This window comes from Spermophilus citellus, assembly GCF_964194105.1.
Source record: "Spermophilus citellus genome assembly, chromosome: 1".
NCBI classification, from domain to species: Eukaryota; Metazoa; Chordata; class Mammalia; order Rodentia; family Sciuridae; genus Spermophilus; species Spermophilus citellus.
In genome coordinates, this window is record NC_138182.1 from 83361449 (window position 1) to 83505627 (window position 144179).

Consider the following 144179-nt stretch of genomic DNA (forward strand, 5'->3'; position numbering starts at 1 on the left):
CAGGGAAGAAGAGCACGAGGAAAAGATTAACATTAAACAGAGACGAGTGGGGTGGGAGAAAGGGAGAGAGAAGGGAAAATCTATGGAAATGGAAGGAGACCCTCATTGTTACACAAAATTACGTACAAGAGTTTGTTAGGGGAAAGGGGGAAAAAACAAGGGAGAGAATTAAACAACAGCAGATGGGATAGAGAGGGAAAATGAGAGGGAAGGGGAGGGGGGATAGTAGGGGATAGGAAAGGTAGCAGAATACAACAGTCATTAATATGGTATTATGTAAAAATGTGGATGTGTAACCAATGTGATTCTGCAACTTGTATTTGGGGTAAAAAAGGGGAGTTCATAACCCACTTGAATCAAATGTATGGAAGATGATATGTCATGAGCTTTGTAATGTTTTGAACAACCAATAAAAAAATAAAATAAAAAAATAAAAAAATAAAAAATAAATAAATAAAAGGAAACGTAAACTATTTTAATATTCCTCAGAGAAAAAGAAAGCCTGTATAAAATGATTTTTAAAGAAGTAGCTTATAATTCAAAATAAATAAATAAATAAATAAACATGTATACATTCTGACTTTAATGGTGTAAAAATAAATATATTTTTTTGTTGAGGGCTAATAAATATTGCATATTTGTAAATGAGGATTATATTTTCCCCTAAATATTTGCTTGATAAATGGAAACTGAATAAAAAACATCAATACTTAAAAAAAAAAAGATTTAAAAAGTGTTGTAGCCAGGAGTCAAACCCATATTTTCAGGATTCTTTGTTAAGTTTTGACCAGAGAACTTAAGTTTTTAGCCCATTTTTAGGTTTATAGAAAAATTGAGCAGAAAGTACAGAAGGTTCTCATATGCCTCTTACTTCTATATATGTATAGCCTTCTTCACTGTTGATACCCCATGCTAAGCAAAGATTTTCAGATCTTTGTTTTCACCCACTTCATCATAATGCCCTTCAAAAAAGACAGCAAATCCTTTGTATGAAAGAAAGTTGGAAGGTACTCTGATTGTAAATATTATTATAGGTGTATGCTATAATCCCAGCTATTAGGGAGGCTGAGATAGGAAGACCACAAGTTCAAGGCCAGCCTCATTAGTTTAGCAAGACCTATCTCAAACTTTTATTTTAAAAGGTGGGGGTGGGGCTATGGATATAGCTCAGGATAGAGCCTCAGCAATTCAATGCTGAGTACAGATAGAATGAAAGGAAGGAAGGAAGGAAGGAAGGAAGGAAGGAAGGAAGGAAGAAAGAAAGAAAGAAAGAAAGAAAGAAAGAAAGAAAGAAAGAAAGAAAGAAAGAAAGAAAGAAACTATATGGAAATTAATCAACATATTGGCAATACCACTGGGTATAAAATTTGGGGTAATTTTTTATTTACATTTTTTTAAATTTTCTGAATGTCCTACAAAAAACACACACAACATGTATAGAAATTAAACACAAAATAAATCTTAGTGTTAAAATTGTTACTCAAGTTAGTTCAATATCTGAAAATCAACTAATTTCTGTGCTAACAATTAAAAACACATGCTTATATTAATGAAGAAAAAGTATTTAACAAAATTCAACATCTCTTCATGATAAAAATTCTCAACAGACTATGAATAGAACTTCTATAACCTGACAAAGGGATTTTACAAAAACATACTTCATGTGAAAAACCAAACACTTTCCCCTATATTCAAGAAGAAAGCAATTTAGGACTCCTCCCATAGATGTTAATAAGAGTCACTGACCTTGGTACTCAAGTGTATTCCAGAGATCAACAGCCTGGGCATATCTAGGAGCACATTAGAAGTTCAGAATATGAGACCATCTCCTGGCCTACCAAACCAGCGCATGTAGCTTAACACACTGGTAGGCCATATACATATACCATTTGGAGAAGTATTTGTATTGAAGATCAGCACAGGATTTAAAACTAGACACCTTTGAATTTTAATCTCATCTTCCCATAATGCAGCAATGGGCAAGTCATTTAACATCTCTGGATTTTAGATTCCTCATCTGTAAAAACGGGGGAGATGGTATCTCCCTTGCCAGGTTGCCATAAGGATAAAGATTAAGTATCTGATAGTTCCATGCTACCAAATGTGCTAGGGTGTTAGTAAAGTTTTTATACAAGAAGCCTAACACTTACAATAATGACAATTTGCCATGGATAATAAGTGTAAACATATATAGGAAAAAAAAACATTCCTAAAAGTATTAATAGAGGAAAAGCAAAAACAAGGACTCAAGCCTCCTGAGTGCCAGACACACCATGTTTGAGTTGGCTGGGCTCTTGTCATAAAGCTCAAATTCACCTCATCCCAAAGACACTTCCTGAATTGCTGAGTTATTCATTTCCTGACATAATATTACAACCATAGGTAGATTAGAATTAGTCTATGTGTACTGTTGTCATTTTAAAGGCCAAATTGAGACCTAGGTATGATATCTCCCTCTCCAATATTTGTCTTTTCAAATTTAAAAAAGAAAGTTCCTTGTTTCAATCTTGTAGATAGCTCTAAAAGCGAAATTTTAAAAATAGTTTATCAGAGTAAAAATGCAAGGTGTCAAGTAGGGGAAAAAAACTGTCCTAGAACTTGACTTCAGCTCTAAATAGCAAGGAAAGGAACAGAAAAATGAATTCCATCATTCATATTGGTCAACAGCAAAGAGTTAATGGAGCTAAGGAGTCAGAATGGGCTTCTTACTCTTAACTCCAATATTTCAGAGGCCTAATCGTCATCATGTGCTCTTTATGTCTGATTTATTACCTTCCTGCTGCTATTTTAGCCAATGTCCCCTTTTTGTCCTTAATGAGGATATAGAACATTTGGTCACCAGTCATGTTCTTACATCCTTATTCTATCATCCCTCACCTTTTTCCTCATCAGCTTTGCTAAATTTTATCTTATGAACAAACCATTTTTCTTGTTGCTTTTCACTCAGATGAGATACCAAATTCATCCCTTTCTCCTCCTATTTTCCTTTAACTCCCTGTTGGGGCTTTTTTTTCCCCCTCTGGGCTTCTGAAAATGGTGTTTCTAGAAATAGCTGTATAGCTCTCATCTGCTGCTTTAACCTCATGTCTAACTTCACACAGTGAGATGGGCTTCTGTATAGTCTGATACAGGCCACAGGTCTCTTCAACACCATTCAGTACTTCTGTGCTGTATAACACCAATTCTAGAGCCATGTCTGTCAGAGACCATTCCCAGTGCAAGATGAAAACTAAGGGCACTGTAATAAATTTTCATAAAACTGTCTTTATTTCCATAGAACATGTTGTCTTGTTTTCTGACATCTTTCTTACTTTTTCCCATTTTTTAAATGTTCTTTCTTTCATTGGAATAGGATATTAATATTGCTCCTTTATTAAAGAATCTTAGCAAAACTAAAATGCTAGCAGCCCTCCATTAGTGTCTTTATCTTTGTTTTTATTTCTTCTTTACTGCTCTCAGAAATCTCAAAGTCTGGATATGAAGGTTAAGAGCACACACCTTTAGCTCTGTGGTCAGGAATGGATTGAAATCCTTGGTATTCATGTGTGTGTGTGTGTGTGTGTGTGTGTGTGTGTGTGTGTGTGAAGTACCCATACATAGATAAGTTGTTAAACCTCTCTAGGCTTTTGTTCTTTCATATTACAATGGAGTAATAGTACCTACATTATGAAGTTGTCAGAAAATATATGCAAAGTGCATAGCAGAGTACCTGGCACAGAGCAATGAATCAATAAATAATTGTGATGATTATCATGATCCCTCTAGTGTTATTTGGCTAAACATTTAAAATAAGCTCCCATCTGTTATCAAGGTACCACTTTCTCTGAGTGAAAGATCAACATACTTTCAATGTCAAAACCTCGCCTTTAATTGTAGTTCAGCCCCACCAGTGAGCACTGCATGATTCAAGCAGTATATTAGCTGTGTTTCTCATTTTTCATATTTCATGATGCTCTGATATCTTGAAGGCCTTGAAGATCAGGCAAGAGATTGGCTCTCCCAGGGCTAGCTAATTCCTAGAAATGGCAGACAATTTACTGACTAACACATCTTTTATACTCAGTCCAACAAATCCAAAGAGTATACTCCCATCCATTTTCTTTAGTTCATTCTCACACATTAAACCTGTATTCCTCCTGCCCTTAATTACCTGAGGGGCAGGTACTGTAAAACTAACCAACAAACTATGGCCCTGAGTCCACCAAAATTATTCAACCTAGGAATTCCAAGGTGTTTAGCTTATCCAACTTTACCTTTCTCCCAGAAACCACAATAGAAGTTTGTGATCATGTCTTCCCCTCTTTCGGCCTCCTTGCTGACAGAGTGCTGCTCACGTGGTCCTGTTTGTGGCATGTCCTGATTCTAAGAAATTATCGGTAGAAAGTTTTCCTTCTTGGTAGTTATCTCTTGATCTGTTGGCATCACTAGAGCTGACCAAAAACAAACAAACAACAACAACAACAACAAAAAAAAAAGGTGTATTTTAATCCAGTCAGCAAAACAGAACTGTCCCAGAATTAATCCTTCCTTCCTTCCTTCCTTCCTTCCTTCCTTCCTTCCTTCCTTCCTTCCTTCCTTCCTTCCTTCCTTCCTTTTCCTTTGGCTAACTACTCCCTTAAATTTGCATCAAAGTACTACTAGGAGCATGCAAATGTATTCAATAATGATAAACACCTCTCCACCTCCACTCCAAATCTACTGTGTACTAGATATGAATAAAGACTAGTCCACCTTATTTGTGGGGAATATATTCCAAGCCCCTGGTGGATGCCCGAAACTAAGTCTATACACACGCATATATGCACAATGTTCTTCCTACACATACATACATATGATAAAGTTTAATTTATAAATTAAGCACCCTAAAAGATTAACAACAATAAGAAAGTAGAACAATTATAATGATGCACTGTAATAAAAGTTGTGTAACTGCAGTCTCTATCTTTCTTAAGACATATGGTCATATTTTCTGTAGGTAGCAGAAATCATAACCACAGATAAGGGGTTTACTATATCCAGAATGATTAGAAAATTGATTGGCTTCTCAAGGATAACTTTCAGAATCGAATATCATCTTCATGAGAAGATGGCACAGATTTAGATCCCACTCTGGCCCCATCTGAATTACAGTGTTAGATATTAACTTCAGAGAATTCTTTAAACCAGATCCAGTGATCTTACAATCATTTCTTCATTTCTTTGGAGTCAATAGCAATGCAGAACAAGAATCATACAAGGAATTGAAAGGCAGCCTGGCTACTCTTAGTCATTTCCTGTGAAGAAACTCATTTCTTATTAATTTACTTTCTCTGTTAGATGATGTTAAATATTCCTTTCAATTCTTACATAATATGATTTTATGATTATTACCATCATTTTATTTTTCTCCCCACTTTTGATACAGTTCGCTGAGACACTATTGGAGGTGTGAATTGTTACAGACAACAAATGAAGCTGAACAAAATTAGTGTATTTGTTCCATTCAAAGAAATAACCCTCGGAAGTTCAAAAACTTAAGAGTTTTATTTCTTCCTATCCCACTGATTCCCCTAGGGAAAAAAAAATCTTCTTGACCAAAATAAGAGTTTCTTGCAATCATCTAAGAAATCACCAACTCTCCGGAGAGTCTTATCCCCCACCTTCTGCAGCCATTGAGGAGGGTAAAATGGAGCACAGGATTTTAGTGACTCTGAATTCCTCACTTTCTTGATTCATTCTGGACATTGACCATAACAACCTGCTGGGAGACCCCAATAAAAAGGCCGCCTTAACAAACACTTTGCCTTTCCCTTCATTTATAATTGAGGTTGAGCTTGTCAATAAAGCCTTCCAAAGGCCATTCACCACAGTACTCTTAGACAAGTATTTACATTCTTTCCTCCTCCCCTATCAACAGCAAGACTATTTTTTGTTACCTTAAAAAAAAAAAAAAAGAATAGTAGTAGCAGGCAACTGAAAACAGACCTTAGCTTTTCTACCCTGATATGGTTTTAAAAGGTACGTACTGTAACAAAACAAATCACAGGCAATGAGAGCTTGTCCCACTCTTCTCTGGCTTTAGCTCTTGTGATGTGGTGTAAAGGAATTTCTCAAATGGGGTCCTGAAGTCTTTTTGCTCCCTGCTTCTCCTGCTGTGACTATTCTGTTACATATTGCCACTTTTTCCCCTACTTTTATTCTTCTTGTTTGGTAACAAATGATATGAGAAATTACTAGACTTGGGCCCATTTTCCCCCTTTTTTCCCTCCTTCCCTAACATTCACTGTTCTTATTGGGTTCTTATGAAAATGATTCTTTGTAGATGTCTATTAATAAATATAAAGTAAAATAGTAAAGCAACAACAGGAATGAGCTTGTTCCTTTTCTTCATCTTGTCAATTATAATCACCTGCTGCTTGCACATTCACCAAATATTGAAAGTGGCTCTTCTCCTTATTTGTAATGTTTACTTTATTTTACCTCAAAACATATGCAAATAAAGATTAATTGTACCCAGACTTTGTAGATCATTTTTTAATTAACAGAGTTCACTGTGCTTAGAGAATATGATGATTAAATAGGACAGCAAAATGGCTAATCCATCATAAAATTTATAAGTTCCTCACCTCAAAAAATTTCAACTTAAGATGCTTTTAGTCATTGGAACAGTTCAGCCTTGCAGTAAAAGACAGGAAGGCAACTAATGTGAGCTAAAGCCCCATATTTGCATTAGCATCAGTCAAATAGAAGAAAACAACATAACCTATTTTAATTACATTCAAGGTGTTTGTCCTATTAATCTGAAAATTACCCATGCAAAAATAGATTCCATTGATGAAATACTACTCTCTGTGTATTGGAAAAAGAAATAAAACTACCCTGGAGATAAAGCAAAATGTGGTAAACCCGTCTTACAAACTTGCATGGTGGTTTCCCAGGAAACCAAAACTGCAGATGTACAAACTAAAATGCAGATGTGGGTATTTCAAATAACCAAATCCACTTTTCATTCCGAATGAGACCAATTCATTTCCAGACTTTTATACAGAATGCCATATTCTTCTAAATTGAAATTAAAATCTGATCTCCCAAGCATAAACATGAGTGCTGTGTGAGGATGAACATTTTTTCAATTAAATTTGATTTTTAAACCCATATACTATATGTTCTCCAAAGACTGGCAACTAGTGAACCACCAGGTAACCTTGTTCTTTGGTATCTCTCCAGGGGCTCTGCTGAATCATCGCCTTACAAGTCCTGTGCCAACTCTGGAACAAACACAAACGTATATTTCCTCTCCAAATGCACCACTTCTGCCAGGAAACTAACAGATGCACCAACAAATGTTGCAAGTCTGCCTATTAAACATGGAGCTCATTGAATTTCTATTGCATTTCTCCAGCACAAGTGCATTTGGAGCAAAGAAAGAAATTAAAATGAAGTCAGGTGTCATTCAAGAAAATTACAGTCCCACAGAGGACAGTTTTGAGTTGCAGCTTTGAGTTGCCATGCTGTGCCTTTCACAGCTGCCTACAGTTTCTGTCATTAATAATCAGTAAATAAGATCTGCAGGTGGGCCTGGAAGGCACCCCGAGCCAAGAAGACGGCAGTTAGGGCTTCTGTCTCTAAGATGGGTGGCCAGGCTCATTTGCACAACCCAGCTTATGTTTCTACACAAAAGTGCAACCCTACTTAGCATAGCTTCGGGGAAGCTGCCACAATACAGGGAATGCTAATTACTGTAACCAACTGGCAACGATGCATCCAAAATTAAATGGCCTGTGACTGAGCAGATGAACAATTTTTATGGCCCAAAGATCAGGGAACAGGGATAGTTTGTTAAATTAACTGACAGCCTCTTTGGTCTAAGTAGGTGAGTTGAAGTCATTTGAAAGCTGTGTTTTTGTGCAGTTACATACCAGAGTCTCTCCTGTGTAAGTACAGTTCCCCCTGCAGTTTTATGTGGGAGTATGGCTACATTTAGTACATAAAATTCACAAAGTTCCCCAGTTCAGTTCATAAATGACCAGGAGAAGCTATTCCAAATCCCTGTGGGATTGATCTTTCACATACAAAGATCTGCTCTTTTTAAATTCACCTGAAAGTAATTCATAGAGTTGTGGAGAGAGGTTTTTAGTAAACCTACAGAACCCTGCATGAACAAAAGCTTTTAACTTCTAATTTCCAACATTGATCACACTTAGAAACCAAGCTGTTTCACCAGCATATCTGAAGTAGCTGTTATTACAAGTTCATTCCCAACTTTAAGGTCTATCTAAAAGTCTTTCTGAAAAACAAATAATATAGAGATGGGAAAAGTGCCTCTAAAATTTCCAGCCTATTGAAAATAAAGTTTTTATACATCACATTTGAATCCAGGATTTCTCAGCTTAACATCACTGATAGTTTGGACTGTGTTCCCAGGGAGTGACAGGGGGATGGTCCTGAGCATTATAAAATGCAACATCCCTCACCTCTACTCTTCAAATGTCAGTAACAATCTCTGCTCTTTCCCAGTTGTAACAACCAAAAATATTTCCAGGCATTACCAAATGACCCTGGGGAACAAAATCACTGCCAGTTTAGAACCACACTTATTGAATTCCTGTGATATTATATCAGACTCTGCAAGATAGAGAATGAGTAAGCAATAGATTGAGAAATAACAGTCAAACCATGACACAGTTCTGACCTGGATGAGTGTGTAATTTAACAAGGGAGACACATACATACACATCGACACTGTATGATAAGAGCTAAAATAGAGACGTGCGCAGGATGCTTTGGACATATAGAAGTGGGATGACAACTCCTGGAGGAGGTAACTCTGAGTTGGAACTTGAACAATGAGTTGAAATTGACCAACTAAAGGAAGATGGAAAGCTCATTCCAGACAGAGGAAACAGCTTAGGCAAAAATTTGGAGATTTACAACATGAGGTATGCATCCAGTTCTAAGTGGTTCACTCTACTGATATTAGAGTTTTTTAAAGCACATAAAATTTTTGAAAACAAGAAAAAAAACGCTATGAGTTAGGAGTGGAGTATGTTATTTTATAAGAAAGTTCTTCCTAAACATTAGTTCTACAAATATTGATTATGAAATAGGAATACAAAGAGCTGTGTCCTGGCCATGTAGATGCTCACTGTGGTAGACAGCTTTTCATCCCTCTAACAAATATCAGAGAAACTCAACTTAAAGAGGAAAAGATTAATTTTGGTTCATGGTTTCAGAGGTTTCAGTCCATGGTTACTTGTCTCTGTTGTTCCTGGGTCTGTGGTGAGGCAGAACATTATAACAGAGGGGCATGAGAGAAGAAAGATACTTACCTCATGGCAGCCAGAAAGGAGAAAGAGAGAGAGAGAGAGAGAGAGACAAAGAGAGGAAGAAGATGGGGCTGGGAACAAGATATATCCTCTCAGGACACAAACCCCCTGACTTACTTCCTCTAACCATGCCCTACCGCCTTGCAGTTTCCCAATAGTTTATTCAATTATGAATCCATCAATGGATTGACCCACTGATGAGGTTAGAGCCATGATGAGTCAATCATTTCCTCAAATCCCCACCTCTGAACATTACTGCATTGAGGACCAATGAATCTATTATACTTTGCCTGTCATTGTGAGAGAGATCAGGAGACAATCTTGATGAAATCAGTGAGTTCCTGCAAGAAAGAAGATAGTAGCAAGATGCGAAAAACCATTAAACTGGAGGATGAGAGTGAAGTGGTTTGGTGTGGTCAGTCAGTGTTCAGTATTTAAGTCTATCTTTGAAAATTGAATAGAATATTATAATAGGGGTAAATACTACTACAGTGATAAGGAAGTGGGAAAAGACAGCAGATTCCTAACATGACCAGAAATTCTGTTGGTTTTAGATGATCTTAATAGCAAATGAAATTATGATGGTTTTTAGATGGTCTTAATAGTAAATGAAGGAAATATTGCATTTTCCTGGAATATTTTGCATTTTATGATAAACACCACATATTTTAGCATTGTTCTTACATAATTCTCACCATAAACAATTATTGGAAGGATTTTATTTTGTTGGAAAAAATTTAAAAGCCATTTCTTATCATATATTATACCTGTGCAAATGTCAAACCTCTAGGAAATGACTTGTGCCATTCTCCTCCATTCCTGACTTCAAAAAAATGACATTCACTTTTCTCATCCCCATAGAGCAGGCAGTAAATAATGCCTCTGACCACAGATGTTTCTGCCCCACACCCCTTAGGGACTCTGTTGCCTGCAGCCAATAGACTTAGGTACATTCCTGCCTAGAGCAGGTAATAATCCAGTCCAGCTAGTTAGCATCCTGCAAGTTAACTCTTTCTTTTCCAGAGGCAAGTGCAGTAATCTCTTCCTTTTTTCATGCATTTTCTTTAGAAGAACAAAATTTTCATTATAAAAGGCATTACACTGAATATACACTTTGCCTTCCTATTACCCCTTCCTCCAGGAAAGAGATCAGAAACTATATTATAAAACTGAAATATATATATATATATATATATATATATATATATATATATATGGAAAGAAATTTCTGCCTATGGTTCTCAAATTGGGGTTTACATAAGAATCATATGAATATCTTCAGTCTAGAAATTTAGCACATATAGAATTGGAAACAAATCTCTACTTTTATTTAGATGATTCTTACATAGGGACACATTTTTAGAAACAAATTTTAGAGGAACACAAGATATAATTTTTAGAGAATATTTTAAACATCTGGCTGAAGATTAGACTTGCCTTTACTTTTTCTGCAAATGAATGGATGAAATGATTAATCAAAGAACAAACTTGTTAACTATGAAAATTTGGGTGATGACCCAAAAAGGATCAGGCATATTCAATACTTCAATATCATCTCAGGAGTTCTCAAAGGGAATCTCCTATCTCATTTTACATGGCTCAAACTCAAATATTGCCTGGCTTCTTTCATAACTCATATTTTAAAAGGAATACAGGGATTCGAAGATATTCATCTCAAGGAATCTCCATCCATTAAACAAAAGAGAAACTGTCTCAAAATCCATTGTCATAGGCTGAATGTCATTTCTTGGGTGAACTTAAGACCTGATGATAACAGCCATAAAACCTCTAGTTTACTTGATGCTTCACCTTGGGTCTCAATTCTTTGTCATAGAAGCAAACACATAGAGAGGGGAATGCCTGAATTAAACTGGGGAACAATGTGATGTGGCTCTAATCTAACATTAGCTAAGGTGGGGCTGACTCCTAGGCTTGAAACATCAAAGAGATAAGAAGAAGAAAGAAACAACTTCATCAAAATTAAATATTTTTACTCTTCAAAATAAATGATTATAAAAATGAAAAGATAGAAAAAACTAAGAGAAAATATTCACACAACATATCTATAGCAAAGGACTTGTGTTGAGAATATATAAAGAACCCTTATATAGATGGCAAAGAGCATATGAAAAGATCCTTTAGGGAAATTCAAATTAATGTAATAATAGATACCATTATGTATCTATTATAATGGCTAAATACATGAAAGGCTGACTGTACCAATTATTAATAAGAATATGGCGCATATGGAATTCCCATACACTGCTAGTGGAAATGCAAAATGATAAACCATTCTTGACGACACTTTGATGATTTTTCTTAAAACATAAACAATAAAAAAAACATATTTGCTCATATTTGAAACCCCCCCCAAAAAAACAAAAACATAAACACACTAATAAAGTCTGCCAATTATAGATTTGCTGTGTAGATAACAATGGGGCATAAGACTGAAGAAATTAGAAATGGAGCCTCCTAATCTCCTTTGGGAACAAAGAAGGATAACCTATCTGTTGGTGGTTTTTCCTGGGTGGGAGACTGAATTACTATCAATCAACTAGCCGAAAGAGGCCTGTTTTCTCATGTCTGTCTAAAGCCTGGTATGTAAGGCCCAATATTCCAGTGTGGAGCCTTGAAGATTCTGCATCACTTCTCCAGGCACTGAGTGTGTCTGTCACCTAGAGCAGTATGCCAGCAGGGGTTGTCAGCTGAAGCTGTTTCCCAGCTGTTTATAGCAGAGCTACATTGCTTCAGGCTGAGAGTATGTGGTTTGTCCAGCCACCTGGTCTGTTTTCTTCCATCCATCCTCTACAAATCTACTGATGATGGCTTAAGTGCTGTTGGAAGTACCACAGAGTCTGTTCTTCTCATTGGATTGGAGTTATAGTTTTATGAACCCCAGAATGGTCCAAGGCCTTCCCCTTGACCTGAACTCACCCTCAGATTAGGTAATACCAGAAGATATATCTGGCCATTCTATCTCCTGGGCTGATTCCAGAGCTTTGTGAACTTGTGTACTCACTCAGTGGACTCTCCTGTTTTCTCACTTTGCTATTTAAAAGGCATATCTCTTTTTTATTTCTAAAATGGCTAGAGTCCTGATAGAAATGAGTGATATCATCTCACTCATCTTTACCCTTATCTTCATCCAAGAAGACCTCCTCTCAGTTAATCTGACCATTCTTCTAAGCCTAGACCATCATTCCTGCTCCAGGAAAATTTTCAGTATTCTAGCATACAAGGTCCATCTCTTTTATGCCTGACTTATCATCACACTTACCGCTATACACCTTCATTTGATTTTATTAAATATATCACATATAGTAATCTGCCTTTTTATTCCATAGTCCCATCTATTTTATAGACCACCAACTACCAATAAGTTAGTTTGGGGGTGTTTTTTTTTTTGACACTAACACTCCCTTGATCAGAAATTTTCATTGGCTCCCAAGAGCTCACAAAGCAAAGTCTAAAAACAAAGTAGGAGACCTCCACTGCTAACATCCACCTCTTTCCTCGGTCTTTCTACTGTGGGCCTTTTTCCAGTTTATGCTCTGACTAAAATGAACCGTGGATTGTCTTTTTAATGCTTTGCTATTTTCATAATTTAGCAAATGCTATTACCTCCACCAATAACACCTTTGCCCCCCGCCATATGTCTATATCTGACCAGCTCAAATGATGTTTTTTCTATAGTCTTTTTTTACGCACCCTTAACCTTCCCACTTTCCAATTCCCATTGCCACATATTTTAATTCTCTTAAGACTCTTAATTGCCTTATTCCTTTTTAAGGAGTTATTTATGTATAAGTAAGTATCCCTTGCCCTGGCAGTGCTATAAGAACTATAAGGGTAAGGTGAAGTCCATATTCAATCATCTTCCTTCATAGTGTCTTAAATATAGTAAAAACTTAACAGTTCTTTCAAGCTCAGTAGTATTCTCTGAACAGAGGCAGCTGGGCTAGAATTTGAGTGAAGGGAAGAACTACAGTTTTTGTCCTAATATTTGTTAGTTCTGTATCATGCTTAGCCTTAGTTTCCTCACATGTAAAACTGACATGAGAGCATCCTCTCGATCTTTCCAATCTATTCATAGAGTCATTGATCAGCCAATGACACTTTCAGACAGTGTGTTGAAAATGCCTTAACAACCACCATGTCTCACACAAGGTAAAGTCAGTATCTGCACATACTTTCATAACCACATATATTTTATACATTGCAACTAATGATGTTAGGTACACAAAACCACATGAAGTTAAAGTAGCTCAGTGACTCTTTTTAAAAAATTTGTTCTATTTTTTTTCTTTTTAGTTATACATAACAGTAAAACGTAGTTTGGTGAATTATACATACATAGAACATAGCTTATTCTAGTTAAGATTCCACTCTTGGGGTTGTACATAATGTGGAGTTACCCTGGTCATGTATTCAAATAGAAGGCTAGTAAAGTTATGTCCAATTAATTCTCCCCTCCCCCCTCCTTTCCCTTCATTTCCCTTTGTCTAATCCAATGGATTTTTATTATTCTCTTCTACTACCTCCCTTGTTTTGGGTTAGCATCCACAAATCAGAGAAAATATTTGGCTTTTTTTTTTCCAGGGGGTGGGTAGAGACTGGCTTATTTCACTTAGCATGATATTCTCCAGTTCCATCCATTTACCAGCAAATGCCATTATTTCATTCTTTATAGCTGAGTAATATTCCATGTGTATATATACACCACATTTTCTTTATCCATTTATCTGTTGAAGGACACCTAGGGTGTTTCCATAGCTTGGCTATTGTGAGTTGAACTGTTATAAACATCAATATAGTCTGTGTCATACTCAGTGACTTGTATAGTACCCTTCAGGCCAGAGAAGATTGGGAATGGCCAGGTATATCTTCTGGTATATATGGTCTCTAAACACTAGTGTAGGAGATATAGTGCCTGACTTAGTCTTGTGTAATTTCCATTAAACAATTTATAATAGACACTAAAAATACCTGCTGACCCAAATGGATTCTGTGACATTTTGACTGGAAGTACAAAATAATTTAGAAACTGCCTGACTGAAAAAAAAAACTCATTTGAAGAGCAGTAATTAGGAGCACATGTTGTATGCCCTGTCCTACAATATCTGTACTATCCTAGGCAATGGCTCAGAACCTCTATGAGTTTCCACCAGAATGTAATGTTTAAGAAGGTGGGGATTTTTTATCTATTGTGTTCATTTCTGTTTACTCAAAGTTAGATCAGTGCTTGGCACATAGTATATGTTCAAATATATTTGTTGAATGAATGATAACAATCTCACAGGAAGGTCCTGTGAATTAAGAAAAGTATCACTTAGAGTTCATTATAAAGACTGGAATTCAGCAAGTAATTTTCAGTAAACTGGCCATTATTACTGTAACAAATCTATAGTCATTTATTTGAATTGGGACTGAATGGAGAGAAGGCACGAAAGGAAGGATTCTCTAACCTAAACACCTAATCTTGGTTAGTAGGAACTGCAACTTTAGAAACAATTAAAAAGTACATTCTGGGGCTGGGGATGTGGCTCAAGCGGTAGCGCGCTCGTCTGGCATGCGTGCGACCCGGGTTCGATCCTCAGCACCACATACTAACAAAGATGTTGTGTCCGCCAAAAACTAAAAAATAAATATTAAAAATTCTCTCTCTCTCCTCTCTCACTCTCTCTTTAAAAAAAAAAAAGTACATTCTGATGAACATTGACTGAACAAAGGTACCTGTGAAAGCAAGAGTTACCACTGAAGTTTAGAACATGTAATGACTAAACAAAAAGAACTCCCTGATGCCATAAACCAACATCATATGCACATTTTTTAAAACCATATTTTTTTCTACAAAAATTTTAATATAGCAGCAAACATATTAATAAGGCATTCATAGGAATCTAGGTAACAGTTCCTTTATATTGAAGGGATGCTCTATAAATGTAACATTTATATCCATAGCTGAAAACCACTTATGAAATCAAATGTACATGTTAAGTCATTTTTTAATTAATATTTATACATTGAAAATTGTGATACAGGTATTTAAATATTTAAGTTAGAACAGCAATGTATAACACAGAGGGATAATCAATATTCAAATAATACAATAAAATATAAGTAACAATACTATTGATCCTGAGGCATCTCCTGCATTGTATTTCTTTTCTAAAACATTGTCTCCTCCCCCTGCCACCAAGAACACAACAAATTCTAAATAAGACATTTTTACCAGTTTAAAACAGGGTTAATCCCAGTGGCTCTGGAGGCTAAGTCAGGAGGATTGCAAGTTCAAAGCCAGCCTCAGAAAAAGCGAGGCACTAAGCAACTCAGTGAGACCCTGTCTCTAAATAAATTACAAAATAGGGGTCTAGGGGATGTGGTTCAGTGGTTGAGTGCCCCTGAGTTCAATTCCCACTACCCCACTTCCCACCAAAAAACAAAGCTCTAGGCAGTTTAAAATTTTTAAATTTTCTATTCAGCAATGCTTTATTTAAATCCTAGAAGCTTGTTCTTTTTTACTTCTAAAAAAAATATTTTTAAATGATGTTTTATTCCTTAAAGATCCATGATTAAATAATGATAAAGATGACAAAATAATGGCAGCTATATAAACATCAACAAATTCAAAATTTATTTAGGGGGTGGAGTTTAACTCATTGGTAGGGAGCTTACCCAGCATGCCTTACACCTGGATTTCATCTCCAGCACTGCAGAAAAGTACTATTTTTAATTGTAGTCTGTTATCATTCAACTAGAATGTATCTTCTGGTGTTTACCTGCCTATTATTTATCTACTTCATTAGGTTCTCATATCCACATAAACACTCTTAAACTGAGCTTTCCTATCTCATTAATCCTTTTGGTATAGGTTTAAATCAAAAGAAAAGAATCTCCTTTATTGAAATATTTGCATATTATTCAATATGTATGTCATAATCTGTTTTCCTAAAATAAATTTTTAAAACAAAAAGAAGTGGATTTAATTCAGTCAGCTTTTCCCACAACTTAGTTACTCATGATAAATATCAACCTAACAGTATGGAAAATGTTAATTCTTTCAGGCAATGAGTACTCAACTGAAGGCCACAATACTAAATCTTTTATTATTAATTTTTAAGTTGGCAAAAAATAATTGTATATATGGTGGGAAACAATATCATGTTTGATATATGTATACACTCTGGAATGATTAAATCAAGCTAATTAACATATTCTTAACCTCATATGTGTTTTGTCACAATGTAAATGTGTAAAATCTACTCTCTTAAACATTTGAAAATGCACATTACCACATTACCTTGTTATTAACTGTAATCACCATGCTTTGAAATAGATGTCAAAAACTCATTCCTTCCATCTGAAGTGATACACCCTTCAGCCAACATTGCTTCACCTCCAGCCATGGTAAATACCATTCTATTCTCTACTCTTTGAATTTAACATTTTTAGATTTCATGTAAGTGAAATCATGCATCACAATACTGACTCTTGAGTGAATCCATAAATTCAGTAATTGCCTATGTTCCACACCTGCCCCCTTTGTTGTTGCTAGAAGTCTGGATATAGTCCCAAATTTCTTTCCCTTTGAATGCATCTTGATGATGGACAAAAGATACTGTCTCACCCAGCCAGTTTCTCTAGGTTTTAAGAGCTTGCTATCCTTGGTTGCTACTGAATATCCTGATCATCCTTTTCCAGAGATGGAAAAACTTACTTAATCCCTACCCTGAAAGAGACTTAATCCTTAGTGTCCCCATACCACTGTGCAGATTTCATGCCTATCCCAAAGTAACTTCTCCCTAGGTGGTAGCTGTTATGGCTATACTATCCTAATATATTTCATTAAGTTTTACATTGAGTGACTCAAGTTCTGGAAGGCAGACATCATGTCATATCCAGGTGTAACAAATGATTTCTGTAACATAGTGCATCTTTGACAAAGGATTGTTGACTGACCAGCCACTGGAATACAAGTCAGAAATTCCATTAATGGCACTTATAGCTATGCATTCTCTGCTTCCTCTCTGAACCTCAGTTCTCTGAATTATAAAACAGAAAGTATGGCAGGACATCCCCTTATTAGGATCATTGTAAGGGAAGCATAGTAGGCATTGCAGAAAGATCTGCCAGGCTGAACTTCTCACTATTTTCACTGGACTACTTTTTGCAGCTTTGGCAGAGTTAATGTGTCTAGGAAATAAATTACAATAAGAGTCAGATTTTTACTTCCTCTCAGTTTTTGCAAAGCTGGCATAATGAGGTTCAGGCTAGTTCTTGAAAACGTATGTTTAACCTTATGCTTTGATAGAAAGCTAAGGAGAGGAGAAAATTGAAGAAAGGCAAGTGTTGGTCAAATGACTTTTGGGTTGGTAAAAATACCATCTTGTTTAGAGTGAATAGGTAAGGGAATACTAGATTTCACTTGGCTCAAATCTCATATTTATTAAAAGAACCAAATTTTTCCTTTTAACTGCTATCTCAAAAAGAATATAAATACTTCAGTGTAGAGACACACCAATGAGAGGAAAAGGAAAAATCTAGTATTCAATCTGAACTTATATAGTAAGCCCGGCATAGTGGCTATTCTTGAGGCTGAGGCAGGAGGATTGCAAGTTTGAAGTCAGCCTGGGGAACTTAGCAAGAATTTGTCTCAAATAAATAAATTAATTTAATTAAATTAAAAGGCTGAGCTAGAGTGCCCCTGCATTCAATTCCCAGTAGAGCAAGAAAAAGAAATCTGTTGTACATTACAATCAGCAAAAAAACAAACAATACTTATTGGCAATTTCTTTTATTCTTAAAAATACATTGAGAATCTTTAAAAAATAAAGAAAAATGAGTACCAGCCTATTGACTTATGAAAGTTCCTTTTTATAGCTGTAGCTGAGAAGGAGTTTCTCCTACGAGTTGAGGATGTAGTTCAGAGGTAGAGGTACTGGCCTAATGTGCTTGAGGTCTGGGATGGATCCCCAAAGCTGAAAAAAAAAAGAAAAAACAAAACAAAATGAAACAAAACAAAACAACAAAAACAAAAAAACTTCTCTTCATTGCCTTTCAACAAAGAAACCATTTTTATTCATCTTAAAGTTAAACTTATATATATAACATATCTACTGGAAGAATATAGGTAATTTCTGAGGCCCATAAGAGCAGAGATTGGCAGTATTATTAGTAATAATGGCATATCTCAAAAGCAAAAAGGCCACCAAAAGAGGAAAATGAGAAGATGGGGAGACACCTAGGCACAGAAGCCCACAGCAAACATGCAACAAACTCTCTCCAACAGAGAGCCCGACTAAGAAGAGCAGAGAGAAGCTTTTTCAGAGATCTCTCTCTAGCATTCACATGGCCAAGGAGCCACAACCCTCCAGACTCTCCACTTTACATTGCTTCAAAGTAATGGTTGCCCAGTGAAAGATAACAATCACAAAATTCCCTCTTTGTGAATTCATGAATTTGCATTCTTCTTCGTGTTTATCATATAGGTGAGTCTGATTCAAGTGAATCTGATGAGTACTGATTTCCCTGGTACATTCCATTTTCTAGCCTTTTAAGGCTTGGAGCAAAACCCAAAGCAAACTAAGTTCATCAAAATAATACCACCTGTGAAGCTCTATGGCACAGTTCACAGCTTCTCCAGGTGCCTCTGTCCATTTCATGGATCTCCTAGGTGGCTAACTGGTCCCTGGTCTCTGGGAATGCAGCAACCACTTATGCTGCCCTAGAACCATATATGGAAGTTCTGTATTTGATAGCTATTTTATACAATAATTAGATAACATTTTAGACATTATTTAAGCAACTTCTTCTGAGGTCATTTTGCCTGATCCTCCTAACATGCAGATGAGAGGTCTGATATCCACAGAGGTGCAGTGGTTTGCCCTCCATCACACAGGCAGGTAAGCTGCAGTGACAGAATTATCTTCTACCTACCTTGATGTCCAAAGCATTTGTTGTTGAGATTACCACGTATCAAATGTATATGCAGTGGCCAAAATGAATGGTGGGAGGGGACAAAGAAAGTGAAGCCAGAGTTGAAAGAGATTCTGATCTAGGAAAATGAAGTCATATCATAAATAACACTTAAAATAAATGATTGCTTAAACAATAACTGAGAACATTGTGTGTGTAAAAGAGGTGTTGGGCCCTATTTTCAGAAAAAACATCCTGACAAGTCCTGGCCAGCTGATAAGGACACCATGACCAAGTTCAGGATGCCATTGTGGGGTAGGTACCCTCAAACCAAATGCAATTATTTATGGACCATTGGTAAATAGTATAGAAACATTAGTTTTACTTAAAGGGCCCTGGCTTTGAGTTCCTATGGAGGAGCATCCTTTGGAGATTTTGCTCACACCTAAAATGAGTGCAAAAAGGAAACACATGTTCTCCGATGGGCAACTTAAAATCAAAAGCAGTCAGAATCTTTAAGTTGAATTCTCTGTTCTGTTACTTTGTCAAGTCCTATAACCTCTCTGCCCTGGTGGTTGTGTTACAATCTTTCTGGAGATAGTATTTTCTTCACTTATTCGTGTGTGTGTGTGTGTGTGTATGTGTGTGTGTGTGTTGCTGGGGATTGAACCCAGGGCCTTGTGCCTGCAAGGGAAGCACTCTACCAAATGAACTATATCCCCAGCCCTCTTCATTTATTCTCTAGTATTCAACAAACATTTGTGAAGCAACACTTAGCCTTGGGTGGAACTAACCTATTCTCTTAAAGATGACTTAATTTAAAACTATTGCCCAACTTGCAACATTTTAATATATTTAAAATTATAACTTGCTATGTCACAATGGTTGGGGTGAACCAATAACAAGAGCATCCAGAACAAAAATTACTGTAAAAATTGGCATTTTTTGGATGAAATACAATAGTTGGATTCTGTTATTCCGTTTCTAAAGTGGCTCATTAATAGTAGAGTGGCTGGCACATTACTGCTAGTCATTAAAATATTTGTTGAATGAATAAATTAAGGCAGGGATATTGTTTGTTTGATTCACATCTATATACCCAGCCTTTGAGTGATGTGTGGCACATAAAAAGTATTTAAATGTTGTGGGATGAAGAAATAAATAACAAATTACTTTTATTTATTCCACAATAACTATCCTGTGATTACATTTCAACTTGATGTGCAGGTTTAATATTAAACTCTCTATTGCTACTTGAGAAGACAGGTTTAGTTTCAAGCTAGGGCAGTGTGACTTACCCATTGGAATGTAAACTCCATTAAGTAGAACTTTGAGTGAGTTGTTTCTTAACACTTAATAAACATGCATTAAAAGAGTGAATTGTTTTGCAATGAACATGGATAACAGGTAACATATATTCTAAAAATAAATAAAAACAAAAGCTACTATGTACAAGAAACCCAAGTTTTTCTACTGTAGTAAAACATCTTTGCTACCACCATCTCGGTATATTTTAACTCAGGATTCCCAAGTTTTTGAGAGGATGGTACCACACCTGACGTCTGTGCAACTGGGCTAGCACCTCTCATAAATTTTTAATGCAATTTTTATGAGTTTTCTCAGTTTTAACCACAATCCATGTGGGGGTGTATAAATTTAAAACAAACAAAAAATTGTCATTCAGGAATGAAAAATAAATGTAATCTGAAATCAATATTTATGAAGTTGTGATTAATTGACTGATGACCAAATGATTACAAAACGTCTGTCTGAAACATCTACTCAAATTTATTAGCTTTGACCAAAAAAATTAAAAAACAATCTGAACTGGGTCAATGAAAGAATAATGCATTCCTAATCAATTTTTAATAGCACTTAAGATTTTATATTTTTTTAAACTTGCTTTTAAATAATTTATCATTAAAATGAATCTGATTTAAACAAGGGGTAAAAGGTGTTCCACAGCTATTTGATGGTTTTCTTAGCAAAGAAATTCAATTATGACTGACTTTTTATTACTGAACTACTTTATTAATAATAATACATCTTGCACTTACATGAAGGCATTGGGCCAACAATCTGAGAGAATCCATCAAGTGTAATCTAGGATTTAACTTCACTTCTAACTATTATCCAGTGGTTTACCTTATCCTTGCCTCAATTTCCTCATATATAAAAGGAAGGACTTCATGATGACCCCCAAAGCCTCTGTAGATCTACAGATGTATAAAAAATAGTTTAGGAGGCCTTAGCCTATTCTGGATGTCATACGTAACTGAATTCCTCCAGTCACAGGATTTCTCATATGAGGCTGTTAAGAAGGTGAAATAGAAATCAAGCAGAAAGTCAATGAGCCATGTGATCTTTATCTTCCTTTTAGAGAAATTATAGCATCATCACACTATTTGAGCTAAACAATGTCTGTTTAGAACATGATTTATCAAAAAACTAGGAAATCCCCTTCATAAAATAGAGAGAAGAGATAGTTCTTGATCTTGACTCACTTGCATTATTAAAAGCAAAGCTCAGAAAATGACTTGGAATGGGTCTGGGGTTGTGGCTCAGCGGTAGAGCATTCGCCTAGCACGTGTGAGGCACTGGGTTTGATCCTCAGCACCACATAAAAATGAATAAATAAAGGTATTATGTCCAACTACAACTAAAAAATAAATATTAAAAAAAATAAAATAACCTGGAATCAATCTGGACCTTGAGAGAGTCCTGATCAACATGTATTGCTAGCAATATTATTTGTGTGTGTGTGTGTGTGTGTGTGTGTGTGTGTGTATCTATCCACAACGCATAAATATACAAAGTGTCTATGTTGCAGTATGATTATATTTGTGCTAATGCATATAGTAACATATTAACTAAAATGTTTGCAAGGACATGTGCTAGAATGTTAATAGTGAACATCACAAAGATTTAGAGAGATGTGGCAAAAGAATAAAGAAAATTTTACTTAATATTTGATATATTTTTAAAATCTTAATTTTTTAAAAAATTAGTCTATTATTTTTATAATTCTCAAGAGTAACATGGTCTTCTGTTTTGAGGTAAAAACAAGTAAACATGTTTAACATAAAACAGCTTGGGCTTATAAAAAAAGTAGGCAATGGCTAAGGCTGTTTGTGGAATATTCACTTAGTACTAGATACTGGATAAATTAGATGTAATCCCTAGCCTGGAGAAACATAGTCTGTTGTGGTGGTAAGCACATAATCAACTATAATAGAATGTGATCAGCATAGAAATAGTTGTATGGTCAGAGCACTAAAACAGCACTATGATAAACTATGATAACAGTAATAAATGTGAAAGAAGATGTTGGAAATAGTCTAGGTTTTAATTTTCTACTTAAAATGGAAGCAATAATGTGTTAAATTGATCTTTGTTACTAGATATTGACACCAATCACAGGGATAATATATAAGAAATTAACTTGCCTGGTAAGTGAAGGAAAAGTCTTTTTAAAAAGAAGTGTCTTCAATGTGTCTTTCTGATATACTGTTTCCAGGGATGGATGTCAGAGGCTGAACATTCTTACTCCTATGCCCCATTCAGAAGCTGTAGAAGGAGGCCCTGAAATATCATGTTAACAAGCCTAGGCAAAAGAAAACATTAAGATGGGAAAAGATGAAACCAGAATGACAGTAGGTGATGATCTGGAGCTTCACAGCCAGAGACTTGAAAGATAAATTAGCAGAACAGGAGAATTCTGGACTTCATATAAATATGACTTTTTAAGGAAATCACCAAATTGGATGACTTATGCCAGACATTCTGAAAAAGTTTACATTAAACAGAATCAGTATGATTATTTTGTTCAGCTCTCCAATTGCAAGCATATTATGGTCTCTGACTGCTAGAGAATAAAGTTGCTAAACTATTTGAAAGAACTCTCACTGCCACTTGTAAGCCGTTTTGAGATAGATTTGGGATTCTTCAAGTGAACTACTATCTGTTCCCATTGCACTATTGCCTGGCCCTTTTTATACACATCATACTAAGCATAAATTGCCCTCATTTAACACACACACACACACACACACACACACACACACACACACACGTAAAACACTAAGAGGCAAAGATTAAATAAGTTGCCTAAGATCACAGGAAGTTGTTGAGGGCAGAGATTTCTATTTCAGTTGTCTAGGTCCATAAATCCTTACTCCTAACCCCGAGGCTGCTTTTTGCTATGTATTGTCTCCTTTTCAGAAAGATTAATAAAATATGTTCCTTTAATATTGTTTCTAGGGCTGGGGCTGTAGCTCAGTGGCAGAGCACTTGCCTAGCATGAGTGAGGCACTCAGTTTGATCCTCAGCACCACATACAAACAAACAAATAAAATAAAGGCATCTGTAAAAAAAAAAAAGTTTCTAAATCTCCCAACTCACAGATTATATTTGTTTGCATAATACATCACATCAGCTTTTCTTCACTTAAATCAGGTGCAGTTAAATTCCAAATCTGTTAATATTTAAGATTCATTGAGAAACTTTTAAGTTTTTTTTTCTTTTTTTTACAGTTGGGAAATGCTAATTTATAACCACAGAAATTCTTCCATGGAGTTCCACAAGAAGGTGGTACACTTCACATCCAAGGATGCACTTGAAAGAGTTAAAATGCATTGCACAAGATCATGGCTCACACCATTTGCAGCTTTCTCACTTATGGATGTGAATGAGGCTCCTGGATGGAATCCTTAAAACTACTCAAGGAGAGCTGAGATTAACGTATCCAGATTATTTCTGGATACAGAAGATAAGGAGAAAAATTACTGTTTTTAAAGCAAATTATCATGCCCCCTTGGAAGCAAGCACATGGTATCACTTCAGAATGGAAAAGGAACTGAAAGGGGTGGAAAAGTTGTTTGGGAAACTTAAAATGGATAGATAACGTCTTTTTTTTTATTCGAGTCTCTCGACTGCGTCCAGTTTATTGTGAGGGGTTTCATCTTCAAGCAATTTCCCCCATCCCAATAAAACTCTCCGGGGAAAAATCTGGGGAATTAAAATCGCTAATCCATACTGTCTTCTACTATTACACTTGCCCTTAAAATTTCAAGATCGTCGATACGTGTAGAAACACACTTTTTCTTCTCATTCTTAGGAATCTTGCATCACCTGAACTGGGGGAAGTTTTTCTTTACCTTTTAATGAAACGGAAAAAGCCCGGGCGAAAGCGCGTTTTCGTTTCCTCTCCCGGGCAGGCCCTGCCGGGCCGCCGTAGCCGGCCTCGCGCGTCCTTGGTGGTGGTGAGGAGCCGCTGTCGGCGGGACTTCCGTGTTGGCGGGATTCTGAACGCTGCCATGGCTCAGACCGTGCAGAACGTTACATTGTCTCTCACTCTGCCCATCACGTGCCACATTTGCTTGGGGAAGGTAAAGGTTGATTCCGGGCACAGCTACGAAACGCGGTTGGGTATGAAGTGCCCTCCGGCGCCGAGAGCGGTCTCGATGCCGGGCGGGGATGGGGCGTGAGGCGCCGCGCTGGGAGAAGACGCTCACCCGCGTTCTTCTCACGCGGCGGGAGGCCGTGTCCCGGGGCCCAGGGGAGCATGCGGTGATTAGTGGGTTCCTCTGGAAGCCTTGTAAAGGGGATGACAGCGTCCCGCGGCCAGGCAGTGAGGCTGCACTGCGCTTGTGGCCACCGCCGGAGGCCTCACTGGGGCCGACGCCGGCCTCGGAGGGGCCGCAGCGGAATTGCTCCGCTGTGGCATTTTAGCCCCTTTTGCAACCCCGAGTGGAGAATGACCCGTGAAAGCACATTTCCTCGTAGCCTCACCTCAATTTCATGAGACCCCTGTACAACCGGAGTGTCTGTGCTCCGGGGCCTGCTGTGCTATTTGGAGAATGTGGTCCATTTTAAGGTCCTTTTCTTATTCTGGCCTCCAGGTTGGTCTTTGCTCCGGGGTCAGAATATGAAAAGTAAATAGTTGATGTCCCTGGGTGGTATTTAAAACAAGAGGGATGGCCTTTAACTCCTGTGGGGGATGCTTGGCCAGATAGAATCCTCTCTCTGTCATGCAGTAGGTGCCTAATGTATTTGTGAAACTGTGGGAGAAAGTACTTACGAATTGGAAACGGAGTTTTGAATGTTCTCAGGCCTTGGTCTCCCCTCTCTTTTTCGTTTTTGCATCCCATTCGGATTTTTAAAGAACTTTTTTTTTTTTTTAATCTCGTGGATCAAGAAGGGGGAAGATACTGACACAATGAGTTTTTTTTCCCCACCCTGAATGGTTTTTGATTGTGTCTGGGTTGAATTTCTCCCCACTGTGTAGACAGACTACACCCCCAGGCTTAGAATTGACCCTGAGAACTTAATGAAGCAAATATTTGAGTGCCAGCCAGTACTAGTTTGAGGTTCATTGTGCTGAGTTCAGGAAGTAGAAGGAAGTCAGGATTGGAAGCAACTGATAACTCTTGATACCAGTCCAAAAGAAATGCCAGAGAAGCAGCAGACGTGCTGTGAGAGGACATAATGGATGGCTTGATCGATTCTGATTAGAGAAATCAAGGATGACCTGGGCGCGGATGGTGTTTGAGCTGGCATTTGCCACCACTGCCAGCTTGCCAGGCTGGTGAAAGGAGGAAGTGATTTTTCTATTTGCTTCAGTCCTGTATATTTGATTTCTGATAAATTTCCCAGAAGTACCTGTTAAATTCTGAATGAATTTCCAATCGTCGTCTTAAAACTGACAGAAAAATATAGGGAGGGGACTTCTTTCGGTCTTCATTGTACATGCTATACCTAGTTTCTGTTAGTAAGCTGACTTTTAAAATTACATTGAGTTGCCTGGTTTACACTTACCAAATCTATGCTTTTTGTGTTTAACTAAATTGATATCAAATAGAATAGTGCTTTGTAGATTATAGAATGCTTTTGAATATATTTATTTTGTTTACTTCTCACACTAATGCTATGAGATAGATGAGGGTTGGTTTTCTCCCTTTTTTTTTTTTTTTTTTTTTTAATAAGGAAGCAAAAGCTTAGAATCTCTAGTAGTGGAACTTCTGTCTTCAGTAGAATACAAAAACACCTGACCTCATCCATGCCACCAAACACTTTAGATGGGTTTTCCCCCACTCCCACCCAGTAGTGGTTAATTTTATTCTAAAATAAGAATCAGATAATAAAAATTAAAGGATTAGCAATTTGTAAACAGGCATATTTTCTGTTATGGAAGCAGAAAGGTGTGGGCCTGAGTGACTTGAGTTCTTCAGACTAGTTGGGTTCTAATCTAGGTTCTGCCACTTACGGTTATATGGTCTTGTAAAAATTACTCTCTGGCCTCAGTTTCCTTATCTGTAAAATGGGAATGGTAATAGTATCAACTCTCATCCTTATGTTTTCGGAAGGATAAAATCAAACATAAATGCTGTTATAAAATCTGATACATAGTAATATTCAGTAACTATTAACTTTTATTCTGGGCATTGAAACAGGCCCTCAAACTGAGAAAAATCATTCTTTTCCAGTGACTATTCCTTCCAGTTGCTTTTTGAATCCATTGCACTTCTGGAAATTGCCACAGTACATACAGGGATTTTAACTGGTTCCATGTGACTGTTGACTTTTCTAATCCAATCTGCTTGTTCTACCCATTCTTCCACACGTATAATATTTCTGGGGTACTAAATAAATAATTTTTCATTTGGAAAGAAATCTATTTTGGTCTAGCTCCGTAGTATTAAAAGTTCTGCTTAATGTGAAGGGCAAATTTTTTGACTGGAGTAACCAGAAATGAAACCGACTTACCTATAATGAAGGGGTTCCAGCTTCTCACAGTGTCCAATAATAGTGTGGACTTTTTTGCTAGGAATACTATCAAAAGGATCCTGTTTCATCAAGGACTGCATGCTTTGCTCTTCACCCATATTGTTGATTTAAATTTTTGAAAAGATAGGACTAGGGACAAGAATCTAATGCAACTTGGAGTCTTCATTTTGGGTTGCAAAAATTCATTTATCATTGTTCACTGGGGATTGCTGATTGGCGAGTAAGTCATTCATCCACCTTAGTACATTGAGCCCATGTTTGAATCCTAATTGCCTCAAAGCTCCCAAGAGTGGGTTTATGTGCCTTGTGTATTATTGTCACAAGTAATTTGCCATCTGGAATACAAGTTCTACATTTTTTTCTCTTTTCCAAATTAAGTTTGAAGAATATAGTCATTTGATAATATTGTTTTTAGATACTTATAGTATAATAAAAAGATAAACTCAAAAAGTGTTGATAGAGCCCAATAATTATCAGGGTTGGTATATAACAGCTGATGTATTTATTAATAGGATTCCAGTTTATCTATGAAGCATTTCTGTTAGGAATGAAGATAGGAAAGGGGAAAGAGGGTAGGTAGGAATGAGGACCTCAATAAGTACATATTATTAACTGACTTATTTCATGTGGTTTTAAAGTTCTAGAATATAAATTCTGGCTCAGACCCAGAGGTTTCTTACAACATAGCAAGAACAATGCAGGAACTTTATTTTGAAGTTTCCAAATTCTCAAGGTTAAAGTAGTGGGGCCCCTACCATAGTCATTCATTGCTACACCACAGCCTTATCATTCTAGGTCTTTGTTAGGGAAACAAGATGTGACAAGAACAATAGTATATCGGGAGATTAGGTTGACTCTCCTCCCTAGCAAGGATGCCAAAGGGGCAGAGGAATTGATATTAAGTATAATTGCCAGACTAGTTGATCAAGCTGATCTACAATTTCTTTACTCTTATCATCTCTTATTAGTGCACAGTCTCTTCTTTCAGGCACATATCCCCTATTTTTTATTCTCAGATTATTGTTTGTGAACCTTGCTGCAAGGAAGGAAGAACTGTTTTTTAACTAAAAAGAGTATGTGATTTTAAAGTGGAATAGCACTTAATGCAAATTCAGGATCTGTCATCATAACATGAATCATTATTTCTTTGAGTCTCAGTTTACAACCCCATTAACTTGTTAGGAAGATTGATTTGGATATCCTTGACCAATAGTTCTCAGTAGGGTGGAGGGAGATTTTGACCTATCTCTGACATTTGTTAATGTCTGAAGACATTTCTTATTGTTCATAGGAGGCTGCTACTGGTATCTACTTGGTGAAACCCAGGGATTCTGCTATCTAAACATCCTACAATATATATAGGACTTCCTCCTACAACAAAAAATTCTTTAGTCAGTGGTGCCCAAGATGAGAAAGCCTGTCCTAAATGACTGTATAATTCCTAGTAGCTGAGCCTAGGATGACATGGATATTAATCGACAACAACTTTAGTTGTGACTTCTCCAAGTATATTTGATGTTCTAAGAAAGGTTTTGGTCATAATCTCTCTTAAGATGGAAAATATTCATATAAAAAAATAAAATGACATAATAGGAAAACAGATTATAGGGTTAATTTTTTTTTTTTTTTTTTTTTTTTTTTTTTTTTTTTTTTGCACCAAGGACAGCACCCTCTGGTCCACTTCCGTGTGAAGAGTCCATGTTTTATACCTTGCTGTTTTAACTCTTCCTCTTCTTCTTTCTCACCAGTCTTATGAAACATTACCTTAAAATATCATTTCAACATGCTTTCTCTAGATGAATTTGGGATTATATATGTCACTTGCATGCAGGTATGAATAAAAATGAAATGTGGTCTTGCATTTTTATTTCCTAACAGTGCCATTTTTTCCCACAGATCCCATTTAAGAGTAAATTGGATAGATATAATGATTATTTCAATTGAGAGTATTTTATTGGAGGAGAATTAAGGGAGGGATACATTCTTTGTATTTTGCTATGCAAGCTACAGTCAAACAAATGACTAGTAACTTGTTTTAATAGTTCATTATGCGTTTTTTCAGTTTTTCAGTTTTCAGTTTATACCATTGTCTAGAAATCATCATATGATAAATACCCCATGCAAGGAAATCAACTAGTAAACTGTTTCAAAAATCCAGCACAATGACAGTGATAATACTAGGTATCCAACAGTGCAAATGATTATCTTATGAGTGACATTGTTAATGGCCTATAGTATACAGAGCCAACTAGTCTTGTCTGTGGTTGTTCTGTATCATTTTAGCATGTTAAATGGAGAAATTAAACTCTCTTCTCTTTGCACAGTTTATCAGTGGCCATTGATTTTTTTGCTTCTTGGGATACTTTTTGGGAATATTATCTTAGCTTTTCATTTTAGTACATCATAATTCACTTTTATTAGTCTTACAGTTTGCAAAGCATTGTACCAGATGCTCCATGTAGATAGAGTAGGACATTGCCACTGTCCCCGAGGAGTCTGAAATCTAGTGGGGAAGGCAGAATATAAACAATTTTCTAAGCAAGGCACAATGCAGAAAGAAGTAAACATTAAGTAAGTTAGCGAGTACCCTATTAGACACAGTTATATTAGCTTCTTTCTGTTACTGTGACAAAATACCTGAAATAATAAACTTATAAGTAAGACAAGCTTATTTTGCTCCTACAGTTCTAGAGATTTCAGTCTATGACTGGCCTCGTTGCTTTGAACCTATGGCAGGCAGCACAGTACATCATGAGAGAAGCTTATGATAGAGGAAGTTGCTAACCCCATGGCATCCAGTAAGCAAAGAGAGAAGGAGGAAGAGCTGGGGTCCCAATATCCCTTTCAAGGGCATTATCCTACTGAACTAACTTCCTTTCACTGCATCTCACCTCCTATAGGTTCTGCCACCTCCCAGTAGCACCATAGGCTTGGGACTAAGCCTTTAATATGTGGGTATTTGGGAGCTATGCATGATCCAAACTATAGCATTCCACCCCTGGTTCCCAAGGTGCATGTCTGTCTCAGTGTAAAATGCATTCAACCTATCTCTAAGAGTCTCCAGAATCTTAACTGTTACAGCATTGCTTAAATGTTCCAAACCTTTCAAATCCAAAGTCTCCTCCTAGGCTCAAGGCAGACTCATCTATGAGCCCCTGTAAAGAAAAAAAAATTAAAGATTGCATACTTCCAAGATACAACGCATGGGGAACACTACCATTCCAAAAGCAAGGAATAGGGTCATAGAAAGGAAGGATTTGATTAAAGCAACACAAAACCTAGTAGAGTTAAGTTCTAATGCTCCATATTTCACATTAAGTCCTAATTGTCCACGTCTGACATTCTGGCACACTATGGTAGAGTATGAGCTCCAAAAGGCTTGGGCAGCCCAGTTCTTATGACCTTGCTGGGTGCAGCCCATATATTCATTCTCTTGGGCTGGTTCTGCTCACTGCCTATAGCTTTCCTGGGCAGGTATTTCTTGTTCCTGGCATCTCTAATTTTCCAGGATCATTATTGCAGCTTCACACATCTCCCTTTCAGGTACTACATGTAGGGGGCTAAAACACTGCCTGGCTTCCTAGGCTTTCCTTTGAAATCTTTGTGGAAGCCTCTACAGACACGCTTACTCTTAAATTCTGCATACCTAAAAAACTAGTGTCATTTGGGTGATGCTAGGACCTGTTGCTGCTTCAAACACAGCTGCAGTAGTCTCAGAGTGCCTTGACAGCTGAAAAAGGGGAAACAAATTCTGGTAAAACAATTCTGTAGGTGGCTCTGTGTGAGCAGGGCACCCTAACCCTCTTAGAGTCATTGAAACAAGTTTGCACATTTATGCCTTTTAGCCCATGATGAGTGGCATCTTGCTGATGCCTGAGATGCCTTCATGGTATCTTTCATATTCTCAGTGTGAAATACTGGACTACTTTTTAATGGTGCTTATCTTTTAGCAACTGAACCTTACTTGGCAGCACCTTTAAAAGTGCTCCTTTTCTGGGCAGACTACACCTTCCAAATTCTTCGGTTCTGTTCTTTCCTCTTGATTCTCATGATATTTGCCTAAAAGCAGATGGTAACACCTATGCTGCCACCTGAATGCTGTACTGCCTTAAAAATTTCCTCTGCCAAATAAACTAGACCATCATCTTTTGGGGGGTGGGGGTTACTGGAGTTTGAACTCAGGGGCATTCGTCCACTGAGTCACATCCTCAGCCCTATTTTGTATTTTACTTAGAGACAGGGTCTCACTGAGTTGCTTAGCATCTTGCTTTTTTGCTGATGCTGGCTTTTTTAAAAAATTGTATTTATTCTAATTTGTTAATCATGGCAGCAGATTGCATTTTAATACATAGTACACATATAGAACACAATTTTTCATATCTCTGGTTGTTCACAAAGTAGAGTCACACCATTTGTGTCTTCATACCCATACTTAAGTTAATGATGTCCACTTCATTCCACCATCTTTCCTAACCCCTTGCCCCCTCCCTTTCTCTCCCCCCCTTGCCCTATCTATAGTTCCTCCATTCCTCTCATGCTCCCCCTCCATCCCCATTATGGATTAGCATCCACGTATCAGAGAAAACATTTGGCCTTTGGCTTTATGGGATTGGCATACTTCACTTAGCATAGTATTCTCCAACTCCATCCATTTATCTGCAAATGCCATGATTTTATTCCTTTTTAGTGCTGAGTAATATTCCATTATGTGTATATACCACAGTTTCTTTATCCATTCATCTACTGAAAGGCATCTAGGTTGGTTCCACAACTTAGCTACTGTGAATTGTGCTGCTATAAACATTGATGTGGCTCTGTCACTGTAGTATGCTGTTTTTTAAAAAATATTTTTCACTTGTTGATGTACCTTTATTATTTATTTATATGTGGTGCTGAGGATTGAAGCCAGTGCCTCACACATTGCTAGGCAAGTGCTCTGCCACTGAGCCACAACCCCAGCGCCTATAGTATTTTTACGTCCTTTGGGTTTAGACCACGGAGTGGGATAGCTGGATCAAATGGTGGTTCCATTCAAAGTTTTCTGAGGAATCCCCATACTGTTCTCCATATTGGCTGCACTAGTGTGCAGTCCTACCAGCAATGTATGAGTATGCCTTTCCCCTCACATCCTCGCCTTTCCCCTCACATCCTCACCAACACTTATTGTTTGTACTCTTAATAGCTATCATTCTGACTGGAATGAGATTAAATCTTAGAGTAGTTTGATTTGCATTTCTCTAATTGCTAGAGATTGACTATTTTTTAATATGTTTTTCGATTGATTATATATCAACTTCTGAGAAGTGTCTGTTCAGTTTCTTGGCCCGTTTATTGATTATTTGTTGGGTTTTTTTTTTTTTTTGGTGTTAAGATTTTTGAGTTCTTTATATATGCTAGAGATTAGTGCTCTTTCTGACGTGCTTGTGGTAAAAATGTGCTCCCATTCTGTAGGCTCTCTATTCTCCTCACCCATTGTTCCTTTTGCTGAGAAGTGCCGCAGTCTTGGCTGGGCACAAGATCACGAGCCACTCACAGCTTTGTAGATTCAAACAGCAGTTCTTTATTCCCAAACTCACACCGGCCTCTACACACGTTCTGGGGAAATCCCAGTTCTGCTGCCGCCCAATTCACCTACTCCACAAGGCTTTTTTCCAAAATCCCATTTGAATCTCAGGAGAACTCAACGGGAACAAGCAGCAGGAACACCCTAATCCCAGCAGCAATAATCTTCAACCTCCAACTTCCCTAAAACCCCTATTGTCTTAAACCGGGAACGCCCTAAACTTGTCTTAAACTGGGAACGCCTTAAACTTAAGGAGCGGGATACTTCCTCAAACCTGATCAGCTCTAAACCCGGATCCGCCTTGGTCCTTGAGCAAGGTCACCTTACATGCAATGTCAACAGCGAAATCCATTTAACATGGGGTACGCTAGCAAGGAAATTTTGATGCGTCATTCCTACTTGGCAATGGCCCTCAGCAGAGAAGAAGCTTTTAGTTTGAACCCACCTCGTTTTATTTCTTGCGCTTTAGTAGTCTTGTTAAGGAAATTAGGGCCTAATGTAACATGATAAAGATTTGGGCCTACTTTTTCTTCTCTTAGGTGCGGGGTCTGGGTCTGATTCGTAGGTCCTTGATCCACATTGAGTTGAGTTTTGTGCAGGGGAGAGATAGGTACTTAATTTCATTTTACTATATATGGATTTCCAGTTTTCCCAGCACCATTTGTTGAAGAGGCTATATTTTCTCCAATATATGTTTTTGACGCCTTTGTCTAATATGAGATAACTGTATTTATGTGGGTTTGTCTCTGTGTTCTCTGTTCTGTACCATTGATCTGTAGGTCTATTTTGGTGCTAATACCATGCTGTTTTTGTTACTATTGCTCTGTAGTATAGCTTAAGGTCTGTTATAGTGATGCTACCCACTTCACTCTTCCTGCTAAGGATTGCTCTGCCTATTCTGGGTCTCTTATTTTTCCAGGTGAATTTCATGACTGTTTTTTCTGTTTCTATGAGGAATATCACTGGGATTGCATTAAATCAAAATCTTTTGGTAGTATGGTCATTTTGATAATATTAATTCTGCCTATCAAAGAACAAGGGAGATCTTTCTATCTTCTAAGATCTTCTTTAATTTCTTTCTTTAGCGTTCTGTAGTTTTTTATTGTAGAGGTCTTTCACTCTTGCATTGACTCCAAAGTATTTACATTTTTTTAAGGCTATTGTAAATGGGGTGGTTTTCCTAGTTTCTCTTTCAGAGGATTTGTCACTGATGTACATAAATGCCTTTGACTTATGGGTATTGGTTTTATATCCTGCTATTTTGCTGAATTTATTTATTAGTTCTAGAAGTTTTTGGTAGCGTTTTTTTTTTTTTGGTGGGGGGATCCTCTAGGTGCAGAATCATGTCATCGGCAGATAGTGATAGTTTGAGCTCTTCTTTCCTATCTGTATCCTTTTAATTTCTTTCATCTGTCTAATTGCTCTGGCTAGAGTTTCAAGAACTATGTTAAATAGAAGTGGTGAAAGAGGGCATCCCTGTCTTGTTCCAGTTTTTAGAGGGAATGCTTTCACTTTTTCTCCATTTAGAATGATGTTGTGGTGGGGCCTAGCATAGATAGCTTTTACAATGTTGAGATATGTTCCTGTTATCCCTAGTTTTTCTAGTGTTTTGAACATGAAGGGCTGCTGTATTTTGTTGAATGCTTTTTCTGCATGTATTGAGATGATCATGAGAGTCTTATCTTTAAGTCTGTTGATGTGATGAATTACATTGAGGTTGGCTTTGAAGTTGTGATCCTCTTGCCTTAGCCTCTGAAGCCGCTGGGATTACAGGCATGAACCATTGAGCATGTCTACACCATCATCTTTAAACTCCACCTCCTACAAAGTCTGTACATACACAGTATAGCCAAATTCTTTGCTACAAAGTAAAAAAAAAAAGTAGCCTTTAGTCCAATTCCTAATAAAGTTTTTATTTCTCTCTGAAAGCTCATAAGCATAACCTTTACTATCACAGTTCTTTACTTGTACATTTCTATCAGCATTCTGGTCTTCTGAATCTCACAGTAAGCTCCACTTACAGCTTTCTATGCTTTTTCTTTTTTTAAAAAAAAAATATTTATTTTTTTAGTTGTAGTTGGACACGATACCTTTATTTTATTTATTTATTTTTATGTGGTGCTGAGGATTGAACCCAGGACCTCACATGTGCTAGGCAAGCGCTCTACCACTGAGCCACAACCCCAGCCCTTTCTATGCTTTTTCTAGCCTGCTACTTCAAACTTTTCCAAACTCCTTATACAAAGCAGTTCCAAAGATTTCTGAACCACATCATCAACATATATAGTCACAGCAAAGAACCCACATTTGGTACTGACTTTATGTGTTAGTCAGCTTTCCATTACTGTAACAAAATATGTGAGATAATCTGCTTAAAAGGAGGGAGGGTTTATTTTGGTGTATAGTTATGGAAGTTTCTGTTCATGGTTGGTTGGCTGTGTTGCTTGGGCAAGGCAACATATTGTATGTTGTGCTTAGTGGAGCAAGCTGCGCTCCTCATAACAGCTGGGAAGCAGAGAGAGAAGAAGGGTCTGGGGTCCCAATTTCTCCTTCAGGTCCCATTCAAGTGATCTAATTCCCCCTAGTGCCTACTTCTTAAAGATTTTAGCACCTTCCAATATTTCCAGACTGGTGACCAAACTTTTAACATATGGACCTTTTGGGGGACACTTTTCTAAACTGTAGTTATGGTTAATCCTAAAAATCATTAGTGAAGGCTTTGCAGAGGAGTTATCATTTGATTTATATTTAAAAAGTGAGAGGGATTTTATTTTGGTTTTCTCAGGAGGATGGAGAGGCCAATAAGACATAACAAGCTAAAAAAGGAGAGCTCCATAAATAGGAGCCTCTACTGTCTATTTTTGTGAACATCAAGTAGATCTGTGTTGTTGAAATGTACCTTGTATCAAATACTGAAATGGCAGATCAAGGGAAATGCCTTTTTAAGAACTAGATATATTCTTCATATGCTATACTTAATATTATAAGTAGGGAAAACTCATTGCTATCTTGCTAGAGAGCAGTGAAAGCTATTGATTTATACTTAGAAAGGTAGCTCTGGAATCAGTGTGAAAGGTGGACAGATGTGAACATTTGTGGGAGAAGATCATTGTAATAGATCAGGTATAAAAGAATGAGAACCTAAACTCGTTATTGGAGTGAAGAACATTTGGGTATAAATTTGCCATGCAACGGCTATTCTGAGGTGTACATTTTCCCCTTATTCTAACATATCTGAAATCTAGTTGCATCTTACAAGTGAGTGATTGTATCTTGTAATTGTAATCAGCAATGTTTTTCATTCTTTTCTCTTAGTGGTACATAAAATATTGGTGAAACTTAAGAATGTATAACTTCTTACACCTAATATATAATATAGAATTTGGTGACAAATTGGATAATGAGGATAGGGAAAAGAGGTTAGTAAAAGGCAGCTCTTTTTTAGCCCAAGTAAAAAAGTGGTGATGCCATCAACTTAGGAAGTAGTGCAGGTGCAGGAAGAAGAGTGTGTGGAGGAGATCAAGGTTTATTTTGAACATGTAATGGTGGAGGAAGCTGTAGGATCCTCATAATGATTTGGCTCCTGAGTTATATAGTTAATAGACTTGCTATTTTGTCTGTATTCAGGGAGGAGGGATTGCTATGTGAAAGTATCTGGGTTATCATCCATTATTTATTTTTAAACCACACCTAAATGAAAAGGGAACCTAATTTTCAGAGGCAAAAATTGATGCTCAGAATAATAAAAGTGCTAACCCAAGGTAGCATAACTCAGTAAATGAGAGAGCTGGAGTTGTCTCCAGGTTTGTTTGTAGAAGCCTAAGCTCTGTTTCTTATCAAGGTCCAGTTATAGAGAAGTTGAGTTGTTACATAAAGCTGATATTAATGCCATATGGCACATGATATTAAGAAAAACAAGAGGGGGGGAGGGAGGGAGGGAGGGGCAGGTGTGCATGAATATCAGATAAAATGGCCTGGGAAAAATGTTAGGAAAAGTAATTGTGCCACCTCAGTATCTTGACTGTATGCATTTTACTCTCTGATTCTGTTTCCATTATACTCTCTAGCATTACTCCAGCCTTATTGAAATGTATCCATTGACTCTATCGCTTTTCACTATCATCATTACCACTTAAGTACTCATTTCACTTATTATTTGTGGTCATCTATTATTATTAGTCCTTTTTCTCTCTGTTTCTCCTTGGCAAAATCTCAACTCTGGGTAAACTGAACTAATTATCTAATTTCCTGCCTGAACTTAGCAGCTAAATATTGCTAAGAAAAATAAACACCTGTGCTAATTAGTCTTACTTTGTGTTCAAAACCACAGACCTTAAATAGGAACTCAACACTGTAAAGAAGTCCTGCTACATGTCTCTAATAAACTTTCTCATTTTCAAAGTAACTGCTTTATTCTCTCTTTTTTTTTTTTTCAAATCTATATCCCATCTCCCTTCTCACTTTCAGCCGATATCCTCACTTCACATTTAATGACAAAATATAAGCAACTGGGACAGGTGGAATATGAATAAATTCCCTTGTCTTTCCCATTAACAGATCTTTAGTCCCTTACTATTTGTTCTCACACTTCCTGCTTTCCCTTCTGTTAAAAAGGAAGACAGTAGCTCACTCCTAAAAAGACAAAATCTCCTCTTGTGCTTTGAATTCCATTCTCCTTTACACAGAAATTTTTCTGTCTCCACTGCAAGACTCCTCCCCTTCACTACTGATATTCCCTTTTTACTGTATCATTCCCTTTGGCTTTCCTGGCTGTGGTCTAATGAATTACTTTGCTCTCTCCTTTGCATCAGAATATGAAAGAATTGTCTATATTCATCTTATCATTGTCTCTCAACATCCAGATTTCCATCCCCACCAGTTGCTGAAACAGGGCTTTTTAGTAACAGATCACAGTGACTTCCATGCAGTTAAATCCTATAGTCTCATCTCAGTTCACATCAAACTCAATATCTCATCAATATTTTACATATTTGGGCACTGTCTCCCTCTTAACACATTCTTCTCTTAACTTTTATGATACTGTTTTCTGTTTCTGATATGACAGGGCCCCCTTCTCCCAGTTTCTTTTGCTCCTTATTCCTCCTTTTTCTCTAGTTAGTGAAATGTCCCCCATCCCTGCTGTTTTGTCCATATTGGGCACCTGCTCCAGTGACTTTAAATGCCATTATCTTTTATACCATTGACTCTCAAAACTTACCAGGGCAAGACTAGACTTATGTACTTAATTTTTTTTTCAGGGTGGGGGGTGTACAGGGGATTGAACTCAGGGGCATTCGACCACTGAGCCACATTCCCAGCCATATTTTGTATTTTATTTAGAGATAGGGTCTCACTGAGTTACTTAGTGCCTCACCATTGCTAAGGTGGCTTTGAACTCTTGATCCTCCTGAGCTTTTGGGATTACAGGCATGCATCATCACACCCAGCTGAGACTTATGCACTAAAGTATGGGGTTGGCATCACAAATTTCACATGACTGAAACCGAATTCTTGATTTTTACCATGTGTGAAATTTGCTCCTTCATCTTTGGAACCTTAGTAAATGATAATACCAACCACTGAGGGGCTTAAAACCATTTTTAAGATTGGTGAGCCACTGAAATTTTTGAGGGGAACAAATACATATAAAATACTGATTGCTTTTAAACATATTTCTCGTAGGGAGTAGCATTTTAAAGCCCTTTTTATAATGTGTAATTTTATATCTTAAACATTGGATTTCATCCATTTTTAGATGAGTTTATGACATAAAAATAAATTAAGTCACCATTATAAAAGTAGCTACCAGTTCAAGGAGATAACTCTTTCTTCCTTAACTGAGCTTCGTAATTTGGGGGGAATAAGGTACTACTAGGAATAATATAGGGTACTACTAGGAATATTATAGGTACTACTAGGAATATTATAGGTCCAGGAAGGGTGACAGAATAGATATGACATTACCTTCCTGGTATTTAGTTTGGGCTTTTGTACTTCCAGAAAATTTCATGATATGCAAATGAAATTAAAACATGCATGAACACATTATAATATAGACTTTAAAATCACCTGAATTTTTAAGGAAAAAAAAAAGGCAACCAAAGTTCAGATTTGCCAGCCACTTCATATTAACCAGAGAATGCCTCACAGATTTTATGTGTGGCTGCTGCTAGGAGCATTTTCCAAACAAGAGTCTTAGACATGGTACTTCATGGTTTGTTTGTTTGTTTGTTGTTTTTAAAGGAATCTTGTCAAACCCTTTGAATTGAATGAATTAGTTAGATTTCTCCAAGAGCAAGTTTAAATTCATCTTTAATAATCTTCTCTATTTAGTTTTCTTGGATTAGTGTTTATAATCAAGGGAGTAGCAAAGTGTTTGGAAAGCCAGACTGAAACCAGACAGATCTTTGCAATGAGACTAAAATGATTACCTGCCTGCCTGTGATTTTGTTTTGGCTATGTAGACCCATTCCAAATGAATACTCAGTAGTCTTTTAGGGCAGACACAGCGGCACAAGGAAAGTGGTTTGTGGTAACACTCTATCTTCATTCTCCCTCTAATTCTGCTTTCCCTTGATCTTCTAGTCTCCTCCCCAGTGCAGAAGCCCTTATTACTGGTATTGTAATTATTAGAACAGGAAAATATTGAAAATGGCCGCAGAATATTTTGAATCCTGTAGTGGAAATATCATGTTGATCAAATGAAAGCCTAAGTCTTTCTGTGCTGTTTTTGTTTTTATTGTTAAATTATGCTATTTGAAAAATATTAAGTCATGATTCCCTTGTGGTGAGTTCATCAACTAATAAAATTACTGCCTTAATAGTAATTAATTCATTAAACAAATCAATTAAACCACTCTTTATTGAGTACCTACTAAGTACTTATCTAACTTATAGGTACCAGCAATTTAGGGATGAATGAGACTGGTAAAGAAAAATCTGATATGAGTAAAGTTAAAAAAGGGATGTGGCTCAAGCGGTAACGTGGGGGCGCTGGGTTCCATCCTCAGCACCACATAAAATAAAGATGTTGTGTCCACCGAAAACTGAAAAATAAATATTAAAAAATTCTCTCTCTCTCTCTCTCTCTCTCTCTCTCTCTCTCTCTCTCTCTCTCTTCTGTCTCTTTCTTAAAAAAAAGTGAGTAAAATGATGCTCAAAGATCACGATTTTTTTTAAAAAAAAGTTTATTTGAGTTAACAAAGTTTATTTGAATAAGAAAATGGTTCTAGAACAGGCAGCATTCTGGACCCGAGTTGGTTTAGAATGCCCTGCTTCATCGTGTATAAGGCTATATACAGTTCATTACTAGAGAAAAGGAAGTGGCACACAAAAAGCAGCCATCTGTTGCAAGAATATACTCTTCTTTTCTCTTTTTCCTTTGACAAAACTGCAACATTCAAAACACTCCAGTAACTCAGCACAAGCTACCTAATTTCTTCATACTTTGTCTTCCTTACTTGTAACATATATTTACTATATTTAGTTCATACAGCTGTGGTTTGTAAAAGACAGAAAGAGACAGAATGTACATGTGGAAGCCCTTCATAAAATATGACTATGGAAATGTAAGGTATTGTTATTTGTCCACATTTAAATGGAGTCAGAAATTTGAGTATTTCGTGTAAATACACGTGTAAAATAAAATAGTCTGAGGAAAAAATATCCTAACCTTAGTGGAACCAAAAAACAAAAAATATTCAATTTTTTTTTGTTTTACCATGAATGTGGTTAAGTATAGAATAATGAATCTCATAAATATGTCAAGAATTTCAGCTGCTATAACCAACTATTTTAGCTAGCATCTGTTATGCATATATAAGAAATGATATGGTCAAGATAATCAGCATTTTGAAGTCCTAGATATTCCCTGCTAAACACTCACTGTTCTGTACTCTAAAGAAGCAATTTGTTTGCTCTGCACTAAACTATATTGGGAATCTAGTTATGACTGTTGCCTATACTAAAAGTAATGTCTCTTTTTTCAAAGGTACGCCAGCCTGTCATTTGCATCAACAACCATGTGTTTTGTTCTATTTGTATTGATTTGTGGTTGAAGAATAATAGCCAGTGTCCAGCTTGCCGAGTCCCTATTACTCCTGAAAATCCTTGCAAGGAGATTATCGGTAAGGACCTATTTTATACACCGAGGAATAAATTTGAAATGTTTTCCAAGTTATGTATATTTGGGAGAAGATTAAAATAGTTTTCAATGGTGTTATTTAGCCAACATCATACTAGATTAATTAGTAATTTGTATAATGTATATGTGGAGCAACTGAAGGGCACAAAGCACTATGAGAGATGCTAGGAGAAATAACTCTTGGAGCTTCATGGGACTTATCAGTAAAGACTGTGCATGTGGACCAAAATATTAATCATTTAAAGCAGCAAAGCAGATGCTAAGGTCCAAAAAATAATATAAGGCCTGAAGAGTTTTGGCAGGAACATTCAGTTAGCAACATTGAAGAAGGCTTCATGAAGTAGTTGGACATTTAAGGATGTGTAAAATTTCAACTAGTAAAAATTAAGTGAGGCATAGGAGAGCATTTCATGCAGTGACATGAACAATATAGAATAATAAGCCTGTTTTGGGAAATGATCAGTAATTTAGTTTGGTTCTGACTAGTGAAATAAGATTGAAAAGGTAAATTGAGACTAGTGTAGAGGAACTCAAATGACAGCTAAATCAGGGACCTGCTCTATGGGTGGGAAGAAGGGAGAAGAGGGCAAAACACCCCTGAGTTCAGTCCCCATTAAAATAGGAAGGAAGGAGAAGGTAGGGAGAAAGAGAAAAAGAGAGAGTGTGAGAGAGAAGAGAAGAGAAAGAAATAATTTAAAGGGCCTTTTGGTGTTTGGTAGTTTTTTCCCCCATATATGTTATTTCTTTTAAATTATAAAAATTAAAATAATTTTTGTTTGCTTTAGGAAACATTTAAAGTCAATCTATAATTATCCACATATAGAAAGCATTTTTCAGAAAGCTTAAGTCATTGTAATAGTCCTAAGTTAGGGAAAATTGACTTTAAATAAGATTTTTACAGTGAAAATGGAAAGGAAGATATATATGCTGGACAGCAAAAGAAGAACTGGTAGGACTTTGGCAATAAAGATCCAAAGAAAGAATCAAAGTTGGCTCCAAGATTTCTTTCCTACCTTATAAAACATGGCAGATGACTAATTCTCTGCTGTGTTGCATTTTGTGGGGTTAAATTTTTCCTTCTCTATGTATTTACCTACTGGACTTCACTGAGGAATCAGGTCTTTTCTTACAGAATATAAGTTGTGTTTTTTAAATTTTTTTGTAGTTGTAGACAGACAGAATGCCTTCATTTTTTTCATTTTTATGTAGTGCTAAGGATCCAATCTAGTGCCTCACACATGCTAGGGAAGTGCTCTGCCACTGAACTACAGACCCAGAATATGAGTTTTGATAATTAAAATAATCTGAATGTTTTTAACCCTCAGCTTTTCTACACAGGCCTCCTCCTTCCTTCATTCATTCATATCTCAGTGATATTCTGTAAATTTTCTCAAGTAAAATAGTTGATCCATCATTGATTTGATAGATGTCTTGAAAAAGAACATCTGTAAAATGCCTTCACTATCATGACACTAAAAAGCAAGGAAGGTAACCACAGCAGAAATGAAAAACTCTTGAGAATTCATATTGTATATATTTCTAACAAGTCATGCATATAATTAATGCTGTGACTCATAATCCATTGTAAGTACATTATTAGAATCAGTGAAAAATATGCATTAATTTTTTCGGTTGTGTTACCAGTAACCAAGCATATTTGAATACCTTGGTTATAATTATTTATACATACATATATTTAATCATTGACTTGGTTTTATTATTATTTAACAGTTGTCTAGCTTTCAGGTTTTCAGTAGTCCAAATGTGAAAATTAATAACACATGGTCCTTTTCCCTACTGAGTTTTTTCTAGTATGACATATAGATAAACAAACACAATATGATATTTTACTGAAGGCATTTATTATGGTGTTATTTGATTATTTGTTTTTCCCAGAATTAAGATAGAGAATAGGCCTAGATGGCAGCCCAAAATTGGTGTGAAAGAGAAAATGTAGATATTAAACTGGTGAACTATATAAAATAAGAAAAAGGTTCATTTTCATTTTGCCAAAATCAGAATTTTTTAAAAAAGGACTTTTTCTTTTTTTTTTTCCTTATAGGAGGAACAAGTGAAAGTGAACCTATGCTAACTCATACAGTCAGGAAGCACCTTCGGAAAACTAGACTTGAATTACTCCATAAAGAATATGAGGTAAGGGGCTGGGGATGTGGCTCAAGCGGTAGCGCGCTCGCCTGGCGTGCGTGCGGCCCGGGTTCGATCCTCAGCACCACATACAAACAAAGATGTTGTGTTCGCTGAGAACTAAGAAAAAAAATAAATAAATATTAAAAATTCTCTCTCTCTCTCTGTCCCTCTCTGTCCCCCTCTCTCTCACTCTATCAAAAAAAAAAAAAAAAAAGAATATGAGGTAAACATTAATTGAATTTTAAAATTATGTCAGCAGTGAATTTGAAGTAAAATTGAACTACCTCAGTCCTCAGACTTCTTAGAATAAATATCCAGTGAACCATTCTTTTGAATTCCAGTTAGAAAAATATACTTTATTTAGCCAGGCGAAGTGGTGCACGCCTGTATCTCAGTGGCTTAGGAGGCTGAGGCAGGAAGATTGCAAATTTAAAACCAGCCTCAGCAACTTAGTGAGGCCCTAAGCAATTTAGCGAGACCCTGTCTCAAAAAAATAAAAAGAGTGAAGGATGGGGCTTAGTGGTTAAGTGTCCTGAGTTCAATCCCTGGTACCGAAAAAATAATAGTAATAATAACTTGTTTGGCAAATTCTTTTTCTTTTTCCCTTTTCTATTTTAAATAAGGAAGATATAAAAATTTTTTTTCTTAAATTTTATGTAAGTACCAAGTAAGGGAAGAAAGGAGAAGAAAAGGATTCCAGGGGAAAGGAAGATATGAAAGCAGAAAGCATTCCCCCACCATTTTTTAATTTAAAATTTATACCTCTATAGACAAGTTAAAATTAAAACCTCTATTTCCCTTAAGAAGTTGGGAGAAAAAGAAACCATCATTTGAAAGCCCTCCTGAATCCACAATTAACATTTATTTTTGCCTATAAATTCACTGATGATTATAAGCTCAACCAATTTTTATCACCATGCTTTATGGCAACTATTAGCACAGAAATTTTAGTGTGAAATGTTATTTTCTGATTCTTGTGTAAAGGTGAATGAGCATTCTGATTTACCACAGTAGTGGAGAATTTCCAAAGAAATTCTTTGCTAACGAAGTACACATAGTCTTTTTTTTTTTAAGAGCAGGAAAAGTTTATTTTGGCTCATGGTTTCATAGGTTCATTTCATGGTTGACTGCCTCCCTTGCTCTGGGCCCAAGTTGAGGCTAAATATGGCAGAAGCACCTAGAAAGGAGAGCTCCTTGGCTCATGGCAGCCACGAAACAGACAACCAGCATGAGGAGGCAGTAGCAAAATAGAAAAACCTCAAAACACATCCCAATGATTCACTTCACTTCCTCCAGCCACACCACAGTTACCACCCAGTAATACATTCAAATTATGAATCCATCAAACAGGCCTATCAACCAATTTTGTCACAACACACATAATCTAATCATTTCATGTCATGCATTAGCATAGGAGCTTTTGGGGGACATCCCATATCCAAACCATAATATTTGAACAAGGAAATGGGCTGTCATTCAATAGTGAATGTGCCTGTGCTTTGATCCTAAACTTCTCAGCCTCCAAAACAGTGAAAATAATTTTTTTAATAATCCACCCAGTCTGATATTTTTATATTTTATTCATCATTCCAAATGGACTAAAACAGTATATGGGGTGTGTGTGTGTAGGGGGAGATGGTGGTTGGTGGGGAGGGGCATAGAAGATATAGTGTCGCTTTTCCTGGATTTTTAAAAATATTTATTTGTTCTAATTATACATGACGGCAGAATGCATTTCAATTCATAGTACACAAATGGAGCACAAATTTTCATTTCTCTGGTTGTACATGAAGTATTCTTCAAGTTGTACATGAAGACATTCATGTCTTCATACCCATACTTAGGGTAATGATGTCTACCTCATTCTACCATCTTTCCTACCCCCTTACCCCCTCCCTTCCCCTTCCTCCCCTTTGCCCTATCCAAAGTTCCTCTCTTTCCCCCAACCCCTATGTGATCATCATCCACATATCAGAGAAGACATTTGGCCTTTGTTTTTTTGCGATTGGCTAATTTCCGTTAGCATTATATTCTTCAAATCCATGCATTTATCTGCAAATGCCATTGTTTATTCTCTTTTAATGCTGAGTATTATTCCATTGTGTATATATACCACAGTTTCTTTATCCATTCATCTATATAAGGGCATCTAGGTTGATGCCACAGTTTAGCCATTGTGAATTGTGCTGCTATAAACATTAATGTGGCTGTGTCACTGTAGTATGCTATTTTTAAGTCCTTTGGGTATAGACCAAGGAGTAGAATAGCTGGGTCAAATGGTGGTTCCATTTCAAGTTTTCTGAGGAATCCCCATACTGCTTTTCATATTGGTTACACCAATTTGCAGTCCCACCAGCAATGTAAGAATGTGCCTTTTCCCCCACATCCTTGCCAACACTTATTGTTGCTTGTATTTTTGATAACTGCTATTACCAAACCTTAAACTATACTATAGAGCAATAGTAACAAAAATGGCATGGTATTGGCACCAAAATAGACTTACAGATCAATGGTAGAGAATAGAGGACACAGAGACAAACCCACATACATACAGTTATCTCTTATTAGATAAAGGTGCCAAAAACATGTATTGGTGAAAAGATAGCCTCTTTAACAAATGATGCTGGGAAAAATTGAAATTCATATATAACAAAATGAAATTAAGCTCCTATCTCTCCCCCTGCACAAAACTCAACTCAAAGTGGATCAAGGACCTAGTAATTAGACCAGAGACCCTGCACCTAATAGAAGGAAAAGTAGGCCCAAATCTTTGTCATGTCAGATTAGGCCCCAATTTCTTTAACAAGACTACTAAAGCACAAGAAATAAAATAAAGAATCAATAAATGAGGTGGATTCAAACTAAAAAGCTTCTTCTCAGCAAAATAAACAATCAGTGAGGTGAAGAGAGAGGCTACAGAATGGGAGCAAATTAAAACTACTTTAAGATTTGCTCTCACTCCAGTCAGAAATACACATACTTTTGAGTAGTAGGCATTAAGTCAACTTGTTGTTTATGTTGACTAAAGAGGGGGAGATATTATTAATCTCTTTTGATACCTGTTGAGTTTTTTTTGGTTTTGGTTTGGTTTGGTTTGGTACTGGGGTTTGGGGATTGAACCTAGGGGTGCTTGACCATGGAGCTGCATCCCCAGTGCTTCTTATTTTTTATTTTGCAACAGTATCTCACTAACTTGCTTGCCTAGGCTGGCCTCAAACTTGAGATCCTCCTGCTTCAGCCTCCTGAGTCACTGGGATTATAGTTGTAAGCTCCTGATGGGCTTGACACAAAATATCTTTAAGTTAAACTATCTCAGCTGCCTCAATTTTTTTTTTAAAGTAATGGGGCATAAATAAATGACTAAATAAATATTTATTTAGATCTTCATTTTCCATTGCTATCATGATGCAATGAGAGCATGCCTGACTCCATGTTTTTACACATACATGAACATATAAATGCCTATATTTATATTTGTTTATTAATTAACATTAAATTAGGCAAAGAAATTTATTTATTACAATTTAAAATAGTAACTAGTACTATGGTAACTCTTAATTCTTACACACTTTATATTTTTACAAATTTATATTTATCATATGAAAATACTAACTGGAGTTAACTTTTGAGAGAGCGCTGACTCTCTTAGTCTGTGTTTTGCTGATATTACCTGAGACTGAGTAATTTATAATGAACAGAAATTTCTTTGGTCATGATTCTTAAGGCTGGGAATTCTTGGAGCACAGTATCAGCATCTGGTGAGGGCCTTTGTGGTGCATGGTCCCATAGTGGAAAACAGAAGGAGCAAGAGAGGACAAGAGGAAGAGTGGGAAGGGTACTTGAATTCATCCCTTTTTATCAGAACCTACTCTCTCAATTACTAACCCACTCCTATAATAACAGTATTATTCCATTCATGAAAGTAGTGTCTAATGGCCTAATCACCTTTTAGCAACCCACCTTTTAACAACCCACCTTTTAGTAGTGTCACAATATCAATTAAATCTCAGCATGAGTTTGGGAGAGGACATTCAAATTATAGCAGCAGCATATGGGGCTACTTGTAGCTTATTTTCTAACAACAGAATTTTTAACAACCTCATTTTAAGGTGACATGTTTATTATGGATGAATAAATGGCATCACAGAAAAGTTTTGTAATCCAAATATTCAGTGACTGCAGTTAAGATACCAAGCAGTTTCAGAGTCAGAAAACTAATTCTTGGCAATAGTCATAGTAGTAATTGAAGAAAACTAGAAAAGCTGAAAGTTAACTACAGGTATTATTCTGAAATGAAAAATGGAAGGCTATATGATATTATTCCTACTTCAAATGTAGAAGCAAAAATATAAACATTAAACAAAACCCCTAATCAATCACCTTGATCTATACTTAATTAGCCTCATTAAAGCAAATTAAATATGCCTCAGATTTTTCTTCTGAAATGAAATCTGCTTCCCTATTTAAATTCATGTGTCTTATTTTCTGCATAACATCTTAAATAAAAGTTAACATTTTTCTTTTTTAAAACCGGAACTATTATTGAATTAAAGTACAAGTACATAAATGTCAAATTTTATTGAATCATGATACATTTTGAGAATTTAAACCATATGTAACTGTCTTCCTACAAAGCTATTATGATGTATCTTAAGAATCTGTGTATCTACAGATATTTGAATATAAAATCCAAAAGTATATTGGCTTTAGTTTAGCATCTCTTCGTGTTTAGTTCCTATTTCTGCCTAACGACTATGTGTTGCTTTTTCAGGATGAAATAGATTGTTTGCAGAAAGAGGTAGAAGAGCTTAAAAGTAAAAATCTCAGCTTGGAATCACAGATCAAGACTATTCTGGATCCTTTAACCTTGATGCAGGGCAGCCAAAATGAAGATAAACATCCAGTTGCAGATAATCCAAGTAAAATTGATCCAGAAACTGTAGCAGAATGGAAGAAAAAACTTAGAACAGCTAATGAAATCTATGAAAAAGTAAAAGATGATGTGGATAAATTAAAAGAGGTAAGTTAGGTGGTTTTCAAAATTCTTTAATATTTTAAGTGCCTTCAAAAGTATAAATAGCAATATTACCTTGACTTATCACTAGATGACTTGAGAAAGACAGAATCGCTGGATGAGCATTTATATGCAATAGGAAGACTTTTTCTCATTAAATATCATTAGTTGCCAAGAAATATCAGGTGGTTCCATTTGTGACTGTAAGTGGAGACTCTGTAATGCTTCTATATGAAACTGCATCTTCTGGAAGAGTAACATCAATTTAAAGGATGTATTTCTATTTTCCCTTTGTGGTTTGCTTAAGCTTATGCCTTATGTGCATGAAAACAAAAGCATACCCAATTTCTTGCCCATAAAAGGAAAGGTTTTGACCATCTCTTTTCTAGCACCATGATTCCCTGATTATCAATAGATGGTTAAAGGATGAATAATAAATTATAAGAGACCTGTGAGGAGCTCCTTTAGAGTACTCCATGAAAAAGAAGATTGTGATTCATTCTTTTTTCAATTATTTTCCCACCTACCCAACAAAGTAGAGAGAACATAAGTGAAAAGGGTAAACTTCTAGGATTTTCCAATTTAGGAAGGGAGAGACTCTCCCTGTCATCAGCACTATCTGTGATAGTCAGGTGTGGTAGTGCTTTCTTGACCAAAGACCAGCCTTTAACTACACTTAAGATTATTGGGGCTGGCTCAGCAATAGAGCACTTGCCTAGCATGTGCGGGGCCCTGGGTTCAATCCTCAGCACCACATAAAAATAAAATAAAGATATTGTATCCAACTACAACTAAAAATATATATTTTTAAAAAAAGATTTATCTGCCCTGGAGTCTGGTTGTGCTAAATGGAAATTTTGTTATACTCAGGTCTCCAACCACCCATTCAGCTATCTGCATTCACTTAAAATACTAGTGTTGTGTTGAATTACTGAGTACTACCTGTACAGTAATTGATGGAGGCTATATGATATTTTAAAGAATTACCATCGTATCCTGTTAGCAGAGATTCATCTGCAACTAAGTGTAAGCCATCTTCCACATATAAAATAAATGCTGTTTGGGCTGAGAAAAGGTCAAGATAAGAGGGAAAAGGAAACTTAGTGCTACAGATAAAAAAAAAAAAAAACAAATATAATTGCACTGATTTTTTTTTTTTTGCAAGTTTAGGGGATATATATAGTTTCTTTGTGTGTTTTTGGCCAACCTTAGTTATGTTGGATTGTTAGAAGACAAGAGGAAGCCAGGTGTGGTGGTGCATGCCTGAAATCCCAGCGACTCTGTAGGCTGAGGCAGGAGGATTGCAAGTTCAAAACCAGCCTCAGCAAATTAGCAAGAACCTAAGCAATTTAGTGAGACCCTGTCTCAAAATAAAAACTAAAATGGCCATGGATATGGCTCCGTGTTTAAGTGCTCCTGGGTTCAATTCATGCTGCCATTAAAAAAAATAAAATAAAAAGAGAAAAAAAGACAAGAGGAATTATAGCTGAGAAATTATATATTTCAATCTGCAATTTTTCCTTTAGCTTCCATACCTTTTCTTGAGCCATCAGTGTGATCTGTGGGATCTCTTTCATAATTTTTAAATTTTGCAACAAACTTCTTAGAGCATGCTTCTTAGAGCATGAATCTCTGATTGGGAACTACTCTGAGCTCAGAATGGTGTGGGGGTTGTTTTTAAAAAATACATAAATCATCTGGGCACAGTGGTTCATGCCTGCTCCAGCAACTCAGGAGACTGAGGCAGGAGGATCTCCAGAGCAAAATGAATAAGAAAATATGGAGGGCAGAGACAAAAATGTAAAATTATAAAGTAATAAAATACTACAGATCAAATATGGAATATAAAAGAGTCAAAATAAAATACTACATAGAATGAGCAAAGTGGACTTTTTTCTTGATGCTTCCTGAACTGCATAAGTTTTGAATTATGAGAGCAGTATCATTACCCAACCAGTGTTGATAATGCAGAATAGTTAGCTGCATTATTAGTCTTCATTACTCTCTGATAATTGAAAATCCTAGCCTGTCCATAATGAGAAATATTAAGAGAGTTGCAGAATTGGTGAGAGACCTTGAAACAATGATAGTGATACAGTATGGGGATTTGGATATGAGGAAAGAAAATCAAATGAGTTTCTAATTTAAGCTGTAGTCATCATCAGAAAGCATTCACTAAGTGCCTCTCCTTATGGTGCTATACTTGAAAGCTTAATTCATTGTCTATATGTATGAGGAAGTAAATGGCTTTTCTTATATCTTCAGAGGGGCAATAATGGTGTTTATCAGTCACTTAAAGAATTAACCCTCCACAGTCCTGGTTGGCGTGTAGTCATGAAGATAAGCAAGTGCTCAGATCTCAAAAGGAACCTGGATGACTTTAAGTAAGGGTATTAGGTTTTATACCCCCCAAATGTCTTTTGCCCTACTTCTTTCGTGAGAATGCACATTCAAATGCACATTTGTATATAGATGGGTAGGTAATACAGAAGTTTTGGAAATTAATCAAAAGCATAGATAAAATTTTTGAAATATGTTTTTAGGACTTCTTGATTTAATTTTGTTCTTGTGATCCATTAATTGTGAATATAAATGTTTTAGGCAGAGAATTTCCCTTGCCATGTGAATTGAGTTTGGTTGCTAGTCTAGGCAATCTTATTTTTGTTTGGAAGTGGCTTTAAGAAGATTCTGAAATTAAGAGCACTATTTTTTCAGGCTGTCCATAGTCAATATTGAACCTCTAGATTTTTCTAGTAATTATTGTCTTCTTAGGTAATTTTTAGGTATATTATAATTCAAGAAAAGAAATCATACTTGGGATTTTTTTTTCTTTTTAATCAAGGTCTAGAATTCATGGAATCAGAAAATATTGACCCATTTTTTAAAAAGGATCTCAGAAGTTGTCAGCCAGAGAATTGGTAAAGCCTTTTTGAAGAAAGCAAGCAAATAGTTCAATCATATTTTATTTATTCTTAGAAAAATGTGTTTAAGTAGCAATGAAGAAATCAGTCTCATAGCTCAAGAATTAACTCTTCAGCATTTGTTTGCAAATACTTGCATGTGTTGCAGTGTTACTTTGCTTAGAATGTTCAGTTATGCAAAAAAGAAAAAAAACACATTTTTGCCATTAGTATAGTTCCTTAATGACTTTAATCTAGCTAAAATATAGTTTTGTTTATTTTCCTCGATAGTAGATGGGCAGAGTGCTTGGGGAATATGGATTAAAAATGCTTAGTTGTGTTCACCATTTCAGATGTTATTCTCAGTGGTGATTTTCAGTTTCCAAAGACCATGTTCTAGTATTCAGTTTTCTGATATTATTGCTCTAAAAAATACAGATGGCTCATGTCATAAATTTTACAAGAAACTTTTGTTTTAGCTTGTGCATAGTTATTTTCAACTCTTTTTTTTTTAAAGGCAAATAAAAAATTGAAGTTGGAAAACGGTGGCCTGGTGAGGGAGAATTTGCGACTGAAGGCGGAAGTTGACAACAGATCACCCCAGAAGTATGTATTTTGTTCAGAGAGCAATATTTCAGATTATGTCAGTCTTTCAGACTAGTCTTATATGATAGTACATGGTTTTCACCCTACTCTCTTTAAGAAGAGAGTGCATGCTTTTGTTAGTAAAATCTAAGTTAAGGTTAATTTTGTTAAGGCTAATTTTGAAGAAAGGGTTTTATACTTACCTTTTTTTCTTATCTGATTAATAATAGAACACTTATTTTATTTGAGCTTTCACTTGATTTTACAGATAACTGTCTAATAGTACTAATAAATAATGAGATTAAAGTAATGCCCTTCAGTTGTTTTCTGAAATAATCCTAGTAATAGTAAGTGTTCATATAGTATATTCTCCTTACCAGGTACAACAGAATATAATGTAGAACTATTATTATTTTGTATTTACAGATGAGAGAATAGAGACATAGAGATATAGAGATTAATTTAAATCTGTGCAGTTAGTGAGCATTTGAACTCAGGTGGTCTATCCCCAGAGTCTATACTCTCAATCATTACACAAAAATGCTTACGTGAAATAGAATATACGGCATTTTTCTTGAAATTTTGGACTGATTTGAAGCTAATAAATGTGAATTTATTTTTCCTTTATGATGGAATAGTTTTTAATCCCATTTTAGAAGTTATAAGATTGCACATATTGACCTGCTTAACAGTCTGTTAAAATTATTGAAGTTAGAGGAGTTAAGAGTTGAAGATTGAGTAGAAAGATAGCAGAGAGTATTTGTGGTTCTTTTCTAGGACAAAAAAATGGCAAATCAGAAAACAATAAGGCCTGATAGGTCTGGCAGCTTCTCTGACGCAGCTTCTCATAACTGTGCCCTTTCTTCTCATCCAGCCACTGAACTTCATATATTTTGTTGTTGTTGTTTTATTCATTCTTTTTAATCATACATGACAGTAGAACATATTTTGACATATCATACATACATGGAGTATAACTTCCCATTCTTGTGGTTGGGTTATACATGATGTGAAGTTACACTGGTTGTGTATTCATATATGAAAATTCTACTGTCTTTCCTATTCCCATCCCTCCTCCCATCCCCCCATTTCCCCTGCCCAATCTGGGGAATCTCAATACTTCTAACTTCCCTCACCCCCTGCCTATTGTGAGACTGAACTTCATTTCTTCTGAAAAGGACAAGACAGGAATAAGGAAACAATGGGCGTTTACCCTACAAGAAATAACTCTTTGCTTTTTATTTACATAGGAGGAAAAGTTACCCTCAGTAAAGTCTAATGTGGTAACAGAAAATAGTTGAAGTAAATCATAATTATGCAAAGCAGAGATCACTAACCAGTAGAGAAAGAAGCGAGATTTTTACTTTTAAATAATTCCTTTCCCTGTGCTTGCCAATCCCATTTTTCTTTTCACTTCAGATAATGTCCTACTTTGACAAATTAGTGAAGTAAGTGTAGGAAGTGTTGTTGCTATGTAGTGGTTTGAATCTCTGCTCCTATCATTTATTGGCAGCTCGCCTTGCCAGTCATAGTAATGCTTGTCCATTAGCCATTTCCCACAGCATGCTGAATGGAACAGAAGCTATTTGTTTGTAGCTTTTATTTCTTGAAAATTTGCCCACCAGATTTCAGATGTAATGCCAGCCACAAGGATGTGTTTTTAAATATCCATGTCTTCAACCAGATAAATAACTGAAGAATCTCACCTGAGGCAACCTTGCCTCCATTCTCAAATAAGCAGCCTCACATCTGAATCCACTATAACTTTCAGATTTGCCATCTTTAACTTCCTTCATGGGAAGGAACAGTTTCCCTCAAAAAATGATTTAAGCTGACCCCTATTCCAGATCAATTTGAAATGCATTGAGGTATTAAATGCATTGCATTTGATTTATAGCCTTGTTTACTTTGCATCACCAAACCCTAGTGGGATTCAGAGAGAAGCTGACCACAGCTGAAAATATCCAGATATGGTTCACCTTAGGAGAGCTCCTAGTTTTACAGAAAAGAATATGAAATTTCAAGAATTTGAGAGTAAAATGCAAACAAAAATCACTCTTCCATTTCATTCCCTCAGGTTAGAAAATGCTTTAACTCCTTATTTTTTCTCTTGTCTGCTTGGTTAGATATAAAGGAATACTTTTTATACACATGGTCTTAGTCTCTAATGTATCCTACAAGTTGAACAGATGTATTCTACAAATCATTACAGAAGAGAGAGCTTTAAGACTTAGATACTGGAGAGAGGGAAAAAAATTAGGAAGTTATGTTAGTCAGCTTAGGCTTCCATTAAAAAAAAAATACCCTACACAGGGATAAAAAATACTCTACAGTAGGGATAGAAGAATGAAAACACTCTAGTCTCTTATCTTCCTATAAGGACACTGATCTTAACTGTTCCCAAGTACAGTCATTTTGGCGTTTAGGACTTCAATGTATGAATTTTGGAAGTATTCACTTCAGTCCACAGTCCATAGCAGAATGTATTTTTTTTTCAAGACACTCAAACAACTATGATGCTATTTCCCAAATAGGTAGACTTAAATCTAGTATAAATTAAGGGGGACTTCAACATGTATATTGGTCTTAAGTAGATGGTATTGTTTTTAATATCTTAAAAAACTGTATTATAATCCTTTAAAATGAAGGTCTGGATTGTCATTTAACTCCTCTGCTACTGTCTTTTCTGTGTTATTCCTTCCATTATATGAAATCTTAAAATGTGTCTGGGCATTTTTCCTTCTTCAACTTTAAATTAAAAACCCTATTAGGAAAGTGTAGTAGATAGCCTAATGAGCATATGCCTCTAGGTTTCAATAACATCCATCTGTTCTTTCTTAGAAATTGATTGTCTGACCAGATACAGTGGCACATACCTGTAATCTTGGGAGACTGAGGCAGGAGGATTAGAAGTTCAAAGCCAGTCTCAGCAACTTAGCAAGACCATGTCTCAAAATAAAAAATGAAAAGGGCTGAAGATGTAGACTCTTAGAAAATAGGGTCTGATGTTCAAAACTCAAGGGATGGTGATATATCTTTTAGTTTACAAAGCTAATAATATGAAGAAAACTCACCAGACAACCCAGAAATACTGTTTTCCTTATTGATTTTTACTTAACAGTGTACAAGGGGCTTTAAACTATATAAAATAAATACTCCTCCTGACATCTAAAGTAGGTTCTCTTGCTATAATTTCTCTTATTGTTATATACTTTCCCTTCTTAGCACATATCACAACTGATAGTAATTAACATTTGTTTTTATTACTTTCTTGAACTGTTTGAAACAGGACTATCGTTATTGTATTCATTGTTGTATCTACTGCATTTTATACAGTTGTGGCTCATGAGCTGGACCTAGTACATATTAGCTAAGTGAAAGAAAAATATAGCTCCTAAGACAATGAAGAAACATACAGATCAATCCAATGTGGTACATCCAATAGAAAAAATAAGTAAATTTCTTCATTAAATCAGTAGGGACTTGGGGCCAACCTCATTGATTTAGTAAGGCCCTAAGCAACTTAGCAAAACACTGTCTCAAAATAAAAATTCAAAAGGGGCTGGGGATATATCTCATGGTTAAGGGCTCCTGGATTCAATCCTTAGTACCTCCCCCCCAAAAGTGTGAAGAGACATCTTAACCCATCTTATTAGGATACTGATTAATAACAAACTGATTGTCAAACATTTTTGAGGCAATTGGGTAAATTTGACTATGGAACAGATATTGAATGGTATCAAGGAATTAAGTGTTAATTTGGTTTAGTTAACATGACTACTTAAGAAAATATACTTTGATCTTAGTCCATTTGGGCTGCTATAACAAAATACTCACACACTGTGTGGCTCATAACAATAGAAATTTATTTCTTACACTTTCAGCGTCCTGGAAGTCTAAGATCAAAGTGCTGGCAGAATTGAGGTATTATAAGGACCAGCAACCTGGTTCATAGATGGCTATATTTTGGCTTTGTTTTCACATACCTGGAGCCTCTTTCAACGGCACTAATCCCATTCTTCAGGAATTCATTCTTATGACCTGAAGGCCCCCAATGGCTCTTCCCCGCAAAAGCCGTAACTCCACATACCATCATCTTAGGGATGTAATATAACATAGGATTTGGATGAGGGATACAAACATTCGGTCTGTGGCACCATATTTTGTTTTAGAAATGCCTACTGAAAAAAAATGTACAATAGAATACTTTTAGCAAAAGAAAAAAAGATGTATGTATAAGGGTAATGAGGCAAAAATCTTGATCATGGTTGAATGTTGGAGATGAGTATATGGTGGTTAATTATACTGTTCTCTCTACTTCTGTGAATGTTTAAAAATTTTTATAATTAAAAATTAAAACCACCAAAATATGGTCCAGGAAACTTGTAGTATAATGAAAGCAAGAGATAAAAAAATTACATGCAATAAGCCAGGCATGGTGGCACAAGCCTATAATCCCAGTGGCTTGGGAGGCTGAGGCAGGAGGATTGAGAGTTCAAAGCCAGCCTTAGCAAAAGTGAGGCACTATGTAACTCAGACAGTCTCTAAATGAAATACAAAATAGGCTTAGTGGTAGAGTGCCCCTGAGTTCAATCCCTGCCCTCAAAAAAAAAAAAAAAAAAAAAAAAGCCATGAAACAAATACTAAGCCAAATAGAAGACAGTGATATGACTTTAGAAAATGGCAAATAGAAAGATTAACATTAAACAGAGACATGAGGTAGGAGGGAAAGGGAGAGAAAAGGGAACTTGCATGGAAATGGAGGGAGACCCTCATTGTTATACAAAATTACATATAAGAGGTTGTGAGGGGAATGGGAAAATAAACAAGGAGAGAAATGAATTATAGTAGATGGGGTAGAGAGAGAAAATGGGAGGGGAGGGGAGGGGAGGGAGGATAGTAGAGGATAGGAAAGGTAGCAGAATATAACAGTTACTAGTAGGGCGTTATGTAAAAATGTGGATGTGTAACCGATGTGATTCTGCAATCTGTATTTGGGGCAAAAATGGGAGTTCATAACCCACTTGATTCTAATGTATGAAATATGATATGTCAAGAGCTTTGTAATGTTGTGAACAACCAATTAAAAAAAAAAAAAAGAAAATGGCAAATAGGATGCCTTTTTCATCAAAAAGGCAGGACTTAAGACTAGCTTTGAAGCATGGAGATTTCAGTGAGGAGGAAGCAATCTGAAAGAGAGGAAACAACTTCTGCCTGAAAGGAGTACTAAGTGGTCTCTATAGCTCTTCAGTAGTAGACATGCATCATGTTACTGCTCAGGAAACAGAGTCTTCCTCCTCGAATTTATCAGAGAAGAAATGCTGTAATTTTCATCTCTCTCCATTGTGACCGTCATCGCCCCACTTAACATGGCAGCTAGCAGGACTCACTACATCCACCATCGTCTTCTCTAAACATTGTAGGGAATGTCAAAAGAGTATCACACCTTCTCATGGTAGGAAATGTCAATAATGAAAAGAAACTGAAGGGACAACAGTTTGGTATTGAATTTCTCATATTCCTATATTCCCTAGACTTCAGTTACTGCCCCCCGCAGACTGAATCAGGAAACATGGATATATCTGTCCTTGATGGGGTTAGGCATTTGTTAGTGATTTTTTTTTTTTTTTTTTAGGTCAAAGAGGTATAAGGAATTTACTTAGAAAGCATTTGAAAATGTTGTACCTTATTTCCCAGGTTTCCCTATTAGTTATGCCATTTTTATTCATTTGTTTATTTATTTATATTTTCACTAGCCACTCCAGGCAGGGATTGGCCCATGTCACCAGGTGTGAGTCTTTAGCAGAGGAGCTGTTTTTGCCCTCAGCTGCTAAGTCACCTTAATAGTGTGGTATGTAAAGCTTCATGTACAAAACTCTACAGGTCATTTTTATCAAAATTACTTTAATTGGATTAAAGGCTTCTCTTTCTATTAATATATATTTAAGAATGCTACGCATTCTGTTATTTTGTCTTTAGTGAGATCTTTGGATTTGATAATGTCTTCATGCTTCCAGCTCATTTTACTACATAGCAGTCCCAAGGTTTGTCATTTTAAACCAGTCTTATTCAGTGGGCTAACTTCTTTTAAGGAATAATAAAGGTTCTAGATACTCTTGAGACAGTAGTACTATTTCTTTTAAGATTAGACTTCATAGATTATGACATGAGCTTTCTTCCCTTTTTGCTGTATTTGTTTCTTGAACTATCTCAGCTATTCTCATGGCCTTAGTGCTCACCTACCTGTATATCTGTATATCAGAATTGTAAAATAAAACTAAATCTTTGGCTGTACCTTCTCTTCTGAACTACAGATACATGTTTCTATTTTGTACTGTCACCAGATATCCTGTGCCTTAAATTCATCACAAAGCATAGTGGTAAATAGCTTAGCTTTAGAAATAGACTGCCTGGATTCAAATTTTGCTGCTTCCACTCTGTCTTAGCTCTACCCAATTCATTTTTTCACCATATTTTAGGAAAATTTAAATCAAGTTATTTAAACTTCTTGCATAAAATTGCTCATTTTCCTAAAAATGAAATCTAGACTGTTGACAAGCTAATCTATATCTGCCTTTTCTTTTTCATCTCATTCTCATCCACCTGGCTTATCTCTGTCCAGCTCTACTGGCCTTCTTCTGTGTCTAAAACATACTGGACTAAACAGAGGAAGAACACTTTTTTTTAGCATGTTCTGCTTCTAGATCTTTAGTTACCAGGTTGAGAGAAACCTTTCCTAATCATTCAATTGAAAACAGCCTATCCTTCAGGATTTCTACTTACTTGTCTTATTATTATGCCAAAATAATAAAATCATGGTGTGGTTAATAAGTAGATTGTGTTAATTTTGAACACTGACTCTGGAGCCAGACACCTTAGGATTGAACATTGCTCTGTCTACCTACTATCTCTGTCATTTGGGGGAAAAGTATTTCAACTTTTCTTATCTAAGTTCTGTGAAAGGGGGCCATTTGACTTTGGATATACTACTTATCCTCTTAGAGCCATAATTTTCTTTATGTTAAATGTGGACAGTATATTCTTGAGAGGAAATACTATATAAGAAAATCTATAAAATAAAGGAGATGGAGGTAGGAGGGGGTAATTGTGTGTGTGTGTGTGTGTGTGTGTGTCTGTCTATCTGTCTGTCTGTCTCTAAATAATTGTGTCCATTATTCCCCCCAAAAATATTATTTACTTTTTGCTTATTGATTATTTATTATCTTGCTTAATATTTGTTTCTTGCTTATTTTTCCTGCTTATTGACTTTACTACTCATCTAGTAAAGAGTATAAGGACTCCTTCCTTCTGCCAAGCCCCAGAAATAAAAACTTCAGTCTTATGTTTTTCCACCATTTTCCCTCACCCACAGCTGGTTGTTTCGTTTGTTCTTTGTAATGTACTTCTTTTAAAGCGTTTGTCATCCATTTCTTCTTATTCTCACTAATTTAGATTTACATTATTTCATGCTTAGCGTTTCTTAATAACCTCTGACTGCTTACCCTTCTTTTTCATGGTAAGCCTTGAGCATGTAGTTTATTGTTGCCTGAATTCTATAATATGAATCTCGTCATCTCCCTCATCTATTAAATAACCTTTGGTGATTCCTTCCTTTGACTGCATATTAAAGCCCAATTTCTTAGTATAGTAAACAAGGCTCTTAACTAAATCACTTTCAGCTTAACCTTCTTGACTCTTTAGCTTTCCCCTTCTGTTCTCTGCTCTGGCCATGATGAATTTCTACTGGGCCTACATTCCCATGTCATGCTGTACTTTTCTGTCTTTGTTCTTGCCTTTCCCTTGCTTTCTTTGGTGTTCTCCAGTGCCTTTCTTTTTTCATTCTTCCTGTTTCATTCATAAACATCCTTTAAAATCTAGCCCAGTTGTCATTTATCTGTGAGACCCTCTCTGATTTTTCCAGAGGGAACACTTTATTCTTCTGATTATTCTCATAACCTTTGTTATAACATTTATGTTGTATACTGATCAGTTTTATGACTGTCATGCCGAGGTAATCTGCCAGCTCACTGCCACTGAGGCATATTTTTTAAAATGCACATATGTTTCTTTTTACACAAAATACATGTGTGTATATATATACTATATGTGTGTATTCCTTCTCTGGGGCCTGGCAGAAGGAAGGAACCCTTATACTCTAATGGTCTGTATTAGCACTTTCAGGGAACTAATCAGGTTAAGATTTTGAGTTTCCTTGAAGCTTAAAATAAAAAAGTTTTAAGAGGGGAAAAAATCAGAGATTCCTAGCATTTTCTCCAAATAAAGAAGACAAGAAATTTCCTGAAGTTTTTCTCTCTAAATTGTACCAGAGATTGTGAAGTAGAAAAGGGAACAGAGGAGGCAATTTAAGAGCTCTCACAGCTCTGGTCTTGTGTGAGTCTCTTTCCTTTACCAGATTTTTCTGGCCTACCTATCTCTATGCTGACTCTAAACTGTGGCCTAGTTCTAGTTCACAGGTCTGTTCTCTCTAAACTGTTTCTCAAGACATGCCAGTGCCTCTCCAGCCTTCTCTGTCATCAGCACTGCTGGTCTGACTTTGGCTATTGCCCCTTCTTGACCTATCTGGCCTTTTTTTGTTTCTCATAATTTTACTTTGACAAATACGATGATTTCTGGTATTTGACCCCAGCCTGATCTGATGACTGATTTAGCTATGCCCTTTGGTTTTCCCGGAAGGGGAACTTGTAGATTGTCCATGAATCTGATGATACCCTGGGGCCAGACTGTGACAGCCAGTTGGGCTCAGGCCCCCCAGCCACCTGAGGGGCCCTTCTCTGGATTTTCAGCTAATTGGGGATAGACAGTTACTACAGTTTTCTGTCAACTTGTCTTTATTGTATTGATAAAATATTTTAGGAACCTACAATGCATGCCAATAATGAAGCATATGATTGTCAGATTTTGAACTGTTTGAGAATAGAGATGACTTCTGTTTCTTTTGTTTTCCTTCCTTATAGTCTCCCTCAGCACACATTAGTCCTCTATAACTCACCTGAGTAATAATTACAGGAAAGCTGCATCACAATTTTCTTGTTTTATTTTATTTCAGATTGCTCATCATATGAGATAGAATGTGTATATTTAGATAGTGGAAAATGCATAAACAAACAGTCCAGAGGATTTTTGTGTGTGATTTTGTTACTCAATAATAGTCAAACTCTTTTACACTATTGAGATTTTTTGTTATTATATTTTGGGAAAAGATATGTTCTTTACTCCTGGTAGTGATGTAAAAGAATAATAAATAGAATATTTTAATATTCTGTCCTGTTGAAAGATTAGGATACCATTGATGTCATACAGACTTCAAGGCTAATCTTTTTTTGGAGGAGAGACAGAAAATTAGGATATATCTGCATGGAATAGAAATGAAATATATTTACCAAACAGAATGAATAGTAGTCTATCTCACAGGCAGTGTGAAGAAAATAGTACTTAGATTTAGGCATCCTATTTTTGGCAGCTTTCTCCAGTGTGCTGGGCAGAGAGAAGAAAAGAAAGAAGCCTTGGAAATAGAGACTAACCAGTTACAGTTTCCAAAGAGACAGAGACCAAGTCTCAGTCAACCCAGAAGCAGGGAAGAGGAGTAGTTAGCATGAAACAACAGTTTAGTTCTCTTTCTTAAGTCCTTTGTGTGCAGGTCAGTCCTTATTAAAGACTTAGCACAAATGGGACTAGTCTGTTCCTTTTCAGTTCACATTTGCCACCCACCATTCAGATCGTTTATTTTAAGGATTGCTAGTTTCAACACCAAATCCTTAACTACAAATGCATGGTTGGCTTAATAAAATAAACAAAAGATTTTCATTTAAAATTGTATTATTGATATGACCTGTTATTTTTAAATGCTGCTTTCCATTTGAAAACTTGAAAACAGACTCTACCTTGCTTTTTAAACAGGACTTTTGGAGGGTGGAGGGAAGAACTACTTCAAGGGCCTGACTCTGTTTTCCTTGTTTATGTCAGCTTTGTCTTTAAGGAAGAAATTGCATTTTGTTATTCTTATAAATATTGAAATGCTTTCTTTTTTTTGTGATAAAACCAACATGCAATATAACATAGCTTGTGCTTTTTTATTCTCCCAAATTAGATCCTGAGACAAGTAACCTATGATGTGTTTAGGCCTTGCAATTTTTATTTATGATTTTGTGCATTTCATATGAGAAGTATCTTTTTCTTATAGTTAATGATACATACTGATTATTTATGAGATAGGCAGGTTCTTTTTTAAAAAAAAATAGTTGTAGATTGACACAATACCTTTATTTTATTTTTATGTGGTGCTGAGGATCGAACCCAGTGCTTTCCAAATGCAAGGCGAGTACTTTACCACTGAGCTATAATCGGCGAGTACTTTACCACTGAGCTATAACCATAGCCCTGAGATAGGCAGGCAGGTTCTTATACTTAGCATATTTAAGTACATTGTTTTTAGTTCATGGTTTTGTTTCATTGTCTTCATATCTCTGGTTAAAATATATGGGTTGGTATGTACCAGGGAGATCTGTCAATGCTATACTTTCCTGAAAGGCCACTTTAATAAATGATCTGTGAAAGTTTCAAAATATTCTTGAGTTTGTGCCTAGAACATAAATAGTAGATAGATGTTTATTGATCTCATACACACCTATCTGTATGTATTCCTACAGTTTTCTTATTTGTTGATACGGAGTGATAACAAAGTTAAACCAGATGTAAATAGGTGCTGATTTTACTTAAAAAGGGATCTCAAGGTCACATGGTTTTGGAGGTGGCATTTAGAGTAAGAGACTTGGATTCCTGCTACTTGACCTATTATATAACTTTGAACAAGAGCTTTAACCTTTGTAAGCTTCTCATTTCTTATATTTAAAATAATAATGGGTTTTGCTTTATAAAGTTGACATGTTGATTAAATGGGATAATAAGCATTAAGATTATAGCAATGTATTTGACCCCAAGTATATATACAATAAATTGTAGCTGCTGCTATTCTTAGTGTCAATATCATTGTCAATAGTAGTCTTTATATTACTGTTAAAGATTTGTTATAATTATTCTTGGTAAATTCCAGCTAAAATTTCACTTTTTTATTAAATATATCTTTTAGTTGTTGATGGACCTTTATTTTATTCATTTATTTATATGTGGTGCTAAGGATTGAACTCAGTACCTCATACAGATGGGGCAAGCACTGAGCCACAGCCACAGCCCTTCATTTGTTTTTTTGAATGATGGGCCAAGGAACAGAAATTTTCTGTCTTGAATTTCCAGGAGGGAAATATGTTTTTCTGTTTTCTCTCAGTATGCCTCATTATGTAACATTTTTGTGGAACCAACATATGATCAATAAATTCTCTAGGAATGTAATATTTTTGTAACTGAATGCTTAATTTTTATAAGAGAAAACTCTTGAGGAATTATTGTCTAGTCATAAAACTCAGCAGCAGATCAAAATACATGGGATACTTCCCAGAGCTTCACTAGTAGTTTAAAAGATAGTGCTTCTCCCCAGCCATGCCAACACATATACTAGCATGAAATAGATATGGGTAATGTGCAAACAACTCATACGAAGCAGATGAGATAAAAAGGATGCCAGGGCATTTGAGCTCTCTCTCCGACCACCAAATATGGTTTTGGGTTTCATACAATCCTAGTTCTCCCTTTACATAAAATGTGCCTACTTACCCCCACTCTATGCACATACGCACAAGGCAGAGACTAGTACCAGAACTTCTCATTTTGTTTCCACTCCAATCATTTCTTAATGAGCTCATGGCATAGGCTACTCACCCAAGTTATTTATAATCAAAAAGAGGAGTTTGTGAACTCATTGAATCTCCTTAATTGGGAGATTGTGTTTCCAGAGGATAACTTAGGAAAGGGAAAGGAACAATGGAAAGCTCCTTTCTCTGAAATTTTACTTCTCTGTATGTTTAAAATAAGACACTTGATTGACTTACTCTGAAAGTCAGATGATAAAAAGATACACAATTATAGTTATGAAGACAGGCAACTGTACTATAACATCTACTCTATGTATGGGTCTTTCTTAGAGTAATTTGGTAACTCTTTAAAGAAAAAAATTTTGAGGCTCACATAAATGTAATTGGTTTTCATTCATATTAACAATTGTTATAATATAAGTAATTGTTACTTTGCATGGTTAATGCAAAATGATTAATGCAGGCTAAAACCATGCAAAGAGATCTTAATGGGTAAAATTACAATTGTTTGATGGTCTTTAATAGTATCTGTCAAACTTTTAGCTCTTACTGTCAATTATAAATGTATATGGACATGAAAATACAGTAAAATTAGTATGTAGGGCACTAATATTTATGTAGTACAATTTGTAACATTGAGAATTAAAATGTTATTTCTTTGTATAAAACTTACAGAGAATATTTCAGTAGGATCTGCCTTGTCATCATATATAACTTATGATGGCATTTTTTTGGATTCTTTGATGAATTTTCACTCCTACATTTGCACTAACTTCCAACATTTTTAAAAAATATTTTTTAGTTATAGATGAATACAACATCTTTATTTTGTTTATTTATTTTTATGTGGTGCTGAGGATCGAACCCAGTGATTCACATGTGCGAGGCAAGCGCTCTGCCACTGAGCCACAACCCCAGCCCTCAACTTCCAACATTTTATCCTCTCTGCTCTCAATGTAGTAAAATATCTCTTCAAGCTTAATGTGATTTTTTTTTTTTTTTTGGTTTTTGTCTGTCTGCATTTCCTCTAGACATCTTTATCCTTTTACCACAACTATTTTCCTCATCTCTGTCAGTAAGTTTGCCTCTTTTAAGTTTCTCTGGCATGTCTAGAATCTCTTGAATGGGTTAAGGAGACAATGGGCTATCATTGTCATAACATTCCAACCATGAGCAGTTTCTTCATAACTACATTTATGTTCAATTCTAATTTCACTTCCAGCTTTAACACTTTTTTTTCTCTGCTACACTTTCATCTTGTTGGCCAATTCTGTCTTTTGCTTGTCTATTTTTAATGTCATATGGGTTTTCAGTAGAAGACAAAGAAGTAGCACAACTATATTATTTGCTGTTAACTGCATAGTAGATGCCAGTAACCAAAACTGTTATTAGACTTTGATTGGTTACTGACCATGATCCACATCTGTTATTTCTGAACTCTTTTATGAACTGAAAATTCAGAAGTGAAGATTTTACCTAATATAATACTCACAGTTAATATAATGTAACAACTAAAAATTGACCCATGTTGTTTGGTGACTGGTATTATTAACTGAACCAGGGTGAATAAAATCTGTGCATTTTATAACCATTTTAAACAAGGGCATAAGCACTGAAAACCTGTCAGGTAGATCATATCACAAAAGCTGTTTCAGATCCAAAGATTGATTTTACTTTGCTTTACTATTACCTCAGCTAACAAGTAAGGAAAAGATATGAAATTGAATAAGGGGGTTCACTTCTCCTGTGTTCCTCTTGTTCCTCAAGAAGGTCTTTTTGCAAATGACCTAATTTTGTTCTTGTTTAGAGCTGACTGGAACTCCATTGCATATTATTGAGATTAGCCAGACTCAGAAAGTCAAGAATTGTACTTTTTTTCCCTCTCTCTCTCTCATGTGTGGAAGTAAAAAAAGAATGAAAGAAAATGACATGAAAATAGAAGAGAAACCAGTAGTCTAGAAGGATTCCTAGGGAGGAGGGCAGAGAGAAGGGGATTTGGAGAATGAAACAGATCAAATTATGCATTGTTAACATATGAATATATCAGAGTGAATCCTGTGATTATGTGTAAGTATAATGGACCAATTAAAATAGTAATAAGTAATAATAAATGAATAAACTCTTTAGGGTTCTTTTTGAACTAATACGGAAAATGACCGTGATATACTAATTTCATGAAAAGAGCAAGGTGCAGAACTATTTGAATATTATGCTACCATTTACTTTCTGAAGTTTGGTAGTTTGGGCAGTCACTGGGATTAATGAATTTGCTGGGGTTAAGAATCAGAGAGGCAACACTTTCACAACTAGTTAATAGCAGCATTCTATCTTTAAAGTATGAGAATGATATTTATTCAAGACATTTACAAAGGACTGCTCTATACTTGGAATTATTCTAGGTATCTAGCAATGAATATAATAATCAAACTTCCTGCACTCCTGGAGCTTCAGTTCAAATGGGGGAGTCAAAAAGCAGATAAATTGCTCAGTTCTGACATTTACTCTTTTATTTCATTTGTTTTAACCCCTCTTTTTTTTTTTTAAGAGAGAGTGAGAGAGAGAGAGAATTTTTTTAATATTTTTTTTTTTTTTTTTAGTTTTCGGCGGACACAACATCTTTGTTTGTATGTGGTGCTGAGGATCGAACCCGGGCCGCGCGCATGCCAGGCGAGCGCGCTACTGCTTGAGCCATATCCCCAGCCCCTAACCCCTCTTAATCATATCTTATTCCTCTATGTAATGAGCTATTAAAAAATGTGGTCTTAAGCATATTTTTTTAGAGATGCTCTTACTGTAGTTACAGTGTTTCAAAGTTCAAATAAGTAGGACTTGTCATTTCTTTTACTTCTAGCAGGGAAGGAACAATCTTGTGCCTCTGTAGTTGTTTGGACAAGGACAAACTCTCATCCTTTGTTTCTCATCCAGAATGTATGCCTCCGTTAACATTGCTAGCTGAAAAAATCCTTGATACTTGTAGATTCTAGCAGAATATGCTTCCAGTATCAGTTGCTTTCCCCAAACTGCTCTACAGTGTTTCTGTGGCATAATGAAGTCTTTGGCCGTCATGCTACTTTGAAAATCAAAGCCTTTGGATCTCTAATGAAATGTTTATAAAAATACCCCATTTTGAAACTTGCTCAGGAAAAGGAATTATGGTAAATGGTCTTAGAAATCCCTCTGTCTGGGTTGGGGTTGTAGCTCAGTTGGTAGAATGCTTGCCTTGTATGCACAAGGCCCTGGGTTTGATCCCCAGCACCATCCCTCTGGCTTCCTTTGGCATTGTTTCATTTAATATTATGTACTCTAGAAATATCTGGAATTAACATGAATAAATGAGTATTTTTTAAAACTCAAAGATAATCTTTTTTGGAAAGAGGAGGTACTGGGCATTGAATTCAGGGGTACTCAACCACTGAGCCACATTCCCCAGCCCTATTTTTTTATTTTATTTAGAGACAGGGTCTCACTGAGTTGCTTAGTGCCTCACCGTTGCTGAGGCTGGCTTTGTACTCTTGATCCTCCTGCCTCAGCCTCCTGAGCCTCTGGGATTACAGGTGAGTGACCATGCCTGGCTCCAAAGATAAGCTTTTGTCCTAACTGTTTTATTCTATGGAGGTACAACATCATGTATGTATCCCTAAATGTTATTTCTATGTGATAAGTTTCCCTTTGTCACATTTAATACAGGTATTGTCAAAAGTCTGTCTCATCTGGGGACTGAGGATGTAGCTCAGTTGGTAGATTGCTTGCCTCGCATGCACAAGGCCTTGGGTTCAATCCCCAGCACTGTCAAAAAAACAAAGTCTGTGAGAGGGGCTGGAGTTCTGGATCAGTGGTAGAATGCTTGCCTAGCATTTGCAAGGCACTAGGTTTGATTCTCAGCACCACATAAAAAAATAAATAAATATATTTTAAAAATAGTCTCATCTGGTATTCTTTTATTAAGGTAAAAACAGAAGTTTTTTGGATGGACCTTTATAGAATGTTAAGCCTACAATTAAAAAGCAGATACTGTGTATATGTTAGTCTGGGGTGATTTCCTTGGTGTCAATAATAAAAGAAAGTAAACAGTCAAATGTCTGAAGCACATGTGGTTTAGTAATATAGTGACTCTCATAATGCTTATGTAAAAGAGGACCAAGGACCTTTATTTAGGCTTACTTATTCTTTGGTGTTGACCATCTTCATGTAAGGCACTCATGTATGTGAAAGTAAGAGAACAACATTTATTGAAGAAGTATTTAATAAGGGACAGCTGTGTAACTAGAATTATTCTAGGGATCTAACAGTGAATGTAAGACAGTCAAACTCCCTGCTGTCTTAAAACTTCTACTCTTACGGAGCTAGAAAACAGATAAATTACATAGACTGATTAATTAATTGATTGATTCCATTGCTTTCATTACATATTTCTGTCAGTTTGACTACCAGCCTGGGTCTCTTATTAGCATGGTAAAAAGATCTGATCACTAAGTATTATAGACTTGTAAAGTGTTGAAGTGGAGCTTCGGAGAATCAGGGTCAATGAGCTTTGAAAAAACATTTCTAACTTCATCAATGACTCCTACTTGCTTGTCCCTCTTGAGTTCATTCTGTTGCTGGCCTTTGTTGTTAGTTCTCATAGCACTTTAGCTTTCTGTCTGAAGTAACAAAAAAATTTGGTTAGGGATATCAATAATTTCAAACTCAGAATTCTTTGTTATGTCTTAAAAACACAAATAAGGCTGGCGATGTGGATCAGTAATGGAGCACCTGCCTAGCATGCTCAAGGTCCTGAGTTTTATTCCCAACACCATAGGGGGAAAAAAAGAGAGAGAGAGAAGAAAAGAAACAATGTAGGGGAAAATAGTGTCTTAATACGTTTGACATTCCAAGCTAAAACCTGGAACAAGACATTGCTATTGAAAAATATTCTTATTTGTCATTTGTCATTCCTTATGTAGGTCTGTGAGTTCCCAGCTATATCTTTTGGTAACATCTGACTTACTATCTAGTAGCATGATTTAATTTTAAATCATTTGATTTCTTTCTTTTTTTTCATATGAGGATACCTTTATTAAAACACTGCACTTTGAAAAAAAAAAAGAACCAATTTGATATTGGTAAGCAAATGTAAGGCTGTCACTTTTGCTGTTTGCATTAAATAAACATGCTACATGGTTTTTCCATTTTAAAACATGTAGGATATTTGATTATGCCAGAAAAAGTCAATAACTGACAAACATTTTTGTGAAATACACTTAATCTTTGTCCACTTTTTAATACTTCTCTCACAAAACTACACCTGTCAAGTACATTTATAGGCTAACACATTTTAAACAAAGAGGAAAAACTGTCATTTACTTAAACAGATACTCATAGTAGTAAACTTTGTCTTTTAAGATGGAGAGACTTGTTTTAGTAGTTGTTTTTGTTTTAGTTATGCCCATGGTTTTGCTTTGTGTTTTAAAAGTTGAAGGGAGTACACTCTCCCTGGGAGTTCACAGTTAATTGTAGTGAATAGATCAATATTAAGCAATCATGTCTTTTAAAGCCCTTTCTAATCCTGAGATTTTATGATTCTATATTTACTTTTGCCTCTGCTTTTTTCCCTTAGTAACAAGAGAGCAAGGATCATGTTGTTGCTAAACTGGGAGTAAATTGGGCCAGGGGTTATAGATGGTGATGGACTGTCTAAAATATGTGGTTGATTTTAGGAGGTGCAGTTCCTTTATAGTTTTTTTTTTAATACTTAATAAATTTTCTTAATTGTAATTATTTTTACAATGGCGGGGGGATACAAAGATAAACCCAAAGATAAAAACAAAATTTAGAAGTTACCTTTTCAAATATCTTCCGGCAAACAGGTCATCTCTGAATTCTTAGCGGTGGATCAATATATGTCATCAAAAAGTTGATTGAAGCTCTTGACAAGAATCTTGGTAGAGGAAAAATACTTTTTATGGGCTTATGTTTTTTTACTCATTTCTTGCAGTTTCCTGAAAGATAGAATTTTCCTTAGTGGTCAGATAGAATTTAAGCTGGATATTTTCTCTTCCTTGGAGTTGGAATAGTTTCATTCATGTGTGTGTCCGCCTTAAATATACCTCTTAATCTATAGTAGGTGCTCAAAAGTTATTTTCTGAGCTGAACTCAGTACCCGTTCTTGACAGAACAATGGGAAAAAATACCAGGTAAAAAGAGTAAATTTTTGATATGTTCTTTCTAGTCCTTGTCCACAATGTTCCTGTTCAGAAAATGTAAAAATGTTTTTATGCATACTATTTTGGAGCCATAAGGACTGACTTTGTATTTCAGAGTTGGAAGAAATGAGATTGATATCCTAAATTGTAAAATGCCAAAAATAAGTAAAGCTGAAATGAATTAAAGCCTACTGCTCAGAAAGGCCACAGAAAATCTTCATACAGAAGATGGCTGTAATTGAAAGGATCCAAATAAGTATTTAAAACCACCCCTCCTCAGACTTCTGAGTTTCTGAATTTCAAATTGGTGTTTTATGTTTGACAAGGTGACATTGTATAAGAAATGTATTGTAAAACACTGCTCTACAATAGGAAAATGATTGAATGTAAATATTTCAAGATGTGGACCACTGTTCAAATGTTATCATAAATCTTTGCCATTGTTTTAGGGGATAACTCCTCATGCATATATGAACTGAATTGATAGAACTAGTTCTTGGAAAGGAAATCATCAGTGAGTTTCTGCCTCTTGCTTACCAGTAGTCTGATTCTACCACTACAGTGTCCTTTTAGATCTTTGCTATAATCATATGGTTATTAGTACATAGGTGGGGAAACGATTTTTGAAGATATAATATCTGGTTTAGCTTTGTTCTATTCACTAAGTGGCTTGAAATGTCATTGTTATGTGAAATTAGAATGTGCTGGGACAATTTGCACTTTTAAATTTTGAAAAGAAAACAGCTTAAACTATGAGATTAATTATCCTTCCATTCCTTCTAGGTTTGGAAGGTTTACAGTTGCTGCTCTGCAGTCCAAAGTAGAACAGTATGAACGTGAAACCAATCGCCTCAAGAAAGCCCTGGAACGGAGTGACAAGTATATAGAGGAACTAGAATCTCAAGTTGCACAACTAAAAAATTCAAGTGAAGAGAAGGAAACTATGGATTCCATTTGCCAGAGAGCACTTTCTGCAGATGGCAATGGGAGCAAAAGTAGTGAGGAGGATGTGGCATCGAAGAATCAAGGTGATAGTGCCAGAAAGCAACCTGGCTCATCTGCCTCCATTACTGTCCACCTGGCAAAGCCCTCCAGTGGCCGAATCTCTGACACCAGTTCTGCCCGACAGGAAAACACTAGCAAAACAGAATCAAACTGTCCTAAGAACAAAGATATGTACCAAAAACAAGTAGAAATAATGTTAGATGTGACAGATACAAGTATGGATACTTATTTGGAAGGAGAGTGGAGTAATAAACCAAATGACTGTGTACCCTTTAAAGATGAAGAGCTTTATGATCTTCCAGCCCCTTGTACTCCTTTGTCCCTTAGTTGCCTTCAACTAAATACACCAGAAAATAGAGAAAGCTCTGTGGTCAAAGCAGGAAGTTCTAAAAAGCACTCAAACCATCTCAGAAAATTGGTGTTTGATGATTTTTGTGATTCTCAAAATGTTTGTAATAAAGATTCTTCAGAAGATGATACAAGTAGAAATGAAAATGAAAAAAAATCAGAATGTTTTACTTCCCCAAAGACAGGATTTTGGGATTGTTGCTCCACAAGCTATGCCCAAAGCTTGGATTTTGAAAATTTAGAGGAGAACACAATAGCAAATTCTGTCGGAGAAATATCTTTAAAATTGAGTGAGAAGTCAGGCTCATGTTTATCCAAGAGGCTGAATTGTATTCGCTCTTTTGAAATGAACCGGACAAGAACATCCAGCGAAGCATCAATGGATGCTGCTTACCTTGACAAAATCTCTGAGTTGGACTCAATGATGTCAGAGTCAGACAATAGCAAGAGCCCTTGTAATAATGGTTTTAAGTCCGTGGATTTGGATGGGTTGTCAAAGTCTTCTCAAGGCAGTGAATTTCTTGAAGAATCTGAAAAGCTGGAAGAAAGAACTAAGCTAAACCTTTCCAAAAGTTCTCTAACTACTGATCAGTTAGAAAATGGAAATGAATGGAAACCTACTTCCTTTTTTCTCCTCTCTCCATCAGACCAAGAAATGAATGAAGATTTTTCACTCCATTCTACTTCTAATCCAGGAACTAATGATATCAAACCCCCAAGCTGTTTGTTTCAGACAGAATTTTCCCAGGGTGTTTTGTTAAGTAGTTCACATCGACTATTTGAAGATCAAAGGTTTGGGTCATCATTATTTAAGACATCTTCAGAAATGCACAGTCTTCATAACCACCTTCAGTCTCCTTGGTCTACTTCCTTTGTGCCTGAAAAGAGGAATAAAAATGTGAATCAGTCAACAAAAAGAAAAATCCAGAGCAGCCTTTCCAATGCCAGTCCATCAAAAGCAACCAAAAGTTGACTGATTAGGGAGGTGTTATTTGTGGTTTTATCCTGAAAGGAACATAAAAATTTTTTAAAGTTACTTTTTTCCCTTTATAAAAGTCCTAGACGGTTTTGAATTGATGATCTTTAATCAGATGCCAGGTCAGAATGGTAACTTAACCTGTATCCACTGTACTTGTTTCATTTTGAAAAAGACTTTGGTCTTTTTATTTTTATTTAGATATCTTTTGGACCTGAGAAAGTAGTGAGAAAGTTTTTGTTTGATTGTTTTCTTTTTAGTGAATATTATGTGTATCTGGGTTGGGTGGGTTTTGTTTCCTTGAATTTTATTTAACTGTTAGATACAGTATCTTATTAATGAGGCTCAGTTGTCTTCAATACTCTATTCTTAAGTAAAACTTTTAGTATTTAGCTCATAAGAGTTTCTTTAAAGCTTTTTCTAGGGTGTAGGTTATTTGTGTGTTCCTCTTTATTTATGTTTTGTGATGGCCTATCTTTTATGCAAGGCCTTAATGAAGAAATAGCACTCTGACTTCAGTCCAATGTTCTTTTACTTTTTGTTAAATTTTACATATATGTTTGCATTTTTTACAATTGTGCTTTGTCCAGTTTTTGTGAAAATGTTCTGCTAGTGTGAAAGAATATATTTTCTCTATGAAAGTATTCATTCTATGTCAGTAGTTTAATATATGCTCATCTTTTTTGTGTCTATATAAAATCAGAAATTGAGCATAATTTGGAAGGAAGGCATGGTTGAGTTTGAAGAAGCTTCAACATCACAGCTTCATTGTTCCAGATGTATAGGTACAGAAGCACTCTTTACCAAGTTCCTTGATCCACTTATATCATAGGGGAGGGATTTTCATAGTGATAATGTTCTTCTTTGCATGTTACTGTTCTTTGTGGAAATGCATGGCAGCATTTTTGCTTGCTCTATTTTCTTAAAAAAATATTTCTTTAAACTTCTTTTAAAAAAGAAGTTTCGGTTGGCTAGTATGTAGGACAACTTTTCTAAATGAAGAGTTGAGGGGGTAAGGATAGGTAAGAGCTAAGCACAAGTTTTAATTTAGGCTCTGAAAAAGTATATTATTCTGAACATGTTTGGTATGCCTATAAACGTCTTTAAAAATGGGTTTGTATGCTAATGACTTGTTTATCTAATGTGCACTGAACATTTTACATTAATACCTTATTGTTTTACATTAGTACTGCATGCTTTTCTATGTGAATTGAATAAAGAATGTCATAAGCACTGTATGTCTTGATGTCTCAGATATTGAGTTAGCCTGTAAAGACCAGGGAAATTTATTTGTAATTATTTTTTATAATACAGGGTCATTCAGCTCTGGCCCATGGACTAAATCTGGTCTATACCAGATTTTAGAAAGGCTTATAAGCAAAAAATGAATTTTAATTTTTGAAGTGTTTTTTTAATCCAAAGAATTAATATTTCATGAATCAAGAAAATTACATGAAATTCACATTTCAAAGTTTCTAAAATAAAGTCTTACTGTAACACAGCTATATTCACTTGATTACCTACTATCTATGGCTGCTTTTGCAATATAGCGGTAGAGTTGAGAAGCTACAACAGAGACCATATAGATTAGAAAGTTTGAAATATGTACAGTCTGCCTTGTTTTACAGAAAAAAAATGCTGATCCTTGTTGTAATAGACTCAAGATTCAATGAAATCATAAAAATATAACAAAATCACTTCTATGATTTGGAGAATTATGCTTTCTAATTTCAGAAGTAACAACCAGAAAAAGCTAATATATAATAGGTTAAAGCTAATGGATACTTTCAGAGCTATTAGCAGTTTAAATATCTTTGATAATATGGTTATCCATTAGGAACTCAAATGAAGAAATCTAAAAATTTTGTCAGTAAATGTAGGGATGGTATGGTCTAAGTGTATGTGTATGTCCACCCCACCCCCTACCCCGTCCCCAATTAATGTATTGAAAACTAACCTACAAGGTAGTGTATTAAGAGTTGGGCCTTTGGGAAGCGATTAGGTCATGAGGGCTCTGCCTTTGTGAATGGGGTTAATACTCAGGCCTGAAAGAGCTTTTTTGCCCCCTTCTACCACGTGGCCTTGATCTTTGGACTACCCTGCCTCAGAACTGTGAAAAACAAATTTCTATTAATAAATTAGCTGATCTAAGGTATTTTATTATAACAGCTCAAATGAACTAAGAAAAAGGGGCTTCACTCTGTTTATAACCAAGAATGTGTATTTAGTCCAAATACTGATAGCGTGTCTTGCAAATCTAAGTGTGTAGCCTTATTTACTAATCTGTTGGTCTAGAGTGCTTCCCAGTTGCTTACCTTCAAGAGGCTCTTCATCCTTCCTAAAGCAATATTTCATACATCAGCCCATGCTGTTCCTGTTTGTACAGAATTTGAATTTGGTAACATATGCTTTTTTTTATGTCTTTACCATAATCTAATGTCATGACAAATAAGGAAGTCTCACAGATTTTCAAATATGTCTTCTATATATACATAAGCCAACATTGAGACCAAATATTTACTCCCCTATATCTCATCTAATCCTTTTTCTTAAATCCTGGAAGACAACTGGCAGGCATGGGAGGCCGATCCCTGATAGGACAGAGATGTAGTTCTCCCTAATTTACAGAAAAGCAACTTGAGGATTAGTTACCACAGCTGAAATTGGATAGAACCATATTTTAAAAATGGGTCTCTGGTTCCAGAGCTTATGCTCTTCCATTCCTGTGTGTGAGTTCATATTTGGAAACAAAGGATGAATGGTTTGAATTTCCCAAGAGTACCTTTAAAATTATTTTGAAAGTGTTCATGTATTCTTTACAAGTGACATTTATTTCCTGCCTGGCCTGTGTTCCTTGGTCTTGGCTCTGCTTCCATATAGAAACTATATGTTTGGCTCAGCTTCCATATAGGAACTATATACTTTTAAAGATTCACAATGACTCTGACATTTTTATAAATTTAAATTTTCTTTTGCTATTGGCTAATATCACTAATGTTATGCTAGAAAAACAGTATATTAGTGATATCACTTCATGTTTTTATAAAAATAGCTTTTGAGGCTAATTTTTCTAAATTGCTGACTATAGCAATATAACTAGATGCTAGGGTTTTGTTGTCATGACCTTTAGTATTTTTAATTTTAAAAACATCTAAAAATTATGTCCTTTTTGTTGGTTTAGTCAGCTGACAAAAAAACAAAACAAAACTGAAAATAGTAGACTTAAGTCTCTTAATTTCAAACCTGCTTGGCTTTCCTGTCATCTCTTTGGTATCTACATTAGTTTGAAACAAAGGTACCACTAAACAAGAGCACCTGATCTTGAACTATATGTTTCAGGAACTTGTCTCCATATACTTGAATGGTTTGCAATTATTCAAAGTAATAATCTGCATGAGAGATTTTTTTTCCACTTTTGTGCCTGTGGATGGTATTTGTAGAGAGCATCAAATTAACAGTTTATGGTGTGTGGCCTGTTAGAAGAGTTTCCAAAACCTCATAAGAAGGTCTGTCTTTCCTATCTGTGGGAGTCCTGCAATACAGCTTTTGCCTATCACAATGTAACCTGATCCCTTTAATAATACTTGGCAGAGAGAAAACCTTTTAAGCAATGATCTCAGAGTGCATAGTGAACATTTATTGCCTAATTCTCGGAACCCCACTCATAGCGAGGAAGCATTTATTAAGATGCATATTTAAGAATCCATCTAGAGCACAGGCTAGGGTGATCTTCAGTTTTATGTGGCTGAAACAGTCTAGAATACTTTGAGTTGCCAAGTCCACTTTTTGAAACAAGGTAGATTCTTAGGTTTGCTGTGTTAATAGGGAGGAGACCCTCTCTAATAATATTAGTTGGGTTAAGCCAAGTGTGTAGGTGGGCTTTTTGTGTTTATAATCTGTGGGTGTAGGGCTTTCCACAAAGGGTAAGGATCTGACTTAGACATTTACTGAGACTTATGAGAAGGGAACCTGTAAGTCTAGTCCATTTTGATTCTTAACATTGGTGAATAGAAGAGTGTTCACGTTGCAGAGAGCTTGAACTGTGAGGAAATCTGGTGGCTTCATGGAGGTGCTGTTCTTACTAAGTCTCTGAAGGTTGAGTAAAGAATTGGGCACATAAGACTTTTGTCTTATGCAGGAGGGGACACCTTTTTATCAGCGGTTTCAGACGCGCTGAAGGAACCCCATCCTTTAGTCTGGGTTCCTGGCTGAATGACGTTTCCCGTATTGCTACTGCCTGAGCTTTGCAAATTGGGCTTTGCTCCTCCTCCAGTCATAATCCCCCGAGGCTCTGGGTCTTACCCTAGTCGCCAGGACCGGCGGCCTGATGGCGAGACAGTGACTCCCCTGGCGCTGAAAAATCTTAGCAGGTGGCGGGGATGGTCCATCAACTGTCCATTAAGTCCAGGCTTGGCCCTCTGAGGGCTGGAAGGGGCAACCTTGCCTCACCCATGGGGTCAACTTGGTAAGAAGGTGGGATCTGTCCCGCCAGCTTATCTCTGAGCTTCCCTTTCTCCCTCGGACCCTAAAGAACTCAGCCTTCCCCGATTCCCGTCACCATTATGGTCTCCCCCAACCCCAACCTCCGCCCCCTCCTCCCCAGTCACTTCTGAGCACAAACTGTTCCTGGCTTCTCCAGCCGGAGTTTCCCGCGCTTTTGAGGGTGCTCTCAGCTGGTGCCTCTCCAGCCCTACTCCTTCCGTGTGTTCTGCGGTTTCCTTTCATTTTATTATCACTCTGGAAACTTGACGATTAAGACGCGAAGCCAACAAAGAGTTTTCTTTCCACCTTAACCTTGCACACAATCCTTTAACAAATTAATTAATCCTAATGAATTAACACTTCATTTATTTAAACGCGCTACAGTCCATGAATTAAATTTTCATGCAGTGATTAAAGGCTGTTAAAATATGCATGATTTCGTTAAAATTTTATAATAAATCAGGGCAATGTGTTACATGACAAGGCAACTATTTCCCAGTCCCTCGCAAGGGGCTTTGATTTGTGCGGGCGGCGGGAGGAGGGGCGGCAAGCGGCGGCACCGGCCAGCGTTAGAGCCGGGCGACAGGACTCAGCTCCGCACTCTCGGGCTTGGACTCGCTGCCTCGCGGTTTCCTCCGCGGCTTCCAGACCCTCTTGAGGATCTTTCTGCAGGCAGAAGAGAGCCTGCGGAGGGCGACCGACGCCCGCCTCTCGGTCCTCGGCACCTCACTCCTGCCGGACTGGGTGGGGATCCTCTGCTTTCTATTTCCTCCAATAGAGCTCCCTACAGTCAAGGCGTGCAAGTGTCCAGGTCCGAGCGACCCACAGGCGGCTGTCTGGGAGAAGGAAGACAACATCTGATCCCGTGGGGTCACGGGCTGGCTGGCTGTTCTAGAGATTTGCTTGTTGTTTTAACCCGGGGTGGGCGGTGGCTGGCAGCTGCTTTTCTGATCTGCGCGCACTTCCAGTTTTGAAAGGGCCGGCGCGGATGGGGCAGGGGAGCCCTTGCTCCTCGCGGGACCTAAATCGTAGGGGCCTGTGGCCTTGTTAAGTGATATAACGTTGTTCACTTGAGCTGCGAAAGTGTTTCCGGCAACTGGCAGGCAGGGGAGGCCGATCCCTGATAGGACAGAGACAGAGACGTAGTTGTCAGGCATCACTGGTAGGGCTTCCACAAGGTAGGTGGGTTTTATATGCACAGAGAGACCAGGTGGAGATTTATAAATATAGATCTATATATATGTAATGCAGAGAGAATGAATGGCAATGAACCTGACTGAGAGGTATACTCAGGGTCGCAAGGTCATCAGCGACATCTCTGGGTGGGGTGTTCCACATCCAGGAAAATGTCCCCAATGGAAATTACACTTGAGTTTAAGAGCCAGAGGAGGGCTGGGATGTAGCTCAGTGGCAAAGCGTCTGCCTTGCATTCACAAAGCCCTGGGTTCGACCCCTAGTTAAAAAAAAAAAAAGGAGCCAGAGGAAAGAAAACAATGGATTTTCCACTGCTGTAGTTGAGAATGTCGCCTGCGGGTCCCAGCTGGAGCCTAGTCTGCCAGCCGAGTTGGGAGTCTTTAGGAGAGAAGGTCCGGAGAGGCCCAAGACCTCACCCACCCGGGACTGGGGAACCAGGGAGGTGAGAGGCTGCGGGTGCTAGGCAGAGCGGGGTAAAGAAATGGGACAGTAGCCTCCAGGAAATCTCGGAGCCGGTAGCAATCGAGAGCGCGACTCCAGTCTATAGCTGGGGGCTACGTTGGCTACGAAGGGCAAGACCACCGCTGGGCACCCGGTGGGGTAGGCGCCAGCGGCCTTGGGGGCTGCCAGAGGTGGTCAGAGGGCCACTATAGAGATCCGCGAGGAACTCAGTGGCAATTACCGGGGGAGCTACCGGGCCAGGATGCGCAAAGAGTTGCAATGAGGGAGACGAACGATGAAAGCAGCCCAGGCTTGACCCTGGGAAGGCGGTGCAGAAGCGAAGAGAAAGCACCACACCTGTTCCTCCTCTGTTTCACACTTCGAGAGAGTGTCCCTGCAGGAGGTCGCCGGGACCGCCCAAGTGCGGCCAATGTTTTGATCCGAAACCCCTTCCATCGGGCTGCTCCTCCCTTTGCCCCAACAGTGCTAGGCGGCTTCTGAAGTCCTCAGTATCTGGGCTCTGGGGCTTCCTCTGAACGGTGGGCGCTCGCTTGAGTGGTGAAAAGTGCCTTGTTTCAAAATTGCCAATATCTAAGAAATACGTGACACTCTGAGTCTGCCAAGAGCAAAGGCCAGGCTTCAGCCTCCAGGACCCAGGTAGCAGGGCCAACAGGTGGGATCAGACCCTCAGGTTCTGACAAGTGTGGGGTCCGACTCCCTCCACCTGTATGTATACAACCACCGTGCACCGACATTTTCCGGACGAAACCCCATTCCCTAAACCCCGGAAATTAGGGTTCACCACCAGAGGCGGGAGGTAGCCCACTGTCGTATCAAACACTAACTTTTCCCTGCGCCCCACTGGAAGGAGAAAGGCAGCCCAAATGGGCAGCTGCTGTCAGGCTCATCCTGGCCCAGGACTGGTACACCCAGGACAGGTACAGACAGTGCCGGCTCTTTCACAGAGCCTCTCCCACTTTTCCTCACTACAGCCAATGAGTTCACTTCCTGAGCTTGGGATAGGGGAGCTACTAGAGGAAATGTGAAGTGAGGCCTGCCAAAAGAGGAGGAGAAAATTAATTAATGAGGGAAAGAAATGTGTCTCTGATCCAGATGATAGACTCCCTGTCCCTGGGGGGCGGAAATTCCTTGGAAATCAATAGCTGTGCATTCATTATCCCTCTCTTGATAAAATGCAAAGCTATGAGATGGTGTGTGGGGGAGGAGGGAGATCTGTGTGGGTCATTAAACAAGAAGGTGGGGGGAAATTGCCCAGGAATCTATGCCAAGGCTTAGACCCCATGTGGGCATCATTAGCACAGGCAGGGGCCAACTAGTTAACAGCAGTTGCCAAGCCAGGAAAACAAAGCAGTGACATATGGGTGAGCTGAGTCCAGGCCGGAAACCCTTTCCTTTTACCCATCATAAGTAAAAACCCACCAGTGTGCCTCACTCTTTAGACTGGAGTTGAGGTCCAGGAATATGCAAGATAACTTTTCAAGCATCACTTTGCATTTCTGTTCAACTCCCTCTCATCGCATCTATTAACTTGTACCTTAAATGCCTTTCTTCTGTAGCTTCCTCATGCTCATGGGGGGGACGGGTACCCTTAAATTATACCTCTTATCTCTAATGTCTTGTCTCTAATGTCTTGCCTAGACTAAGGTTCAGCAAGAATTTGAGGAAGATAAGGTCGAAGGTAAATGAGGGAAGGTGAAACAATTGGTCTCAGAAAAACAACAGGCTGGAATAAAAATTTACATCTCTGGGGCACACCTCTCCTGCCCAGTCTCCAGCTCCTTTATTTTGGTGGGTCATACTGGGGATTAAACTCAAGGACACTGAGCCACTGCTCCAACTCCTTTTGAAAGAGACCCAATTAAGGAGCTTCTCACAAACCCCAATCAGCCCTTGCTTGTTGAACTCTCCCTGCCTTTTCTTCCTTGTTTTCCCCGACTGACCTCTCTTCCTTCCTAAACACGTTTATTGCTTGATAGAACTCTTTTACAGCTGCCTTGGTGGAAAAACACATGTGTCCAGGTGGGCTTCCCATCCATGGGAGAAGGAAAAGAAAGGATTGTACCCAGACCTCATATTTCCCCTCAAAAAGAGGAGATAGATCTGGCCTCACCCAAAGGTGGGAAGGTACTCCAGTTGTCCAGAGGGAGGTGAGTTAGGAAAGGAGTTGGTAGTGGGATGGTGAACTCCTGATTTCATCAGGCAGACTATACTTCAGCTGGGTTTACTAAAGGCCTCCCAGGGTCAGAGGGGTAAATCAAGGTTCACCTGGGGGTATTTAGGGACTCCCTATCTGTGGACCCACCTGGCCACAAACCCATGCTTATTTGCTTTTCTGTCTGCCCTGCACCCTTCGGGGTCCCTAAAGGCCAACTTTTCTGGGGTGGGGTGAGGGGTGGGGTGAGGGGTGGGGTTGGGGCGGGGGGGGGGGGGATGAATGTGGGATGGGGTGGAAAATGTGCTGCAGGAACCAGCCCCCAGTCAGGGGTAGGGAGGGGCCCTTTGTTACCCACCACAGGAAAGTACTGGGATCTATCAGGACGGATGTCAGGAAGGATTAGGTTAAAGTCTGGACACCTGGAGTGACTATGACCATTGGACTCACTTTTTCCCTCCAGCGACGTCTGCTCATTGTCCATTCCCTGTTGAGATAAAGTTGCATTTAGCGCTCCTAGGGGACTGCATAATGGATGGAGCAGTGGCTCCTTCTCACACCAGCAAGTGAACATTCTTCTTACTTCCCTTGCGGGCTAGAAGGAAGGTAGGGGGTGGGAGAACGGAAAAGACAAGAAAGAAAAAGCCATGGTGACTTCTGTGGGCTCTTCTTGGACTCTGAATAGGTGAGTGGGTATGCTAAATGCACGTACATGCATTTATGCAAGGAAAGAAAATCCACAGAAATGCTAATTTAGGTCTACAGAAATGAGATCTGCTCTTTGGTGGAAATACAGACTTCCTCGGTGTGTGAGAGACTTGAAAGATTATTTATCTCATCTAGTTTCCCATAAGTAGCCCCTTGCTGCTTCCAGTTCTCTTGTGGCAGATATGATAACATCTGGGCAGTTATTATCACCTTGGGCAAGTGCTGTCTGTGTCCCTAGGGACTTGGACACCTGAACTGCAGCTCCTCTTGATCTGCCTGCCACATGAGGGCCATATAACAGTTTGGCTAATTGATTTATTCTTCTTAGGTCTTGATTTTGCAGTAAGAAGAAGAAAAGTTACACCAGAGATTGCGTCTTTTCTTTCAGATTGATTTGAATTAATAGTTTGAATCATGCTTTCCTATATGTTAGCTTTCTTCTGTCTCCTATTGAAGAAAAATATATAAGAGGCAAAGAAACAAAAGGATGGAAAAGAGAGTTCTTTTTTTCACATTGTAGTCCCTTTTCTCTGAAGCACTTTTCTTTTCCAGGAGTTTCCAGCATAAAATGTGAGTGAATGAGTGTGTGCGAGTGTGTGTGTGTGTGTGTGTGTGTGTGTGTGTGTGTGTGTGTGTGAGAGAGAGAGAGAGAGAGAGAGAGAGAGAGGAAAAGAGAAGAGGGAAAGATTCCAAGTACACCCTGTTAACTACTTTCTCCTTTTGATTACTAGGAGCCTCAGATCACTAGGAGCTCGTTTGAAACGTAGGTTTGTACACGGTTAAAGGAGACAAACAATAAGAGAAACGCACAATTTCAACAGCCTTTCCGAGTAGAAAGCACATGCTCCTAGTGGCTAAGTGGCTGTCACTGGTGGTGCCTGACACAGTTATATTCACAACAACAACAACAACAACAAAGTATGAGGAGGAAATTAAATTATGTGAAAATCAATAGCGTCTGACTGCTTCAAACAAATGTCTGTCACCGCGACTGTTCTCCAGGAACCTATTTATAAACCTTGAAAGAAACAGTTTCTTGCAGCAAAAGACAGCACCTTCCACATTTCTGTGCTGTTATTTTTCCCTGTGTACAGAAGAATGCGCGGGCATAATTTAACATACAAATGCCCAGCTGTATACATTATATAACAGCTTGTTAGGCATCCTGGAGAGGTGTACCTAAATAATGCGCATATATTCAGGACTTGCAAGGGGAAAGGAAAAACCCACAGAGGGTCGTGCGTGCATCTCCTCTTCCTCCTAAAAGGTGGCTATCCTTAGACAATAGCTGGCCTTTCCGATCTTTCCAGACCCGGGATGGAAAGGTGAGGCGTGCATTGCGCATGCCCCGGCAGCTACAGGTGCATCACCTGCGCTGTCCTTGCTGGTGGTCACTATAAGAGCGGCTCCCACGCGTCGATAGCGGTTCGACGAGCGCGCGCTCGTGCAGACGCACGGCGCCGCCGAAAGGGAGAGCGCGCGCTAGACAGACAGCTGATGCCTGTCAACGCGGCGGGGCCGCAAGCTCTCGCGAGAGCTTCCCGGGCCGGTCGCGAGAAGTGGGGCTCAGGTGTAAGAAGAGTGCATCCCGTCGGCGCGCCAGGCTAGAGCTCCAGGAGAAGCGGCACCGCGAGGCCGGCGCGCGGCGCTCTGCGCGGTCTGGGGAGCGCCGGGCGGCAGCAGGAGCAGCAGCAGCCTGCGGCGCGGCCGCCGCCAGCCGCCGCGGCTGCAGCCTCTGAAGGGAGGCCGGGGGAGCCGGCGAGCACACTTTCCCGCGGACTTTCGGAGTGTTTGTGGATTACATGCCCAGCCGTCAAGATGATGTCCATGAACAGCAAGCAGCCACACTTTGCCATGCATCCCACCCTCCCTGAGCACAAGTATCCGTCGCTGCACTCCAGCTCGGAGGCCATCCGGCGGGCCTGCCTGCCCACGCCGCCGGTAAGCGCCCTGCGCCCGTGGCCCCGGCCCGCGCGCCCGCCCCCTCCCCCTCTCGGAGACTCTGCATGTCGGGTGCTGGTGTGTGCAGGTCCGGGTGCGGGCGATCGCGGGCAGGGGTTTTTAGAGAAATCCCGCTGTGAGGCACGTTTTGTTCAGCGGTGCTTAAGGTTGTGTTCCGGTCTGCCTCTGCCTCAGTATCGAGCGCCTGCGACCAGTGGGGAGTTCTGGGGCCGTGACTCTCGACTTCCCTCCACTTTCTCTGCTAATTTCACGCCTCAGAAAGGCGGTCTCTATGCGTGCCCGGGTGTGTGACACTGGTCCCCAGCTGCGAGTTACATTTCCATTTCTTCTTCTTCTTTCCCCCTTCCTTTTTTCGTCTCCCACGCCCGTTCCCGGAATGTGCTCCTGTGTCACCCTTTCTCCCTGCTTCCGTACCCCTCTTTACGCTCCTTTCCCTTCTCGTCTGTTTCCCTGCTTGTGTCCCCCATTCCGTCTTTCCCGTTCTCCACTCTTCCCACCCCCGTCGTTATTTTGGTTGCTTTGTGTTTGCCTTTTGCTTGTTGTGCTTTCCGGCTTGTGTGTGTGTGTGTGTATGTGTGTGTGTTTTGTTTTTGCTTTTTTGGTTTTGTGGTTTTTTTGGTTTGGTTTGTGTCGCCTGCAGCTGCAGAGCAACCTCTTCGCCAGCCTGGACGAGACACTGCTGGCGCGGGCCGAGGCGCTGGCGGCCGTGGACATCGCGGTGTCCCAGGGCAAGAGCCACCCTTTCAAGCCGGACGCCACCTACCACACGATGAACAGCGTGCCATGCACGTCCACATCCACCGTGCCGCTGGCGCACCACCACCACCATCACCACCACCACCAGGCATTAGAGCCAGGAGATCTGCTGGACCACATCTCGTCCCCTTCGCTCGCGCTCATGGCTGGAGCTGGCGGCGCGGGCGCTGCGGGTGGTGGTGGAGGCGCCCACGACGGCCCCGGGGGCGGTGGCGGCCCCGGGGGTGGCGGTGGCCCAGGTGGCGGCGGCCCCGGGGGCGGCGGCGGCGGTGGTGGCCCAGGGGGCGGTGGCGGCGGCCCGGGTGGCGGGCTCCTAGGCGGCTCAGCACACCCTCATCCGCACATGCACGGCCTGGGCCACCTGTCGCACCCGGCAGCGGCGGCTGCCATGAACATGCCGTCCGGGCTGCCTCACCCCGGGCTGGTGGCAGCGGCCGCGCACCATGGCGCTGCAGCAGCAGCGGCAGCGGCAGCGGCTGGGCAGGTGGCTGCAGCATCCGCAGCGGCGGCAGTGGTGGGCGCGGCGGGCCTGGCGTCGATCTGCGACTCGGACACGGACCCGCGCGAGCTCGAAGCGTTTGCTGAACGCTTCAAGCAGAGGCGCATCAAGCTGGGTGTGACGCAGGCCGACGTGGGCTCCGCGCTGGCCAACCTCAAGATCCCGGGCGTGGGATCGCTCAGCCAGAGCACCATCTGCAGGTTCGAGTCGCTCACGCTCTCGCACAACAACATGATTGCGCTCAAGCCCATCCTTCAGGCTTGGCTAGAGGAAGCCGAGGGTGCCCAGCGGGAGAAAATGAACAAGCCTGAGCTCTTCAACGGCGGGGAGAAGAAGCGCAAGAGGACTTCCATCGCCGCGCCAGAGAAGCGCTCCCTCGAGGCCTACTTCGCTGTACAACCCCGGCCCTCGTCGGAGAAGATTGCAGCCATCGCTGAGAAACTGGACCTCAAAAAGAACGTGGTGCGGGTGTGGTTTTGCAACCAGAGACAGAAGCAGAAGCGGATGAAATTCTCCGCCACTTACTGAGGGGGTTGGGTGGTGCCGGGTGGGACAGAACGAGAAGCTGAGGGGGCGTTTCAGGGGGCTTTCCTCTGACCTGCTTCCCATCACTTTTGAAGTGTCCGTTATCCTGCTTGCAATTGGGGAGTCCCTCCCTGCTCTTTCCTGGGCCCCACTCTACTCTCCCTGCCCTTACCTTCCCGCAGCCTTGAAAACAAGAGTGCTGGGTGTAGAGAAAGAAGACAACAGGGGAGGAGGGAGCATTTAGATGAGCAAGGGAATGGGGATTAAAAAAAAAGTGAGGCTGGAGCAGGGGAGTTTTAAGAAGCAGGATGGTTCTGGGGGATGGGGGGGGGGTGACAAGGGAAGGGTTGGGAAATGGACTGTTTTTGACCAGAGACACTTATCAAAATCTCCTGGGGACCAAGGAACTATGTACAAAAAAGAAAAAAAAAAACTAAAAACAAAACAAAAAAAAACCCTACCAACCACCAAAAATTAGACAAATAAAAGAAAACAAAAACAAAAGCAAAGAAAATGCTTTAAAAATTTAACTCTGAGAGCCATAATTTGCAGCTTCATTTACCCCCAAGGAAGAGAAAAAGAGCACTACCAATATTACCACCGCCCCAACCCTACACACGTGAACTGAGTCAAAAAAGAAAACCAAAAGAAAGGAAAGGTGAAATTTGGGGTAGGGAAGCTAGTTGTTCTGTCTGCGTGTTTAATTTTTCCCTTTAAGTCTCACCTCCAGCCTGTCCATATCCTCTTTATTTTCCCTGTTGGAAGGAGACTCCAAAGGCTGCACTCCAGGGAAGAGAGTGGGAGCACAGCTCAAAGAGGGTTGAGGTCCAGAGGCTGTTGAGGTGGAATCCAAGTTTCCACACAGTGGCTACATTCGTGTGGTCTCTCCCAATCTGGTGAAAGTCTTAGAAAGTGAGGATTACTGTTTTTGAGCTGTCTAAAAGGCAGAATTTAGGGTCTCTGAAGTAAATATTTTATTCTAGTAAAATTATAGCAAGATTTTTCTCTTTTAATTTTTGTTCCTAAAATCTAGAAAACAGACTATTTCAAAATAAGCTCCCCCAACACACACACTTAGGATACTTTAGCTTGCCCTTCTAGTTTTCAGAGTGTGCTTTATTTCAAACTATCTGCTTTTTTTGGGGGGGGGGAGGTCCCCCTCCTATTTATTTAAATAGACTGCGGGGGTGGAAAATATTAGGAAAGATAACTTTCATTTTCCATTTTTGTCACTGAATAAGGCTCATCTTGCTCTTCTAGGTCCCCTTTCTTCCTCTCTTGGAGAACCTGAAGTCGTTGAAATGTTGAGAAGTTTCTGCTTTCAGTTGGGGCAGGACTTGGCTGTGAGAAATTCACCTAAATCCCAGAAGAGAGGAAAACAGATTTAAAGGTCTTCCCCCAACTCATTTGTTTCCAAAAAGTCTGCATGTTCCCCTGGGGGAAAGCAGAACAACTGTTTCCTTTTTGTTACTATTAACCAAGAGTCATTTATTACTGGGGATAAATGTTGGGTAGCAAGAACTTTAATTTGCACTATCAGTTGCTCAACTAGAAAATCATGTATAGTATTTCATAGTAATAATCAAGGTACCTTCCAAGCTGCTGATGGATTGGGGGAAAAATGAGACAGTTAAAGGTGGTTAGGTAAAATGCTTTTGTGTACAAAATACTCTTTGGATCTCATGTGGAGATGGTTTATTACCATCCTTAAACCATAACTAAAAATTACAGAACAAATGAGAAAAGAAAGAAAAAACCCCTGCCATTTAACAATACTGAAATCGTGCATGATCTGAAAGGTGCAGAAAGAAACACAATTAGGTCTCACTCTGGTTAGGCATTATTTATTTAATTACGTTGTATATCATTGTTTGCAGCGCAAACATTCTATGCATTTGAAACTGAGCACTAAACTGGGCTAGCTTTCTGGTAGACCGTTTTGTGGATAGTGTGATTTCACAGTCTACTGCTTGTTTCCACTGAAAACACAACATTCTTGTCATATTCTTGTATTTAGAGGAAAAGGAAAAAAGGAAGATTATTGTAAATATTTTATTTAATGTACACACACACACACACACACACACACACACAGTGGTTACAAACTGCCAGTCTTAATCCTGAAATGTCTCACGGATTGATCTAACTGTCCATGTATGTCTGCTGAGCTTTCTCCTTGGTTATATCATTGCTCTCCTCATACCTGCCTCTTCCCCCACTTCTATCAGAACCATTTTTGTGCGCCAAAATACAACAGGGGGATATGTCCTAGTACACTTACAAATAAAACATAACTGAAAGAAGAGCAGTTTTATGATTTGGGTGCATTTTTGTGTTTATATTGAGCCAAATCCTGGCAGTCATTCAACAAATAATTCAACCAAAATATTCAACCAACAACAAATAAAGAAATAAAAGTGGGGTGAAGGGGAGGATATCAAAAGGGGGATCAAAAGAAGAGAAAGGGTGAGAATGATGTTTGCATTTTTCTTTCTTTTTTTTTTCTCCCTTTTTTCTCCCCCCCCACCCTGCCCCGAATGAGAATTCACTTTCAGATAATTCATGTGAAAAGTGGTGCTCTGAATAAAATGAATTCTATATTAATTGCCTGTGTTTATCAAAGTTTTTCTTTGAACTGAAGAAACTCTTAAACTACATTACTCTATCAGAGCGGTGGAAGGTAATAAATGACCAGGCACTCAAAAACATTTAAATTGAGGCTCAGGAACAGCTGCATTTGGAGTTTGTATTTGTTGTTCTTGCCTAAAAAACACTTCTAAAATTTGTTGTAACTGAGTGACTTTTCTTTGGAGGTTAATAAATTTAAAAACCATTCACTGATCTGTCCAAATACCCTTTTAATGCTTCTGTTCATTGGGAAAATTTAGTGTGTCACCTACTGCTCCAGAGTGACCAGAAATATATCTGTTTTTGGTGATCTGGGACAAGATCAGATGCCAAATGTACAAAGCTTCTTAATATCTGGGATTATATCTTCTGAAGTCATTCTATTTTAGCTAAATCTTTTAATTTCACCGGCAAATCTGTGAAACAAAACACGTGATGTTCAAAAAAGAATAGTACATTTTAAAAACTGTAATTTTAAACAATTGTTAATGTTTAAAAAAAAGCACTAGAGATATTTTTAAAAATAGATCTCTTCCATCAAGATTCATTTGTTTCTGTTGTTATTGACGTGAATATCATCAAAGTTTCTAATAAAATGCATTTGTAAAGAAAATCACATTATTTTATAGAAAAGTATGACAAGATTTCATTGTTGGAGAGCCAGGAATGAACAAACAAAAGATTTACAAGTTTTTTTTTTTAATCTGCCCAAATGAAAATGTTGCAGGCAAATACATTTGTATTACATGATAATTGGTAATGTATGCATTAAGAATTTAAGCATTTGTTTTGTATAAAGTAAAATCCTTACAAAGTAAAAAGAAGACTATTATGTTAATAAAACATCATGAAAACACATGCTTTGCAGAGTTTCCTATTTTATTCAGTAGGAAACTGTGCAAAAAAAAACAAAAAAAAAAAAAACATGTTTTGTTTTCTGTTGAATGAACCTGTGTACCACTGGAAGAAATACTAAGACTATTCTTTAACAGTTAACCAATGAAGAAGCAAACAAACAAAAAATCCTCCTAATGAGAATGCAAAGGCTTGCCATTCAGAGATAGTTGGCCTTTCAAAGTTCTCTGGTTCTGGTAGAAAGGAACTTCTCCTTAAGTAGTTTCCACACCTGTCAGTGGGTGGAAATAAAATGTCTGATGCTGAGTTCTTTTAAAGAATAATTTCAAAATAAGTTTAACAGAGTAGGAGAACTGAGCTCCGTTTGTTTCAGTTTCTCTGGAAATCCAGCCGGCAGAGTAGGAAAGGCAAAAGAAACACGAAACAGGAGCATTAAATCCATCTGTCTCATTAATGCAATCCATGCATCTTAAATTGTGTCTTTTCCCCCGTCCACGCACGGGGTCCTGCTTCTTCTGTCGGTCTAACAAATGATGTCCTCAAGATCCATCCACTAACTTCTGAATAGATATTTGTTTAATGCGTGTTCTGAAATTGCTCTCAATTCCGATTATACTCATAAATAAACCGTAGGCACCCACTGCCGTGATTGTATCGATTTTTGCTTTCTTGTGATATTAAGACTACTTGGGTTCAGGTCCTACATGGGGACTCACCGGGAGAGGACAGAGCACTCTAAGCTGGGAAGACTCACTTGTCAGTCCTTCAGCCCTGGCCCTTGCTGCACCGACAGGGCCTCTCTTGGTCTCACCTGCGTGAAACATCTTTCAGATTTGAGGGGCTTTCAGTGTCCCTAAAGTTGCAATTGGACTTTCTGATTCTGCCTAAAACCAGCGTTCTTCATCCCGTTCTAAGGACTTTGGTGGCCAGAGGGATAATAAAGATGATGATTACGATTGTTATTGACAAGGTTCTGTCATTGGTGTTATTGCAGCCGCAGTCTCAGCCCCACCGTGAGAACCACACAATCCTTGCCGGCTGTTTCAAAGGAGACCACAAGCTTAATTGATTTTTTTTTTAATAGCAACCGAAATCTAATTCTCACGGGGACCTCTTTTCCACCTGCGAGATAAGCCTTGTCGCAATAATTACGTTATTTAATATTTGATCAAACCTTCACGCCACTACTGCTTCAAGTGCGGGGCTGACTCACAGGGCAGCTGGCGAGCCGCGCGACCAGAGTCCAGCCGGGCACGTGCGGTGGGGACGCGCGGCCGCCTCACTAGGGTTGGCTTGCCCTCTGAATAATTCATGGCCTGAGAGTTCTGGAAATTAATAAAATGAATGATAACAAGAAGCTAATTAAAAACTTTCGTAATTGTTGTCAAGTCAGCTTGATGGGAGACAGACAGCCCTCCCAGATTCCCTCGCTGAAAACTGGTGGATCCGTAGGGCGGGGCACTGGTCCGGACGTTAACTGCCAAGCGCTCCTCCGGAGTTATTTAGCAGGCGACTTCGCTGGGCTGCTGTCTGCAACGAACTGGTCTCCCCCACATAACTTTTGGGCTTCGGGGTGGTTGGGTTGGCAGAGCTGATTGGGTCGAATTTGCAGCCAGGAGGGGACCACCCATGCAAGGTTCTCGCTCTCCCACCGAAACACCTACCCACCCGTGGGTCCCAGCGCCACCGTGTGCGCGGCTCTTGGGTCTGCGGCTAAGCCACTGTGGCGTGCCCTGTTTGCACCCCTCTGCCGCCTGTCGGGAAATTCGCAACCCAGTGGCTTCTAGTTGCCTGAGGTCGCTTCTTAGCTCAGAGGGCTGGATAGCCACAGGCCTGTTGGCCCTGATCAGGATTGGGCCAGGTCCAGAAGTACCCAAGTGGGTAAATGGCCCGAGCCGTCCCGCGCGCGTGCGCAGGGGTAGTCCGCGGGTGCCGACCACCGCGAGCTGCGACGGGCTTGGCGCGCACCCAGAGCGCGGGGAGCGCGCCCAGTCTGCACATGCGCGTTGAGCGATCCAAGTCCCTTAGGAGAGAGCGTTGCAGTTCCCCAGCTCAAAATTAGGCGCTGCCGGAGGTCTCCTCCCACTCCTAAGTGCCTCTGAGGACGTTCTGAGAGAAAAGGGAACAGATCGAAATATCACAGAGTTTAAAAATAGTTCCCACATCCCCAGGTTGCCTAAATCAACAGTCACCTTAAACGCAGTAAAACTTTCCAAACTGGTTTACACGTTTTAGATTTGAGAGGAATTACAATCTTGGTTTTGTTTTGTTGCTAAGATTCAACAACACCAAAGCCCAGCTACAGATTTGAATTTATCAGAAAAGGATTTAGATCGGGGGCGAAGGGATGGCTGGCTGGCTGGCTGCTAGGTTTTCGTCCAGGGAATTTAGTGGAATTTTAAATCTCAAAGCGAAGGTTGAAAATCTCGGGTCGGAGAGAACACGGCCAGCAGAAGTGTGGAGACCCGTGTCTAACACTAGGGTGGGGCGGAAAATCGCTCGCTTTTCCACCGGCACTCGTGGCAGGTCACTTCTATCAGATTTTAGAAGAGGAAGCGGATAGGAACAGGTGAAGGGAAACGGGAGGGGTTAACCGAGAGCCTGGAAGGAGACTTGGCAAAAAGAGGGATGGAGGGGGAAGAGACTTCTTGCACAGAGTAAGTAAAACGAATTACAAACAAAAGTTTGTTTGATAACTCTAACGCCTGGCCTCAGTGCAGCATAATGTATACAAACTTTTGTAGACGTGGATCAGAATAAAACAAAGTGTTGACAATTTCCAGCCGTGGAAAATTCACTTATGCCAGTTTCTTTCTCCCACTCTCCGCCCCCGCCAAGTGTTGACAATAAACATTTAATGAAGGCAGAGACCTGGCTGTCTCCAGACAGTGTCAGAATACTTTAAGCAGACCATTAGCTTGGCTTCTCCCACTTCTTCCAATTCAAACATCGCGCGGTACACTCTAACATTATTTAAAAAAAAATACTACGTGTGAGACAAATAATACGTTCGTTAGATATCTTAAGTGGTTTGGAGTAGTTTTGATACCCCCTGTACTTACGAACAGAAACTAACTCATTGTAGATTACTCGCGCTTAAAAAATGTTAAATACAGTTAATGCAATATTAATCGCCCTTTGGTGATATAAAATGCAATATTTTCAGGCAGCTATTGAGCTTTTCTAGAGGAAGAGCTGATGAAAAGAGTCACAGCTGAATAGTGGAGAGGAAAAGCCCGGTATTTATTGCTTTTGTTTGGCTTTTGGCTACAGAGACAGGAACCTTCTAATGGGGTAAGGACATTTATTTTATCTGCAATCTATTGCTGCGAGAGCAGGGGCGGCAGATGGGGCTGGTGCGAGATTCACAGTGTAATTTAGAGCAAATCCTAATAACTAATAATGATTTATGTTAATTTTGATCACTTATGCGACTTTACCAAATCGTGATGAAAGAAAAAGAAAGAAAGAGAAGCTGGATTCGACCAGGGGCTCTGAGGCTGGCATCGGAGCTCAAGTGTCCTGTGCTTTGCGCAACGTTAAAAACGTGTTTTATGGGTTAGCAATGGAAATGCAAGCATTTAAAAGAGCAGGTAGTGTGCATTTGACGCTGTGCTGAGGTATGTCCCGGAAGCTTGCATTTCTTCCTAAAACATACCTAAATGAGGACTGTGACAGGCAGTCTTTGAGCGACAGGCGATTTCGTCCCAGTTTTAAATAAAACAGATATGTTTCAATTGTTTTATTTGCTTACATTAAACTAAGGTCGCGCGCGTGTGTGTATGTGTGTGTGTACACACACGCCTATGTGGGGCGTCGGGGAACAAATATAATCCAAGCGTGAGTGCTTCCGGATTCTTTTCTCCAAAATGTAATCTGAATCCGAGTTTTGAAAATAGTTTTTCCTGTGAACGGACTCTGAAGCACTGTTGACACGTCTAATGCAAAAGTTTTGGTTATTATTGGTTGGTTAAACAAGTCGGGGTTTCTAGATTCCTAATCTTTACTTTCCACCTGATTTTATTTTATTTATTTTTAAATTTATTTTTATGTTTTGCCTAGAAACAACTTTTGGAAAGATTTTCGGTCTCTACCTCTGTCTTCCCTGCACTCCAAGGGATTCCAAGGTTTTAAAACTTAAAAGTGGTTCTGCTTTCCTCACACTCTTGGTAAAGTGGCACCACTTCAGGACCCCAGGGGCTGCCAAAGGAAACCTAGATCCACACAGGAACAGAACGATTTTCCCTGCCACCCAGTGCACTGAGGAGGGTTAGGATGCTTTTGAAAGGGAGGGTGTGCCTTGCTTGTGGCAATTTACTTTTCCAGTTACCTTTTGCACGTTTTAATGCCTCAGGGCTATAGTTTGAAAGTAAAACAGCATCAAAGCAACTCCTTATTAGCTCTGTATTTGAGAAATCTGAAGATGAAACTACCTAAAAGGTTTAATAGGGCGGAACAGCATTTATTTGCCAAGCAAACAGCCAGAGTACAGTTCAAAAGGGGTACAGTGGCTTATCAGCAGGAGGCTGGAAAAAGAAGAATGTGGGGCAAAGTGAATTTTAAGCTTCAGTTGCCAGGTTAAAATGAATTAAATAAGCTTCAAGTGAGATGTACGCTTTGATTTTGAACATCATCTCCCATGTCCAAAAATTTATATGTAATACACCACACATACACACACACACACACACACACACACACACACACACCCTAGAGGCTTTCCCCACCTTTCAGAGTTGTCAAGACCTTTTTAGTTAACTTTTACATTTTGTAGAGTCAGATTGGTTACCCCTCAAGGGTAACTGCAAATGTTTTAAAAATATGATCACATCCTTTAAAGTTAAACTTTAATTATTTTCTTCTTCGGTCTTCTTCTTCTTCTTTTTTTAAGGCCGAAGATGTAAAAGTGCACTTGATTTCTTCTACTAGGGAAAAATTAAGCTACATGATTCAGAGGAGTAGCTTTCTTAAACATGCTGTGTTTTGTTTTTGCTTTTGAATCATTTCTGTCAGTAACTGTATTGTTGGTGTTCTGGGTATAAAGAAGACTTTATATAAAATAAGTCTTTAAACAAAATAAATCTAGGCAGCTGATGTTGCCTGTTTACTGATAATACTAGGGAGCTGGTGAGTGTTTGTGAGCTTGAAGCTGTGCCTCCACGTGCATATCCATATACAAACAGATATAAGCACATTTTTTCTGTTGTTTGAATGTAACTGAGTCTTATTTCTAAACTTTATTCAATTCTGTCTCAGTGTTTCAGCACCAGAAGCAACTCCCTTAAAATGGAAGAGCGGTGCATTATTGAAACTCTCTATCAAACAGCTCTGGGGTGTAGCCTTTCTGCAAATGCTGGCTCTGGATGAGGTCTGACTGTCTGACTGCACATAAGCCCCTAATATGTTAATGGCCGTAGGGGATGCCTAAGGTACTATCTCAAGCTGCTTCGCACACCATATGTCAGGCCGTTAGCCACATGGATCTATTAATCAAAAGGAGCTGGAGAGGGAGGAGAAGGTCTTGGAAAGGGGGAGAATAAGAGACATGGGGGGAGGGGAGAGGGAAGAGAACATTTAAAACTCCTGACAGTCCATTTCCTTTATTTTTTCTTTGAAAAAAATGAGTAAAAGTGTATAAAAATTAAACCAATATAATTTTTTTGTCAAGTTACGAACTATTCACAAATGTCTATCAGATAATTAACATAGTATCTGGTTCTACTGAAAAAAAAAATTACCTGGAGGGTCCTGTTTAGTGCTCCTTTATTGCAAAACTTTTATAGGCAGGACTCTGAGTACCAAAAAAAGAGTTGTTTTTGTTATTCATGTTTGGCAGATAAGCTTTATTTAAAGTGGTGGTGGGAAATAGGGAAAATGTGTGTTTAGGAGATATAAGGGAGGCATGGAAGCAGGTGCCTGGGGGATTTGTAATGAATATGTAATTTATTAATATGTTATCTGCATGATCAGTAGAGTTTTCATCACCTTTAGTTCTTCTGATAGTAAATGTAACACATATACATTTTGTTCCTTCCTTTAAGTTGACTTATGATAAATGGAACTGCAGAATATACAGGGTAGCAAAAATTGTTAAGCAAGAAAGCACCTAAAACACTCATCTTTCTTGTTTTTGCTTTGTTTAGAAGTATCTCTTGCTTTTGAATGTCAAAAATAATTTTTGGTTAGATATCTAGTTTAGAAAGTTTGTACAACCTTAGAAGTAACTATGTACTCAGGATAAAGTAATTATAAATGAGTAAGAATACTAAGTCCAAAAGAAAAATATTTAAATTCCTTTTGAAATGCTTAATATATTTATCATGTGACTAAAACATCATTCTTAGGCAAATCAAATTAATGTGCAGATTTTAAGTTATCAACAAACTGTATCAGAAACAAAACAATGAAAGGAGAACACTGTAGTACTTAAATCTAAAATTTGCATTCTTTTCATGTGTGATGCTATCTGGCAATAGAGAAAATATAAAAATCAAAAGTCAATTTGGAGATATTTACTAGTTGTTTTAATTTACAGTCAATAATAATAGACACACGAAGGCTTAATTTCTGGATCAATTTTAAGCTTTAAAATCTATAATTAGTGACAGAACTTAAGAAGAAATATCCCTGAAAATGTTTTTTAAATATTATCCTGATTAGAAGGCTTATACTGCAGAAGTTAATTTAGAAGATAATGGAATAACTGAAGTTTATTGATCTTAGGTTTTAAAAAATATATATGCAAATGATTGACTATTTATATATATTGGAAAGCACAGATTGTTTGCCTATATCACAAACCCACATCATTAACATACACTCACAGTACTCCATTATATTGGAACTATAAAGAGAGAGGCAGCAGAATGTTGTTACTTATGATTTAAAAATACATTAAAGATAATTGTAAAATTGTGCTCAATGATAAGAAACAAAAATTATACAATGAGTGCTATTATTTATAGTATTAAAGTGTAGCCTTTCACTATATATTGGATTCAAGGTATTAAATGCTTTAATTTTTTTTTTTCATAAAGGTACCCTATCTATCTTTATGTAGAAGTGAGTTCTCAGTTACAGGGAATGGCTAACATTGATAGCTGCCTTTAATTAAAAAACACCACCACTTTACATTATTTGGTTTGACTGGAAAATCATGTGAGGCTCACTTAAAAGAAGGCATTTAGAAAATAGAGAATTGTATTATAGAAAACTGCAGTAAATCTGTAAATGTGAAAGATTCCAAAGCACTGTATTTCATCCAGGAGATGATGAATACATAGAGAAAGAATCATCCTGAATTTCAAGAGTATCAGGGAAGGGAGAAACACTTATTATCTTTAAATTTTGGAGCATGCCACTAGCCTTCATTTCTTTCCTTGTAGTTGAAAGGTAGCCCATATATCTGTCGCTTTGGGTTTCCAAAGACTCGTAACTTAATTCCTTCAGGCTATTCATCAGCACAGTAATTAAACTAGCAAATGGATGTAAATAAAGTGAAATTGGTTTCATGACAGATGAGGCGAAGAGGCCTCTGACATGAAACAAGGCAGGACAATAATGATTTCAGCAGCATCAGCCATGGAAGGAACCCCAGCTGGATTTATTAGGTGCTGCAAGTGATTTGCTGGAAGCGGGCAGGACAAGAGCACTCTTTAATTTGACAGGAATTTTGCATCCTAAAGAGCATATTGAAACATAAATCCAGAAAGAAGTTCTGGGATACTGTAAACAGAACTATTGTTGGACTGAAAGTACTATTCAATATTTTAAAGAAGGGTGGAGGGAGGGAGGGAGGGAGGGAGGGAGGGAGGGAGGGAGAGAGAGAGAGAGAGAGAGAGAGAGAACACCACATTCCCCTCCCTAATAGAAGGATTTTATTTGCATAACTTATTATTTAATGGAGGAGCAAAATAATTATAAAGAATTTCTACTTAGTGAATTCTATTGCTATTTTAGGGTTAACATTTTGAATTTCCAGAAAATACTTAATACAAGATTTAAAATCCAGCATAATGAAAACATCCATTCAAATTAGGGTAACAAACTAATTTGGGAAGTCAATATGACAAACTTGGAGAAAAGACTGGATGGGCAACTTATTTTACAGAGTGGAATCATTGTGTTTAAATAAAGATCTGGTAGCAGTTATTGCCTCTAGTGGTCTGTGCCTGAGTACCCAGAAAGCAAATTCTAAGCATTAAAGCGAAATTATCTCAAGCCCTTGATCAGACAAAACCTTAAAATCAAATATAGATTTGCCTCTGCAAAATAAGCAGTTCTATAAACTAGGGGGAAGTCACACTATAGCTTAAAATAGTGGGATAAGAGGAATGAGAAGGAGGAAAGGAAGGAGAAAGTAGAGGAATGAATTTTTGCCTGACTCAACAGGACTCAAATGGAAATTGAGTCAATCTTCTACTACAATAAAGAAACCACACATAGAATAAATGAAAGACAGATTTTCACACTAGGAGCAGATTAGTCCCTTTCTCCATGAACTGTTTTATGTTTAAATGTAGTCTTAATGATTTAAGACACCTTTCATGAAGAGCAAGGTAAGTAATTCCTCCAAAGTCTCAGCGAGTGGTTCCTTCCCACAAAATTCAAGTAAGATTTCAGTACCATGGCCAGATCCAGGAGGAGCTAGGGTCCTTGACCCCAGAGAGGTGAACTCTGAATACTTCTGAAGTTCTATGGGCAATTTGATTATTTAGCAGTCGATTCTGGTCTGAAAGTGTGATATCAACGTGGCCCAAGTCCTCAAACCTTTCAGAAAGCTGTGTTTTATAGGATAGTGGGATGCGGGGACAAATAGGCTAACAAAACTCCTAATGAACGTAAGATCTTAAAAAAGAGAAAAGAAAAACACTCATTGCATTCTCCCTTCATTCTAATTGTGGGTGGCTTTCAGGCCGCGGAGGAATTTATTATGAAACTCAAATGGCTTTCTCCCTGAGCCTGTCCTTTCTTTCTTTCTTTCTTTCTTTCTTTCTTTCTTTCTTTCTTTCTTTCTTTCTTTCTTTCTTTCTTTCTTTCTTTTTTTTTAAACAGAAAAAAATATGCCTAATTATTTTAAAGTTCCTTTCCAATCGCAAGGCATAGGCAAGTCCTTTAATTATAATACAGTATGAATAGGGTGAGCATATGGAGGAGAATGTCAAGAAGAGGGTGCCAGGGGCAGATCCTCAGAAATCTGTATTCATTTCTGGCTCTTATTTGTTCAGTAATCTCTACCATCATAACTAAATCTTGAAGCACTGATGTAGTTCGAGTTGTTGTTGACTTAACGTCAAAATTCAATCACTGGGGGTTTTGCATCAGCCGGGCTACTTATTTGTCTAATAAATCCGTCATTTTGTAAGAAAAATATTTGAGCAGCCGTACTTGACCTCTTGGTATCCACAAGTCACATTTATTTCTCCCAGTTTACAAATGCAAAATCGAGATGATCATCTAATGCCTAGAGGAACTGTGTTGATTTCTGATTGGATTTTAGATGGAAATGTCTATTTTAAATACCTTGTGATTAAATTGTACATATAATAAAATCCATGCATTTTAAGCTGATCCCTGCTTGGAAACTTAACAACCTGGACTACTACTCACACATACCGATGCCAAAAAAAAAAAAAAAAAAAAAAAAAAAAAGACAAGCCAACCATCCTCTACAATGAACCAAACCTTTTTTTTTTTTCTTCAGCAATTGCTCAAATTGAGTTTCAATTGGGATACTCTATAAAAGTTATGTTTTAAAAACCTAAAATACTTATTAATTGCCCGATCCCCCACATGCCTGAAAAATGCACTAATTTACGGAGGACAAAGCTTCATTACCCCAACCCCAGAGACAGCACACACACAGAATTCATGACTGGCATTTCCAATCTCAGGACTGCAGTCTTGAGTCTACTGCCAAACTGTAACTCAAGTCCAAGGAAACCCACAGCACCATCTCTGGGTAGTATTAGTTAAGGAAAATAAAGTGTTATAGTGGATTGAATTAGTAGTTTTCTTCTCTAGTCCGCAACGTGCTTAGAAAGTGTTTGAAAATATTCAATTGACCCTTTCCTAGCACTCTTCTTTGCAGAACCTTTTAGTACAAAGACCTCTTTACAACTTAAGAATCTTTCCGAAATCTTTGATCACGCCACATTCAAGAGTTTTCTTGTGCAGTGTTGGGGGGAAATGAGATACCACCACATCTGTTGTGGCGATGAGCTTGCGTAAAAAGAGATGTCTTCCGAAATCAGACTGGAAAACTGACTTTGCCAGTTGGTGATAAGGCTGGCAGAACAGGGGTCTCGGAAACCTGAGGCAACTCAATGGGGGCTGCGGTTCCGGCTGGTAGTCTTAGGGATGCAGTCGGGCCCGCGCCTCCGGGTAGGGTGGGGGATGCAGACCTATCACCCCAGCAGAGAGGTCCAGGGCCTGGTGACCCGACCGAGTTTTGCACACCCTTGGCTTTCTTGCTGCTCAGGCCGTGTACCTGAGAGCGTGTTTGTGTTGTGTACTATTCAAAAATTAGGGGGAGATTGTAGAGAAAGTGTTGCTTTAGCGTGTGTGTGTGTGTGTGTGTGTGTGTGTGTATCTGAAATCATCGCGATGGTTCGACCCCATATAGAAGAGATTTTAGGCCAAACGTGGTCAATAAAGGGGGAGGGACCCTGACCCCAAAGCCTCCGCCCCATCTCTGGCCCCATCTCTGCACTGAATTTCCTGCTCTTCGAAGCTCCTGCGCGAGCTCTGGCAGAGTTCGGCGTTCCTACATTTTCCTTGGAATTTTCTCTTGTTCAGTGCGCGCTCTGAAGCTCTGAGTGAGACCTGGGGTTTGGGTGGGTACTCTTCCCGCGCGTCTCCGCGCTCCCAGGATAGGGCCGCCGGAAGCTCGATCCCTGCTCCAGGCTCTGGCGCCGCGTCTACGCAGGACAGGGCTGGCTGGAGGCGGAGAAGCTTTCGCTTCCGAGGCTTACTGACGCCCCCAGATGAAGCCGCCTGCCTAGGTGTTTCTTCCAAGGAAGCTCAGCTCCGGCCCCGGGGCGAGAGCCCCAGGTGCGCTCCTATGTCCGCTCGCTTCTCCCTAAGGCCTAGAGGGGTCGCTAGTGAGCAGCAAGCTGCACGCAGCCCAGCAGCCTCCGGTGTTCCTGGACTTCCTACCTCAATTTGCGTTGAGCATGCATGCCCCAAGCTTAGTAAGTGTTTGTTAATAACAAGTCTAATGGAGAGTCTACTAAGATCCGATACAATTCCTATTATATTCGTTTCTGAACCTTTCTTAAAATAAGCTGGTCCTCCTGAATCTGATTAACTTGATTTTCATTTCCCTTTAGTAGGACCTTAAGGTATTTAATAGATTCAGAGAAAGATCCTGAAGAAAATATAATCCAGCCTAGGCCCACCCTTGTGTGTAAGAGCAACAACCAGTAGGACCCACTCCCAATTCTAAGGCTTGTGGAGCATGGAAGCAGGAAGAGGTGAGGGACTAATTATTTAGCATGTAACAAAACTGGTCAAAATAAAGCGACAAATTTGTCTAATATTTGTTTCTTTACAAAAACATCATGATGAGGTTTTCAGAATCATTAACTCATTTTTACCTCAACCTCCCCTTCAGTTCTAGAGAGAAACTAGGGGATCCAGGGGTTCTTAGATTTCCTGAACTGTTTGTTGTCCACTCTGCCTTCAGATGTGGAGATTTCCGAAGGAATTTTATTCTGACTATGTTTGGTGAGGAGATCAGGGCAATAGCTGGGAAGCCCCGACTCCCCCAGGCTTTGTTGTGTGGTGCAGAGTTTGCCTGGGCCTCCACTTGTTTTCTAGATTCTCCTCCAACCTCAGCATGAGGAGGAAAGGACTTTTTTCACTCAACACTGTTTTCCTTTGGTTTTCTGAGTTATGGATTCAATCAGAACAGTACAAAAAAGCTGCTGTCCTTATCATGAACAGGGACTATGCCTCCTGAAGTTGGGGCAGAAAGAATGATCATTGGGAAATAGAGGAGGAGAGATAGAGCAGGATAAGGTATTTACAAGATACACATATTTTAAAACTCAGACCTCCTAAATGTACAAATTCATTAGATAGCATTTCTTGGAGGGACCTTATTTAAGTACCAAAAACTTTTATCTATAGTGTTTCATTTTGTGGAGGGTTCCAGGGATGGATTGAATCTAGGGTCTCTCCTTCTCAAAGCACATTCTGTGCTTCTCAACTACATCCACAACCCCTACCTACAGGGTTTAGAAGTTAGCCTTTATCTGCAAAAAGTAGATGAAAGTTTGTAAACTTTTTAATAGGAGCAAAACGAGTAAAAAGGAGGAGGTGCTTTGGGAGTTTAAAAAACATTTATGTTAGCTTGTGGAAATAGATGTACTGTACTGTAGTTATTAACAACTTATAAAATCTTAAATCAATATAAATTAATTTAATTATGATTTGTAATTGCATTATGCATGATCAATTTGAAACACTACATTAAAGATAATTAGAGAGGGGCGCCATCACTCGTCACTCCCCTAATAGCTTAATGAAAAGGAATGTCATGTATCACCTTTGGGTTAAACCTGTAAATTAGGATAAATGCTTATTTTCCAATAAAAATGTGGTGAAATAATTGTACATTTAATAGACATTTTTATGACTCAATTGTAAATGTGTAATGGATTTTTTGGGGGCAAATTGTATTATTATTTTTTCCATGGACCTAGTTAAGTATTTATTAGGGTTGATTGAGCTGTCAGTGTTTTTTTTTTTTTTCAGGATCAGACCTCGAGGATTTGAATGAAGACTAACTTTTATGTAAAAATATCATGCTGTCCTCGGAGCTTGTGCCAAGAGGTCACTGCAGATGGAGGGCCTAACTTAGCATAATGGGTTTAACATTTCCATGACATCATCAGGGAATCTGAAAGGAGTCTAAGGATAATCAGAGTGGTCATTCAGAAGAACAGTAAATATTTTATGAGGATATATAGAAGACAGGAAAGATGGTCAGAAAGGTGACTCTAAGCTCAGAGTTCTGCGAAGGAGGCTTCTCTGTTACTCACGGAGTTAAAAGAGACACCTGCATATTCTTATATTAACAAGACACATTTGAGAGGTTCAGAATGGGACCCTGGTTAGGCATTAGTTTGTATAAGATCATTTTTGTTTCCCAAACTCTACATATTTCATCAATATGAAGTATTTATCCTTTATATGCTTGCAAACAGTAGTAAACATTCATAATGCCTGGAACTATTTTAGTTTGTTCATTTCCCAATATATTCTGGTATGGCAAAATAGATTCTTTACTTTTAAGATGATTATTGAAATCATTGGAAGCATATTAGAAGTAATTGCAAATGAGAAAAACTCAGTAAGTTGTACTATTTATTTTTTATCTTATATTAAATAAAATTTGAATTCCTATATTACTACAGGTTTTGATGGATTCACCTTTATCCACCACTAAATTTCTACTTTCAAATCTGGCAGGTATTGGAAAAAATATATATATATATATATCTCAGAGAAAGAAACAATAAACAGTCCACAAAACCACATGATTCATAGTTTTAAACATTTTCTCTAAATTATAACAATTTTTTGTCAGATTTAACATGACTAGGAGTAAACTTAATTTTGTTATTTGAAAAGTAGTCACATCTTTTTTTCAGGATATGATTAAGGACCATTTGATGGTACTTACTCAAGTTTATCATTATTATTTATTATAATGTTATTATTTCATCTTTGAATTATGTGGGCTCTCTGGAATGAATGATTAAAATGAATGTTTTAGGTTCAGCTTCAAAAATGCCAACTACAATGAGCATCGAGTCTGTTTGAATTTATTTTTATAAAAAATCCTCAATATTTCTAACATAAAAGAATGTTCATTGTCTCTGCAGAAGACACAAATGCATTAAGTGGTGGAAAGAACAGATAAAATATTTTGCACTGTACAAGTTAACCTTATCTCCCCTAATCTTGACCTTTCAACATATCATCCGTCCTTCCATGTTCAGATGTTGCATGGCCATGAGGCTTACCTGGTCTTCCAGCTAGGAAGAATGTATGATTGAACTCTTGGGCATGAACTTCCTGTCTTTTCTCACCTACTCCATACTGCTTTCTTCTCAGGAGAAAAGATTCTTATTTTTTTCTTGTTTATATATTACAGCATGACTAACATGACTAACATGCTGGAATATAAATATGTTACATGAAGTAGGTAATACAATTTCATGAATATGTGAAGGGACACACAGTTTTTTTCTTATTATCATATTGAACACATGTAAATAATGCAGTTTCTTGCTCCTCTTTCAAATATTCTATTTTACCCTGGTGGTTTCACCTGTAGTTGGAAAAATGGCAGCACTGATCTTTTCAAGCTGTAGTGTTTCTCATATTTTTATTTTCTTTTCAAATTATATTCTGCCAATTAGAATTCAGTTCCAACAAAACCCACAGTTTTATTTTAAGGCAATTTTAGTGAAGTTAATATTATAAATGTTCTAATTTTATTTATATAATTTGTTGAAATTAAATTCGTGTAATTGCAATCACGTTATTGCAATTAGTTGTAGACTATTTTTTTATGAGCAAAAGCCCTGACCCCTTGAACTGCAAACATACCCCATTATTTATGCCACTATGAGCATATATTGCCTTAAAATTTGGCATTATGTGGTCACCAGATATTAACTTGAGAATGTCTCTGCATGATTTATTCTTTCTTTCCCCTTTGCACAGTCACTGAATATTGCAATGTAATGATTTCTGCAAGTGGACCAGTCAAATGCCAGATAAATCATTCCTTTATAAGATGCAAAGTTTAAAGCACCAGTTAGCAAGTTTTGCTTCTTGGTAATGGGACTCAGCAAATTTTACTTTATGACACATTTTATAGCCCTTCTGAGTAGGTACAGTAATTACAAATGACTCTACCATTACACTTCACAGGTACCAGGTTCTGCTCCAAGTCTTTATGAGAATGTTTTTGATTGCAACTGAATAATTTTTAATGATTGATACTATGATTTAACCAGTGCATCAAATATTACAATGTTATTTTATAGAACGGTGATACCTATTGGTTTCCAATAAGGGAAAGGACTATTAAAGCTCTTAACAAAGGATGCTTTAAGTGGGTCTTTGTAGAGAAACATAAATGACGTTGATCATTTCTGTTTCTAAATATAAAATCCACCTTGCATTTTTAAACATCAGAGAAATGTTATTTGTAATGCCTGCTAAAATTCTAGTTCCAGCACTGAGGGGATGTTTCTTCATGCTCCGATTTTTTCTTTGTCTACAAGAAACAGGAAAACACAATGTTTCTGGGTCCAATTCTTTTTGCATTAAATAAACCCCAAAAGGGGAAATGAACAGTTATGGGCCAATACATTAAATTTCATGACTTGCAGCTATAGTGACCAAACATCTTGTTAATCAAAATCCATATTTTCTTCATGTTTTGAGCTGTTTGCCAAACAAAGAGAAGGCAAAAACTCTACACTTACACATTTCTACTTTAAATGTAGAAACATTAAAAAATTAGATTAGGAAATAGATGAATATAATGACCTTACTCTCAATCATGTGCTGCCAGCTAAGTATTTGAGACTGAAAAATTGCACTAATGAAGCTATTTGAAGGCTTTTGTGGACAACTGCTTCCTCTTTGAAGATTAAATGAATGATGTTGATGTGATTAATCTTAGTACAGGGAGTGATGCAGCAGCTAGAAAATACCTTGGTGATTTTCATAATTAAACTGAATCAACATTTCAAAGAAATGCCAGTGTTATCACTTGTATATTAGAATTACATTCATTAGACAGAAGAAACAAATAATTTGAGCAAACAAGATTTTCCTTTTGGTGTATTGAGACTTCTGCCATGTCTCAGAGTATCTTTCTATAAATCATCATTACTGTTTAATTTTGTCCTTGCCTTTTTAGCTGTTTTTGTATCTCTGGATGCATATGTAGTGCAGTTAATGATTTAAAGCATCTTGCTTCTCCTTTACTTTCAAACCTTCTCTTAACCCCACTTCCAAGGTAATTGTCTGCTCACTATGATCTTGGAGAGATAATACTGAAGAAATCTCATTTCTAGTGAAGTAAGACTTCTTGGAATTATTTTGGTTATCTTGGGAAGAATGAAGTAAATCTGGACCTTCACATATCTTTGATGAATGTCGATCTCACAGTGCAATGTCATCTCAACTCATTTATTGTAAAATTCTAGTTCTAAAATTCTAGTTCTAAAAAAAGTTTTTCTTATTTGGAGGAAAATTCTAAAAAGAGTTACACCTTTTAGCACTTGGTAGATAATTGAAATGAGAAAATAATCACACTGTTCTCAATCAAACTCTGGGAAATTGTCTTGGTGGATCAACGAGGAATGGTCTTCCTGACTTCTTAGTGCAAGTCTGAGTTAGGTTCAAGGGTTAAGGATTACTGCATCAATAGAAGCACAGTGTGTCACTTGTTCTATCACCACTTTAAATTATTTTAAAGGTTTCTGGGTGACTCCTGGTAACCCTGGTATTTGCAGTGCTCTTCCAGCAGTTGCATGATCTTTCCTTCCTTAGTTGTTTAATAGAAATAAGAAATGCTTTCTTTAACCTACTAGAGAAAGGACTGGTCTTTCTCTTCAGGGACCCCAATATGAGTTCAACCTGCAATCTTAAGTGAAATGAGTTTGGTACCTGTTACCGAGCCACTGGTGATTGAAAATACTCATCCCCAAACCTGTTTTCCTAACAGTTTTGTAATGCAGAAAATGACAGAATGACAGATGCCAAGCAGCTCAGGAACAAAACTTCTAAAATAAGCCATGTTCCAGAAATGATCTATGATGCTGGTCTGTACTCCTTGCTATGTGGACTCAGCTTATACACAGCCTGGTGATCTGCAATCTGTTGGCTTTCTTTTCGAAGTCCTCTTCACCTGTGTGCCTGACATGTCAGAGCGTCATCTGAGCCCAGGAGTTGCCAGCTAACCATGACAAGCAGATGAAAATTGAGACTATCTTACCACATTTAAGGCTTTAGTCTGTTCAGATGAAACATACTTTTTAGCACTCAGGTGACCAAATCAAATGTAAGTAATTTCCCAACCAAAAAAGCACCATTTCTTCCATATACTTCCTCCTGTGCTCATCAGCCCTAACCACAGCAACCACCCAAACCAGAGGCCAAGAGAGGGGAGATTCAGGAAGCTGGGCCATGAAGCAATATAGTAGAGGAGAAGAGCCCAGAAAATCCCACCTCCGTAAGGTGTTTGCCAGCAGGTGGATGGGGAAACCAAGAGAGCATGGGTGGAGGAGGAGAGAAGGGAGACACAACTGCCCGTGGAGAAATCAAATTTGCTTGGGAGCAAACAGTCCATTACACTGGAGCGTATGAAGGAAGGATGGGAGATGTGGGAAAGGAGCAAGCAGGTTGTAGTGTATGTGTGGCAGTGAACAATCCGAAGTCAGTGGGTCATGCAGTAGGAAAAAGATAAAGGAAATGGGAATCTCAGAAACTGTGTGTAGAAAGTAGACCCTATTGCACAAAGAGGGAGTCCTGTTCTGCCTGTGACGCTGCCTCATGACTAACTGGAAGTCTGCGTACCCTTGAGAAGAAGCTCTTCCAGAGAACTCCACAAATATAATTCACAGACTTGTCTGCTGTCCAGCTCCACAGAGCTGAGGGTGGAAAGAGATAATTGCTCAGTAAATCATTCTAATCCAGCACACTTTTTCTTTTCTAGAACACTGTAAGAAGTTGAAAACAACTGAGAGGTTGTGAAATTGCTCCCTGTTCTGCCAGTCTTCTGGCAATGTTCCTGAGCTAGCCTATTTCACCTTCTTTTTAAACTTTTCTGAGGATGCATTTAGACACTCTTGCCTTCTTCAGCTATGTTTTTTGGCCAGGTTGTACTTAGAGTTACCTTTTCTCTAGATGTTATTTAGATGTGTTTCTCTTTCTCCTTACTTTCCTTCCCACTTTTTGTGGATATGACACATTTTCTAATGCCTCACAGTTGATTTTCCTTTAATAATGATCTTCCAAAAGAATTTAGCATTGAGAAAACTTCCCTCAGTCTGCTTTTCCTCCAAGCAGGCTTCATGGTTTTAAAAACATTTCAAAAATAAAAAATAAAAGCATTTCAGCTTAAAAGCAAATTTGCTATATTTCTAGTGGGTGGTGATCACAAAGATGGAGTACAAATCAAAGTGGACTGATATTCAAAACTGAAATTCTGGTTCTTTGGGGTGCTATTCTCTCACATTTCCTCAAAAATAAACCTTTTGATCCTTACCCTGCTGTATTTTCTCCTGTGCAATTTTGCTAATAATGAAACAAGCATTTAGCGATCTCTACACCTCAAAAGAAGCTTTGTTTCTGCTGGAATGTAGCAAAATACACTTTTGAGATGTCTTTTTTTTTGTACCAAGGGGCACTTAACCACTGAGCTCTTTTTTATTTTATTTTTTAAATTTTGAGACAGGGTCTTGCTAAGTTGCATAGGGCCTCGGTAAGATGCTGGTGCTGGCTTTGAACTTGAGATCCTCCTGCCTCAGTCTCCCAAGCCACTGGGATTCCAGGCATGTGTCACCACACCCAACGAGATAACATCTTTTAATCCGATTTTGATTTTATCCTCTTAGGAATTCAATTTTTGCTACAAATTTTCTGAATTTTCATAATTGTCTCCATTCTAATTATTTCATTTAATTTTTCCTCATTCTTATCTATTTTGGCAAGATTGGATTCTTCACTCCCCTAAGGATAGTGATGTTCATTGTTTTTCTTGCTGGGATTCCCTGCTCCTTGTCTGACTATGGAACTTGTCTTGTCAAGTTCCAAGTTCAGTTGACTTTCTTCATAAAGCCTATTGTAATTTGGCCAGCCCTACATTTTTTTCTTTTTCTGTAAATTCATATAACTTTCAACTATTTTGGACATCAATATAATATGCTAGGTAATGGCATAGACAGGAGAACCAGAATGCCTGAGTTTGAATCCTGACTCCATATTTATTTGCTGTGTAACTAAGTAAATTATGTAAATTCTCTATGCATCACTTTTCCCGCCAGTGATGTGGAGATAATGATATACTCAGCATCATTAGGTGGTGGAAGAATTTTGTGGGCTTTTGTCTTTTGTCTGCTACCACCAGGTACATGATCAGCATGCAATTAACTCTGATTTTATCTTTGGGTTTCCTTCTTACTATTAAAGAAAAAAAGTAACTTTTACATTAAGTCAACAGAAGGAGTAAACTAGAACTGCAAAAAGGAGTTTAAGTAAAAGTAGAAAAAACTCAATTTTGGTGTCTGATAGGAGCCATTTCTTTCAATTTTCCTTACATGTTTGAGGAGTTTGTGGTTCTTAGCTTTGTCTCATTTAAAAATTCCACACTTAAAACCCGTTGGCAATGATATGTTGTATTCTTGATTGCTAATCTTTTTAAAAATTTTGGATCAAAACTAAATTGAAATCTCCATTCCAACAAAGTACAAGCTACCTTTCTGGGTTACTAATTTTATTTTGTCACTTTTATGTTTTATTAAATGATTCTTTGTATTCCTAAATTTTACAGCTCCAAAGGTGGGAGTAGAAACATAGTTTACATGCACAAATTTATTTATTTTTATTATTTTCATAACAGACCACGTTGTGGCAATAGTTTTGACATTCTGATGATACTCTGGTGTTTTTTCTCCAGAAAGAGAAAAAAACAATCAAGGCTGCAGCTAGTACATGGGTTTCTGTGTGAAAGAAATCCAATCCTGTGGAGTTCATACCTGACTAATAGCAAAAAAAACCTCTTTGCCATGTTCATCCTTCTAAGTGGAGGAGAACGTGATTGAAAATATGAACTGATCTTCCTTGTATAATGCTAAGAAGTTTCATGAATCCTTTCCCATCTGGGGACAACTGATGACATATTCTCTGTGACAGAAATGGAGAAATTTGAGAGTAGGGTCATGTAGACTCCAAATATAATTATCTTGTAGTTCTTGGTGGAATTTTAGAAGCCAAATGGTTTCCTTTTGTATAGAGGTTGTAACATTACATCTAAGATACAGACCGAGTTCACATGAGTCTACTCATCTCTCTTATTATCATGGAAGACTCAAAGATAACTTTGAAAATCCCAGTCACCGCTAGGTGACTTTTGTTTTTATTTACTACATCAGTACCTGTATCTTTAATGGATTCTATTAAGATGAAGGCTATGTAGAAGAATTAAAATCATTTTTCAAAGAAAGTTTTAACTTAAGTTTAAATAACTGATAGAAAACAAACCTCATTTAAGAAAATCACATTGCTGTTTGGGGCCTTGAATCCTGTTTTTATTAAAATAGTCCATGTTCTATAGACCATGTATAAAACACTCAAAAATATAACATTTTAAAAATGTAGCTCCGGGGCTGGGGATGTGGCTCAAGCGGTAGCGTGCTCGCCTTGCATGCGTGCGGCCCGGGTTCAATCCTCAGCACCACATACCAACAAAGATGTTGTGTCCGCCGAGAACTAAAAAATAAATATTAAAAATTCTCTCTCTCTCTCACTCTCTCTCCTTTCTCACTCTCTCTTAAAAAAAAAAAAAACTTAAAAATGTAGCTCCAGTTAAATCCCAGTTTCTAATATTAGTTTAGCTGTAGTTCAGAGCTAATCTCATTTCTTTTTAGAGAGGTAATTTTCTTTTTATCAAGACAATTTTCTACCAAAACCTCTTCTAGAAGTAACACACAAATTATATTTCTGCTCTTTTTTCCTTGTTCAACCTTCTTCTTTGACCTAAATACACTCCAGCTGGACTCTAAGATTCAGAACATCTGTCTACAACCTTTTGCAGAATTCCTCCAGAGACTCAGTTTTGCTCTTTATTTTTTATTACTAACCTCAATAGAAACCACCAACACACCTAGTTTCCCTACAGGTCCCAGATTTCCTAATTGTCAGTGACAGCAACTTATGCTCTTATGACTTACCCACTACTGTATGCCTTCAGATTTTATGGTATCAACTCATGGATCCCGTGATTTTTGTATAGTTCATTTATATGAGTAACTGTCTTTGCTTTATAGCGTTTTTATTAAAGAAGTATTTTCCTCTGAGTTTTTAAGAGTTCCAGGTCCCTGGAAATCATATTGCTCATCATGCCTGCTTATTCATATGCAGTAGACTTCAAGGCCACAAGTTTAGGCAGATGTGGTGTCAAAAATCATAAATGTATCCTGCACAACATTTTATATTGCCATAGAAATGTTGACTCAAAAGCAATGTGAACAGACCAGAACTCTTTAACTATTTGTTGTGACCCTTACCTTGTCATACTAAATGTAAGAAACATAATTGAATTTACTTTCATATAACTGGACTGCCAGCATACCATATTATGCTTCTCCTTAAATTATTGTAGATAAAGTGCCAACTTTGAATTAAGAAATAGGTATTTAGCCTTACTGACTGTACTTCATCTGTAGACCATCCCTTTATTTGATTTCAGAAGGGGAAACAAATTCTGGGAATACTGGAATTTATAATATAAACTACTGGAATAGGCATGACTTGGTTAACTGCATGAAGAGGAAGACCAAGGTCCTTTACAATGGAAATTCAGTTCTGTAGGCTGTTGTCATCTAAGAGAGACTTAACCAAAGCTGAACCAATTACAAGTCCCTTAAAAATAAGAATTCCAAGGAACAAAAGTATATCTGAGGAGGCTTTTTGAAAGTGGGCTCAAATACTTACGGTAAAGCATGGTCTATTTTGAAGAGAGAAGAAGTATGGATAATTATGGGTGCCATGGTTAAACATTTAGGGCAAGGACAAAGGCTGGGAAAAGCTGACTGTGTTAATGCTAACACAGAGAGTTGAGGAGTGCTGCATATAGTAAATGAGGGGATAGAAGAGGTTAAAAAGATAGAATGAACTACACCAGTAGTTTTTTTTTAAGTGATGATTCTAAACAGGTTGAATTCAGAAAAATGCAATATTACCTAGAGAATAGGAAACTAAATAGACAGACATATTGTGTTCCTTATTCCATCTTGTTTCTTACCAGGGCATAGGTCAGGAATATAATTCCTTTATATATCAGTCTGTATAACTACAAACTCAGTCCCCACCAGTTTATTAAGGGAGTTTGAGGTTCAGGGAAGTATAGATGCGTACTTTGAAGTTCTTTGGAAGGTGACACTAAAGTCCATATTCATTTAGTAGAGTCATTGTTCCTTATCTCAATAAAATAAAGATCAAATAACTGAAAAATTAAAAAGAATTTTTGAAGTTCAAAACTAAATGCCCCTTAAAGGAAGTCTCATTTGCTTTTGTGCCATCAGCTCTCAGCCCAGAGCCTGGTACCTCTTAGACACTCTCTAGTGTTTAGTGCTTAATATAAATCAATTTGAGCATGACTAATTTAGGTTATTTTTGGAAAATATGGATTTATTAAACACATTTCATGAGTGTAGTAAGTCATTGTTATGGTTTAGATATAAGGTGTCCCCCTAAAAGTCATGTGTGAGACAATGCAAGAAAGTTTAAAGGTGTAATAATTGGGCTATGAGAGCCTTAACCTAATATGTGCATTAATGCAGTTGAATGGATGAACTAGGTGGTAACTGTAGGAAGGTAGGATGTGGTTGGAGGAGGTGGGTCACGGGGGGGGGCATGCCTTGGGTTTATATATTTTGTCCCTGATGAGCAGAGCTATCTCTGCATCCTGATTGTCTTGTCCTGAGTTGCTTTCCTCCTCCACACCCGTCTGCCATGATGTTCTGCCTCACTGTGAGCCCAGAGCAATGAGTCTTTTGGTCACAAAGGTGAAAAAGCTGATTAAAATAGTCATGCCAATTCTATTAATTCTGTTTCATTCTCACCACAAATAAATCAACTCATCATTGTTTTGCATTTCTTGGGTGATCTAAATGATATGTAATGTTATTTATGATAGACAGGCTATAAGAGGGTCACAGATGATTTCCACCTCCTGGTATTCATGCCTTATGTAGTCTTATCCCCTTGAGAAGAGAAGGGATTCTGAACCTAGGGACTTGTTTCTAATAATAGAATACAGCAAGAGTATGGCACATTATTTATGCCACTAGGTTACAAAAAGACAGACTTGCTTAGTGGTGCTCTTTTGAACACTCTCCTGAATCATTTGCCCCAACGGAGGCAGGCTTCCATGTTGTGAGCCATCTTAGGGAGAGACCCATGTGGCATGGCGAGGAAGCCCTTTGTTCAACAGCCTATGAAGATTTTCAGCCTGGCAGTGAACAATAATAGGAGCAAATTTATAAGCTGATTCTTAGCTCTAGTTGCCTTGAGATGATCATGACCCCAACCAGCAGCTTGATAGCAACATCATGAAAGATCTTGAGTCAGAGAACTTTAGCTAAACCATATCTTAAATCCCTGAACCATACAAACTATGGAATAATAATTGTTTTGTCCTAAGTAGCTAAGTTTGTGGATGATTTGTTATGTGACAACAGATAACCAGTATACTGTTAAGTAAAAAGAGAGAGAGGAAAAAAACACTCAAGTAAAATGTTTTCTTGTTGCTGTTGTTAAAGACAGAAAGAAGGGAGCAAGAGCAAGAGTGGGGAAAGAAGAGGGAGAGAGAAGGGAGAGAGGAGAGAAAGAGAGGAGGGGGAGAGAGACATACAGATGGAGTCTTTTTCCTTCTACTCTACCAACGACCCTAATTTTGTATCTTCCTTGCCTTCTAAAATCACAGTCTTAGAGCTGACTTGACTTCATATTTGCTTCCAAACATGTCTTTAAATATATAAAGGCTTATTATAGAGAAAATTATCAAACTTAATCTTCATCTTCTCTGTGTATAGAATAGGAGAATATTCTGGTAGGCTTATAAAACAAAAATTTAGTATTCTAAATCAATAATAGATGGCACATGAATATTTTCATGATTATTTAGTAAACTGTGAAAAAATATTTTTTAAAAGAAAGTAAAAGGGCTAAGTTTACATTGTTATAAAATGTATTATATGATTTCATCTAAAATATAATTTTAATCCCTTAATTTATTTATACTAACAGTTGTAAATATTTGCCAACATACATGAATTTGTTTCCTGACTCTTTAGAAATCCACATTTCATATACCTGCCAGTGCATTCATTCATTTATTTTTGTCAGGTGTCTAATCAGAGCAAGTAGCAAATTCTGTGGGCTTTGGTAATACTAGCGAGTTAAATTATCTTCAAAATGATATTCTATTTGTAAGTATATTCTGTTTGAGAGCATATTCAATTTTATTAACTATAACTCTGAAACTTCTGAAAATTCTTGGGATAGAGAGAAATGTTTTATTTTTATCTTTATTCTTGCTACATATGGTGATTTTTCTGAATCCGCTATTTTTATAGCATACCATTTAAATATGAATATTTTAGAAGTTAATTGCAAAGATCATAACTGTGATAGCTGAGCAAAGCACACTGAAGCCAGTTATATCTTTTTAATCAAAGACAGAATCTGAAGAAAATACTTTTTCATATCTTCCTCCTCATGATAATCAATGCATTTTTATTACTACCCATAGGCACTGTGCTAATATCTGTGTACCTTTTTTATTCATTCACTGAGAGTTTTCCAAATTCACCTATTCCATGAAGAGAGAAGAAGTGATTATCATCATCATCTATTAAACTTGTGGAGTGCTTTACGGTTTCACACAATGTTTTCACGTAGCTCATCCATTAGAGCTTCACCATGCCCCCATGTAGGAAGGGCATTTGTTACTATTCTCACTTACATAGGAGGAGATTCAGGTTCTGAGGATTTAAATGACTCCCCAAATCACAAGGTTAGAAAGTGTTATGCCTGAGGGACCTAATTCATCAACTAACTCCTAGCCCAGTCTATATATTGTTTTTATTTTACAAAATTCCTGAAAGATGCAATCGTACTTTTTTTTATACTAATAATAGGTGTTGAAGCATTGAATGACTCAGGTAAGTGGATTAATTTTAAACTGGCTCAGATAAATTTTGAAAGAAAATATAACTACTTTGAGTCTAAATTTTGCTCCATCTGAAGCTATTTATAAAGTCTAGTAAAACACATGTCCTATTAATAGGATACTTTATTGGCACATATTTCAACTTAGATTTATGACTCAACTTATTCAACAGATGATAAATGAAATATCTCTGGTTTCAGCTCAAAGTATATTTGATATTGGAGGCACTGGCAAATATACTATCCTAAACTGGGGAGTGTCTAGTTAAAATACAATCCAGGACCCAACTGATTGCCTTACTTACATTGAAGAGTCATTTTCACAAAGACATGCTTGCCACTAGCTGCTCTGAGAGATCTGATGGCAGGCAAAGTCAGGTACTTTGAGGTTTTAGATGTTTGTGTGTTTGTGCAGCCCCATCCTGGCTGTCACTCAGTTCTTGTTAGGAATTGGATATGTCTGTAAACGACTTCCTGGTTTTGAGAGTACGATTCAGTCCTCTAGCAAGGATGCCTGGCCCAGTGGACATAGGTGCTCTTCCTGCAGATTTCCAAGAATTTCATTCTAATATGCATGTTTTAGGTGTTTGGCAAATATTTGTTAGAACGATTAATGAATATATACTTTCATAACTCAAAACCTTCACAAACCTAGAGAAAATGTGGTTCTTAGATCACTAGGGACATACCTGCTATTTTCTTTATGAGAATTTCCTTGGGGAAAATTCCTTGGGCCTATTAAGCATGGGATTGAATACTCTTCCCATTTGGGGTTTCTGTTTTCTGATCAGTAGTTGAGAATTATCTGAAATGTTGGTGACAGGGGTCTAAAAGGGATCCCATGTATAACTAGAGGAGTCCCTTTCTGAGCAAGGGGTAAAATCTGAGCTCAGAAGTGCCTGAGTCTGCTAGAGGTTCAGGAAGGAGTGAGTAGTTGATTTCTTGGTAAAAATTATAATTTAGCATTTACATTTTCAAAGTACTTTTTTGGTACTGGGAATCGAACTCAGGGTACTTAACCATTGAGCCACATCCTCAGCCTTTTTTTTTTTTGTATTTTATTTAGAGACTGGATCTCACTAAGTTGCTTAGGACCTCACTAAATTGCTGAAGCTGGGTTGAACTCTCGATCCTCCTGCCTCAGTCTTCTGAGCCACTGCAATTACAGGAACTGCACCTGGTTCAAAGTACTTTTTAATAGCTAAGGAGCTATTTTTCCAAGTGGACCTAGGAGGAAGATCAGCCTCAGTGGTCCTCATTGTACAAATGAAGAAATTGAGACAAGGGATGTTAAGTGACTCACTCAAGGTTGCATAGCAAGTTCACGAAGGAGGAGGTAGTTTTAGTTGAACTTTTGAAGATTGCTTTCTGTGGTGGGGACCAGGGGACTAGGGGTATTTTCTAAGGCATGTTCATTCATCCTGGTGTCCTGTTGTCTAAATGTGGCTTGATGTAGGTCTGAGATCTTTCAATGAAATAAGCTCAAATATTCCTGCTGCTGAAGGAAGTCAGGTAAATGGAGCACTTATGACAGGAAGAATTATTTTGGAAACTCAGTACTATAGCCTGTGCTGGGCTGTGATTTTGCAAATTATCCTCAGAATATTTATAGGGTCCCAAGGTCTTTGCTCTCACTGTTGAACAAATCTGCCAAGAAATCTCTTCTACAGGCCTACTCTTTGAGCTCAGCTTGTTTATAATAATCCTCGCTTTAGGTTCTTATTTAATTAAAATAAACAGACTACCAGAAACTTTTTTTTAACTTGTTACAAGGAAATGAAGCAACTGTAGTTCCCCATAAGTGCTTATAGGAGAAATAGGTCTTCAAAATCTCTTTGAGTCATGTTGCTAAGGATATTTCTTCTGCTGAGCTGCCCAAGCCACTGGGTGTACCTTTATTTCTGACTTTGCAGCATTATAATGGATACTGTCTTAAGAAAAATTCCACTACTTGGTGTCTTTAAGATCTTGTATCATATCTGTCTAGTCATAAGCATTTAGTATTGAATGCTTCATTAATAAAGGAATAAATTTGTTACCTTTTTTAAACAAATGATCAAACTTTTTCCTTCTTCTCAGGAGAGAATAATAGAAGCAGAGTGAGAAGGAGGAAAAGAGAAAAGGAAAAAAGAATTAAAGAGGAGTAGAGTCAGCATGCCATCTGGAAGACATTGTATTATTATCTTTCATAACCTCATACACTTATAATAATAACTTATTGTAGATAAAGAAATAAGGAGAGTCAGAGAAAAAGAGGGGAAAGAAATCTACTGGTTGCCCAGGTAGGAATATGTCTGCCATTTCTAGGTTTAATTATAATAGAACAAAACAAGCCCATGTTGAAAAAAAAAAACACCTCTTCCTAGTCACACACTGAGAATACCAATAAGAAAATTATCTGGAAATGATGTAACTATTGTTTTCAAGGTTTGGCCCCAAAATGGGATGAGTTAATAGCTCATTTCCCATGATATAAGAGTTTTCCAGAGACTCAGTATGATTGTTAGGTACTAGAGTGTGAGGTGAATAATGTCATTCCAGTTTTTGACTAGCACATCTCCTATTCTCTATTTTTCATTTATAATATCCTATAATGCTACAAGCCTACAATGGGAACATTTGGACATCTTTTCTTGGAACTCTCTAAGGGCAGGCTTAAATTACAGTTATGTAGCTGAGGTACTTTTGGAGAGAAACTTTGGGTACTGAGGGGTTAAGCAGATGCCTCATGTCATCTGAGGTAATTGTAATGTTTGCCACTATGCAAGTCAGAGATCTGAATTCCAGGTTTGCGTCTGCTACTTACTAGCTATGCTGCACAAGTTATTGAATTTCTTTGTGGCTCTGTTAATTCATTTTAAAAATAGTTATGAGATTATTTACATTAGAGAAATTATGAGGATTACAAAATAAAATCTAAAAAATAACCATTGAAATATGGAGAGGTGGGAAATAAAGCAAAGGAAAACTAATTAGAGAAAAATACTAACTAATAGATGTAGAAGGAATTATAACATCAAAAAAATCACCATTTTAGATAAAGAAGCTGTGGTGTACATACATAATGGAATATTACTCAGCCTTAAAGAAGAATTAAATTGTGGCATTTGCTGGTAAACAGATACAACTGGAGAATATTATGCTAAGTGAAATAAGCCAAACCCAAAGAACCAGAGGCCAAATATTTTCTTTGATATGTGAATGCTAATTCACAAAAAGCCAGGCAGGGTGGAGAACAGAAGTATTTTGGACTAGACAGAGGGGAGTGAAAGAAGAGGAGGGTGCATGGGAGTAAGAATGATAGTAGAATGAATTGGACATTATTATCTTATGTTCACATATGTTTACACGACCTGTGTAACTCTACATCACATACAGTCAGACGAATGAGAAGTTATACTCCATTTATGAATGATGTGTCAAAATGCATTCTGTTATGTCTAACTAATTAGAACAAATATAAAATATATTTTAAAAATCACCATTTTAGAGTCCTGAATGTAATAATTGATTCAGGTGAGTATGATCAGCCACTGGATGAAAAGGTGCTGAGGAATAGTATATTCATGTTTTAACTGAAAAAATCTGAGTTTGCAATAAAGAGGTCAAATGGTTTCTCCCTTACCAAGTGGTCATATGTAGCACAACTCTTAGATGGGTAACCTGACATTATATACTGCTATATAATAAAATGTGAACTATCTAACATCACCTGTGAGCTGTACCTGAAGAAAATGTTTAATCTAAATCCAAGTCTCCAACTTAACTTCTAGTTTAAGGAAATACAGGAGGTGGAGGTTGGAGTTGACATGCACCATGATAAAATAGCAGGTTTTATTTTATAATGTAGCAAATACCATAAAAGACAATTGGATTGAATTCTTTAAAAAGTCCAAAATTATTTTTTAAAAACCAAAGAGGTATGGAAAACTATTGTGGGTTAAAAGAGAATAGAGAACCATAAAAAGCCCAAGAAATATATAAAATAGCAACAGCAAGAGCAAAGGCAAATGAGCTATAAAACATTTTGGGGAGATCAAAGACTATGGGGAAAACATGAATATTGACTGGACATTAGGTGATATTTATGGAATAACTTTCCCCACAAAAATTCTGTAATAGTTATAAAAACTTCTTAGGTATAATAATGTTGTGTTATATTTGATGATGTCCTTATGCACATATATATGCAGGAAAACATAAAGTAAATATGAAAAAACTAATCTAATTTGACCATCAAAATGGAAAGTATCAGAGTATTCATTGTGTTTTTTCAAGTAATTGTGTTTGAAACTTTTCATTAGTTAAAAACATTTAATAAAGGAAATGTATGCAGGATACTCAAATTCTATATTTATGAAAAGTATAAGCTACTGATAATGTAGAAGAATTATCTATACTATATCAATAGTAGCATAAAATTTTTGACTGATTTGTTGACACTGGAAAGGACAGGAACAAATTTATCTCAAAAGGAAATGAAATTAACATAATAAAAGGAGCAGTTCAAAGATTGTCAGAACATAGGAAAGTTAAGACTTTTTCTTGATATTCCTTAATCAAATTTTACTAAATAAATCAAATTTTATTAGATTTCCAAAATAGACTGTCATCCTCCTGGTTTGAAGACAAGTCTACAGAATGATGCTTTGAGAGATTGCAGGAATATTATATTAATAGCACATTGTATTTGCAAAACATTCTTTGTTTTCTTAATTTGAATGCACCCCTAGTTAAATAGGTCTACCTGCCAATATTTCCAATCATCTAACTCTATTGACATATTATTTATGAAAGGCAAAAAAGTCAAGAGTTTCTCTCTCCATTTATCAATGGAGAAATTTCATTGATTTGCAACCCTGATGGTACATAGTTTACAAATGTGGGACTAAAACCAACAATCACTCCCAGCCTAATTAAGTGAATGGGGGAACTTTATTTATTTATTTGGTACACTAAACTGTATCTTTATGGAGTACCAATGTGATATCTCAATATACGTCGATATTTTGTAATGTTCGTATAAGGGTAAACATATCTGTCTACTCAAACATTTATCCTTTTTTGGGGGTGAAAACATTCAAAATCTCTTCTTGCAGCTTTTTGGAAATAGACTGTACATTATTACTATCTACAGTCACCCTGCTGTTCCATAGAATACCATAATTTATTTTTCCTGCCCAATTGTAACTTAGTACCTGTCGATCAACCTTTCCAGGATGGGAGAAAATTACTTGACAAAAATACCCTGGACTCAGAAACTTAGTGAGACCCTGTCTCAAAGTAAAAAGGGATGAAGATGTGTGGCTCAGTGGTTAAGTGCCCCTGGTTTCCAAACAACAACAAAAACCCTGGATAAAGTAATCCAACCTTCTATGTTATTGTTAGATATTTTAAATTGTTTATGCCCATAATTGTGAAAGGCAGCCTGAATTTTAGTTATCAGCTATGATTTCATAATAGGCCACGTGATTATGATATCACTGCTTCAGAATGAAGCAGATATTATTTCTATTGAAAATAAAGAAGTCAAGATTATGTTGCACATATTAAAGTAGAAATCCAAACATTTGTTAAAGTTTTTGCTACCGTTTATTAAAAGGTTAAAGGATTACCAATACTTTAAAAATGAATGAGGTTATTACACCTTCGGGTTTTGCTAAACATTGAGTTTTTTTTTCTCTCTTATAGTTTGCTCTGTCTTCCTTCTTCCTTCTCTTTTATTTTTTGTTTTCCTATTAGTTGTGTATAATTAAGTAAAAATGTATTGTAGATATGTCTATGGAATAATTTATGTTTCTGTGTTAGATTCTTAGAAGTGATAAGTAAAATATAAACACATTAAAAGTAAATGACAGACAAATCTAAAATACACGGCTATTTGCACAGATGTCTTCCCCCCCCCCCATCACTATTGCTCAATAGAATATGTTCTATTTTTCACTGGAACATGCTCATTGATACTATTAAAATACAAGAAAATAAGCCAGTTTTCTGGCTTCCAGCCTGGTGTTTCTTCCCAATAAACAATACTGCCTCCCTAGATCAGCGATTACTCAGTGTGCTTGAAAACATTAAGAAGGGGTAATATGGAGCATTCTTTCTTAACTGTGAAAGCCCTCAGACTCCTAAGGATTTTTGAATTTGCTTTTTATAGTACTTACTGCAAGGCACCTGCCATATAATATGCACTTAGCTATTGTTCCTGTGAATTGTCAGTGACTATTGTAGCACACCTGGCACTAGAACTTACCCTCTTATTAATTAATATTCACTCACTCATTCACACATTCCGTCATTGATACATTCCATAAATACTTATTGAGAACGTATACCATTGTACCAGATTTGGTACATGCTGAACACATGGAAAAGTCTAGGAACTTACATCAATCAAACGGTCACTCAAGTTGCTAGCCTTTTCTTTTTCCCTCAAGCATATTTCAAAGATGGCAAAGACTATACCTATTAGTATACTTGGTCTGCCATCAAAAAACACTTCCATATTGGGCTAAAGCAACAGGATTTATTTTCTCATAGTTCTAGAGACTGGACTTCTGAAGATCAAGGTGTTACAGACCTGGTTCTTGTTGAGGCTGCTCTATTTAGCTTGCAGATGGCTACCTTCTTGCTATTTCTACACAAGGACATCCCTCTCTGTGTACTCCTTGTGTCTCTTTATGTCCAAATTTTCTCTTCTATTAATGATATCAGTCATGTTGGATAGGTCCCACCCATATGAACTCATATCACCTTAATTACTTCTTTCAAGGCCCTATCTTCAAATAGAGTCACTTTCAAAGTTACTGGTGGTTAAGGCTTTGATGTGTGAATCTGAGGGAAAATAATTTAGCTAATAACACTGTACTGATGAGTTTCCATGGAAGGCCTGCTTGCACTTTTAAGACACTTCCATTAATCCAAACATCAGCCTGATACGTTGAAGATGTGCTCAAGGTGAGGGAATGGCTGGCATACAAAGCATACCTATGTAGCAATGTCTGGATTTGGGCCCAGGTCAGTCTGACTGATGTTTGTTTAATGGTACTGACATCTTTTTCTTGCCCGGTTCTTCCCTTTCAGATATTTGGGCTCCAGGTTACATGACCTTTGGGTATGTGTTATGCTACTGGATATTGGTATACTTACATTGTCAATCTCACTTTAAAAAAATTGTTTCTTTTACATAACATTGGCTTTCATCTAATTATTAGATGCCACACAATTCACAAATTGTTGTCCATCAATTTCATATTACTATCAGACATGCTACTCTTGAAATTATTTTGGATTCTGACTATGAATTAATGCAGTGTTTAATACACATAAATATTTGATGATTAACTTTGGTTTACTTGTATCTCCTCAGCTCATTCTATCAATTTAGGCAAGGAAGAAATATTTTGGACTAAATGCTCAATCTGAGATGCGAGCAGAAATAACTTAAAGCATTTATTTCATACTACGTAATGCAAATGTAACCTAGTTAAATTATCTAAGATTTAAAAAAATCAATAAACATTTTGAATTCAGGGAGAATGTTAATACATCATTTTATGTTGTTGGATAATGTGAAATCTAATATGCTTTGCCATTTCCAGCAATTCCTCCCTAGGTTCCTCAGAAGGGGTTCGGTATTCTAGTTTGGGAAACAGTACTGTAGTTGGATAGTGGCCAGTCATATCTCCTCAACTTCCTTCAGCTCAAAAGCATTTCTCCAATTAGCTACAAAGTAAGTTGAAACTAGTTGTCTATCATCATAAGAGAAGCTGTTTTTTCTGTTCATGTGGGACCTTTCTCCTTTCCTTCCTCTCTATCTTGGTATTGATTGACATATTACAGGATTTTACTAATTAGAAGCTTAGAGATAGTTGAACTTCCCTAGTAACTTGTTGGACCTTTTCTTAGTTGTTATTAGCAAATTATCTAGGTATACATGAACCACTACGTTACAACCTCAGTAAGCTATAATTTTTAGGGACTGGTTAATTGATTTTACCTGTGTGAAAAAGCAGAAACCCTCCCCTTTAGAATATGCTTATGTTTGGTGACTTAACATTGTTTAAAATATTTTGTATAACTTTCCCATTAGTGATGAATATAGTAAATTTATAGTATAACTACATATAGATCTACATATGCATACATTGCATATATTATAGTATAATAAATATAATAGATTGTCTATTCAGGATCTTTGTTCTTAATAATATAACATATATTCAGGATCTTTGTTCTAAACATTTTTTTTAATTTGTTGTTTTTAGATATACATGTCAGTAGGGTGTATTTTGACATATTATACTAAACATAAATTCTTAATGAAGTCCTATTTAGTGACTTACTAAGTAAAAAACAGAAGTAATAATATGGCTGACTCCGAGAACACATCTTAAATATGTTTACATTTGTTTTTTAAGGTTAAATCCTGACTATCTCATTATTTGGTTTTCTTTTTCCAATGTAAGAGATGATCAAAATTAAGTTCATTTGGGTAGTTGGTTATTTGGACTTAGAAGTAAATAACCTAAGATTAGAGCCAAAATATCTGAAAGGGAAGAACAGGACAAGAAAAGACCTCTCAGTACCATCAAACAAACAGCAAAGAACGTCAAATTAGACTGACTTGGGCTCAAATCCAGACATTAGTGAAGTCATAATGACCTCATTTGAATTATAGATTTGCCACATTCGGTATGAGCTTGAGTAAGTTACTTAACCTCTCTGAGCCTTCTATTTTTAAAACGTTTATTTTTATTGTATATATTTGAAGTATACAATAATGACTGAAAGTTCTCTTATTGTTGAAATGGGGATAAAAATGTTGGCTACCAATTGGTTCCTTACAAAGATTAAATTCCTTGAGGCTATGGCTGGGTTTTGTCAATAAGTAGTAGCCATTACTCTCATTCTTCTCAATGATCGTGGTAGAATTTGGTAGATTTAGTGTGTCCTTGTCCTGTTTCCTTTTTCACTGGACACTAACATCTTGCCAAGGGCTGCCGGCTGACCAGTGCTCCCCTTTCCTGGGTCTGACTCGGGTGAATTGATGAACACCTTCTACTAATACTTCCTCTAGAAAAGGAGAGTCTACTGGAGACAACTGCTTGATTTAGATCGTTCTAGTAGCTTAGAAACTTGACACCTAAGTAGGAATTTTTCAGGTAGCCAAGGGATAAAAGCATAAAGTTATTTGCATTCCTCTCACGACAGCTTAATCTCATGCTCTTATTCAGATAGAAAAAGTGAAGAAACTGTTTGATAATGTCTTCCTTATCATTAATTCTCCATAGGTTGTTTTTTTTTCAGTTTTTCCCTCCATATTAAATTTTTTTGTCCAATTTCTCAGCAATCCTGTTAGTCTCTCCCATTCTGCTGCTTTTCCCCTCTCACAAGCTTCTTCTCCAGCTGAAGACACTAGAATTCTAGATATTTCAGTAACTCCCAAGGTAAGGAAGGATCCTAACCACAGTGCTTTAAATGAGGTCAAGTCTAAAGTGGATTTCTTCATGAGCAAGGAAAAAAAAAATCAAAGATGTTAAAGGTACAACACAACACAAGTACCATGTTTCCTTAGTTTGTTTTTAGTTGCATCATGTACACCAGAGCTGGACAGAGAAGGGAATGGGCCAAGATGCTCTGCTCTCTCTATTACTGGAAGTACTGTGTCTCCTGGGTGATCAGAGAGAAAGAGCCTTCTCTTACCTCCTGTCCTCACACCTGCAACACTATCAGGATCAGAGTCTGGCCCATTAGGGTTTGACTGACTCCAGTTTTCTGAGGTGACATACTGATGTGTACGAGAGATGCCAGTAGAGTAAGCATAACATCAACAAAAATGGATGTTGGAATATGAAAGACTGGGGGGTGCATATTAACGCCTGTGTATTGGTATTAACTCCTTTGTAATTGATTTCCATTTCCTCATCTTTTTTCTTCCATCCTTCTCCTCTTGTGAATGATGGTTTGGGATAGGGAAGAAACATTGATGCAATAGCACTTGCCTCATAGGATTGTGCTAAATAAGAGAATATACAGGTACACTGAGTCCAATCATTCATCCATTCACCTTTTACTTATGCAATCAATATTTGTGTGAATCTACTATGTGTCAGGCACTGGGTAGGGCATCCTAATGTAGAGAATGACAGGTGGTCAGTACAGTTTCCTTTTACCTGGTATTGCATTTCTGTGATTAAAGGTCAAAGAAATGAAGTTTAGCCAGAGAAAGAAAGCTTCTGTCCCTAAAAGAAGAAACAAAGTTCCATCAGAAGTCTTTGCTTGTCTACCTGGCCCACTATCTTTGTCAGCCCTGGGAAGTGTTCACAAGTCTTCACAGGAATTGAAACGTTTATGTGTTATTAAAACTCTGTCACCCCCACTGTAGCCATCATCCGTATGAAGCAAAGGATGGAAGTGAAATTGAATGGTCCATCAGCAGATCTTCTGCCATTTTCCCAGGGGTGAAACTGGGGAAGTAAGTACATGACCCCTTGGTGAGTTGATACTTCTGGGGGAGGAGCTGTGCAAAAGTGTGAAGCTTTTAGGCACATCTGGCCCAGTGCAAAAAGGTGAATTTGACTAAGATCATCTTCTACACAGCAGCCTGGCAGCCTGGGATCCTTCCTTCTATAGTGTCTGCTCCTACTCCCTACTCTCACAATATGCTGCTCATCATCCTTTGTGTCGCCCATAAGAAACTAAAAGTGCTCTTTCAAGTACCATATGATTTAAAATAAACTACATTTTCAGATTAATTTTAGGTTCAACTGCAGCTAAGAAGGTACAGAAACCTCCAATATACTCTTCTTCCAACATGCATAGCCTTGCCCATTATCAATGTCATCCACCAGACTGATATATTTGTTTCTATTGATGAACTTATGTTATGGACCATAACAATCATCTGAAGTGCATAGTTTACACTGGGTTCACTTTGGTGTTGTATCTCCCATAGGTATCTAACATTATAGCTTCATACAAGATCATTTTACTGCCCTGAAAGTCCTCTGTGTTTTTCTTATTTCACCCTTCCCCCACACCTTTAAACCCTGGTATCCATGATTTTTTTCATTCTCTCCATAGTTTTGGAAATGGTTTTTCAGCTCAGAGCAGCCTCTATTCTGGACTTACCTTAGGTCTGACTTTGGATACAGAGGGAAAGGATAAAGTGTCATAGAGATGGGGATCAGTTGACAAATGAGGAAGCCATGCTCTCCCCTTCCCTCCCCTCTCCCATCTCATGTGGCATGGCACTGTTTAATTCTGAGCTAGGATATAGGTGGTTGTTCCTCCCTTTGGGGCTCATCCACCAATTTCCAAACAGGGGTGGGTGCAATCCCTGAACCTCCAAAGCCAAAGCTTTCACATTGTGGGATGTAGTGAATTAGAAGAGCAGAATGAATGTTGTTCACGCTACCTCTGAATGGCTCACCAAGCAAAATAATGACTGAATAATCTTTAGATAACTGACCCTGGAGAGCATTTACCTTTTCCTCTATATCCGGAACAAACCACTTCATGAAAGACCATCAACTTATCAATTACCAAGATATGCCAAATCCCAAAAGATCATTCAAGAACTTCTACTTCTACACTCAAACAATCCTTCCTCTATGTTGGGAAGAAGGGCAAGATGGTATTTGACTCTTTCCTTCTGATGGAAAGGGCAAACTAACAGACCAATAACTGTGGGTTTTATATTCCCCTCACTGTGCCAGGTGATGTCAGTGTATGAAGATTCCTTTTCCTCAAACAAATTTGACTAAAGAATTTTATCAGTATAAAAAAGGAGTCAGAGAAAAGAAAATCTTTTTATGACAACTCACTTGTGGTTTTGAAGCGTGCTTTAAATGGTAAGATCACAGTAAGTAATTTAGCTGAAGTGTAATAATTGGGTTCCAAGTGTTATGATTGATACATTTCATTGAAAATAGCACCCTGAGGTTTTTCCAAATTAAAGATGAAATCTAAATAAAACCTTAAATAACCCATGTGGAAATACTTTATTGTAGTTAATAACCAAGCAAAAATATGCTTATTCTATCTGTAGACTCGTTCCAACACATTATACCTATTGTTGCTTCCATTTGAAAGGCCTCACACTTGGCTTATGTAAAAATAATAGCATTCCTAACTATTAATAGCAAATAAGAGAGACATTTATGGACATTCATACATCATTTATAAATGACCCTTATGAATAAAGTGTTACAATGATTTCCATTAGCATAAGTTCCACAATTATGGCCTGCATAAGAGACACATTTTTCTTTCTTGAATGCACATATAAAAATCTGTCGTTTACTTTGCTGAAATTTTATCCATAATGCTTCAATATATTTCTATGCAACTCAATGACTATAAACTGAAACATATACCCACAGATGTGTCTTATTGGTTATATGGGGGTCCATGGGGCCTGTAAGAAGTTACCTTGTCTGGACCTCAGTATGTGATCATGGAACCATGTTTTTCTTAGAGCACAGTTTATAATGAGCTTGGTTTTTCAGAATTGGTTTGGACAAGTGGATAGGAAAGTAAGAGGCCTTAATGGTACTTTGATCTTCTTGTTTTCCCCTTTTTTAGCATCTTTTAATCCAGGACCTGGAGTAGTAACTTCCCCCTCTGTAAGGGATATTCAATTTTTGAGTAAATTTGCAAGGTAGCATTGATAGAGCTTTCTTATGGGAATTTGAGGCCAGAGAACTGATAGTTATTTAGCTCTTGCTCTGTGACAGGTGCTGTGTACCCATTATTTTGCTAATTCTTCACAACACCCTATGTATCAAAATATATTGTATACATTTTGATGATGTACCTATGAGGGAGAGTTTGCTATAATATTTTTTCTAGATAAGGAAACCGGAGCTCAAAGAAATCATATAAATTGGCCCAAACCACATAGGATATGGCAGAAGGGGTTTGACAGAAACGTATGTTTATTCTACCATATTTATCTCTTGCCCCTACAATTCTACCTGAGATTGAGGTCTCTTGAGCTCTCCCAGTTCACCCTCTGAAGCTTTGGGTGTTCTTTGAACAGACATACACTTTTTGTATTAGCTTTGTCTAATACAAAGAGGGGCAATGTATTAGCTTTGTCTTATAATGCCAGGGTACCACCTGGCTTTGAGTTAGAAAGCATGACCTGAGGACATTGCCAAAAAGGAAGCAGGTCCTCCATCTATTCATTCACCACATACTATCATCCCTTGCCATAGTGCTGCCTCTCCTTTTCAAGGTCATTTGTAGTGGGTAGGATATTCTAGCTGTAGCAGGGTACAGTATAAAAAAGGAGTCAGAGAAAAGAACTACTGCTACCACAGCATTTCTGTATCTTTCAAACATTCCTAAAGGGAGGGCTTTGAGCTGGCCATGGTGACCATTCCACGTTTCTTTCAATGACTTTCTTATGAGGGCTCATCCACACCCTCCCCATAGTGACTGGAAGAATCTAGAAACAAACAACAACAACAAAAACGTAGCTCCTACTTTAAAATTTAAAAAAAAGAAGGAGAAGAAAAAAAAGTAAGTCAGGAAATTCTCTGCTTGGGAATGCATGTAGAAATGAACAAAGGAGATTCTAGTAGTAGAAGTCAACCATTTGCTTCACTCTCAACATTTGTACCTGAGACTTAGTCCTCTGGATTTTACTACTTAAATGTGCAATTTCAGACAAATTATTTACCTCCATGTGCCCTAATTCCTCATCTGCAAAATAGGAATTATTATGATGGTACCTATCTCACATAGTTCTTACAAGGATTAGCTGAAATTATCTATGGCTCAAAGAAAATTTCTGACTAATTATGGCTCTTATTGTTATTATTTACTGGTCCAACTAAAACCTAACAATGAGTTCACAGTATTTCTAAGACTAGTGTTAGAAATAAGGTCTTATGACTCAGTCCACTTCTCTTTCCTGCTTATTTCACCCCAAAACATCCATATTTTTGATATTGACTTCTTTTTTTTTTCAATTACAAATGGTGTCTTTCTAGTTTAGAATTATATGAGCAATATTTTTTCATTTATAGTTTTGCTGACAAGATCATATTAGAATATAAAGACTTTCCCAAAGAATCTCCATACTGCTTTCCATATTGGCTGAACCATTTGCAGTCCTACCAGCAATGTATGAGTGTGCCTTTTCGCCCACATCCTCGCCAACACTTATTGTTGTTTGTATTCTTAATAGCTGCCATTCTGACTGGAGTGAGATGAAATCTTATGCATTTCTCTAATTGCCAGAGATGTTGAACATCTTCTCATACATTTGTTGATTGATTATATATCACCTTTTGAGAAGTGTCTGTTCAGTTCTTTGGCCCATTTACTGATTGGGTTATTATTATTTTTTTTGTATTTAGCTTTTTATAGTTCTTTTAAACCCAGCTATCTCACTCCTCGGTCTATACCCAAAGGACTTGAAAACAGCATACTACAGGGACACAGCCACATCAGTGTTTTGCAGCACAGTTCACAATAGCTAAACTGTGGAACCAAGCTAGATGTCCTTCAGTAGATGAATGGATAAAGAAAATGTGGTATATGTACACAATGGAATATTACTCAGCAATAAAAGGGAATAAAATTATGGCATTTGCAGGTAAATGGATGGAGTTGGAGAATACAATGCTAACTGAAGTTAGACAATCGCAAACAAAACAAAAAAACAAACAAATGCTGAATGTATTCTTTGATATAAGGAGGCTGATTCATAGTAGGTTTGGGAGGGAAAGAACTGGAAGATTAGATGAACTCTAGATAGGGCAAAGGGGAAGGAGGGAGCAAGGGGGTAAAAAAGATGGTGGAATGAGATGGACATCAATACTATAAGTACATGTATGCAGACACGAATGATATAAATACACTTTGTATACAACCAGAGATATGAAAAATTGGGCTCTATATGTGTAATATGAATTGTAATGAATCTGCTGTCATATATAACAAATTAGAATAAATAATTAAAAAAGAATTAAAGACTTTTGATGTCTCAGTTTTAAAATGCATATATAGACTTTTAATATTAATCTATATAATATTAAGAACTGACCAGGAAAAACAAGCTGAAAGCATTATTTTTGTTTTGTTAAATTTTTCCTGTTTTTGCTTTATAATAGCCTCTGATTGCCATTTTGCCATCAATTACATATCTCAACTTTATATCAATGTTCAATCAACTTTAGCAAATGTCTGTTGCCAGATATATTACCATGTCCATTTTCATGCAACATGTTAGCTTTATATAAAATTTGACTCATTAAGAGTTTGTCAACCCAACATTGTATTCTTCACTTTGAGAATAAGAAAAAGACAGAAAATCACCTGTTCTGAAGAAACCTTTGGAGCATATGAGTGCTGTTGTAATTTGCATTTGGAAAGCACTGATGGTGTTTACAAAATAAATCCTAAATTACAAATAAGTTATTATTTCCTTTTTTTGAGATACAAGATTTAATCCTAAAAATAATTCCAAGAAAATCAAGTTTTTACTGAGAGTAATATTTTCTTGATGAAATTAAAATAAGATCATGAAAGGTACCATTATTTTCCCCGTTAAACCATATTGGTAACATACTTCTTTAATATTTTCAAAAACCTTTAAGACTAATGAGCTCTAAAGCCAAAATGCCTCTTTTGTAAAGAAACAGGAATCAGAATGAAATTTTAAGGTTAACTGTGTTTATATGCATGAGCGATTATTGTATAAGGATATTAATAATAAATTACAGGGATTTATAAATAAGTTATCTATGGTAAACTAAAGCAAGACTTCTAATTTCCTCTTTCACTTTGCATACATTGGACTTTTATTTAACTATAAGCTATTTAGCAATTAACTACAGATGTTTTCTAAATTTTATGAGTCTCCTCTGGAGATACACAAATCCAGATATCTGTTGCAGAAGATACTAATTCTGTAGCCTTTATTTTATAACCAATAATTTGTGAGGAATTTCTTGGTTTGTTGCTAAATATTACTTTAGGAATTTTTGTTTATGACAAGCAGACATATAATAATTACATTCAAATTCTTGAATGGAGTAGTGTGAAAGCCCTTATTTTTACAGATAAAGGCAAACTGTATGTAAATGACACAAGACCTTCAAATAGTTTTCAGAAATCATCAGACCTGAAAAACACCATTTACTCCACGTAATTGAAATTGAACTGCTTGTGTTAACCTCAGCCTCTTTTCCTCGCTTAGTTCTGATCTCAACATGACTAACAGAGTGCAAAAGTCTGCCTGCCTCTAGCACATCCCGTTAATTCAGGATCTTATAAAAATATTTTAAAGAGAAGGAAAATAGAAAGTACTGTAATCATTGAACCCAATGATCTGATACTTATTAGGTCTACTCTGACTTACATTAGTCTTATTGAGCGTAGGGACCAATATTTATCGTTACACTTGGAGTCCTTTATGAGACAGAGGGCTGCCAATTTTGTAGTAAATTGAGTGTGTCAAAGACTTGGATGAGCGCCAGCATCAAAACAGGCACAGAAAACGTGTTTTTACTGCAGGTGAGAGGAGACTAGACAAACTTGTATTGTTTCTGTCATCTCTATGATAATTAATTTCTGCCATATTATCTGAATTAAAATGTGACAATTATTTATTCCCTGGACTGGTTCCCTGGAAGCGTTCCAATTTTCCTATCCTATTTTTTGGAAAAAAGGTTGGCTAAAATATGAACAAATCATTAAGAATTGATGCATGGATGGTGTACATATTCATATAAAATATGACGCCTTTAAAACATGATTTTTAAAAAACATTAGTGGAGAGGAAAATGTATATGAAAACCGACCATAACTCTCCCCGGCACAGCTGGAATGCTGCATGATGAAAAGTAAAAAGAGCGAACTATTAGCCGGCCTTTTGGGCCTGCCGTATGGATCTCCATCCCTCACACAAACCCGTGTTGGCTCGTTTGCTGATAGCTGTGATTGACTGTTGGGTTGTATTATCCCCTACTGTTCCCCCTCCTTCACTTCTGGGGATATCAACAGCAGGAATCGTCAGTCAGGGCTCAATTGATTATCCTCAAAATTTGCTCCTGCTATTGACCATAATGGGGAAAAAAAAATTCGTGCCTCTGAATTATTCAGAATGAAAATATACACAGAAGAAATCGATAAGGCACATCTGATATTAAAGACAAATTAAAACAGGCAGTGGAAGGGAGCTTGAGGCAGCTGCTACATACAAAGAAGAAGGCGTTTTGGAGATAAAGGAAAAGTGTTTTTGCTTTTTTTTTTTTTTTTTTAAAAAAAGATGTTATAGCTGTCAAAGCTTTTCAAAATTAATAGCTTTATTAATGGAGGCATTAGGGCTTCCTGGCCAGCTTGTTCTTGATAACTGTTGGAATTGTACTTGAGATTCTAGCTCCGTAATTTCCTTCTAATAGTCCCATGGTCTTTTTTAACTTAACTGCAACATGCCAGGCTGGAGGGGTAAAATTATAGAAAAGTGCTCAGGTCAAAAGCAAGATACAAACAAAGATCTAGGGCCAGGCATTGGACCTGATAGGGTTTGATAGGAGTTAGAAATGAAACAACTGAGAAAAACAGTGCTTTCTTGTGATTGCATTTGTGAGAAACACACTGACTTTGTACTGTGGACAGAAAGAAGCCAGGCTCCTGTAGACTGTTAGCTGCCAGAGCAGGTGGGAGATGTGTGAGGAATCTCTAGGGTAAAATGACTCCCAATTTAATTTGGATTTCTGAGGAGAGAGGGATCTATTCAGAGTTATTTCAATGGCAGTGGGATGGGCAATTTTTTAATTATCTGGAAATCTGATTTTCCTTCCGGAGCTCCGTAGAACTCCTACTTCTCTTTTTTCTTCATTAAAGGTGCATTTAGTCCAAATTATTAAAAAAAGAAAAATTGTTTGCCTTCTCCATCTCATCCTGTCTGTTAGGTTTTAGCCTCTGTTCACTTCCGTAGGAGACAAATTTAACCACTAGCACAAGGAACTTGAGACAAACACTACCCCCCCTCCAGGACCCCACCCAGGATCAGGAACCAGCTTGAAGCATGAGGAGCTTTATTTATTCGGTAGGTGGTAACAATCTCTCTTACTCTTGGTTGAAATGTCACTCAATTAGGATCCTCCCCTGGACTTCTCAGTGCAGACATAATCCTCCTGGGACACCTGTCTTTCCCAACCCTACTTGTGAGGTGAGACCTGGTAACTGGTGGAAATATGCCCTTCCTCTGAAATTAGCAGGGGCCCTTAATGTCACAGGGCAGCGCTTGATCTGCCAAAGGTGGAACTTTTTCACTTATTTTAGGCTCTCCTCTTAGAATTTTATTCATGAGGAAAGCCATTGCTTCAAAAATTTATATCTATTAAAGGTACAGAATTAAATGTATTTATCTGTGAGGTACCTTGGTCAGTTCCTGTAGGGTAATGTGCAGCATAATCTGACATCTGCCTCATAGCAGGTAAAAGGAAAGTGTCAGTGAGACTGTGGAGGTGGGTTTTGTCATTGCCTCAGGAATGTCCTTGGCATGGTGTGTCTCAATTCAAGTTCCCACTGTTGTCAATCATCAGATAGGAGAAGAGGGGATCCTCATCCAGTTCACCTTTGCATTCCCAAGTTCTGTCTTTCTTGTTTACATGCATGCTAATCACTTTTTTTTAAGAGAGAGAGAGAGTTTTTTAATATTTATTTTTCAGTTTTCAGTGGACACAACATCTTTATTTTTATATGGTGCTGAGGATCGAACCCAATGCCCCGCACATGCCAAGCGTGCACGTTACTGCTTGAGCCACATCCCCAGCCCCAATGCTAATCACTTTCAAGCATCTCAAATGCTGTCACTGCATCTCGTTTTCACTCTCTGGAGGAGACAGTTTTGCTCCTTTTCCTTCTCTAAAATTTCAACATTCTTGAACTTTAGCTACATTCACCCTCCACTTCTTCCCCTTTTGGTGGGAAACATGAAGAGTCAGACAGGATTTGCGAATCTACCTGTATCCAGCACCCACCCTTCTTGGCTGTGGCCTGTGCCTTCTACGGGGCAGTAGGTCGCACCCTTCTTTCCTTCTCAAGGACATTGTTTCAGTCTCTTTCCTGCATCACCAGTTTTTATCTTTCTACCTGATGATTCCCTTTGGCATGTAGACTCAGTGTTGCTTCTTCTAGCTTGAAACAAACATAAAACCAAGCCAAACAAGCAAAAACCTTTCCTGACCCCATTTCCTCCTGCTTCTGTCCATTTTTTCTTACCTTTTCAAGAAAACTTCTTCCTATGTACTTTTTCTAACTTTTTATTGTGAAACAATTTTAGATTTACAGAAAAATTGCAAAGATAGTATGGAGAATTCCTGTACGTCCTTCACTTATCTGCTTCTAATGTTAATATTTTACGCAACCATAGTGCAATGATCAAAACCGAGAACTCCCATTTACTCTTGAACTGCAGCGGTTATTCTCTTTCTTGCTTCCAAATAAGGTCACAATGGTCTCCACATCACTAAATCGAAAGGTCAATTTTCTGACCTTATTTGACCTATCAACAGCATTTTACCTGGCTGACAATTCCCCTATCCTTAGCACAATTTCTTCCCTTGGATTTTGGGTCTTCAATACCACACCCTGCTTTTGCTTCATTTGTAGTCAATGCAACTTCCCAATGCTCTCTGCTGCTTCTTTTTTAACCTTTTAACCTCTTAATGTTGGAGTCCTCCAGAGCTGAATCCTAGGAGGTCCTGTTTTTTTTTTCCTACCTGATTTGACTGGGTGACCAATAAACTTTCATTACTTTAAATACCATCTATACACCGATGACTTCCACCTTTGTTGTTGTTGTTATTGTTATAACACTGAGGATTGAATCCAGGGCTTTGTGCAAGCTGGGTAATGCAGCTCTGCCATTGAGCTAAATTCCCATGTCTTTTAAATTTTTTGATTTGAGACAGGGTCTCACTAAGTTACCCAGGTTGACTTCAAACTGGTGATCGTGCCTCAGCCTCTGGACTAGTTGAGATTACAGGTGTGCACCACTATGCCTAGCTGATTTACATATTTTCTAACTCTAGTTTTGATTTGTCCTGCAAACAGTGGATTCAAATGCTCAGTTGTCTACTATTAGTCTTTATTTGGATATTTAATAGGCAAGTTAAGCATAACATTTCTATAACTGAGCTTCTGCTCTTTCCTAGCCCCCAAATTATTCACACTGTATTCCCTGTGTCAATTAATGGCAAATTTGTTCAAGAAGAACAAAGAACTCTTTGAAAAGAGTTTCTCTCTCTCTCTCTCTCTCTCTCTCTCTCTCTCTCTCTCTCTCTCTCTCTCTTTCTCTTTCCCCCTCTTTCTCTCTCATGCCTCATATCCAATCTCTCAGAAATATTCTATTGGTGATGCCTTAAAAATATATCTAGAATGTAGTTGCTTTTCATTAACATCTCTGCCAAGTCTCTAGTTCAAATCTCCATGATCTCTTCTTTAGGTTAGAGTCATCTCACTGATCTTGCTTCTGCCTTTGCTCCTCATCTATTCTCTACCTATGGTGATCCTGCTAAAGCACAAAACAAATATGTTAGCACCCTGTTCAGAACGGCTCCCCATCTCACACAGAGTATAAATGAAAGTCCAGGCAATGGCACAAAGAGTTGACAAGGTCAGGCTGCCCTCTCCATTACTTATCTAACTTCTTTTCTTCCATGCTTCACATGAACCCCTCCTCTGCTCCAGCCACACTAACCTTCCAGTTGTTCTTGGATATTCCAGCCTAGTTCAGCATCAGCCTTAAAACTATCTGTTTCCTTTTCCTGAAGGGCTCTTTCTTCAACTCTCCTCATAACTGGCTCCTCAGTTCCTTTGCTCAAATGTCACTCCTCAGTGAGGTCTATTTTGATCATACCTAAAATTTCTTTCCTCCTCCCTGAGAGTCCCTATCCTTGTGCTTATTTTTAAAAACTTGTACTCATAACCGTCAAAGTACCACATATTTTATTCTGTTTCTTTGTATTAGGATGCAAGTTCCTTATGATCAGTAATTTTTTTCCACCATTATATCCCCAGTATCTTCCACATTGCCCACAACATAGTAGATCCTCAAGACATATTTGTTGAATAAATGTATGATATTCCTATAGGTCTATTAATCAGGCAAGGCAAGTGTTATTGGGGAAGGAGAGTAAAGCCTTTTGAACTTAGGTAACTTGTCCAGAGCAAATGAAAGTCTGAAAAGAGAGAGCCCAGTTCTCTTGACTCCAAGTGCTCGCATATTTCTTACATGTGATGTTTAACTCAGGAGAAGCCATCCCTCCACAGATCTTGATGAACTTTGTTAGGCAAGGGCTGTAGGAACTGGTCCAGGGGCAGAGGAGCATGTTAAATTCATGGATGGGTGTCTGATTGAATTCTTTGGATCCAAACTGCTTTTCGTAAGGGAAGAATTCCACGTAAGTTTCCACTGCAGGATGACGAGAAGGAACATTAATCTTCAAGAACAGCTGTTTGCTCTTATAAAATACATCAGTCTTCATAATAATGGAAAATCCAAGAGGCAGCTTTGCTGATTAAATTGAAAGTCAATGGGAATCAAGGAATTGTCCATGTTGAATTATTAAGAAACTATTTCTAAATTGAGCCTTTTGGATGAGCAGCAAACTGGACAGCAGCTTGCACAAATGTATGTTTTCCTCACTTCCTTATTAGAAGAAGTTATATGGATGTATGCTAGCACATCAATCAAAGACCCCCAAACAGGTGTGTGAAGTGGCCATCCATCAAATGGGATCTTTGGCCACTCCACAGCAGAGTGACTTGGAACTCTTTCAATGGATAATGCACAGGAAAAGGGAGAGGCGGTGCAGAACTGTTAGCTGAATCAAAAGAACATGGAAAATATATATTGATGCTGGAACTAAACCAGGAAAATATATTCAGCAGTTTGCTTACTCTGATTTAGACTACCAGTTTTAGAAATAGGAGAAATAATTCAAGGGTGGAAAGGGTCTACATTTAAAAAAACCCTTTTTGATCCACAGAAATATTACAAAGATGCTAGGTAGAGTTCCCCTTTACCTCTTTACCTCTCACTGACCTCCCCATTATTATCCTACATTGATATGGTACGTCGTTTGTCACAATTAGTGAGATAATAGCAACCCATTATTATTAACTAATGCATACTTTTTTTTTTTTTTTAGTTTTTGCCTAATATCATTTTCTTTTTCCCCTCCAGGGCATCACATTACATTTAGTTGTCATGTCTTCTTGGCTTCCTCTTGGATGGGACAGTGTCTCAGATTTTCCTATTGTTTCTTTTTTTTTTCTATAACCTTGACATTTTGAAGATTGCCGTCACATATTTTGTGGAATGTCCTTTGATTGGGATTTTTAATGACTAGATTGGAATAACATGTTTTTGAAAGACAGACTGTAGAAGCAGAGTTCTCTCATCATATATCAAAGATAATATGGTCCATATGACTTAACTGTTGATGTTGACCTTAATCATCTGGCTGAGGGGATGCTTGTCAGGTTTCTCTTTACGATAGTCATTCTTTTCTCCCTCTTTCCATACTATGCTCTTCGGAAGGATGTTTTTACATGTACCCCAAGTTAAGTAGAAGGGAGTGAAATTCCATCTCCTGTAAAAAAGTGGAATTCTTCTGCATGGGAGATTTTCCTTTTCTCCCTTATTTATTCACTTACTAATTATTTCAGTATGGACTTATACAAAATTATTTTATATATTAGGCTATGATCTAATACGGCTGTATTTTTTTTTTTTTACTCAAATTAGTCCAGTCTTGGCCCTTAGGAGTTCTTCATTGGCTCCTGTGCCCCTATAACATACCCTCATCATTGTGTTTCTGTTTTTATAAGCATAATATCATGCACATAACACAATTTTGTATGTTATATATATTTATTAATGCATGGACTCTCTGATTATTTATTTAAGCAAAAGATATATGATGAATCTAATGATGAATCTAACTATCTTGCCATATAGGTCATTCCAAACTCCTCTTCTGGCCTATTTCTAAACTTTTATTTCAAAGATGAGAATTTGTCTTTCATCACTTATCATTTACATTTTAAATTCCATTGTGATTTCAGGGTTTTAAGTCCATATTCTCCTGGGAAGCAACTCGATCAGTTAAGGCATGGTGCTAACACATAGTGTGTTTTGACTCTAGTCTTACAGACTCTAGTCATTTCCAAAATGACTTAGATTAACAGCTCTTTTGCTTGTCAATCCCTTCAGTTAGGTTGATTCACATGTTTACTCTCTGATTCTTTCGTCACATTCTGCATTTCATCCTGGCATCCCACAACCTCCTATATGACTTTTAAAAGTGTTGAATAATTAAAGTCCATTCTTAGTGCTGTAAAGTTCTTTGGGTTTTGAGAAGTGCACAGTCTCATTGATTCATAATTACAGTATCATACAGAATAGTTTTACAGCCCTAATAATTGAACAGCTTCACCTAGTCAATCCTCATTTGTCCCCAACTCCTGGCACCCAGTGGCCACTTCACCATCTCTACACTTTCGTCTTTTCCAGACTGTCGTATAACTGTGATCATGTAGCATGTAGCCTTTTCAGTCTGGCTTGTTTTAGTTAGCAATATCATTTAACTTTTGTCAGATCTTTCTGTGGCTTGATAGCATATTATTTTTATTACTAATGAATAGATATACCACAGCTTGTTTACTTGTTCATCTATTGAAAGACATCTTGGGGCTAGAAATGTGGCTCAGTGGTAGAGTGCTTTCCTAGCATGCATGAGGCCATGGGTTTGAGCTGCCCCCACCCACAAATAAAACACACACACACACACACACACACACACACACACACACTCCTTGGTTGCTTCCAGTTTTGGGTGGGTGAATGTGAAAAAGTCGATATAAGTATTTGTGTATTTTTTTTTCTTTTTTGTATTGGGGATTGAACTATTGAATTAGAGGCACTCGAATAGTGAGTCATATCCCCAGCCTTATTTTGTATTTTATTTAGAGAAAGGGTCTCACTGAGTTGCTTAGTGTCTCTCTCTTGCTGAGGCTAGCTTTGAACTCATGTTCCTCTTGTCTCAGTCTCCAGAGCTACTGGGATTACAGGCATGCACCACTGTGCCTTTCTGTGTGTAGGTTTTTATGTAAATATGTTTTCTTTTCTGGTTTATCCTGAAGTAATTTGTATTTTTAAAATTTGTTCTAATTAGTTATATATGACAGTAGAATGATCAGTTAAGGAAACACCAACAAGTTCGATTGCTGGATTGTTTATTAAGACTATGTTTAATTTTGTAACATATTTGTTAGGTTTTCTTCCAGAGTGGCTGTAGACTTTGTACTCCCACCAACAATGAATGGGAATTCCTGTTGTATCACATCCTAGTTAGCAATTGGTATTGTCAATTTTTGTTTTAGTAATTCCAAAAGGTATGTAGTGGTATCTCATTGTAATTTTAATTCACATTTTCCCAATAATGAATAATGTTGATCACCTTTTATAATTTTATTTAGAAAGAGCATATTTTTAAGGGTCCACATAATCTCATCTGATGTAAACTGGGTTTCTTGTGCCAAGAGTTTATTACTATTCAGTCCAAACTTGTAGAAATTGAGAGAATGAAATTTTTTTTAAAAAAATATTTATTTAGTTTTAGATGAACACAGAGTATTTTTATTTATTTTTATGTGGTGCTGGGGATCAAACCCAGTGCTTCACATGAGGCAAGCACTTGATCACTGAGCTACAGCCCCAGCCCTGAGAGAATGGAATTTTTAATGGATGCTTTCTCCCTTATAATTTTAAAATAACTGAAATTGTTCTGACATTATTACAAAGTTCATAATGAGGAGATGCCAATGTGCTTACTGACAAAGAATCTATTCTTTGTATAAATATTTTCAATGAAGTTGATTTATGTTCCAGATAATATTGATTTTAAAAATTTAGGTAAGGGGCTGCAGTTGTGGCTCAGTGGTAGAGTGCTTGCCTAGCATGTGTGAGACACTGGGTTCTATCCTCAGCACTGCATAAAAATAAATAAATAAAATAAAGGTATGTGTCCAACTACAACCAAAAAAAAAAATTTAATTAAAAAAGGGGAAGAACTAAAGAATGATACTTCTAAATTATGCCATGTGCATATATGGATATATCACAGTACTTTTCAATTTTATGTATGACTATAATGCACCAATCAATAATAAATAAATAGAAGGAAAACCAATAAAGTAGAGGAAGCGGGGGTGAGTGGGAGGGAACACAGGAGGAAAAGTGGAAGTAGTGAGGATGGAAATGGATAACTATGTTAAGTGGGTTATGAATATATCAAAATGATTCTCACTATATGTGTAACTATAATGCACTAAAAAGAATTCAGGTAAAGAGTATGACTTTTCAATGAATTCCCCCAGATGATTGATAGAACTCTGCCTCCCTGCCAACTCTCCTTTTTCCTCTGATAGAAGGGCACTGGACAATTGCAAGGGCCACTTCATAGGCTCCTGATGCTTCTGGCTTTAATATTCTGTGCTAGATTCACAGAACTCTTTTACAGATGCTAAGCATTCAATCCTGAAGGCTCCACTTCATCATCAGGTAATTAGTATTTTCATTAACTTGCTTATTGTCAAGGAAAATGAGCCTTGATCATCTAATTTTTCCTCAATGAGTTGAATATTGTAATATATCTATAATTAATGTGCTTTATGCCACAAACGTGTAATGGAGTGGAAATCTGAGGCTGCTCCCAGCAGTCACTGTCAGTAAATGTTTGATGAATAAACAGAGACTTTCTAATGGGAAATGGTGGCGACTTTTATAAGCAGACACAATAAAGACTTTATTAACATACTTAAGAAGCATTCTGGGAAATAGAATTGAATGCATTATTACTGTAGGCTCCTTTTGTGAAAAGTAAATTTTACTGTCCCCATAACAAATGTTTACTTGTTTGATGCAAGTTGTAGTATCAGTATTTTATGGCCTATTCCATAGTTTAATACAATGAAGCTTAAATTAGCTACATTGTAATTCCTTACAGATTTGAGATGGGAAAAATAAAAAAAAAATACCAAAAATTCTGTCTGTTAATCATTTGTATACCTGGTTTACATGGAAAGGAAACAGTATACTTAAGTACCTCCATCCTCAAATTTAAAAGTATTTATACTAGCTAATAAACAAGGGAAGGAAATATATCTGCATGTTTAGTTCCGCTTATAAAGTTCAATTTTAAATATTAGGTTAATAATAAAAGTCAGATGCATTAGGTTTTAGAGTTTATGTCTGTTTGCTCTAATGTAGAATCTAGAGGCATGAACATTATTGTGTCAACATATATTTTTTTGCCTGTGGAAACATATAGTGGTATGAAATAAGAATGGCCTGCCTTCATTATTTGTTAAACAGAATCAGGAGGACAGAAAGTAGGCTGGCCATTGTTCTGTCTTCATACTAAAGAGGAGGCATCTGCAGAGGGAAGATTTTAAATGATATTTCCCATGGTTTTATACGTAGGAAGTGGCTGCACAGGAACTCAGGCCTAGACAACTTCACTTTTCTCATTGTGCATTCTGTAACAGATAATTATTTCCAAATGGTCATCATTTCCACCATTGTCACTTGGACAACTTTCACAAAAGCTGTCTCAAATACCAGGGGAACAGCAAAATGAATCTTACATGGACATGCAAAAGTCATTCCAAAGTGTTTTAGACAGCTTTTTTTTTTTTTTTTTGCTGCCATCACCAAAAGACCAGACCAGAACAATTGTAGAGGAGGAAAAATTTATTTGGGGGTTCCTGGTTTCAGAGGGTTCAATCCATAAACAGCTGGCTTCATTCCTCGGGGCTGGAACACCATGGTGGAAGAGTGTGGCAGAAGGAGGCAGCTCACAGGATGATTAGAAGCAGACAGAGATTGCCACTTTCCAAATGCAAATATATACCCCAAAGGCACGCCCCCCATGCTAACCTCCTTCAGCCACACCCCACTTGCCTTCAGGTACCACTCAGTTAATCCCATCAGGGGATTCATTCACTAATTGGGTTGAGACTCATTTTTCCTCTAAACATTCTTGCATTGTCTCACATGTAAGCTTTTTGGGGACACCTCACATCCAAGCCCTGACACAAAGTCTGCCCTAAATTGATCCAACCCTGGTCCTAAGCCTTCTGCAAAGATGAAAACAAGAGAAAATAAATCTGGAAGAAGAGTAGCATAAGGTAATATTTTAGCCTCAATAAATAGGGAGCCAATTTGTGCTTTGCATTGTTAAGATTTCTCATTGCTTAAACCCTTCAGTAGCTTCCCATTACTTTCAGTCTAACATTATCTCACAGTGCCCCCCTTACCCCCACTGCCCTGCCACGTCTGTGCATAGCCACGCAGGTCTTATTTCAGCTCTTCAAATGGTATGTTTTCTCTTAGCACAGGATTTTTTTATGCTCTGCTTTTCAACCATTCCCTATTTGTACCCTAGGATTTGGTTATAACATTATTTTCTTGGGAAAGCCTTCTCTGGGACAGTTTCTTTCCTTCTATATGCCTGTAGAACAGCTATCTGTGTTCTTCTGAAGGCACTCTGTCTCCCATATGGTGATTTGAATGCAAACTGTCTCTTTCCACTGACTGAAAATATCCTGGATCTGGTTATACTTATTTTTGATTATTATATTCTTAGTGGCTAAGACAATGCCTTGCACATAATAGGCATTCAGAAACATATCTTTTAAATAAATTGAGCAATTTACACATAGAGTATTGAAGTATAATCATAATTCAATATAGTCATTTCAAAAATACTCATCTTACAGGTGAAATATTTAAATTACAGAGATGGTTATAATCCTTAGTCTATAGCAACAGCATAATGTTCTTGAAAAGGTTCTAACTACATCAATTATGTGCTAACTTATGGAGTGAACCACTGTCTGGAAAAGATGTGAACAGAGGATAATTGAAGAGGGGAAGAATCAGCTTCCTTTTTCACAAGGTCTATGAATAGCTGTGATTCTTTTTCAGAGCAAGGTGGGCCAAGTTAGTTATTCAAAACAAAATTTTTTGAGCTACAGATTTTTAGTCCTAATTGCCTACTGGATCACCTCCTGAACATCTGTACATCCTTGAGCCAAATCAAACACACACAGAATTCATTGTCTATCTTCTCAAACCTTGTCCCTCTCCTGAGTTCCCAATCTCTATTCCTTTCACTGCCTCAGTTAATCTCTAATCTATTTTTAAAAATCCTCCTGACTCTCTCCTTAGTTGTTGTCCCCTTCCAGGCTGCTGTGGCTGAGATTTGAACCAACATGAGCCAGGATTTTTACCTCAGCTTCCCAAGTGGTCTTTTCTGCTAGTGACACTCACACCAGTTCAGCCTCTATTACCACCAGAGGATGAAAAGTGATCATATCCCTCCCCTACTTAATAAAACATTTTATGTTAATTTTGGTAATTTCTGGGGTGGTGGGGATTGACTAGAGCCTTACGCATGCGAGGCAAATGCTCTACCACTGAACTAACTTCCTAGCCCCTTATTTTCAACACATCAAAATTGCATAAATCTATGTCAGTATAATAGTATAATACTATACTTTAATATATGCATACAATGTGAAGATATTACTACCTTTAACATCACCTTCTACAGTTACTTTTTGGGTGTGTAGTGAGAATATTTAAGATCTACTCTCTTAGAAGTTTCAAGTATATTATACATTATTATTAACTATAGTTACCACATTGTGCATTAAATCTCTAGAACTTAATTCTTACAATTGATTTTTAAAATTTTAAAAATTTGTCCTTATTAGTTAAACATGATAGTAGAATGTATTTTGACATGTTATGCATATATGGAATATAACTTCTCATTCTTCTGGGTGCACATGATGTAGAATTACATTGGTTGTGAAATCATATATGCACAGCACATAGAATAGTAATGTCTAATTCATTCTACTATCTTTCCTTTTCCCCTCCCTCCCCTTCATTACCCTTTGTCTAATCCAAGCTAATTCTATTCTTCCCTCCCACTCCTGCTCCTTCTTGTGGGTTAGCATCTGCATATCAGAGAAAACATTTGGCTCTTGGGTTTTTGGGACTGGCTTATTCCAGTTAGCATGATATTCTCCAGTTTCATCCGTTTACCTGCAAATGCCACAATTTCATTCTATTTTATATCTGAGTAATATTCCATTGTGTATATATGCCATATTTTCTTTATCCATCATCTGTTGAAGGGCACCTAGGTTGGTTTCATAGTTTAGCTACTGTGAATTGAGCTGCTATAAACATTGATGTGGCTATGTCACTGTAGCATGCTGATTTTAAGTCTGTTGGGTATATACTGAGGAGTGGGATAACTGGTCAAATGGCAGTTCTATCCTAAGTTTTCTGAGGAATTTCCATAGTTGTTGCACCAATTTCAGTCCCACCTGCAATGTATGAGTGTACCTTTTTCTCCACATCCTCACCAGCATTTATTGTTACTTCTATTCTTGATAACTGCCAATCTGACTAGAGTGAGATGAAAGTGATATTTTGTACCCTTTGACCCAAATTCCTTCATTGTTCATCCTACCCCCAAGTCTTTGGCAACCACCTTCCCACTCGTTGTTTTTGCATTGAACTTCTTCAGATTCTACCTGTAAGTGAGATCTTGCAGAATTTCATTCTGTGCCTGGCTTATTTCAGTCAAAATGTCCTTCAGGTTCATTCATGTCACAAATGACAGGATTTCATTCTGTTTTAAGTGCTGAATAATATTCCATCCAAACCTCTGTGTATATATGTTCTCACACACATGCACACATGTGCATACAAACTACACTTTATTTGTTCAACTGTTCAACAAATACTTAGGTTGTTTCCATATCTTAATTATTGTGAATAATATTTCAATGATCATGGGAGTGCAGATATCTCTTTGGATACTGTTTTCAACTCCTTTGCATATATATGCAAAAGGTGAATTTCTGGATCACATAGTAGTTCTAGTTTTGGTTTCTTTAAGGCCCCTTCATGTGGTTTTCCATAATGGCTGGATTGATGTATGTTTTCAGTTATAGTGTGCAATATTTACAGTGACCACATCCTCAACAACGTTTGCTATCTTTTGTTCTTTTGTCCAACCATCCTAACAGGTGTGAGATGACATCTCAATGTTGTTGTCTGCATTTCCCAGATCACTATCAATGATGAACCCTTTTCATATCCCGTTGACTACATGCATGCATGTCCTATGCATGTCTTCTTTGAAAAGTCTCTTTTTAGGTCCTTGGTCCATTTTTTGAATGGAGTTATTTGTTTTTGATTTTGAGTTGTAGAATTTTCTTAAAAATTCTGAATACTTGTGATAAAGCAATCTGTATACGGGGTAAAAATGGGAGTTCATAACCCACTTGGATCAAACTGTGAAATATGATATATTAAGAACTATGTAATGTTTTGAACGACCAACAATAAAAAAAAATTAAAAAAATCCTGAATACTAGCCCCCTCCTAGATATATGATTTCCAAATATTTTATCCCACTCCTTAGGTCACCCTTTCATTTTGTCAATTCATTTCATTACTGAACAGAAGCTTTTGAGTTTGATGTAGTCCCACTTGTTTTTTGCTTCTATTGCCTGTGAAACTCCAGTAATTTTGAACTATTTTTTTTGTTGTTCTTAACATAACATGGCTTTCAGAAATGATGCCTCCAAACCATCAGAATCAGATCTAGAGAAATTTTAACTTTGCAATGGTACTTATCTATGATAAATAGCTTAAGTTTTGGGTCTTTTGAAATGAAAGTGCTCATGATCACTTTAACTTGATTACAATTTTCTGAATATGGTATAAGTAGTAAAATAATGTTATAGGGTGAGTTAGAAATTTCAAATGAAAAAACTATTCATATTATTTTCCTTTACCCTTGATGCCCTTATAATAGCAGGACAACATTTTTTAAAGGCCTGGGATATGTAAATGAGATTTTGAGTCAGAGTCTTAATTAGATGTCCTCTCTCTTTACTTATAATGTGGGACAGGTTGTTCTTTTATTTTTTTTAATTTAGAAAATATTATTTTATTTTTTTAATTTTTCATTTGTTCTTTTTAATTATACATTACAGTAGGATTTATTTTGACACATTATACATGCATGGAGTATAACTTTCCATTCTTGTGGTTGTATAAGATGTGGAGCTACACTGGTGGTGTATTCACATATGAATATAGGAAAGTTATGTCCAAGTCATTCTACTGTCTTTCCCATTTCCATTCCCCTCCCTTCCCTCCATTCTCCTGTCTAATCTGGTGAGGTTATTTTTTTCTTAACCTTAGTTTTCTCATTTGTGTAATATATGTTACAACAACTAGTG

General features: G+C 37.5%; 2 protein-coding genes and 1 long non-coding RNA gene across 3 annotated transcripts; 2 read left to right on the forward strand and 1 right to left on the reverse strand.

Moving 5' to 3' along the window:
- Window positions 1–18081: 18081 nt before the first annotated feature.
- Window positions 18082–24510, reverse strand: LOC308646743. Its single transcript, XR_014021467.1, has 4 exons — window positions 24380–24510; window positions 22670–22827; window positions 19245–19362; window positions 18082–18286 (listed from the first exon to the last, which is right to left on the reverse strand). It is a non-coding gene; the product is annotated as an uncharacterized lncRNA (long non-coding RNA).
- OBI1 (ORC ubiquitin ligase 1) lies at window positions 24399–74730 on the forward strand. Its single transcript, XM_081290092.1, has 6 exons — window positions 24399–24610; window positions 40562–40697; window positions 42777–42868; window positions 47634–47882; window positions 51294–51382; window positions 70053–74730. Exons 1-6 carry the CDS (start codon window positions 24539–24541, stop codon window positions 71593–71595), a joined length of 2181 nt encoding a protein of 726 aa, XP_081146218.1. The 5' UTR covers window positions 24399–24538; the 3' UTR covers window positions 71596–74730.
- A 7684-nt stretch (window positions 74731–82414) lies between these two features.
- On the forward strand, window positions 82415–84341 carry POU4F1 (POU class 4 homeobox 1; the record flags this gene model as incomplete). Its single annotated transcript, XM_081303066.1, has 2 exons — window positions 82415–82537; window positions 83199–84341. 2 exons carry the CDS (start codon window positions 82415–82417, stop codon window positions 84339–84341), a joined length of 1266 nt encoding a protein of 421 aa, XP_081159192.1.
- Between the last annotated feature and the right edge of the window lie 59838 nt (window positions 84342–144179).

What these genes read in the sequence shown, in the direction of transcription:
- OBI1 (XM_081290092.1), top strand. Translation starts at nt 24,539, where the DNA reads ATGGCTCAGACCGTGCAGAACGTTACATTGTCTCTCACTCTGCCCATC. An exon ending in GCCACATTTGCTTGGGGAAG is followed by an intron (nt 24,611 to 40,561) that starts GTAAAGGTTGAT and finishes CTTTTTTCAAAG; the next exon opens with GTACGCCAGCCTGTCATTTG. An exon ending in TACTCCATAAAGAATATGAG is followed by an intron (nt 42,869 to 47,633) that starts GTAAGGGGCTGG and finishes TTGCTTTTTCAG; the next exon opens with GATGAAATAGATTGTTTGCA.